We start from the raw sequence: 121896 nt of genomic DNA on the forward strand, positions 1-121896 counted from the left end.
TATTTATGAAAATTGTGTTATTGGTCCCTTTTTATGTCATTCTATTTTGAATGTATGTCTTTTTTGAAACTTCAATTTTAGAGAGTCACTACCATTTTAGTTTCTGAATAAAATAACTAGGCCTAGACTCACTTTTACACCTATTGATATTATTTCTCTTACTGTTGGTGTAAGAATAGCATGAGAAGACATTTCATAACCCCTTTTATCTTCTAAAGGCTAAGATACGATTTAGGTAAGAACATTTGCACTGACTATAACCTGTACACTCCAGTGACAATTAAATATGTGTGAACTTTAGCCTATATTTGCATGCCTTTCAATATATTTTGTATATTGTTTGTGCACTAATGTCATGAGAAGACACTCCATGGTCACTTTGCTCTTCTAAAGGCTAAGATATAAAATGGGTGAGATGATTTTCACTAAGTATTATCCGTGTCCTTGAGTGGCAATTGAATATTAATTTTAAAGAACAAATTGACAGCTCCTCCTTTGGTAACATATCAAATTATCAAAATAGTTAACTAAAGTGTATGCTAATAAAATGTAAACATTCCCACCTGTCTACCATTAAAACATAAGCCAAAATATACAACTTGGTTTCTTGTTAAAGTGGGGGAATTGTTATGCCCCCCATCAAGGTGAATGCCTTATGGGTGAAATTTGGTTTATTAGGATACCCACCCAGTTGCAACATCTTAGTAAAAGGGTAGCTTCCTCAATTTGTGAGATGTATATGCTTCATTGTAATGTCAAGTGTTGAAAAGTGATGCTTGCATGCATCGAATGGAAGTGACAAAATGATATGAAATATGTCAAATATAGTCATGACATGCCTTAAATTTTGTGTGAGGAGTCGAGACTAGCTAGCTTTTATTGATGCTCAACAATTTCTCACTTTTTGCATGGATTATACATATGGACAGAATAGGGAATGATAATTTTTTATTGGGAGAAACATATAACAAGCCTTGGCTTTCTGTGGTTCCTGATTTGTTGCTAATTATTTCATAGTCTAGAGTCGTTGTTTAGACTAAAATATCTAGTTCAACATGTGCTCATCTAGTTTGAGCATCCATCAATTAATTTAAGACAATATTTGATTTATTTTTTGTTCAAGTTTTTTAGTGAGGGATAATCAGTTAAACTCTTAAATGATAAATCTTTTCTCTGAACTAGAAGTCTAGATTTTATAATTTAAATCAATATCATATTTACTTATATGTATACATGAATTTGTTCAGGGTAAAACATTGGCATTTGTGTTTCCTATTATGGAGTCGTTAACAAATGGTATAATTTCCAAAGGTATGAATACAACCTATGGAAGGGCCCCTAGTGTGATTGTGTTAGTTCCAACAAGGGAGCTTGAAAAACATGTAACCTTTTAAAAAGTCTGGAGCTTTGTCTATCATCTATAGTTCGACTTGAAATTGAAATTGTTTAAAAATTTCATTTGTAATTTCTTTATGCTTGTGACTTCAGTAATACCATGTAAGAAATGTTTTGGAATGTAGGTCCATGTTGAATTTGAGGTTTATGGTGGAGCGGTTGGCCTTCATTCATCCTTTGTTTATGGAGGTGCTCCCTATGGTCCACATGATAATGCATTGTGTAGAGGTGTGGATATCATTATTGGGACACCTGGGCACATTAAGGTGACAAAACATGTCTTGTATTCATTTATCCCTTTTATGTGTTACTGTTCATAGTAAATTCAAGCTTGACATTATGGTTGATCTATAAAGAACTTCCTCTAGATTTTAAAGAAAGGCTTCAAGTGGTGTATTTCCTACAAATTTCATGGTCAATGGTCATTTCAATTTTAGAACTACTATTTATTTGGTGCTTTTCCAACATCTTAAGCATTAGAATTTACTTTTGGAGAATTCTTAATCACATTTCTCAAATTCACAATGCTAAAGATTAGGTATTTTTTGGCATTAACATTTAACTCCATTTCAACTCTTCGGCTTGTAATGCTCACCTTTCACAAGCTACCTGTGAGAATATTGGGCTTTGAACCACCTCACGATTTGCTCACTTTTCTACTTCAACTTTCCCAAATTGGGCAACTTGGACTAGCATTGCTGATCTTCTTGTGACCCTTGAGCCATATGGAGTTTTCTTACACATACACATGAGCCTTGTACCATAGGTAGTTTTCTTAGACATACACATTTGGAGATTCTGTACTCAAACTTAGTTAATTGATTAGGTGAGATTTATCTGAGTTACTTTTCCCCTTATACCAATGATTAAGTTGATTTCGCATTTGTGCTCTTGCGTATGTTATTGATTGTTATAAGTCACTTGCATGTTGTGGCAATAATCAAAATTGATCAGTTGCAAGAATATGCATATGTTCAAGTATTATGAAGATGTGTATTTATGAAAATTATGTTATTGGTCCCTTTTTTATGTCATTCTATTTTGAATGTATGTGGTTTTTGAAACTTCAATTTCATAGAGTCACTACTATTTTAGTTTTTGAATAAAATAACTAGGCCTAGACTCACTTTTACGCCTATTGATATTATTTCTCTTACTGTTGGTGCAAGAATAGCATGATGAGTTCATAACCCCTTTTCTCTTCTAAAGGTTAAGATACAATTTAGGTGAGAACATTTTCACTGAATATAACCTATATACTCCAGTGACAATTAAATATGTGTGAAATTTAGTCTATATTTGCATGTCTTTCAATATGTTTTGTATATTGTTTTTGCACACATGTCATGAGAAGACACTTCATAGTCAGCTTTCTCTTCTAAAGGCTAAGATATAGGGTGAGATGATTTTCACTAATTATCATATGTGTCCTCCTGTGGAAATTAAATATGCATTTTAAAGAACAAATTGACAGCTCCTCCTTTAGTAACATGTCAAATTATCAAACTAGTTAACTAAAGAGTATGCTAATAAAATGAAAACATTACCACCTGTCTACCATTAAAACATAAGCCAAAATATACAATTTGGTTTCTTGGTAAAGTGGGGGCATTGTTATGCCCCCCACCAAGGTGAATGTCTTGTGCGTGAAATTTGGTTATTAGGATACCAGTTGCAACATATTAGCAAAAGGGTAGCTTCCTCGAGTTGTGAGATGTATATGCTTCATTGTAATGTCAAATGTTGAAAAGTGATGCTTACATGCATCGACTGGAAGTGACAAAATGATATGAGATATGTCAAATATAGTCATGACATGCCTTGGATTTTGTGTGAGGATTCGAGACAAGCTAGCTTTTATAGATGCTCAATAATTTCTCACTTTTTGCATGGATTATACATAGGGACAGAATAGGAAATGATAATTTTTTATTGAGAGAAACATATAAAGAGCCTTAGCACTCTGTGGTTCCTGATTTGTTGCTAATTATTTCATAGTCTAGAGTCATTGTTTAGACTAAAATATCAATTTCACTGTGTGCTCATCTAGTTTCAGCATCCATCAATTAATTCAAGACAATATTTGATTTATTTTTTGCTCACCTTTTTCAGTGTGGGATAATAAGTTAAACTATTAAATGATAAATCTTTTCTCTAAACTAGAAGTCTATATTTTATAATTTAAATCAATATCATATTTACTGATATGTATACATGAATTTGTTCAAGGTAAAACATCGCCATTTGTGTTGCCTATTGTGGAGTCATTAACAAATGGTCTAAATTGCAAAGGTAGGAATACCACCTATGGAAGGGCCGCTAGTGTGATTGTGTTAGTTCCAACAAGGGAGCTTGAAAAACAGGTAACATTTTAAAAAGTTTGGACTTTGTCTATCATCTGTAGTCTAACTTGATATTGAAATTGTTTAAAAAGTTCATTTGTAATTTCTTTATGCTTGTGACTTTAGGAATTCCATGTAAGAAATGTTTTGGAATGCAGATCCATGTTGAATTTGAGGTATATGGTGGAGAAGTTGGCCTTCATTCATCCTATGTTTATGGAGGTGCTCCCTATGCTCCATAGGAATATGCATTGTGTAGAGGTGTGGATATCATTGTTGGTACACTTGGGCACATTAAGGTGACAAAACATGTCTTGTGTTCATTTATACCTTATATGTGTTACTGTTCATAGTAAATTCAAGCTTGACATTGTGGTTGATCTATGAAGAACTTCCTCTGGATTTTAAAGAAAGGCTTCAAGTGGTGTATTTCCTACATCTAGGGATTCTCTCAAGACTTTTTTTTGCAATCATTGGTTGATTCTTCTTGAGTGCAGGGTGAGTATTAAGTTGTGTTTGCATTTTGGTTCAGATAATTTATTAGGACTAATTGTATATAGATTGTTCTCAAGGAAATTTCTTTATCTGTTCTCCTAACCCCTTATTCTTGTGCAGTATCATGTAATATTCAAAAATGGAAAAAATACAACACAAACTCTCCATATTGACAAATTTGTAGCCAAATAACCAACCTAAATGCCAAAACATTTATCCTTTGTGTATCTATTTTGGGGGAAAAATGGATGCGTATCTAGAACATATGCTTTCATCTCCAATGTGTTGTTATCCTCATTCTTACCATTTGTACCTTCACATTGACACTCTATTCTACTTACTACAACTAGCATGTAGTCGTGAAGGCCTTCCGCATACTATGGTACTATTGATGAGAGTATAAGAATATCCTTTGGTTGAGCATTAAGATTTGTTTCCCTTCCTCTCTCCTATATCATATTCTCTGTCAAATCAACATTTTGTATACTAGCACTGCACCTTTTGATGATTGTATATTTTGTTTTTCTTGAAAGTTTACAATATGGATCTTCAGAGATGGATTTAAGAGTATTGTGGAGTTTAGCCCTCGTTTCTTCTATGGGAGGTGTAATAAAAAGTTCAATGTATTCTTGTATGGACTAACTAGGTTTCCTTCAGGAAGTTCTTTGTAGAAACTACCAGTCTATTGCATGATTCAAGTTCTATGAGCAACAAGTACGGCTAATGAATTCTCTATAGTGGTATTTCCTAAGTGCACATACAACACTTCCCTTAAATTATGGGTTAACACAGCCCATCAACTTTACTGAAATAAATTCAACATCCATGTACTTATCAAAGCCCAAAATTTTCTTAGAGGACACAAATTTAGAAGCACAGTATACAAAGCTACTGCTACCATAGTTGAGATTGAAAATGAAAGTGATACAGCCAAGCGTGCACCAGGGCTACCCTTTAAAGTTGGACACCGTTTGGATTTGCATAGATTGGAACATATACTACCCTTGATTACTGGAGGAATCAAGATTCCTCATGAAAAAGGCTATGATGCTCACTTTGGTGGGAATGTGTTGCTTCATTATGTTGCGATGCAATCTTAGGAGCATTAGGTCTACCTGCTTCTATTATTCTACCTACACTGTGAAGAGTATCTAGCAAAATCTTGCATGTCTTTGTATCTGGAGCACAACCTTCATATTTCAACTGATTAAAGGCCTTTAGAGCTTCATTAATATTACCATACTTAAAGAATACACTTTTAAACACACTATGAATGTCACTATCTACAATGTAATCCTTCTCAAGAAATAAGCTAACGAGCATATATTCTTCATGCACTTGTTGCTTTAAAAAAAAATCTATTTATCAAGACACTGCGAGTATTGATATCAAATAAGAAATCTTCTTTTAGCATTGCATGCAAAATATTTAACGCTTCCAACATTTGGCCTTTCTTAGATAAGCCCTCAATTAAAGTCTCACTTGTATCAAAGATCATGCACCTCTCTATTTTTCACTACATCATCAAGGACTATAGTTGCTTAATGGATAAGAAACCTTGCAATCAACATAGAAACCAAATGGTTAGCTCTAGTTTAATGCTCTTTATATTTTTTGCAAGTTTCACTTTTCTCTTAAAAGTTTAATTGTGGATAATAAATTACTTCTTTCAAGCCTATAATTCACTCATGGTGTAATGGTGAACCTAATCTAACACTTTGTTGGCTAGGGACATTTGCAATTTTATTCTGAGTTTCTTTTGGGAACAACAAGGTTTTTCCTTGAGTTAAATGGCATAAACATTGTGGGTTTTCCCCAAATCATAATTGAGATACATGGTTGACTACATTTTGACTAATCTCACGATTTTTCACCTAATAAAGGGCACTATCAAAGGTATATTGAGCACAAATAATTTGAAACAATCATGGTAAATGCTCTCATAGAAGTAATATAATTGATTCTTCTTGAGTGCAGGGTGAGTATTAAGTTGAGTTTGCATTTTGATTCAGATAATTTATTAGGACTAATTATTCTCCTAACCCCTTATTCTTTCATAGAAACATCTAATATTCCACAATGGAAAAAAGACAACACAAGCTCTCTATATTCACAAATTTGTAGCCAAATGACCAACCTAAATATGAAAACATTAATCCTCTAGGTTTCTATTTTGGGGGGAAAATGGATGCATATCTGGAACATATTCTTTCATCTCCAACATATTTCTATCCTCATTCTTACCATATGTATCTTCACATTGACACTTTGTTCTACTTACTACAACTAGCATGTAGTCATGAAGGCCTTCCACATACTAAGGTACTACTAATGAGAGTATAAGAATATCCTTTGGTTGAGAATTAACATTTGTTTCCCTTCCTATCTCCTATCTCCTATATCATATTCTATGTCAAATTAGCATTTTGTATACCAGCACTGCACCTTTTGATGGTTGTATATTTTGTTTTCCTGGAAAGTTTACAACTGCATATGGAGCTTCAAAGATGGATTTAAGAGTATTGTGGAGTTCAACCCTCTTTTCTTCTATGGGAGGTGTAATAAAAAGGTCAAGGTATTCTTCTATCGACTCATTGGGTTTCCTTCAGGAAGTTCTTTGTAGACACTAGAAGTCTATTGCATGATTAAGGTTCTATCAGCAACAGGAACGGCTAATGCATTCTCTGTAGTGGTATTGCCCAAGTGCACATTCAACAATTCCCTCGACTTAAGGGTCATCATAACCCATCAACTTCACTACAATAAATGCAACATCCATGTACTTATCAAAGCCCAAATTTTCCTTAGAGGACACAAATTTAGAAGCACAATATACAAAGCTACCGCTACCATAATTGAGATTGAAAACGAAATTGATACATCTAGGCATGCCCTGACGCTACCCTTTAAAGTTGGACATGGTTTGGATTTGCATAGTGTTATGTTCCTATACCAATAGGTGTCATAATTTTTGAATGGTCGAGGTAAAATCTGTAATATGTACATACCTTTGCTTTCTGCAAATGTTTTCCATATTCAAAAAAACAAAAAAATTAAAAAAATGTAAAGAGGGTATGTCCTAAAAGAAAAATCAAAGGACAAAAAGAGTAAAAAAGGTCAAAAAAATGAAAAATGAACCCCAAGGAAAAAGAAAAAGACCATGAAAGTGTGCAAGCCCAAATGCCACTACTATTTACTTTTCTGCATAATAATGATTGTGTGCAACTTGTTATTCATGCCACAATCCATGGTAACCAAACAGTTTAATCTTGGTTATTCCATGCTTTCAATTTCATGGTTTTAGCTAGAGAATAAAATTTGACCAAACTGTTTAATCTTGGCAAATAAGTAGGTAGGCAGAGTAAATAAAAGGAGCTCAATTATTTAATCTGAGCCCTTGGATGTAATAAGGTTAAACTTAGTTAGAATACTATTGTAAAAGAAAAGAAAAAGGTTTTGATAAGGGTTTGCCAGCTTAAGTGCACCCTAATAAAGAGTAGAAAAAATGGTAGGATGAGTAGATGGATAAGTAGTTGAATGGTTGCAGAATTGTGATGAATGATTAGTTAAGACCATATCATTTACCTTCATCAACAAGTTTCTAAAGCATGGAGGATAATTGGACATTTACGCAAAGTCAAGTGATTAATTTCCCCATTCATATTACCTTTAATTTTATAAATTTCCCATAAGTAAAGAAGAAAGTACCTAAAACCTTAAGTTAAAGGGGCTCAAAGCATTTCTCTGACTTCTAGAGGGACCGGACCCTCAGCCCAATAACTTATAGGGTCTAAGTACTAAAGCCCCCTCACCAACATTCACCCCCTCCATAATTCATTCATTTCCTCTAAAAAATCCCTTTTCCTAAGGTAAAATCACCATTTGCCTAGGGAAAATAATTACCCCCATACAAAACCCTTTTTTTTTCCACAAAAACCCACAAATATGCATTGCCTAAGTTATAATGTTCAAATGAGAAAAGCAAATAAATTCAATATACATTATACTTAGCGCATTTCATTTTCCGCTTTCATTTCATATTGACTTCTAACATTATTTATTAAATCCCGAAGAATACCCCTTTCCCGTATGTTTTATTAAAAATCCCATATGTTAATATCCCGCTCGAGGTTTGAAACATAAGCCTTATTAATAAACTAATTAAAGGGATTAATTAAGTCGATCAACGACTAATTAATAACTGTGACCCACCGCCGAATTAAAGAGATTAATTAATCAATCAGTGATTAATTAATAATTTTTCCCTGCCAATCAATTCACTCCCGACGTCATTAAACCTCCCTAATCCGCAATTAATTAATCTTTCCACTCATTAAAACCTCGTCGATCCCCTCCATTAAAACTCACATCAAATCATCGCCCTGATCACCGTGCGATCTGACCCCTTTAGATCCAATAGTCGACACTCATATCAGGCGGCCTCCGAAGTCCAACCTTTACCCGCCCAATGTGAGTGGTTTAACTGTTCACCCCACTACTACATGGCACCTGATGAATGGCATCAGGTGGCCTCCCCCCAAAACCACTTTATCCCAAGAAGCGATGCGATGGATTTTGCTTACCACCTCCGCTACACGCCAAAATGTCACATCCCTCGTTGGCGCCAACTGTCCTTTTCCCAATGTACCCACCGAAGTCATTGACTTTATGAATAAAACCAAAAAACTTATAGTTTTTTCATTTTATCATGAAAAAAGAACATCCTGACCTCCATGCAAGCATAGAGTATGTGCAACCGTCAACCTACTACCAACCACCAACTTAATGAACTTGTTGAACTCCAAACCACCTTGCAGACCTATGCGCTTCCTGTAAATAATGCATAGTCACCATTACTTACTCCAAAAGCCGAAACCAGGTATTTATCCCAATTCACTGAAAAACCCTGTTTTCTTACCAAACCTGAATTAAATTGCTTCAAATATTAAGTAATTTAGTAAAATAAGTTCCCTGGTGACTCTAAAATACCCTAAAATAGACCAGTTTTTCCCAATTTCACTGAAAACCTTTGCCCCCTGTTAAGAAATTTACTGCATAACATAAATAATTACTGAGAGGAATAAATATAAAAATAACTAGCAACAACCATAAACACATAAACACAAATGTTTATCCAGGAAAACCCAAAATCCGGGGAAAAACCCAACCTAACAAGATCTCATTAGCATTGGCAAAAACCCTGGCCAATCTGACCAAATGAGCCTTCACCGCTCACCTCCAAGTCTTACATTACATTGAAGTCCTTCCAGCGTTTTGTAAGCTCCATTACATATAATACCATGGGTAGAATACTATGGGTGCACAATACCATGTGCCCCAAAACCATCACTGTTTAACCTGGTCAACTTTGACTCTATCCTAAGTCAAGTTTACCTAACAATTCCCCCATTAAACTTGACTTGGGGTTCCTTAACTAACAACAGCCGAACCTGCTAAGTGAGACAATCCCGCTCACTCTAGCTCTTACCCCCCTCAGAGTTTTTACCCAGGGTATTTTTAACCCGACATCCCCCCTTATCACCTAGGTCTAACCCAAACTTTACCGGTGATCACCAAGGGGTACACATACCTTACCAGGTCTTACAGTAGTATGCCCATTTACATGCAATAATTTTGACTTCATTAATTATTATTATTATTATTATTATTATTATTATTATTATTGCTGCGATTCTGATCCATCCTATCTCAATTTGATTCGCTCAAAAACTTCTATCAAACTGCTCCAACTATGAGCCCGACGAGAACCTCGTAGATTCCAGCACCGGTGGCTCACGTAGCAGAAAAGAAACAATTTTCGAAGACGCATGAACAATTTTCTTCTGCTGACATGCATGTAGCCTATGCCTACTCCATCTTTCAACATGGCATAGAACACACAAGAAATATTCTTATCTATTCCCTATGAAAAAAGCTTCGAACAAAATTAGCCTTGAATTTTAATATTACCAAAGGTATCTCTCAACCTTATTTAAATAGACGCATGAATCCCGAACAATTCGTCAGCATGTTCCAAACTAGTAAATATCGCAAATGCATTGTGATCCCTAGCAGTTACGGAACTATCTTCCGCACATTCTCCTCGAGGTTCTTCCGTATACGATTGTTCCACCATTATTTTCAAATCTGTAAAAAAGGCTGCATTGATCTCATTAGGCACTATAAACCCCTAGTATCAAAGAATCCCTTTGAAGCCAATATCTGGCTCGATACCAGTTGTTAAGAAATTTACTGTATAGCATAAATAATTACTGAGAGGAATAAATATAAAAATAACCAGCAACAACCATAAACACAAATGTTTATCTGGGAAAACCCCAAATCCGGGGAAAAACCCAACCTAATAAGATCTCATTAGCATTGGCCAAAACCCTGGCCAATCCGACCAAGTGAGCCTTCACCGCTCACCTCTAGGTCTTACATTAAAATGAAGTCCTTCCAGCCATTTATAAGCTCCATTACATATAATACCACAGGCAGAATACTATGGGTGCACAATACCATGTGCCCCAAAACCATCACTATTTAACCTGGTCAACTTTGACTCTATCCTGAGTCAAGTTTACCTAACACCCCCATCCTTGAATCCACAAGAACCAAGGATGGATGCTCCAATTGCATTGAATGTCATGCCCATTTCTACTACTCATAGGGATTTAGACCATTTCCCACTAGTAGACAAAGATTTCCTAATTAGAGACACTTCTGTCGAAGAATCCCCTTTGAAACTATTCTACAGGTACAGAGACCAATACCTAAACCATGTAGACTACATTGGACTTTGGGAATCAGGTTTACCTAAGTACCAATTCCCTGTCACACAGAATGAGTCGTTCTTGCGGACAAGACCGACCTCCCTAGTATCTAATGATATCTAGTGACAAGCAAGCCAATCAAATCCTATCTTTCTCTAAGTATGAAATTTATAAACAAAGGCAAACAAGTGTTTTAGGCCTACCTTGGGTCCAATGCAAGTTTGTGGAAGCCTTGCTCCGTTGATCCAAATGAGCTCCCTTGTAGCGAATCTGCAAACACAAACAAGCACACAAATTAAATAGCACCTGAAAAGCCAATATAATAAAGCATACTTATCATGATGATCAAGGAATTCATGAAACAAATGACATAAGACAATTTGTTGAGAAAAATGAATCTGATTGTATTAATTCAAATCAAAGAAGAACTTTACAACCTGTGCCTTGATGTTGTACAAGCTCCTCCCAGGGTCCATCAAGAATTCTCCTCTACTTTGACATTTCACTCTCTTCCCAATGAAGCCAAAAGGTATGTGATCTCTCCTCTCAAGCTTAACTAGGAAGTCTCAATTCCACCAGCATTTACCCTAAAAAATGTTCAGCTTCTGACCTCCCCAGCAACCATCCCAATGCCTTAATTTATAGTGCAATGGAGGGAAGTTACTAGGTCCACCTTCAAAGGGATAAAGCCCTCCTTCAAAGGGATAGCTCCTCTCATCAAGGGATTAGATCCTTCACTTTTGGGATGCATGAACCACCTAGGAGCAAACCATCCACATCAAGATTCCTTCTAGAATCATCTAGAATTAACCCAAAGTGAGTTTTTAAGAATAAACTTGCACCTTTTTGACTTTCACAGGGGTTTGCACCCACTCCTTTAGAGACAGAGCAGGCAGGTCCGCAGGTAACATGAACAGGGGGTGTGGGACCGCAGGAAACAGTGAGAGAAAGTGCAAAACCAGAGCTTTATTTATTTTTTAAGGTCTTTCTCTCATTTTCAAAGCTTGACATGAAGAGCTGAGGTTTCAGACTTGCTTAGGAGGACAGTATGAATGATGATAGACCCATACTGACTGTAAATAGTCATGGTGACAATATTTTGTGTAACAGATTCCCCCCTAAAGTGCGAAGTCTGTAGTAGATGAGGATTTCATTTATCATCTAAGAAGAGTGAAGTACTTTATCATTTCGAGAATCATCTTGTGGAGAGCCTGGTTGGAACCTGTAAAAACATTCAATACAAAATATATATATGAGATCATATCATCGTTGAGGTATGCATTCCCATACTCAGATCGAAATTGACTAGAAAACTAACTACTTCTCTGATATAGAATGATCTTGTAGTACATCACAAGTGTAGACACATGTAGACACAGTATGGATGCAGCCAAATGTTTATGAATAGTCCACTGTATAATGAATACAAAATTCCTTGCAGCCTGGATGGTGGAAACTAGATTCGGGGTCTTGATTTCTACTTCCCGAAATAGTACGATTCTAACCATGTGAATGAATGTGTTGAAGTCGAACATGGTAGAAACCACTTGATTATCAGTCAATGATGTAAACTGTTAACAAGTGTGAGAGAAACCACCAGTAATGTCAATGGCTCTCAAAGTACTCAGTACAATCCATGAAATGTGAATAGATGTGTTGATGTCGAACATGTCACAGAATCCTTTGATCGAAGGTCAATGATGCAACCTATCATCAAAGGTGATAAACCTGCCATTGAGGCATGCAGATCCCAAGGTACTGACTATTTCTAGATCATCTTTCTAGATAATGAGCTGAAGTCGATAGAAAGCGATCTGTCATAGGCAAGCCCACAACACGAAATCATAGATCAAGTTTGAAGAAATTTAGTTGCAAGGACTAACTCAGGGATGGTCAAGATGGATGACAGATATTTTGCATATGAATGGTTTATTTGCACTGACCTCTTGAACACATAACGACACAACAGATGGTTTGGTGACAATTGACCCAAAGTTAATACCCAAAAACCGGCTGAAGACTTTCAATATGGTTTGATCAACTATTAGGCAAAGGATTGCCCAAACCAGGTGAAAAAGTGTTGTGTTCAAGAGTGGTTACAAAGTATGACAAACAGGCTCATTTTTCTCTCTTTTCCCCCACCATTTCTAGCAAGTACCTCTTTATTTTTTGACAAGCTTGAGGAGGATAACATTTGCTTTATTATAAGCTCATCCTTCGGATGAGTCCAACTTAGTTTAAATTTGAACCCTAAGGAGTGGTCCGTTCCTGTTTGAAATTGAACAGGTCCTTTACTGTTAAATTTTAATGAGTCCAGTATAAGAGAAACTCAACATTTTTCAATTTTAGAGAGTCTGAAAAAACTTAAGAAGACTCCATGGTTGCCCTTTTTCATAAATTTGTGTCTCCCAAGCCCGAAAAAGTATAAAATAATACTTGAGAGAACCGCTTGATCGTTATGACCAAAGAGTACTTTTCATAATTAGTGCCTTTGATCTGAAAGCTAAAAAAGCGATCAACGACACATCATTTTATAACCAATATCGAATTTGAAACGACAAAAATCCAGCAATCATTTCATGTTTTTACGGTCAGAAAAGGGCAGTAAGTGGACCGTCTTTTTAGTTCTGTTTTAATGAGCTTAAAAAGAAAAACTCGGCAATGTTTTCATGTTTTAGGAGTTAGAAAAGAGCTTAAAGGTGACTCTAAGGTTTCATTTTTTCGTAAGTTTTAACGAGTTCGAAAAAATGATAAAAATGTACTCATGGTTTTCACTTTTTCGTAAGTTTTAATGAGTTCGAAAAATGATAAAAATGTACTCATATGGCCGACTTTCAATTTAATTTATGAGCAGGAAAAGACGGAAAGAACTCGGAATTTTCATTTGTTTTACGAGAATGAAAGATAGCAAAATAATCTCGGGATTTTCATGAGTTTAACGAGTCTTGAAAATAACTGAAATTGACTCGAGATAGGTCTCATTTTTACAAAAGCTTAAAACAGAGAAAAACTATGCTTCAAAGTAGTTTCATTTTTACACAAGCTTGAAACAGAAAGAAAACTGTGCTTGATGTCCCCTAAGCGTAACTGCTAGAGCGCATGCCCCCCCAGCTTCATTTCATTCAACTAAGTACACTGCTGGTAAGTAATAGCTGGATGGAATGAAGGTTCATTTATGAGATCATATGAAATACCCGACCTAAAACTGTAATAAAATTATACAAAAACTGAAATAACTAACCTAAATATACAACTTAACATTTATGAGATCTAGTCAAACTCTCGACTCAATTAGAGGAGGATTTGTTTCATTTTTTAACGAGCTTGACACAAGAAAAGAACTATGCTCGGATTTGGTTTCATGTTTATGCAAGCTTGAAATGAAAAACTATGCTTGTTATAAGTTCACATGCCCCCAGCATAATTACGCAAATCGAGGTACATGCCCCCCAAGCTTCATTGCATTCAACTAGGTGGATGAAATGAAGGTTCACTTTCGAAATCTTGGAAAGACTCGAGGGAGTTGTTTCATTTTTTAGTGAGGTTGACACACTATCCTCAAAACCCTTGTTTCATTTTTTAAACGAGCTTGACACAAGATAAGGAACTATGCTCATAACTACTCTCTACAATCTACCTAACAAGGAACTATACTCTAAAAACCTTGATTCATTTTTTAACGAGCTTGACACAAGACAAGGAACTATGCTCTAAAAATCTTGATTCATTTTTTAATGAGCTTGACACAAGACAAGGAACTATGCTCTAAAATCCTTGATTCATTTTTTAACGAGCTTGACACAAGACAAGGAACTATGCTCAAAAAACCTTGATTCATTTTTTAACAAGCTTGACACAAGACAAGGAACTATGCTCTAAAATCCTGGATTCATTTTTTAACGAGCTTGACACAAGACAAGGAACTATGCTCATGACTACTATCTATAATCTACCTAACAAGGAACTATACTCTAAAAACCTTGATTCATTTTTTAACGAGCTTGACACAAGACGAGGAACTATGCTCTAAAAACCTTGATTCATTTTTTAACGAGCTTGACACAAGACAAGGAACTAGGCTCTAAAATCCTTGATTCATTTTTTAACGAGCTTGACACAAGACAAGGAACTATGCTCAAAAAACCTTGATTCATTTTTTAACGAGCTTGACACAAGACAAGGAACTATGCTCTAAAATCCTGGATTCATTTTTTAACGAGCTTGACACAAGACAAGGAACTATGCTCAAAAAACCTTGATTCATTTTTTAACGAGCTTGACACAAGACAAGGAACTATGCTCTAAAATCCTTGATTCATTTTTTAATGAGCTTGACACAAGACAAGGAACTATGCTCATGACTACTCTCTACAATCTACCTATATAACCTATCCTTGTTTCATTTTTTAACGAGGTTGACACAAGATAGGGAACTATCCTCATGACAGCCTGTTTCATTTTTTAACGAGGTTGATACGGGAAAAAGCTATCCTCGCACTCAGTGATCATGGCTTCCAACTGGAAGAAAGACATGTCAATGGACACACCTTGATCATGGCTTCCAAGAGGTCTTCATCAGAAGGAAGAATAGTTCTCTGGAAGGAACACATGTCAAGGGACTCAAAAGGGATAAGAACATCGCGTTCAAGTAATCCCATAGAGTTTTCTATGTCAATTACCGGATCTAAATCAAAGGAAGATGAGCAAACATTGAGAGGCTCACATACATCGGGAACTAAAAACATGGGACGAGTTGCCACATAATTAACCCGTGGCAGGGTAGATACCACTTTAGAGTCAGGAACATTTAGGGGTGTCATATTATTGGTAGTTGAAACAAGACTAGGGAACGAAAGCTGGTCTACAGTCACAATATTTCCATTGTGAGGGAAAGACATCACGTGAAAGAATGTCGATACGACAACTTTCATTGCATAAACATAGTCTCACCCAAGGAGTAAATTGAAATTCAAGGGACCTCGAACTACCATAAGATCAATATAGACAGTTTTACCTTCCAAGGTAATAGAAAACTTAGGAAGGATCCCTAAAGGTTCACTAATGGTGCTGTTAAAAGCTTTCAGATTTTGCGTAATAGGTGCAAGCTGAGGGGAACTCAAAGCTTTTAAAGCAGTTGAGGATAAAATACTAACAGGAGCACCTTCATCTACCTGTGTGTGGTGCATGTCCCTACTACCAACCTTGACAATGATTTGGAAAGGGATGGAGGAGGGACGACGAGGTTCTGTTAGTCTATTCCAATCAAAGGAAAAGACCTCAGTACTTGTAGGGGGTTCTGTAGAAACAGGTGAAATGCCCCCCGGCATAGAAGAATCTGATGTAACAAGAAGAACCTGAGCAGTATGAATTTCACTCTCTAAAGGGAGAGTGGGATCGACCAAATGTGAAACTGAATCGACCACTTGATCAACTAATGGATCATCAACCTGAGTGATATGAGTTTCACTCTCCAATGGAAGAGTGTGATCGACTATACTTGAAATTAGATCAATCACTCCGTCAGTTGACAGTAGGTTGGGAGAAAATTTACGGTAACCAGTTGGAAATTCTTGTTGTGGAACAGTAAGGTTTTCCAACAATTTCAAGGCTTCATCCATGTGAGGGAAAATGTGAGTTTGATGACTCCCTTTGCATAACTTAGAAGGAAACCTAACTTTACCCTTTTTCCCAGGAACCTGACTATCACTGGTTGATGGATCAATGGAAAGTTGATGAGATTTTTCTGACCATACTTCCAAGACCTTTGGAATACCAAGACAATTGATAAGGAAGTGGTCACCCTTACAAAGCCTTCAAGGGTATTTGGGTTTACGATGCATGTTGGAGGTTTCCTCAACACAACTAACACTTATAGCCATGGTTGGTTGGTTGACTTCTTTCTTATCTTGCTTCTTCTTCTTCTTCTTCTTCCCTTTCTTCTTCTTCTTAGCCACCTGGTTACTAGCATCAAGGCTTTTACCAAGCAAAGAGGAAGAAATGGAGGAAGAAAAATTAGGCGAAGAAGGTAAAGGGTCAACAGAAGGTTGGTGATGTTGAGATGGTGAACTCTGTTGAGGTGAAGCATTCGGTTGAGGTGGAACAAATGGAGTATTTTGGGCCAACGAAGTTGAAATAACCATATCGGTAAACCTATTGTAAATCCAGGTAATGACAAAGTAGCCATATAAGGATGACCAACATTTCCAAAGTAAGGAAAAGTACTAGGATTCTCGTTAAGAGGTGTTCCTTGGTTGGTAAATTCCGAAACAGTTGCCATTATATTCAACTTCAGCGAATTTTATTAACAATTTTAAACTAAAATTAACAATTAACAATTCACAATTCACACCTAACAATTAAAATTCACAATTCACACCTATGGTCTCTAAAAGTAAAAACAAACAAATTAACATGCGCTATCAAATCTAGGAGTCAAACCACTCACAAACAGTAACTTTCCATACCGAAGGCACTAGTTGGTGATGAAATCCAACGTCGCAGAATTCAATACAGAAATGGCAGTTGGAACAGTTACCTCGACAACCTGCTTAATGAATAGACTGGCACAAGTTTCTCCACTAAACCGCCTTGAGTGAAGAGAACCCCCCAGAAAATCCAAGTGAGTCTAGCCGACGTCTGCTCCAGGTACAGTGGAATCTTCCCTCCACCGTCACCTTAGGAAAGAATCCTATAGAATATGGTCACTATGGTTACCAACGGAAACAAATATACCTGGGGGAACAGTCTACGATCCGATACGCATGCAAGGGCAGAGTAACAAGCTCAATCCCCTTGAAGGCTCCTTGACATAATCCAAGGTTTACCAACAAGTAACCCCAGGCTCCTCAATAATGGTTAATTTGAGGTTTACCGTTTTCAATACGTGAATATCTTCTATCGTTCCCAATGAGGAAGGATTGATTCCCACACTAGTTCAGATATGATCTCGTGCTTCTCCTTTAAGAGGAGCTTTCCTAGAGCATAGATGTAACAATTGGAATTTATCTCCTACCGCAAGATACAGCTACTTGTTTGTTTTACTATCTTGGAGAGTTAATTACTCCCTACTCCAAGATACTAGCCGAAGCTAGATTGGTGGAAAGAGCCCTAAAAATGTAAAAATTACTAGATGAATTTTAATTAAGCGTTGTGTTATTTAGGCTGTTATTACGCAAAAGGATAAATGGATATGAAACCAATGGTGTTATGACCCGACCCAAAACTGAATGCAATCGAATATGATAATGTAATCTTTTCAATTCGATGAATCCTAACTAAAGTAAGGATAGAGTTTCCATTCACTTCCAACAATGCAAAAAATTGATCACTAAGAGAAAATATAACAAATTCTCTAATGCACTAATTTCATCAAGAAAAACTAATGCAAATCAATTTCAAAACATTTTTTAGTTTTATTTTTGTTTGTTAAAAACAAGCATAAAAATATGTAAATTCAAATCAAAGAAAGATGATCTATATCTACAATTGATTTTTCATAATGTAAACTATGCAATTGTAATCTATGCACAATTCAATTCAAAAGTATGCAAATGTAATCTATGCACATTTTTCATTCATATTCTGAAAATGAGAATTCTAATTATGCAAATGTGATCTATGCAAGAGAATTCTCAAACACAAGATGATTCTAATGTAATCTAAGAACCAATCAACTGCAAGTCAAGAAAATTGGGTGAGAGTTCCAAAGATCAAAAAATAAAAACACTCAAAGGCGATTAACACTCATACAAAAGCAAAAAGATGCAAAATTGTGAAAAGACTGAGACAAACCTCCAAGTAATGACCGAAGGAAATCAAATTAAGAATTTCTCAAAAAAGAGACTCAAAACACCCAATTGATAAAAGCTTAAAACAAGAATGCCAATGGAATTAACTTAAGAAAAGTTCCTGACAAGTCACGTGTAGATCTGTGCAGGGGTTAAAAACACATAAGCTAATCCTAAGCTGACTGAAAGAGAAAATCTTAAGTTTTTCAAAATTTTGATAGGGTTCGCAGGCTCCCAGTTTACCCAGGTGCGAGACCGCTCTGTGTGTAAAGAAAAAGTGTGGATAGGTCCGCACTGTGTTACAAGAAGAGGGTGCGGTCCTCTCCCAAAAGTATGAAAAACAAAAAATACGTCAAGATCTACTAAACCTACCCAATCCCACACACATCAAGCCAAAAACCAGAAACAAAGACACAGTTTCTCAAGTCAAAGTAAAAGCAAAGGAAAAAGCAAAAATTCAAGTCCCCAGTGGAGTCGCCATTTTGTCACACGGAATGAGTCGTTCTTCCGGACAATACTGACCTCCCTAGTATCTAATGATATCTAGTGACAAGCAAGCCAATCAAATCCTATGTTTCTCTAAGTATGCAATTTATAAACAAAGGCAAACAAGTGTTTTAGGCCTACCTTGGGTCCAATGCAAGTTTTTGGAAGCCTCGCTCCATTGATCCAAATGAGCTCCCTTGTAGCGAATCTGCAAACACAAACAAGCACACAAATTAAATAGCACCTGAAAAGCCAATATAATAAAGCATACTTATCATGATGGTCAAGGAATTCATGAAACAAATGACATAAGACAATTTGTTGAGAAAATGAATCTGATTGTATTAATTCAAATCAAAGAAGAACTTTACAACCTGTGCCTTGATGTTGTACAAGCTCCTCCCAGGGTCCATCAAGAAGTCTCCTCTACTTTGACACGTTTCACTCTCTTCCCAATGAAGCCAAAAGGTATGTGATCTCTCCTCTCAAGCTTAACTAGGAAGTCTCAATTCCACCAGCATTTACCCTAAAAAATGTTCAGCTTCTGAACTCCCCAGCAACCAGCCCAATGCCTTAATTTATAGTGCAATGGAGGGAAGTTGCTAGGTCCACCTTCAAAGGGATAAAGCCCTCCTTCAAAGGGATAGCTCCTCTCATCAAGGGATTAGCTCCTTCACTTTTGGGATGCATGAACCACCTAGGAGCGAACCATCCACGTCAAGATTCCTTCTAGAATCATCTAGAATTAACCCAAAGTGAGTTTTTAAGAATAAACTTGCGCCTTTTTTACTTTCACAGGGGTCTGCACCCACTCCTTTAGAGACAAAGCGAGCAGGTCCACAGGTAACATGAACAGGGGGTGCAGGACCGCAAGCAACAGTGAGAGAAAGTGCGGAACCAGAGCTTTATTGATCTTTTAAGGTCTTTCTCTCATTTTCAAAGCTTGACATGAAGAGCTGAGGTTTGAGACTTGCTTAGGAGGATAGTATGAATGATGATAGACCCATACTGACTGTCAATAGTCATGGTGACAATATTTTGTGTAACAGTCCCCAGAGTTCACATCTTCCTAGAGATTGTACATTACTACCACATGATCTATGATCCCATCCAAAGTGCAGTAAGGACCCTTGACCAATCTGTATTATTTACCATCACTTATGAGTCCATTAACGAAATGTTACAATTACAACCAAGCCAAAGCCTGACTCCTCTTCTATTGGAGATATGTTGAACAGATACCCTGCATTCACCTCAATCAAACTTGTTGGGTTATACTAGGCCTTCATCAGAGAAGAACAATACACCCCAAAGGACTCTCCCCCTTTATGTGGACTATATTCTTTGACCTTGGTCAAGACATCATAGATATGATATCCAGTGTGCTAGGCTATACTAGAAGTGAATTTATTGATGAAATCATTGTTGCCTTTATGTCCATCTACTCTCCTGGGCAACCACCAGCCATCATGTTTGGCTATGATAAGTTCATTGCTGATAAAATGCATGATCAATTCATGAGGTTAGATAATGAAAGAGTGTTTAAGTATTCTTCAATTCTATATAATTTGTTCTTGTATTATCAAGCTTATAGATTTCCAATCACCCTCCAAAAGCTTGATACTAGAGGCAACCCTAGATCAGTGATCTTCTGGACTTCATTAATCTATCCATTTGACTCTCAAACAGTGCAGACATGAGGAGGGTCCTTCAGCTGTCCAAACAATATAAAGTGGGGGATCAGTACTTGTACCAAAACCACATTGAAATCAGAATCTATGGATGTGAGTTGGCTCCCTACAAACTGCCCAGATACCTCCCTATGAGATTGTTTGCCCTAGAGTACTACAGGAAAATGATCAATTTAGATGAGGTGCATTTTGTGAAAGCCAAGAAGAAAGCTCAACTTAGGATAAAATATCAGCTTGGCCCATTTATATGTAATAGTAGAGAAGCAGGAAAGGAAGCAGAGGAAATCCTCGAAAGATTGAGACTGAAACAAAGTTTTATCTAGAATTATGACTCTTTAGACTTCATTTGCAATAGGAGACAGAAAAATAAACTATCTCCTTACATCCACCATAAAATCCCTGAAATTGAACAGTATGTTAATCATCTTGAATGGGTGGAAAGCACTCTCGTAGACTGGGATAACACAGAAACTAATGTAAATAGCGTATTGATTGATTTAGATAGAAGACTTGATGAGGGTTCATTTGTACAGGTGCCAGGAGAGTCTCAATCTCAAAGGAAATCATTGGAACACAGTGGGCAAACAGCAGAAGAAGGCCCATCAGAGCAACCAGCACCATCAAAGCAACTAGAGGAATCAGAACAGCCTGAGATTTCAGAAGAACTTGCTCAACTAGAACAAATCATGAGCAATCCTCCTATTTTGCAAACTCCTATAAATGAGGAGAGGAATCTTAAAAGAGATAGAGAGGAGGCCACTCCTTCTAGTAGACCCATTGCCCAAACTTTTGTCAAGAGGCAAAGGTTGAACCCATTTTCAAAACAGGAGTATACTAAGGAGACAGTGGGAACTACAGGTGCATAAAGAACAGAAAGTAGGCAAACCACACCTTCAGGAGGTACACAAGAACCTTCCACTTCATTGGCTCAAATGCTAGAAAGGCAACGGAGCATGGAAGTATCCTCCTTTAGGGCTCCTACTGGCCAGAGCCAAGATATTAAAGAGAAATACAAAGAAATCAAGGCAAGAAATGAAATATTAAAAGCCCAAAGTTATGCACAATACTTGAATGGCTCCAACAAATCAAACAAGGCTAATGTTAGCCTTTGACATAAAGGAAGGTAAGATGCAAATGATTTTTTTGAAACCAACAACACAGCAACCCAAATCAATGGAAGATTATCTGAAAATAGACTTTAAAGTATTGGCAAAGGATATTCATCCTATTTACCAAATAGAACTACACAAGTAGACTGGTGAAATGGTTTACTCCACCTTTACCAGCAAGGCAATTGCAGCCCACCAACTCTAGAATTCACTAAATAATATATCAGCATAATTCCAGTTAGAGAAGGCCTCTTCACAGGTCAAGAACACCAGAATAAAGTCCTTAGAGGACTTGTTCATAGAACTGGGACATGATCCCAAGGATGTGAAAGCAGCGGAAAAGCTTATCAAGAAGAAAAACAATGACATAGTTGCACTGAAGAAGCAGCTTAAAATTCCTCCTCTACATCATCCTGAGACAGTTGAAGTGTTGGAAACACAAAAGGTGGAAGAGCTTATGGAATTATTCCTCAAGCTGAATGAACAATTAAAAGAGACAGAAAAGGAGCTAGATAACTTGATACAGTCCAAACAGAGTGAGTTGGCCACCACTCCTCAGACTGTAATTCCTACAGTTTCCACAGCAGTGCCCTCCACCTTGGCTGCTGCCTTAGCACCCACACTTCCACCAGCTACAGCTTTGCCAGTAACAGGTACATCAGCAGGCACAGGGGCATCTACAAGTGCAGGTACTTCCACAGAAAAAAATAGTTGAATTGGTAAAGGCCATGGAGGAAATGAGTATCCAGGCCACTGAGATTAAGAAACTTAGAGAACAAGTGTCAAGTTTACAAACTAATTGTAAACTTGCACAAATAAAGCAGAAAGAAGAAGCTCAGAAGAACCAAAGGATGGTAGAAAGAATAAAAGTCCTTGAAAAGGACTTGACATTGCAAGAGCCATTGGGAGACATGAAAGAAATTCTTTGGACCAACATCATTGATTCCATCAATATATTCAATTTATTTTTTAACAGACTAAATTAGTTAAAGTAGTCGCAGAAGCAATCCACAAGACAGTGGAAGAATTGGGAGATAAACCTGAAGAAGCCAATCAATTGATCACATTTTTGAACAGCAGAAACAAGTACCAACTTGATGAACTAGAAATTGATGATAGAACAACAACCATCATTGAAATAAAGAAGGTTCTCACAAAAAGGAACCTGATGCTAAATCTAGAGAAAAGGTGTCAAAGCATCCAAGAAGACATTGATAGTTTTATGATAAAGTATGGCATCTTAAGAGAAAAAGGACTTCCCAGTCCTATGGTAATACATGACGAGCTGATGAAACAAGCTGGCCAAAAACCAAGCTAGTACTTCAGGGGTGAAATCTTTGCCCATTGGGAAGGTACTATATGATGGCCTTGAAAATCTGTTTTACATAGAGCATGAGGTAAAGCACTTCTTTACCAGCAAGCCAAATTTTGCTAAGTATACAGAATCTGACAAGATATAAAAAAAATGATAAGGATGAAGTTACCTGACAGTGAATGGTGGACAAAAGTTACAGATTTACTTTAAAGTTACTGCAGTAAATCTAAATGGTAAAACATCGCTGCCAGGTAGAACAAGTAAGATAGAGTCAAAGCAGAACAGGTAAAGAGTATCAGTAGGTAGAAGATATAAAGTGATTCTAGCACAACTACAAAGCAACTGAAAGAGACAAATCCAAATTACAACAGCCAGCACAGTAACAATAAAAGGGACAATAAGAAAACACTTCTCCATCTGTCTCTATCTTCGTGTTGAAGATATTTTTAGTTTCCTAAAATAATTCTCATTTTGTTATGAGATATTTTGTAACATATTTTGTATAAATACTTCACAAATTGAAGTAATTCAGGTGGATTAAAATACATTTCTGTAGACATTTCATTTTGAGCCAAGGAGTTATTGTACTCAAGACTGGACTGGTTTTGCTGGATATGAAATAAATCTGAGGACATTTCACTAGATTCTTGTGCATAGTTGAAGCAAATAAGTATTATCTCTTCATGTTTAAATATTATTTTCTCTTCATGTTATACATATTCATATGTGTCTCTTACGAAATCTAAAAGTAAACAAGGAATGATATCATCAGAGTTAGCTTAAATTCTCTCTGTTTTAACTGTTTACTTTTCATATGTTTTCTACTAAACTGACTTGGTTTGGGAATTCTTAATTCCTCCCTTACTTCCATAGTTTACCCCCCCTTTGGTCCATAGTAAAGGATTCTTCATTGCCCTTTGCCTTGGTTAGGACTACTACACCCATTTGAACCTACAAATTTGTTTTCGTTGTGCTAGCCTTCCCTGTGAAATCTTACCTTAGTGATTGATCAGATCCAGTTCAACCACTTTTGATTGACTCCATAGCCCGATGGACTGAATACTTGCTCTGCCCATCTATTTCCTTAATTCCACCACCCAATCAAAACAAAACAATCATGAACACTAAGAACTAGCCTGAAATCTTATTCAAAACAAAGTTAAATTATAAAGAGAGAGCCCTCTCTAGACTTAGGTTGGCTAGAACCCGAGTCTAAAATATTAGGTTTCTGGTTACCTTGGACTATTCCTTCTTTGATAACTTCTGAGGAAAAAAATCTAAGTGTTAACACATAGATTGGAACCTCAACTACCCTTGATTACTGAAGGAATCAAGATTCCTCATGAGAAAGGTTGTGATGCTCACTTTGATGGGAATTTGCTGCTTCATTATGTTGTGGATGCAGTCTTAGGAGCATTAGGTCTACCTACTTCTATTACTCTACCTACACTATGAAGAGTATCTAGCATAATCTTTCATGTCTCTGTATCTGGATCGCATCCTTCATACTCCAACTAATTAAATACCTTTAGAGCTTCATTAATATTACCATACTTATAGAATGCATTTATAAATACACTATAAATGTCACTATCTGCAATGTAATCCTTGTCAAGAAAAAAGCTAATGAGCATATATGCTTCATGCACTTGCTACTTTAAACAAAAGCCATTTATCAAGACACTACAATTATCGATATCAAATAATAAATCTTCTTTTAGCATTGCATGCAAAAGATTTAATGCTTCCAACATCTAGCCTTTCTTAGATAAGCCCTCAATTAAAGTCTTTCTTGTATCAAAGATCATGCAACTCTCTATTTTTCACTACATCATCAAGGACTGTGGTTGCTTAATGGATAAGAAACCCTACAGTCAACATAGAAACCGAATGGTTCACTCTAGTTTAATGCTCTTTATATTTTTTGCAAGCTACACTTTTCTCTTAAAAGTTTAATGGTGGATGATAAATTACTTCTTTCAAGCCTATAATTCACTCATGATGTAATGGCAAACCTAATCTAACACTTTGTTGGCTAGGGGCATTTGTAATTTTATTCTGAGTTACCTATGGGAACAGCAAAGTTTTTCCATGAATTAAATGGCATAAACATTGTGGGTTTTCTCCAAAACATAATTGAGATACATGGCTGACTACATTTTCACTGCTCTCGTGATTTTTCACCCAATAAATGGCACTATCAAAGGTATATTATGCATAAATAATTTGACACAATCATGATAAATGCTCTTATAGAAGTAATATAATTGACTGGTCATTTCTTTTGTTTAGTGGAAAAACATTTGGGTTATCAATCATGGATTTATTTATCTTACAACATTAATACACAAAGTCTTAACACTGAAAATGTTTTGTTACCTTCACATCATATACATTTGTGAATCTAATTCACTGCATACTTGGCTATTTTCAGTATATTTTTGAGTTGTCTAGGCCCCTAAGATGGCAATCTAAAAGTTTAATGGTCTAATCACTCAACACTAACTTGCTAAACTCACATATGAGCTTGAATTCTGGTAAAATTTCATTTGGGTAAAAATATGATAATTATTTTCATTGTTGAAGAATTCATAAGTTTAACAACAAGCTTCATTTTCGACACCTATTTGGTCAAGCATTTCATGATATTTCTTTCCCAAGTCTCTCATTTCTTTCTTTTGCAAAGGGTCGCTCTCAATACTCTTTTGAATTTTCATGTGTTGAATGAGATGATGCTTAAATATGAATGCAAACCTGTAATAAATTTCATGGTCAATGGTCATTTATATTTCAGAACTACTATTTATTTGGCACTTTTCCAACATCTTAAGCATTAGCATTTACTTTTGCGGAATTCTTAATCACATTTCATAAATTCACAATGCTAAAGATTTGGTATTTTTTGGTATTAACATTTAACTCCATTTCAACTCTTCAGCTTGTAATGTTCACCTTTCACAAGCTACCTATGAGAATATTGGGTTTTTAATTGAAACTAAAAATGTCAAGGCAAGGTCTACAAGTAATTTCTGGAATTGGTAGTAAAAAGAATACACTTGGTTTAAAATATTTGCTTGAAGGTTAGAAACAGAAGAAAGGCAGACCATGGCCCCTTGTGAATAGCTTCCTATGCTACATGTGCCCAATTTTTATACACTCTCAAGGATATTGTATTCGAGGCTGGAAAGAATAAAGAAGGATTAACTTGGTCCATTCACCCTCAAACACACATATTTTGCTTCTCTCCTTGGAGCTTGATGAATGTTTTAGGCACAATGTGGATTTACACTACCATTTGCAAACATGAGGGATTGTCTTTCAAGTACCTGTTATCACCCCAAGAAACTCACCTAGGTTGTAAATAAGTGATGCTCAGGAACATTACAAATTCAACAATTATGTTGGATAAAAGGATGGATAAATGGAAGATATGCTGCACATTCAAGCTAGATAGCCACTCCTACTATGATTATCCCCAGACATGGGTGAAGACCCCCAAACTACAAGGCTTTTAACTACCAATTACTCACAGTTTAAAGTATAGGTGATGATGGAGAAGACTAATTACACCAGCAGATGCATAGGATCCTGTGATGGCCAGCTGCAACCAGTTAGAAGATCTGTAAAACTGTTATTTAATACACAGACAGGATGACAACTCTCTGGTATTTAAACAACAGCAATCTGCAAGCAATTTCAATGAACTACTAAATTATAACACAGAGGTGGGATGACAGCCCCTCTGATGTTAAACATTTACAGCACATCAAATAAATGCAAAGCAGGCACAACCTGGAACATAGAAGAAGTGAGAGGTGAGCAAGTGACAGCAAAAGAAGCTTGTATTAGTTGGAAATCAAGACCAGAAGCTGTAGGTCTCATAGTATTTACAGTCTCCAGAAGTTAAAAGCTACAACAAACTATCATTCATCCAACTCTCATCAACCTGATTACATCTGTGTTCTCAGTATATATGGTGTTACAATACAAAATATCTCTGCTAAACAATGCGTGGAGGAGCCCATAAATGGCCACCAACCACATTTACACTTAGAAATGGGCCTGTGATACAAATCCGACTGTGTTTTAAATGGATTTGACCTTCTCTGGCGCTCTGAGGTCCTCCTTGGGCAGGTGGAGTGAAATACGGGTGAAACCCATAACCATTGAATGCTCTGACTTGATCGGCGGTGTCCTGCTTCCTCCTCGGCCATACTGTTGATTAAATGCAGTCGTCGAACAATAAAATGGCTCAATCATGACAGTTTTGCTTATAAACAGTGAAAACGCTGCAAAACTGAGTATTCCCGCCCATTACTGCTTCAATTTGGACTTTAAAAGGTTCAGGCATGGTTCAATCATCTATCGGGTCCGCCTTTCAAGTCGCAATGCATATCTTAACTGGCCAATCCTTTGTTTCTTTATATTTGAAAATACACATAAAACTGCTGCAAAATCATGAAAAATGGCTTTGGCAGATTTGAACAATATATATATTTTACTTCTGAACCCTTTCGGATCCGAGACTCATCGCAATCGGCACCTGCCCAAGCTTCCTTTGTATTTTCTTATATTTCGTTATATAAAGAAAATGCGCCCAAAACCATTGAAAACGGCTTTAGCGTGGATTTGAAATTTTAACAGAAATCATTCATAATGCCATCGGGTCCGACCCATCGAATCACAAATATATATGTGCGAAAGGCCCTGCCCCCTTTGAAAGCGCCGATGCAATATCGGCAATCTCTCATCACAAAATATAAAAGCCCAGACCTCTTTGTAAGTCCTCCATTGCGACTCGCCGAAGCGATATTGGCGATCACTCATTGGCGATGTCTTGTGCCCCAATCCTTGGTGAAGCGCTGATGCCATATCCGCCAATGAGATCTGGACCGTTGATCGGCCAGATCGAATGGCTGTGGTTCATTTGGACCTTTAAGCCTATAATTCGGGCTTTTTGCATGGTTTTGGAGTGTCTTTGCCTCCCAATAGCGTATTTTTTCTTTCCCAAGGGCTTTTCTTTTGCAACCAATTCGATCGGTGGACGGCTTTTAATCAAAATTTGAAGATTTCAACAGTAATAATGGATCCTTTGGCATGATTTTAAGTGTATTTGTAGCCTTTGAGAGTGTTTTGAATCCATTTTTGATCCTTTTGCATAGCAGAGATAACACTGGCTCCTTCTGGGGATGAGATCCTCCCTGTGAGGTCTCAAGAACCCACAGATTAATGCCTTTCCAGCAACAAACAAATTAGCCAAAATTCCTAGTGTTCCATTGGGCATGGAGTCTGCTATAGCTACACTAAAAACTGATAAAAGCACAATATTTACAGCTTTAAGGCCAAAGACCTTAAATCACATAGTTTTTCAAAAACTGCCCATTAACTGGGCCATCAAAAACTAGTTCTTCTTCCATACTTTTCAGTATGAAGGTATTGTTCCCTTGAATCTGTGAAATGATGAAAGGGCATGTCCAGAGAGCATCAAATTTCCCATGATTGCCTTTCTTTTCTTTAAACACATCCCATTTTAGAACCAAATCCCCAACCTGCAAATTATTTCTTTTTGCCTTCTTGTCAAAGACTTCCTTGATCTTTTTCTGATGTGCTGTAGCTTTTTCAATCAACTACTCTCTCATCTGATACAATTATGTTAAATCAGTAATTCTATTGGCCATATCATCTTCTTCATTCTGCGTTGTTTGGAGCAACTTTGCCACAGGGAGGGTAAGTTGAATTGGAAAAACAACATCGGTACCATATACTAGCTTGAAAGGAGAGCAACCTGTAAATCTCTTGATGGTCATTCTGTCTGCCCAAAGCGCATACTTGAGCTTGGCATCCCAATTCTTCTTATTTTCCTCTAACAACTTCTTAATTATCCTGATCAAACTTTTATTAGAGGATTCTGCTAGACCATTCCCTTGAGGGTAATAGGAGGTGGAATGAACAAGTTTAATGCCCATTGAATCACACATTTCCACCAACTCTTTTGCCCTGAAGGCTGCTGCATTATCTGTTATTAGCTTATGTGGGCAACCAAATCTGCTGAAAACGTTTTCTGTTAAGAATTTCATGACCGCATTATGATCAGCCTTCCTTGTTGGGATTGCTTCAATCCATTTTGTAAAATAATCAGTGGCAACTAATATCCACCTTTGCTGGCCACTGGAGTGTGGATTGATTTCACCAATGAAATCCAAGCCCCACTGCTGAAAAGGTCCTTTTGCAATTATTGGCTTTAGGGGCAAGGATTTTAACTGCTGCTTACCTTCAAATCTTTGGCACCTGTCACAAGATTTAACAAAAGCAACTGCATCAGAAAATAAAGAGGGCCAATAGTACCCAGCTCTGAGAATCTTATGGGCTATAGTTCTCCAATAATGATGTCCTCCACACATTCTGTCATGGAATTGTTGCATAACCTCTATTGATTGTTCCTTGTCCATGCATCTTAAAAGCACTCCAAATGGATCCCTCCAGTAGAGCAAGCTATCATTGATGCAATATTTTGTTGCCTTGAGCTTTAAGGTTCTTGCTTGACTTTGAGAAAATTCTGAAGGGACTACTAGCTTTAGAAGGAAATTAATTATTGCAGCATACCAGCTACATGAAGCTAGGTTCTCGGCCACTGACTGTTCTCTCTGCGATTCAGTTGTTTCATGCTTTTCTATTTGACCATTTTCTGCTATAGTGAACAAGAAATCAATGTCCAAGGACCTGCAATTTTCTTCAGCCAAAAATTTAGCAAGCCCCTGACCTCTTACCAGCTTGGTGGGCTTCAGCTCTATGTTGAATTCTATCATTTTTGTAATCCATTTCGCTCTTTTTCCATCAGCATCAGGTTGCGTTAAGACATCCTTTATGGCAGCAGAAGGCGTGTATGCAACTATCTTGGAACGCAAGATGTATACTCAGAAGACTTTCAAAGATTTGATAAGAGCGTGTGCCTGCTTTTCAATGATATCATACCTTAGTTCAGCGTCCCTCAAATTCTTGCTAAAAAAGGCCACTAGATGCTCTTGACCTACTTTATCTTGCTGCAATAGAACAGCTGCAATGGTATCCTTAGAGGCGAATGAAAATAGGTGAAACTCCTTGCTATAGTCAGGGCTTATTAAAGTAGGAGCTTCCATAATAGCCTTCTTAATGGAATCAAAAGATTTTCTAGCCGCATCAGTCCACTTTACCTCTGCTCCCTTTTTCAACATGGAGGTTATGTGCTTGACTAGCTCTGCAAAATTAGGAATGAACCTCCTTACAAAGTTAATTTTGCCAAGAAAAGATTGTATATCTTTCTTTGATCTTGGAAGATTCAAAGCCTGAATTGCTTTGACTCTTTCTGGGTCAATTTGAACACCTGCAGCAGACACTACATGCCCCAATAGTTTGCCTTCTTCCAAAGCAAATTGGGATTTTTTGGGATTGACTGAAATTCCAAACCTTCTTCACTTCAAAAACACTCTTTTTAAATGTTGTAAATGATTATGATGGCTGCTGGAATAAACAGTTATGTCATCAAGGTAGATTAACACAAATTTATCCTTCTCCCCCACAAAAGCTATATCCATAGCTCGCTGAAAGGTGGCTCCAGCATTCATCAGCCCAAATGGCATTTTGGCATACATGAACGTGCCCCAAGGCGTGGTAAATGCAGTCTTCTCTTGATCATCTGGGTGCACAGCGATTTGATTAAAGCCTGAAAATCCATCTATAAAAGACATTACTTTGGCACCTGAGACTTGTTGCAACAAATGCTCCATTTTTGGCAGAGGATAATTATCCTTTTTGGAACATTTATTTAGATTCCTGAAATCTACACACAGTCTGATTTCTCCATTCTTCTTCCTCACAACAACCAGATTAGCCACCCATTTAGAATATCTGAGAGGCACTATAATCTTAGTAGCCAACAACATTTTAATTTCTTTCTCAACCAGAGGAAGGAGCATAGGATTCATTGGTCTCAGCTTCTGTTTGAAAGGAATAGTGTCTTTCTCAAGCGGAATTTTATGATGAATTATATTCTTGTCATATGTTTTCAGATCACTGTACTCCCAAGCGAACACATCAGCAAATTGCCTCATTAACTTGCAGTATTCGGCATTCTGATCAGCAGATAGATTAGTGGACAGATTTATGAATTTGGGCTGACCTGGACTTCCTATATCATGCTTACAAATTGCAGATTGATCTTCTTTTTGGGCAGTGTTATAGACATTTTTGTGCCTTACAGCTATAAGCATGAAATGTCCATAAACCAAGGGATCCTAAGTCCCTAAAAGTGTTGTTCCAGCTCCTAAAGAAACAAGGTCAACAAATTACAGCTTCTCTCAGAAGTTCTCCACCAGAAACTGCTCAAAACTAGTCAAAACAGGATCATTTCAAGTGCTCCACTAGCTGGCTGCGTTGCAAAGCACCCAAATACACTGGCTAGGTGCGTTGCAACGCACTTGAATGCACTACCAGGGTGCGTTGAGCGGGAAATGACAAGTGGTAGAGTCATTCAACGAGGTGGAGAGACAATGGAAGCTTCCAGAATCTTCTCCAATGACACTTGCCTCACTGAATTCGACCAGTGATGAGTAAGAGGCTCTTAGTCTCCAAGTGGAAGCAAGAACTGACAGAGAGAAGCCACTAATCAATTCATGAGCTGACTCATCCTCTTTGCATACATCTATATATGGATCCCTCACCAAGAGATCCGGAGGCTGGAATTTTGTACATTGCAGAGAATTGTTGTTGGTTTTGTTATAGATATCAGAGTATTGGGTGATTTATGCTTTGTTGGAGGTGAAGAAGGGATTCTATGCTGGGAGGTTGATGCTGGATCAGGAATCATCAGTTGTAACTCCTCCTGGATCTTCTTGTTTTATCAATAAAACTACTTGAGTTTCTCCTACATGCTTGTATATTTGATGTGTGTTATATTTGTATGTTTAGCTTAAATCTGATCCTAAGCTTTTTATGAACATAAATCTATGTCTTTGTGTAGTTTCTCTCTTCTGTGAACTTGCAGGAACTTGGTGATGCTGGGCAAGTGAGGGAGCAGATCGTTGGAAGCTAGCAAAGAGAAGAGATATTGGATCGAACAACTAGCGCAAGACACAGGTCGGTTCATCTTAATCATCTTCGTTTATAGTTCATAAAGAAGAATACAAGAGTAGTTTTCCTTGTTTGTTTCTAAGGTATCTGTCACAACCCAGTGGGATAGGGTCGTTCTGAATAGACACTTTTCCCGAAAACAAAATGGCGACTCCGTTGGGGATCGTGTCTAGTTAGTTTATTTGTGTTTCTATTGTTGTTCATCTCATAAACTTAGGAGTAGCGAATCGAACTGCATTTGCCATTTACAAATGCAAAGTAGACATCTGCTACTCTAGTCCAATCACTGGGCCTGTTTATGATCTGAACAGTTGACTCACAAATGATCTGATTACCCTTTGTGATAGCTCTCAAACCTCTTGTAAATCAACCCTCTGATTGTGCACAATTGATTGCTTTTACCCGGCCAAAAACCATAGATTAAACTGCAAACCGTGACCCAGAACCCAAAGAAAATTCTCGTTTCTGCTTCAGCGCAGGCTCTGTGAAGAGACTCTGCATTTTAGTGCAGTTCCCGAGAGGGCTACCTGCGTTGCAATTCAGTTTCTCTGTGTAGCAGGTGCGTTGATCAACCTAGCCCTGCCTAGCTGAGGTTCTTTGCTCACTTTTTCCAGTTTTGCCTCTGATTTTTGCAGCCTGTGATCAGTGTGTTTGTCTGTTTAAAATCCCCTTTTCTTTGCCTTAATTCCGCCTCAGTTGTATAAAGGAAACTATATTTGTTTTTGTGTATTTGTTACGTCATTTACAGTTTCCCATTGCAAAAGTAAACTAGTCATACTGTCGCCCTTAGATCTAGATCTGTCGTAAGTGTCATTTTGATCTTAGGAGAAAGTTTATTTGCTGTTGACAGTTGATTACGCTTTTACTTTTGCCTTTGGCTTGAATTAGCGAATTTCTAGTGTCGAAACAAGTGTTTACTTCAAAATCATAAAGTGTCGTAATCGTCTCTACCTTTTGATTTCGAAAAGAAGCTTGTTTGTGTTTTTCACTTGAAATCGAATTCAAATTTGTACAACAACTTTCTTTTTAGGCATCAATATTAAGAAAGTGAAAAACAAATACATGCACAAGTGCATTTGCATATTGACAGTTTGTATGGCTTGATTTAGGAAAAGTGCATTTACAGTGTGCTCTTTGCTCTTTGAGAAAAGATTGTGTCTTTCTTTTCCCCTTGTAGCTAGGATTTTCATTGCTGAAAAAAGATAAAAGCTTGCTTATCATCTTTAGATTGCATTTTAGGAATTACATCTACATCTCGTGGTGAACCCAAAAGGAAAACTTCATAAGAAAGATCAACCTAAAATAAATTCAATGAACTTAACAACGCTTTGTAACTTCACGCACAACATCTAGAGGTCTAGGCTAGAGACGTATTTCGGCGTCATAAAGCCTGGTAACTGTTGTCCTCACTAGTGGTTGGGTGATTCCTCCACTTTGAGACGATAAGTGCCAATACGGACTTGTGCTCCCACGTACCGTCGAGTATATATTGGGAGACCCCTATAGGCATAAAACCTTTATCCATAGGAAGCCGTGTCGGCCGCCCTACTGATCACAATGCACTGAACACATCATTCGGGAAGATTGACCGCCGTACCCTAAAAAGTATTCTGCGGTTTTGCGATTGGTTTGGCACTCCCTCTACCTAGACCTCCAGAGCAGTCCCTTTCGTTCCTTTTCAGACTCCTTAACGGAAAAGGTCCATCTGAGCACTTGTCACTTCAGGCTCATTAAAAATCGAAGGAGACTAGAGTCATCTTTTGTTTTTTCTCGACTCTTTAAAACTGAAAAAGCAAGTTGTGTCAAAGCGTGTTAAAATTTATTTTAAACGGAATATTCATACCCTTTTCCTGCGTTGATCTTTAGGTTGAGAAAATGGAGCCTACCAACCAAGGAATTCCCCTTGGTGGAAATCCTAGTCCCTTCTCCTCTTGGGGAGATGTTGGTGCGCCCCATATGGCCACATTGTCGCTTCCAGGACTGACAATTGGCTTACCAGTATGGCTCTTCTCAACCAATTTCGTTCAGAACACCACTATTCCTGAATAGTCGAATCAGCAATTAGACAAGTCCAGAGTTACCCACCAACCTTCTACTTCCTCTAATTCTTCCTCTCCTCCTTCCTCTTCGCTTGACGGGACTGGTAAAGCTAAAAGCCAAGTTCCTAAGGAGAAGAAGGAAAAGAAGAAAAAAGAGAAAAAGAAGAAGGAGCCAAAGGCGAATAAGGGAAAACGAGTGTCGTCTAATGAGAATCCACACACAGCACCGACCAGGCCTAAATCACCATGTGTCATTTGTAGAGAAGACCACTTTCACAGAGATTATCCTTGCATCCCTCGGATACTAAGGGACTGGTCTCCTCGTTTGCACAATCCGGTGTCATCAACCTCTGGAGATCATGTTGAAAACACACCGTCAACTAGTGAAAGTGAAGCCCCAGGACAAAAAGGGAAAGCTAGATTTCTCTGTAGATTATGCGAAGGCGACCATGCCCTCCACCGTTGTCCCTTCTTAGACGAAGCTAAAAGAGTTTTGGATAATCATCCGATTTCACCGTTACGACTTCCTCCTGGATATAAAAAACTCTTGCCGAGTCCGTCACTAGTTGAGAACCCAGCTGGCCCACTCAAGTGGTCAGCTGAAGCGTCTATCATTGAGGATAAACCAACTGAATCCATACCAGACGAAAGTCAAAAGGTCGAGGCGGCAGTTGACCCGGTCTTGCCTTCAGAGGTTTTATCTTCGAATGATACAATCACTGAAGAGAATAAGGATGACACCGTCCAAATTCTCTTCATCAATACAGACTCCGACGAACATGGGGGCAATCCACCCATTCCTTTACCGCAGGAAGGAAGTTCGTCAGAGCCATACCCGGCCGTTTACTCGGTCCCACCTCCAAGCAACCTAGTTGTATCCTTCGACTGGAATCAACTAGGCAGACCCCGTTTGCCAGCAAGCATACCATTCCGAATTATCGTTCAAATATATAGAATGGTCATGGCTGGCACCATCATAGATGAGGGGGCTTCTGTGAGTATCCTTTCCTCTATTGCTTGGAAAGCGCTTGGTTCACCATCGCTGTTGCCTGAAATGAGAAATCTGACGGGCTTTGATAAAGGAACCAGTCGACCTTTAGGGATCCTTCCTGATGTGCCCATAACATTGAGAGGGAAGACAGTTCGCCTGAATGTCATGGTCGTTCAAGGACCCTTGGAATATAACCTACTCCTTGGACGAGACTATATTTATTGCATGGGAGCCATCGTCTCCTCACTCTTTAGAGTAATGTGTTTTCCGCACGAAGGAAGAGTGGTCAAGCTCGTGGACCAGCTTTCATTTCCTGGATCACGCATAGCAAATAGTCATATACCGTCCCTAAATGGTCTCTTCACTCAAGAAATGTCTCAAGTCCCAGTCCGTCCTCCCGATGAGCGCGAGTAATTCGGAGGGATATGACTGAAACCAGGGGGCATGCATCCTGGTCTGCTTCGGCAGGAAAACTTCGGGTATAGAGTAGGTTTCCGCGGGAGAATATGACTAGTCCGTACCTCGTCCGTGATTGGAAGAGGGGTTGTTCTAGAATAAGATTCTCTTGTCAAAGTTATGTGAGTTGACATATGGAGTCACTCACCTTTGTCTATTTCGGTAGATATCGCCGAGGAAGTGTTTTGTTTGCACCGCGAATAGAGCAATCTTTGGGTAACCTGTAAGAGGTAGGCCTCTCCTGATAGAACAAATGTTTTTTCTGCAAATTGAGGGGTAACTTTGAAACTCTGTTTTATACCTAGGGGCATGCAAACCTTTTGGAGTGCAAGCAAAGGGCGACTATTTATTTTTTAAATTTTTAGGTCCTCCCTTTAAACCCGTAGGCTAACCCTTTAAACTCGTAGGATTAGTCGTCATCTAACTTGCATGAAGAGAGGATGTGGGGCAAAAATCTAAAAGTTGTCATTTTTAAATGAGACATTCTTATCATATGACTGGATTAATCGAGCAGTGTTTACCGCAAGATTCAAGCTCGTTAAAAAATAAACACGGACCGAGCAAATGTTTCCACCCGCGTTTAAGCTCGTTAAAAAATGAACTTTTCCCCCGGTAAATAACCACCGTGAATGAAGAATTTTCAGCCATTAAAGCCTTGGTCGTGTTTGCAACGTCACCTCCACTTTTCCATTGGCTGATCAGTCATCTCCATTTGATTGTTTACCCTTTTTGAGGAACAGCTGCGAAGAGTGATTTCACTAGCCATCCTTGTGACACTGCCGTGATTGGAGAATTCCAAACCTTACCTGGAATCAGCTGCTACCCGTTTTATCACTCGTTCCTCAAAAGACGAGTCTTATTTAAGCTCTTTTCATCTGACTCGTAAAATATGAAAATATTGCTGAGTTTTGGCCTTCCAGCTCATTAAAGCGATAGGAAGTGCTATCCCTCCTCTAGATTTTAATCTTTTTGGACCTGAGGGATTATTGCACAAAAAGATCGAGCACTTGTTTTGTTCGGCTCGTTAAAACTATCGAAAATTCATCCCTTCTGTATTGTTTTATACTTTTTCAGACTTAAGGGATTAGATGACGAAAAAGGAATTCCGGAGTTATCTTTACGTACCTTTTCAGACTCCCTAAAAAGGAAAAGGACCGAGTTATCTTTGTCGTTAGACTCGTTAAAAAGATTAATAGCAACAAACTTGTCTTTAGACGAGAACGAGTTTCACTATCGCTAGGCTCATTAAAACATAGCGATGGGTTTGCCCGAAGGGCAAATTATAGAACAAGCATATGTTATCCTCCTCAAGCTTGACAAAAATAAAGAGGTACTGGTTAGAAATGACTGGGGAAAAATTGGGAAGAAAACTCAAAGAAACTTTATTGGTAGCAAGTCGCTCTTGAACATGACACTTCCACTCCGTGCCAGAGTCGGGTTGGGTTGTTTCATTCACCGATCACATCACCATGGTCACGCCATACCATCCACATTTGGGGTAAATGCTACCGATCCATCACATAAGTGTCGCCGACATGTTCAAGAGAAGTCATCCAGAGAAGTCACCCGTGTCCCATCCACTACCATACATTATACTTCACTCTTTCATGACCGCCACCCTGAACCGTATATCGCCAGATCGTTTTCACCTCCATCAAAATCATTTGCTCCGTTCCGTGTCATTGATGTGGGATTCATTAAGGCCCTCCTTTGACGGATCGCTTCTTGTCGACATCAGCTCATTATCCAAGAAGTTGATCTAGGAACACCCCTTTAGTACTTTGAAGCTTGCATGCCTCAATGGCAAGTTTCTCACTTCCGGCGACAGGTATACATCAATGACCTTCGACCGAAAGATTTTGCGTGGTGTTCGACGCCAAGTCCTTTATTCACACCACGTGAATTGTACTACAGTACCTTGAGGGTCATTATCATTATCGGCGATTCCTCTCGCGCTTGTTAACAGTTTACATCATTGACTGGTAATCAAGCGATGTCTTTCCATGTTCGACTTCAAAACATTTCTCACATGGATCGACTTGTACTTAGAGTGAAGATCGGACGAGATTGAAGACCCCGGATCTAGTTTCATCCATCCGGGCTGCGATATATATTCAGGAAAAATAAAGACATTGAAATGTATAGCATTGCAGCACAGATAATCATCCTACCAAAAGGATGATGACTTCATCAGAATCATCAGTCTACCATCGGACGATTGTCTGTCCTATGTACATGAAAATGAATTTATAAAGCTGAGCATGGGAATGCCCGCCTCAGCTAGATCATGAAAATAGTATGAAAATAATTTATTGTATTGTATCTTATTACAGGTCTCCTCCCCAGCATCAGAAGAACTTCAGATCCTCCTAATAAAGCATTTCACCCGATAAACGGCCTCATACTTTAGGGGGCAACTGTTATAGACATTTTTGTGCCTTACAGCTATAAGCATGAAATGTCCATAAACCAAGGGATCCTAAGTCCCTAAAAGTGTTGTTCCAGCTCCTAAAGAAACAAGGTCAACAAATTACAGCTTCTCTCAGAAGTTCTCCACCAGAAACTGCTCAAAACTAGTCAAAACAGGATCATTTCAAGTGCTCCACTAGCTGGCTGCGTTGCAAAGCACCCAAATACACTAGCTAGGTGCATTGCAATGCACTTGAGTGCACTACTAGGGTGCGTTGAGCGGGAAATGACAAGTGGCAGAGTCATTCAACGAGGTGGAGAGACAATGGAAGCTTCCAGAATCTTCTCCAATGACACTTGCCTCACTGAATTCAACCAGTGACGAGTAAGAGGCTCTCAGTCTCCAAGTGGAAGCAAGAAATGACAGAGAGAAGCCACTAATCAATTCATGAGCTGACTCATCCTCTTTGCATACATCTATATATGGATCCCTCACCAAGAGATCCGGAGGCTGGAATTTTGTACATTGCAGAGAATTGCTGTTGGTTTTGTGATAGATATCAAAGTATTGGGTGATTTATGCTTTGTTGGAGGTGAAGAAGGGATTCTATGCTGGGAGGTTGATGCTGGATCAGGAATCATCGGTTGTAACTCCTCCTGGATCTTCTTGTTCATCAATAAAACTACTTGAGTTTCTCCTACATGCTTGTATATTTGATGTGTGTTATATTTGTATGTTTAGCTTAAATCTGATCCCAAGCTTTTTATGAACATAAATCTATGTCTTTGTGTAGTTTCTCTCTTCTGTGAACTTGCAGGAACTTGGTGATGCTGGGCAAGTGAGGGAGCAGATCGTTGGAAGCTAGCAAAGAGAAGAGAGATTGGATCGAACAACTAGTGCAAGACACAGGTCGGTTCATCTTAATCATCTTCGTTTATAGTTCATAAAGAAGAATACAAGAGTAGTTTTCCTTGTTTGTTTCTGAGGTCTCTATCACAACCCAGTGGGATAGGGTCGTTCTGAATAGACACTTTTCCCGAAAACAGGCAGCTTTGTAAGGCACATCATTGTGATCAAATAATATCTCAAGGAGAATTAGACCCTTAGGGATATGGTTACTAGGAAGCTGGACTATGCTATTCTTTCCAATCTTATTTCTAAGCTGGGACTTAGGATCTTCTAACAAAGCATCATTATTTTGGTCAATTTGCATTTCAGAGAACTCATCAATGACTTGAAGGAACCTATTTAACTCATAATCATCATCAAAAACCTTCCAATTGTGGACATTATCAGGTAAGGAGGGTCTATACTTCATTTGTACCTCATAAACTAGTTTGGGAGGTGATGGAGGGATGAACAAACTAGCTGAAACAGCAAGGGAGTCGGCAAGCTGATTTTGGGCTCTAGGAATGTATGAAATGCAAAAAAATTGAAAGAACTCTTTGACTCTCCATACCTCATCTCTGTAAGCTCTTAGCCTTGGATGCTTTGCTTGGAATGTTTTATTTACTTGCTGAATTATCAGATCAACATCTCCAAACACCTTTAGATTTTTTATTCCTCTATCTTTGGCTACATGAAGGCCCAACAACAGTGCTTCATATTCTGCTATGTTGTTTGTCACTTGAAAAACTAGCTTTAGAGACAATTGAACTCTTTCTTGTTGTGGAGATACTAGCACCACCCCTGCTCCTGCAGTCTCCTTGGTACATGCTCCATCAAAGAACATCTCCCAAATCTGACCTCCTGTATCATGCTCAGCCTGAGCTGTTGGTTTCCTGATCTGCAATGTAGCCTTCTGAGACTCTTCTATTTGGAGAATGCAAGCTCCAAAATCAGTGTCCACTGCATATATGGGATGGTTTGTAGGATTCTTCTAATCACTAATGATATATGCCAGCTGTGCTTCTCTATATAACCTCCTGCTTTCTCCTCCAAACACTGGAACAGTTGCATAAGATAGATCATTCTGCAATGTCCCACCTAGTCTCTTAATCCACCCTCTAGACAACAGCATACCAAACTTCGGAGGAACATCGGCCACCACTATATCCATCATCATACTTTTCATGGGTAGTTGGGTTAAGGTAATGGCCAGATCCTTAATTAATCCAAGGCATTTTACCTTCCTTGAATCAAAAGAGAACAAATCATGATAAGGTCCGGTGATATCAAGGCCCAACTCTTCCATGACAGTTTTAAGTATTAGATTGTGGCTGGCCCCTGTGTCTAGCAGGCAATTGTGGAGGATTTTATCATGGATAGTTAATGAAACATAGAAATATGGAGAACTATTATCAGCAGGTTCAATCATGGGGCTAAGCACAATAGCAGGCTTGTCATCTTGCAAATTGACAGAGTCAATGGAGGTTTGTTTAGATTCTAGTTCAAGGGCCTCAAGGATGGGTTTTCTAAATAATTCACTCTTCACCAACTCAGCCAGAGGCATGGATATTTTAAATTTCTGAACTTCTGACTCAAAACTAAAAGAAGAGAATACTTTATCAGCAGTTTTTACCTCTTGAACTGGAGCTTTGAGGGTGACAGGATCAGCTGGTGGTCTTCTTTGCCTGCTATTCTTTGGCGTTGTTTGAGCAGCTGCTTCTTGTGAAACATTTTCTTTGACATTCTTTGCATTGGATCTTAGATTATATTTTTGCTGCTACTCACCAGATTGCAGAACAACACCACTGTCCCACCTCTGACTGTTTTGCTCTTGCAGCAACGACTCTTCATATTCGGCCAATGTTAAAAATGCACCACCGCCTTTATCCTCCAAGCAGTGAATTTCATCCTCAACTTCTTCAAATTGTTCCCCCTCCATGACTACATTTTGAAAGGGAACTTTAACTTTATGATCTTCTTTTATTTCTTCACCCCTTTGCATAATTTGTAGCTGCTCATTTGCTTTCCTGAATAGGTTTGGATTTCTTGGAGAAAATGTGTTTTGCTGCCTTGTTTTCCCTGAAGTCTGCTCAACTTTGAGCTTAGAAATTTCAGCAGCCAATGACTCTATCATCTTAGTAATTTTGTCTAACTTAGGCTCTGAAGTTGAAGCAGGGGAAGAATAAGCCTCCCCTCTCAGCTTTCTTCTATCAATTTGACTTTTTAACTTCTCTGCTGCCATAATATTGGATTCTACCTCCAGGGCTGCTTCTTGCATATCACCCAAAGTAGCACATCGTCTTTCTCTCAACAATAACTAGAAATCAGGATCAAAAGCATTGGCATATGTGAGTTTGGTGGTGGTGGGAGTAGGCTTTACCTCAGCTAGTATTTTACTATACATTTTATTAAATCTTTTATTGAAGTCAGGCAAAGACTCACCCTTTTCTCTTTTCAAGTTTCCAAACTCTATATGATAATACAGCAAGTCCTTCTTATCTCCCCATTGCTTCAAAAATGCATCATCCAATGCTTCAATATCTGTTATAGATCTTTGGGGTAATTCACTAAACCACTTCCTAGCCTCTCCATCAAGGCTCTTGACAAAAACTCTCATCCATACATCATTCTCATTTATATCTAAATTATCAGCATAACTGTAAAAGGCTTCAAGATGTTCTTCTGCTGTCACTCCCTCTGTTCCAGTAAATTTAGGCATATATTTTTGATATTCTCCCACAAGCATAGGATTTAGAGGCACAGGCAATACCGAAGGTCCATATCTAGCAGCAACAATCCTCTCAATCCTAGTAGGTGCTTGCTGTCCTGCCATGTTTGGAATATGTGGAAGAATACTAGCAGATGGAGCAGTATGAAATAATACGATGGATGGCAGAGATATTGGGATGTTTTGGACAGTATGGGAAGCTTTCTTTGGACTGAGATTCAAAGGGGAACAAACTGCACAAGGAGCTGAACTAATCTCTGAAGGAATTTCTTTATTAACAATGATGGGCTCTAAGACTTCAAGCTATAATTCTTTAGTTATGAATTCATCTTCCAGAGATAAATCGGAGTTTTTAGGCTTACCTAATCCTGATGCCCCTTTCTGTGATGATTTCTTCGATTTAACAATTCTCTCAGGGTCATGCAACGATTCAGCTGGAGATTTTTGAGGATTTCTTCGAGTATGCCTCACAAACTGAGCCAGAACTTCAATGTGGAGTCGCCAAAGGATGGTCTTCCACCAATGGAGTCGCCAGACAGATGATTACAACCAACGTCTGTGTTCAAACCTTGTCTGTCATCAAAGCTTGAAACTATGTCGTTCTCCCAGGGAAGCTTGAGCTCCGATTCTCCTCTCCCCGGCAACGACGCCAATTAATGTTATCACCCCAAGAAACTCACCTAGGTTGTAAATCGGTGATGCTCAGGAACATTACAAATTCAACAATTATGTTGGATAAAATGATGGATAAATGGAAGATATGTTGCACATTCAAGCCAGATAACCACTCCTACTATGATTATCCCCAGACATGGGTGAAGACCCCCAAACTACAAGGCTTTTAACTACCAATTACTCACAGTTTAAAGTATAGGTGATGATGGAGAAGACTAATTACACCAGCAGATGCACAGGATCCTGTGATGGCCAGCTGCAACCAGTTAGAAGATTTGTAAAACTGTTATTTAATACACAGAAAGGATGACAATTCTCTGGTATTTAAACAACAACAATCTGCAAGCAATTTCAATGAACTACTAAATTATAACACAGAGGTGGGATGACAGCCCCTCTGATGTTAAACATTTACAGCACATCAAATAAATGCAAAGCAGGCACAGCCTGGAACATAGAAGAAGTGAGAGGTGAGCAAGTGACAGCAAAAGAAGCTTGTATTAGTTGGAAATCAAGAACAAAAGCTGCAGGTCTCATAGTATTTACAGTCTCCAGAAGTTAAACGCTACAACAAACTATCATTCATCCAACACTCATCAACCTGATTACATCTGTGTTCTCAGTATATATGGTGTTATAATACAAAATATCTCTGCTAAACAATGCGTGGAGGAGCCCATAAATGGCCACCAACCACATTTACACTTAGAAATGGGCCTCTGATACAAATCCGACTGTGTTTTAAATGGATTTGACCTTCTCTGGCGCTCTGAGGTCCTCCTTGGGCAGGTGGAGTGAAATACGGGTGAAACCCATAACCATTGAATGCTCTGACTTGATCGGCGGTGTCCTGCTTCCTCCTCGGCCATACTGTTGATTAAATGCAGTCACCGAACAATAAAATGGCTCAATCATGACTGTTTTTCTTATAAACAGTGAAAATGCTGCCAAACTGAGTATTCCCGCCCATTACTGCTTCAATTTGGACTTTAAAAGGTTCAGGCATGGTTCAATCATCTATCGGATCCGCCTTTCGAGTCGCAATGCATATCTTAACCGGCCAATCCTTTGTTTCTTTATATTTGAAAATACACATAAAACTGCTGCAAAATCATGAAAAATGGCTTTGGCGGACTTGAACAATATATATATTTTACTTCCGAACCCTTTTGGATCCGAGACTCATCGCAATTGGCACCTTCCCAGGCTTCCTTTGTATTTTCTTATATTTCGTTATATAAAGAAAATGCGCCCAAAACCATTGAAAACGGCTTTAGCGTGGATTTGAAATTTTAACAGAAATCATTCATAATGCCATCGGGTCTGACCCATCGGATTGTAAATATATATGTGTGAAAGGCCCTGCCCCCTTTGAAAGCACCGATGCGATATCGGCAATCGCTCATCGCAAAATATAAAAGCCTAGACCTCTTTGTAAGTCCTCCATTGCGACTCACCGATGCGATATTGGCGATCACTCATCAGTGATGTCTTGTGCCCCGATCCTTGGTGAAGCGCCGATGCCATATCCGCTGATGAGATCTAGACCGTTGATCGGCCAGATCGAATGGCTGCAGTTCATTTGGACCTTTAAGCCTATAATTCGGGCTTTTTGCATGGTTTTGGAGTGTCTTTGCCTCCCAATAACGTATTTTTGCTTTCCCAAGGGCTTTTCTTTTGCAACTAATTCGATTGGTGGACGGCTTTTAATCAAAATTTGAAGATTTTAACAGCAACAATGGATCCTTTGGCATGATTTTAAGTGTATTTGCAGCCTTTGAGAGTGTTTTGAATCCATTTTTGATCCTTTTGCATAGCAGAGCTAATAGTACCCAGGGAACCATATTTCATGGGAATAATTTATGGATGCATCTAATGTAAAATTGATTGCAAAACATGAGATTTGGGTTGCCACAAATCCTTATCAAAATAACTAGGCCTTTTCTTACGCTAATGGAGACGTGTATAAATGGAAACGCCGTTGAAAAATACTTGCACAAAAAATTGATCTGGAACCATTACCATATGAAGGTGAAGGGTTCAGTCTGGATGAGGTAGTGAAAGACAAAGGTCTGGTTTGGGATGCAATTTTTAATGAAAGTAAGCTCTTCAATTGGAACCATTACCATATGAGGGTGAAGGTCTAGATGAGGCAGTGAAAGACAAAGGTCCGTTTGGGATGCAATTTTTAATGAAAGTAAGCTCTTCGATTAAGCACTTGGGAAGGAAGTTGCACATGACTGTGTTTTGAGTAGATTGTTTGATTGTATTACATTTAACATTAAGATTTATTGTTTCATTCAAATTTGGTTATAATTAAATCACCTAACATATCACATTTTTTTCTTCTATGCTCTTCTTCCATATGTGCTACCGACTTACATCATTTTTTTTGCATCATCTGGTTCAAATTCTAGTTTAATTTCTATGAGAATATTTTTAGTAGTAGTGAGGCTAGAGGTTTTAGATATATCTCAAAAGTAATTATAACATTTTTCGTTTTAGATTTAATTAAAAAATGTTATTAAATTGAATGAAAATAAAATAATTATGAAATATTTTGACTGTGAAATAAGTTATGGTTTTTGGGCATGTGGTATTGATAGGCCATGGTTTTGGGCCATGGTATTGTAACAAAGCCTATTTACAAGTTAATAATACCCATGGTAAAGTGGGGGTGAATATACAAGGTTACAGTCTCATCATATTGTTATAAAATATTTTGATTGTGAAATAAGTTATTATTTATGGGCATGTGGTATTGATAAGCTATCGTCATGATTAAGAATCTCGTCATATATTTTGATTGTGAAATAAGTTATGTTTTTTGGGCATGTGGTATTGATAAGCCATGGTATTGGCCCATGGTATTGTAACAAATCTTCTTTACAAGTTGATAATATCCATGGTAAAGTGGGATGAATATCCATGGTTAAAAATCTTGTCATATAGTTATAAAATATTTTGATTGTGAAATACGTTATGCTTTTTGGGCATGTGATATTGATAAGCCATGGTATTGTAACAAATGGTATTTACAAGTTCATGATATCCACAATAAAATGGGATTGAATATCCGTGGTTAAGAATCTTGTCATATTGTTATAAAATATTTTGATTATGAAATAGGTTATGTTTTTTTAGACATGTGGTATTGATAAATCATGGTATTGGCCCATGGTATTGTAACAAAACCTATTCACAAGTTAATAACAAAATCAAAATATAAGAAATTGAGCTTTATTATTTTTATTACTTTAACTTTATATTATTAATCAAGCCAATTTTTAAATGTTTACACCCATCACCTATATTGGGGTTTATATTACTTTTAACTTTTTATTATTAATCAAACCAAGATATAAATGATATGACTCTTAACGTTCTATTATTTTTTAATTGAATCCACATTTAAAATTGTTTACATACTTACATTACACCTACACATAATTTAAAATTATTTACATTACACTTACACATCTACCCTACACTGCCTGAGTATTTATAAAAATGCTTAATTTATTAATATATTCAAAATTACATTTTGAATAATAAAGCATGTATTTCCTACTAAGAGGTCATAGGTTCAAAACCAATGGGGTAGAGTATGTATGCCTTTACAGACTTAGTCCCACAACAAAAAGATTTCATAGACCAATTTAGTGTTAAAAATCAACCAGTGTTTATCCACCTAAAAATGAAAAAAATAAAAACAAAAAATAATAATAATCTTTATTCACCTAAAATTGAAATAAAAAATAAATAAATAAATCAAAGGAAAAAATAAAACAACAACAACAGTAAGGTTTGTCGAAGGATTAGTTTGCTACATAAGCATGTAGTGATACAAAATGAAAAGAATCGTTATGTCTACACTTGAATACCTTTGAAAATCATCTCGTGCCATACTGAGGCTGTAGAGTAAACATAGAGATGGAGCTGTAGAGTAAAAATAGAGATGGGATCATGCTTGTACGCAGATGAAAGACTGAATGAGAATCTCTATAATACAGTCTTGACCTCCAACATTGCAAAGTTTTGGCCAATACATGATCTTGGTCTCATTGACCATGACAAATAGGCAACTGGGTGAATGGCTACACTTATAGGACCATCTGGCTACTCTGATAGGACCATCTGCAAATCTGTCTGGATTAAACAAGTTTGCATCTGGGCCCCAGAACTTCTCATTGTGATGCACTCCCAAAATTGATAAAGCCAAGGCTGTGCCTTTTGGAATTGAGAAAGGGCCGAGCTTCATGTCTCTGTATGCTTTTCTTATCAACGTGGACGCAGGTGGATATAGCCTCAGAGTTTCATTTAACACCATAGTCATCTGCCAACCAGAGAAAACCGAGAACAGTCACTAGCTTAAATGACAAATAACCAACCAATCGAAATATATGATAGCTGCAAAGTTGATCAGTTTATCGTGTTAATTAGGCCTACTTTGGTCGAGTCAACTACTTGATATAGTTGGAATCAAAGTTACCAATCTCATTGGGAGACTGATTTGATTTCAGAACCCCAAAGAGTAAGATTTCACTGTAAACTCGGGAAAATACACATAATAGTGTTAACACATACCAGGAATCTAATTAATATAATAGTGTTAAGTTGAGATTTGTAGGTGGTCGTTTTTTTAATGGGAGGGGCTAGTTCCTTTTTTAGAAAACATATGGGCCCTCTTTTTGTACATATATGTGTCAGATCATGTTGACAACAGCCATACGTCATCGGACATAATACACTGCATCATTGCACAGTTCCAAGGCTCGAACTCGGCCGGGTGGCGTGCAAACCAACCGCCCCGGCCATTACATCATGCACTTCGCGTGCTGTATGTGGTCGTGGGTGGTTGGGATGGTGCAATAATGCCCTCCCTACCCAGGTTTGAATCACATTTATACATGTTGGATTGTTGTCGGATGATGCAACGTTTGTACGAATAATGTATTCTATGATATAATATAATGCTTCTTCCGTGAAAATTATCTCAAAAATAATGTTAAGTTGAGATTTTGTTTTTAAATGTATTTTTTAAATATAAATACATTTAATTCATTTAAAATTTTTGCAAATTAAACTATTTAAGCATTTTAATTTTTTAAATTCATTTCTTTTCCTTAAAATACATTTATCAATTTCTGTCAATAATCTGATACTTAAAAATATATATATTGAATTTTATTCATGATACTACGTGATTACAAAGATCACATTCTATTTATGATAGAGCATTTAACAAAGAGCATGTGAGTTTTACAAGTCCCACACATCAAGAAGTAGACTGTTGATGTGTGGGACTTGTAAAACTCACATACGTCTACTTCTTGGGGTAATGACGACGGTAACCAAGAATCTCTTGGGAGGCAAGTTCTCCATTGAATTGGGGAAAAGTTTTAGCTAGGGTAAACTAAATCAAGGAAATACATAAATATTTTTTTTTATAAAATTATTAATTATTTATGATATTAATTATAATTGATAAGATTTTTATTATATAATAATGGAGAAGGCTCAATGTTGGTTAAAATTAATTATGATAATTGAGAAGATATAAATTACTAAGTGAGTTTATAACTTATTATAGTTAGCTCATCATGAAAAAAAATTAATGGAAAAGACTAATTCTTACACCCATTTTTAAGTGAAATGTAAGTCGAAATAAATAAATATTGGGTTCCAGCCACAAGGTTTGATGAGGTACCCAAGTACAAATTCTCATAAGTGAAGAAAAATATAAAAACCCTTTGGAAAAAAAATTCCTCTTCTAAAGAGAAAAATATGCTAGTGTTGAGGATGAAAGTGCTCATAATGATCCACTAGATGGAAAGAATAGATGCCCACTGCAATCGGGAAGTACGAAAAGCAAAAGTTTGAAACTGCAAAGATGAGAACCATGAAACCTCAATGAGGTTGGTTGATCTCTGAAGAAGAAAATTGCATAGGCACAAGAGCGGAAAACACTATTAACTTCCCCAAAAATGCTTTAGAGAAAATAGGTGTTGGTAAACAACCAAAACAAAGGCTTCAAACAAAAGCAACACCACTAACCAACAAATGTACAATGAGGCGCAACACCATTAACCAACAAATGGACAATGAGGCTTGTAACTATGGAAATCTTAGCTAAAAAGTGTGTAATAAAATGGCATCCACCCATGGTATTATAACTCAAAAAGACTATAAATAATGAGCCTCACTTTCTATTATCTCCTCTCTAGATGTCCAAGTCTCTTTGATCTTGGCCCCCAAGATCTAGATCATATAAACAATCTAAAATGGGTACTTTCCAACACATTGATTGATTGAATCATTGTAAGTGAATTTAGCCTACACCAAAACCAAATCTCATTGCCTTAGTTTTTCCCCAGTCAAACTCCTCATGAGATTCCCAACCTTTGGTTAACCACCTTTGTTTGTCTATCCATTTGTGGATGACATGTGTGCAACAATTTGGAGCCCATTTTCTTCCCAAGTACCCTCCAAAAATGTCCAAGGAATCTTGTATCTCTATTGGAAGTGATACTCCTTGGTATCCCATGTAATCATAACACTTGAAAGTATTTTATGTTCACTCCATGATTAGTAAATCATAAAAAACAAGAATGAACCATATCTCCATGTACCAACAAGGACAAATCAATATGTTAAGCATTATGTATATACTGAATTAAGTGGAATATGTCTAAGAGATGCACTGGTGGAGAAGTATTAAATCTTTGGATGTGCTCAAATGTGTGCTTTGTGAGTTACGAATGCTTGCAACTCCAATTTAGATCAACACCATACATCTTTAACAATGAACAATGACCTCATAAATTGTGAAAGAGATGAATAATAATTAAATTGTTAGCTTAAAAAAGCTATCATTCTGCATGTGATAACAATGATTTGTTAGGCATATTAGTCATTGTCTCAAACATACCAAAATTATGCAAGATTATTGTGGCTTATATTAAACATTTACAATAAATGCAAATAAGTAAATAGCAAACCTTAACCACTGATTTAAAGAGAGAGAGAGAGAGATCTAAAAGGTATTCAATTGTTAGGCATAAGGACCAACTCATCCCACAGTATGTTGCATCAATTTTCTAAAAGAGAGACTCAAGTTCATATGTGTGTGAAAACATTGCAAGATATTGAATATTTACACATAAATATTGAACATTAAAACAAGTAAAGCATTAAAATTTGAATTTTAGACTATGGGATTTCATGCTAAAGATCTAGTTCATTTCACTTAACAAAAAAAGCATTGCATGACATGTAGAATTGATTCATTCAATTTAAATGGTGTAATCCTGAAAATGATACAATGTTGCAAGAAAGCCCTTGTTAACGAAATAAAACAAATTTTAAGTGTTATTAAATCATGTATTTTATAGAAATAACAAGATAAGTTTAAAGAGAGATATGAGATTAGGCATGTTATAGTTTTATACAAGAAGATTGGTTAGATCTTAAGATGATATTGGGCTTGAAAATCAAAACCAAAATAAAAATTTTATTTGGTTGGACTACCTTACTTATGCAAAGCTTAAAATGTATAGCACTAAACCGTGGTTAACATCAAAATGATCTAAATCAATCAAGGCCTAGCAACCAAACCTTGATCTAGCAATCTAATTCAAAAATTTAATCTTTATGCCCTAATAAAAAGAAATAAAGGAAAAGAAATGATGAAAATGATATGTTTGGGATTTTTGATGAAGAGATCAAGAAGACCAGTAGTTAATATGGGTTGTGGGTTTCCAAAATCTCTCTACACTGGTCCTTATGATAAAAAGCCAATGTTGACGGCACCAAGAGGGATTGCCTCTAAAGTGTTAACTAGGTTCAGTCAAGTTCTCATGTATGGATTGGGGGGCAGTCCTCTATGATTAAATGAACACAAGGTTTATCCAAGGTAAACGGGAAGAGTCATATGATGTCCTCACTCAATGCAAAGGAAATGGTACAAACATGATCCTATGGACTGAGGAAAGAATTATACACTGTAATTTCCCTCTCAAGTGGAACATGGTGCCCTTCTTTAACATTGCAGTAGCTCTCTCATTTGGCACACCTAAAAAAATACCAAGCCTTGCAATATCCTAGAATGACAATTAGAAAAAATAATGGAGGCAAAACATAATTAATAAGAAAATTTCTCAATATCTCCAACAAATGAAGATGAGGAAACTCCCTCCTTGTATAGATAAATATCTTCCTCAATATAAAGAGTCAATACCACGTGTTAACTCAAACCATGAAATAAGGTTTGAACTAAAACCATGATCTCAAGTCAAATCCATGAACAAATACATACAATTAAATTAAAAAATAAAAATCCCTACTCATAATAAATGATTAAGATAAGAAATTATATATTAAGCATGAGTAAGTCTAAAAATTAATATATATCTAAAATAAGACCTTATCAAATTATCTGTCCTTTATAAGTGAAAAACAAATCCCCTAATACTAAAAAAACTGAAGTATATTACAAGTCATTAAAGTATTTACCAAAAAAAATGTTTATCCAAATCCAAATAACATATTAATAAAATCGTGCTTCATTAAAATTCAACTTTATTTTATTTAAATTTGAAAATATATATATATACATATATATTAAATTGTCTACAAACATCTTTCAATAATATAATTCTCCTTTAACTTTTTAAATTCAAATTGAATTTTAAGTAACCTTTATAATAAAATACTCCTTTTCATAGCTTTTGAAATAAACTTTAAATGTTGGTAAAATCTGTTTTGATTTATTTCAATACTCCTAAACAGTTGAGTATGAAAAAGGTATCACTTAAAATTCTTCAACGTTTGACAAAAGTTATTAATTCAATTACAATCTGTATAATTTAAAATGAAACTATATATATATATATATATATATATATATATATATATATATATAATCCTCAACAACGTATTAGTAATACACTACCAAAAAGTAATAAACTTAAATGTGAGAAAACTTAAACAATTACACAGCGAAGAAATTACATATCAAATAACCATGGAAAGCTAAGAATTTAGCTATCAAATAACCATGGAAAGGAAAGAAAGGAACAGCAATAAGGACATGTCCTCCATATTTGTTACAACATGAAGGAAACTTATGTTTAGACTTGGATACCTTTGAATATGATCTGCATGCCATATTGGGGCTGTAGAGTGAACATAGAGATGGGAGCATGCGTGTACGCAGATGAAAGACCAAATGAGAATCTCTGTAATACCATAGCTAACACAGTCTTGGCCTCCAACATGGCAAAGTTTTGGCCAATACATGATCTTGGACCCACAGCAAATGGCAAATAGGCATTTGGGTTAATGGCTGCCCTTGAAGGACCATCTGCAAATCTTTCTGGCTTAAACATGTTTGCATCTGGGCCCCAGAGCTTCTCATTGTGATGCACTTCCAGAATTGATAAAGTCAAGGCTGCACCTTTTGGAAGTGAGAAAGGGCCGAGCTTCATGTGTGTGTATGCTTTTCTTATCAACGTGGACACAGGTGGATATAGCCTCAGAGTTTCATTTAACACCATTGTCATCTGCCAACCAGAGAAAACAGAGAACAGTCACTAGCTTATATGACAAAGAACCAACCAATCGAAATATATGATAGCTGCAGAGTTCATCAGTTTATCATGTTAATTAGGCCTACTTTAGTCGACTCAGCTACAGAGTTGATACAGTTGGAATCAAAGTTACCAATCTCACTGGGAGACTAATTTCAGAACCCCGAAGAGAGATTTGACTATGAACTTGGGAAAATACACGGAATCTAACTAATATAATAGTGTTCTTTTTCATTGTAATAGTGAATAAGATGTTGGGTGAGATTTTGTTTTTAAATGTATTTTTAATACATAAAAGATCATACTCATTCAAAATTTTGCAAACTAAACAATTTTCATTTTTCATTTTTTAAATTTAAAACACATTTAACAATTTCAATTTATGATACTACATTTAACCAGAAAATTTGTATTTTAACAATTCCGATTTATAAGATTACATTTAACCCAAAAAAAATATATATATCATGATTACAAAGATCACATTCCATTTATGATACTACATTTAACAAAGGGCTATGGATTTTATACTATGGATAGGTCTTCTAATTCTTTGCTGTGAAAATGGATGAGAAAATAAAAACAAGTAAAATGAAACTTGATCTACACGTAGATTTGAAAAGATTCAAAAAAAAAAAAAAAGAATAAAACAGATGTTCTGGAAAACAATACCATCATCTTATTATGAGAGATGAGCATTTTATAAACAATGTAACATTCTCTTTATCCATTTTTAATTCCAAAATATATGAGATAAAAATCAATTACATTATTAGATAAAACAACTATAGAGATGTTTCCATCTTTACTAGTTTTTTGATGTTTCCTTCTTTTTGGGTTTTAGATGTTACCAAGAAAGAAGTGCGTTTTTTCCTTGTTGTCCAATCAGTTAGATGTTTATGATTGGCGATCCTTTCTTGATTGCCTAATTCCTCCTTATTTAGAGTGGGAAGCGTCCCAACTTCCTCCACCAAAGGAGGGAAATTGTGCATCAATGCTTCTATTGTCAGCCATTGGGTATGCACCGATGTGTTTCCTTCTGACCAACAAAATATGATAGGTCAGGAGCCACATTGGCACCCCTAACTGGTGCCATTCTGCTAGGTGAGAGTTGCCCTTGTGAAACAACAGAACTTGTTGCAAGGTTGCCCATCAGAAGCAGTGAGCAATGAGTTGTTGAAATTATCCCTACATAGAAAGTAGCATGAATTTGAGAGCAAGCAAAAGGTTGCTTGTCTACCATGGAATCTTCCACAACAGGGCCCTTCAATTTTTTGACAACGGGGTCCTTCATTGACTGCCATTCTTCAGTCATTTTCCTGTTGTTGAATATAGTATCCACACTCTGCCCAAAAGTTGTTGACAATGGCTTTGCCCCAACTTGTGTGGAACTCTTGCAACTAGAATTTGAACTTGAGCTTTCATCCATTGCTACCATTGATGGCTTCCTCTGAACCCCATTATTACCACCATTGGATGTTGCATATCTCTTTACAACCTGCATATTTTTGTGTCTAGTCTGACCTTTGACAACAACATGTTTCTTTGATGCATCATGTCCAATAGATGGTTTTCCAGCAAGGCAAAAGGATGGGGCATTGGATAAGGAAGCACTTGGAATAAGATTGATTTGGTTTCCAATAGAGCATTGTGGATGCAACATTGTGGGTTTGGTGAAGATATTTGCAAATTTTGGCTATAGTGGAGCCATGGTAGGGGGTATTGGGTTGGTGTTTTTTTCTGGCTTAACACAGTGAACCAAACACAAAGGAATGTATTGGTTTATATTGACTTTCTTAATGGGAGCTTTTCTAGTGAGAGTTTGGGTTGATGTGAGCACCGAGGATGTGAGAACATAGGTGTGGCCCTCATGTTGCGAGCGGTATTTGTGATCTTTAGCATGATAAACAACATGTCAGGCTTGTTGGTATGGAATGCCTAGTAACAAATCAACACAATTGAGAGGAGAAACATCACATACCATAGTATCTCGAAAAGGACCAATAGCAAAGGTGACAACACAATGTTGGGAGATAGTAAGACGAGGGCCTTCCTTTTGAACCCAACCTAGTTGATATGGGTTGGGGTGTGGAGTGGTGGGAAGGCTAAGGTGGTGAACCAAATCTTGTGCCACAAGATTCTTTTGACTCCCATTGTCGAGGATAAGAGTCACCAAATCATGTTTGATTTGACAATTATGGGTAAATAGAGGTGCAACAGAGGTTCCAGCGTTATTAGCAATCATGAGGATGAGAGAGGGGTCTACTTCGGTAGGATTTTCAAGAGAAACAAATGCAAATAAGGTAGAGGAATTTGTTTTCTCTACCTATGTAAAAAGAGTCTTGTTGGGGTGCATATTTTGAAGTACAAGACAATATGCTAAAGCATGTGAGTTGGTCTTATGAAATGTACACCAAGGGGATGAGGCAGGGGCCACATTAGATGGACTAATAGGAGATGGACCATTTTTGGTTTGAGGAGATTGGGTTTGAGGAGCCATTCTATGTTCTACAACCAAGGCTCGAATAAAGGCCTTGTCCAAGGAAGTACTATCAAACAACTCAAGTTCTCGATGAAAAACCATTAGTACACCAGAATTAAATTTATTAATTAATACCTCTTCTAGATCAGAGATATGGATTTGAATGCGTAATTGTACAAGACATCAATGCATGCTTGATTGATTCGGTAATTGTCGAAGTTTCAGCTATTTGGCAAGGATATTTTGGAGATAACCGGGGAGTAAAAACATGCTCTTAAGGCTTGGAAAAAGTCATCCCAAGATGTGATATGTGTGGATCTAGTCTTGGGTTGGTCCTCGAGTTATGAGCCTCGGTATTGCAAAAAGAATGTTACAACTCCCAAGGCTACCAACTTTAATTATCAACCCGGGGTTCATACAAAATTTAGAAGTATCGGCACTATATGTGCAGCATACAATGTGTCCTTCTTTTGATGTCATGATGTAAGGTAGTGCATGTAATGAAGTCAAATCCTAAACTAGTTGCAGAAAATGAAATGTCCGAAATGGAACCTTAACCTATTGAGAGAAAGAAAGTACAAGGAAAGAGACTGAAATCAAATGCTAAAACACACCATTTTCTAACTAACTGCTAAGAGGCTTTGCTTCAAAATAATTCTAAGTTAACATGTATGCAATCCTACTATCTTAAGCATGCAAATTCAAACCATCAAACCTTCTACTATTGTACATGTAAATGAATAAAATAAATCTGTTTTTCTTTTTGTCTTTTTTTCATGTGAGAGTGTGAAAGCTAATCTCTTTTGTTGATGTGGCAGGTGGCTTGGACATGATGGTGGATGTTTGGAAGGCTTTGAGGACCCTTAGGTGACCTTGTGTGGCTTCCTGGAGGTTTTCCCTCAATTCGGCCTCAAAACAGACCATACAGGAAAACTTACAAGATGTACTAAAAACCTACAGGATCCCCTCAAAACCTACAGGATACAGCCGAGAGAAAAAAAATGGATGTTGAAGGTGATGGAAAGCTTAAGAAAGGTGGTTGGTGGATGGAATGAGGCAAGGGAGTGCCTAGGACCACTTCAGAACTCAAAAGCAAAGTTGGGAGATGGATGGATTTTCTCAAAAAGCTTGGAGAAGTTTCCTTATGAAATGATGAAATTGGTTGTAGGTTTTAACCCTGTACAGAAATTACCTGCATACGAATTCTTAAACAAAGAAAATAAACAATGCGAGAGCATAACCCATAAAACACATATGCACAGAGATTTTTCCCTGGATCCCAAAACCGGGACTACCAGCTTGATTTTTCATTATGTTCCTTTCAATGTTACAATACATATTTATACATGCCGAAGCATCCAATACCATGGACCGAAAACCATCGCGTCCAATACCATGGACCGAAAACCATCGCGTCCAAAAAACATGTGCGAAAATCATGCACAAAACCATAGGTGGATCCGCCCAACCTAACATATGGTCCAAGTGGGGCTACGGGTGCCCTTCAAACCCCCTATTAACTACGTGGAAAGAATATAACACAACCCAACAATCTCCCACTTGTTGTTTTCTTTCCACAGGGGGCCACAGGAGAGCTTAGTCATTTTTTCAGCCCTGAGATTCCCATTTCTTCTCTACACCAAGAGAACTTCTCAGAGCTCACAGATTTTGTCAATGCATCTGCAGTATTCTTCAAAGTGTCCACCTTTACCAGCAACACCTTTCTGTCTTCTATCATATCCCTCACAAAGTGATACTGAACATCAATGTGCTTTGTCTTTGAATGATAAGCAGGGTTCTTTGCCAAGAAAATTGCACTTTGGCTGTCACAGTGTATTCGTATAGCTCCCTGTACTAACCCCATACTTGAACACAATCTCTGCAACCAAACTGCTTCCTTGCTTGCATGAGTGGCTGCCATGTATTCTGCCTCTGTAGTTGATAGTGCCACTACAGATTGTTTCTTACTCATCCAACTGACTGCACCTCCAAATAGGTTAAACACATACCCACTTGTAGATCTTCTCTGATCCAGATCTCCAGCCCAGTCTGCATCAACAAAGCCATGAATATCCAGCACTCTATCCAATCCTGGTCTTCCTTGGTAGCACAAACCATAATCACGAGTGCCACGCAAATACCTGAAAACCCGCTTCACTGCTGTCCAGTGCTCCTTCCCAGGTTTTGACATAAACCTGCTCAATACTCCCACTGCATGTGCAATGTCTGGTCTAGTACATACCATTGCATACATCAGGCTACCCACTGCACTTGCATATGGAACATGGGACATGTCCTCTTCCTCTTCTTGTGTCTTGGGACACTGTTCAGCAGATAACCTCACACCTACAGGAATAGGAACCTTCACCAGTTTACTATCCTGCATATTAAACCTTTGGTGTATTGTCTCGACATACTTCCTCTGGTTTAACCATAGCTTCCTCTTTGACCGATCTCTTTTAATTTCCATGCCCAAAATATAGTTTGCAGCACCAAGATCTTTCATGTCAAATTTGGAGGACAATTGGGTCTTCAAATCTTGGATAATTTCTTTGTCATTTCCAACCAGCAACATATCATCCACATACAAGACCAGATAAATAATACGGTCACCAATTAATTTAAAATACACATAATGATCTGCTTTGCTTCTGGTGAAGCCAAGTCCCCGTATAAATGTATCAAATTTATGATACCACACCCTTGGTGACTGTTTTAACCCATATAGAGACTTCTTTAACTTGCATACCAGTTCTTTCTTACCATTCACTGCAAAGCCTTCAGGTTGCTTCATGTAGATTTCCTCTTCCAAATCCCCGTGAAGAAATGCTGTCTTCACATCCATCTGTTCTACCTCAAAATCAAAAGCAGCAGCAACAGATAAAAGTAATCTAATAGAAGTTACCTTGGCAACAGGAGAAAAAATATCACCAAAATCAATTCCCGGCACCTGGGAATAACCTTTTGCTACCAACCGATCTTTTTATTTCTCCACCTTTCCTTCTACATTTGTCTTCTTCTTGAACACCCATTTGCTGCCAATGGGTTTCCTTCCAGCCGGAAACTCCACCAGATCCCAAGCCTCATTTTTGTGCAAAGATGCCATTTCATCGACCATGGCCTCTTTCCAGAGTTTTCCATCCTCTGAATGCACTGCTTCCTTCACAGTTCTGGGATCATTATCAGTAACAGACAAAGCAAAATTTGAACTGAAAGCAGATGGACTATACCTTTCTGGCTGCCTTCTTTCTCGAACTGATCTTCTGACAGCCAGAGTTTATGGCTCTTCATCTTCTGATTCCTCCTCTGCTGCAGAGTCTGATTCTTCCTCCTTTGGCTCAAACTCTATCTTCTCAGGTTCCTTTGGTTGGACTTCATGTTGAATAACATCTTTTACCTCTCTGAACAACACATCTCGGCTATACACAACCTTCTGTGTGACTGGGTTCCAAAGCTTATAACCCTTTAAACCATCCTTATACCCAATAAAGATGCACTTTTCAGATTTACTATCCAACTTGGTTCATTTCTCCTTTAGAACATGTACATATGCATCACATCCAAATACCCTTAGATGTGAAAGAGAGGGTTTCTTACCAGTCCATACTTCTTGTGGAGTCTTATCCTCCAACGCTGATGAAGGTGATCTGTTGATCAGGTAACATGCAGTATCCACCGCCTCTGCCCAGAATTCCTGTCCTAACCCGGCACCACTGAGCATGCTTCTTGCCCTTTCCATCAACGTCTTGTTCATTCTTTCTGCGACTCCATTTTGCTGAGGTGTATATGGATTAGTCTTTTGCCGTGCTATACCACACTTCTTACAAAATTCTTCAAATTCCTTGCTGCAAAATTCTCCACCATTATCTGTCCTCAGCACCTTTATCTTCTTCTCTGTCTGATTTTCCACCAGAGCCTTAAATTCTTTAAACCTGTCAAAGACTTCAGATTTCTTCTTAAGAAAATATATCCATGTATTCCTTGAGAAATCATGTATGAATGATACATAGTACACAGACTTACCCAGTGATGGAACCTTCACAGGTCCAAACACATCACTGTGCACAAGCTCTAATATCTGTTTCGTCCTCTTACCACCAGAGGGGAAACTCACCCGATTCTGCTTCCCATATACACAATTTTCACAGAAATCAAAATCCAGAGAGCTATTATTCATACCTTCTACCATACCTTTACCATGAAGTATTCGAAGGCCCTTCTCTCCAATATGTCCAAGCCTTTGATGCCACAACATGGTTTTCTCTCCAGAGACCACTAGATTCTCTACTCCATTTTCAGGAACCATAGAACTATTGCACCCATCAACAACAGTGCTACCTTGCAGCTTGTACAGAGTTCCAATCCGAACTCCCCGCATTAATATCAGTGCTCCTCGAACCATCTTGCAGGTATCTTTCTCGAACACCGTTTTTACACCTGCATCATCCAACTTGCTTACAGAAATCAGATTTCTGGCCAATGCAGGAATATGTAGAACACCCGGAAGTGTTCTAACCCTTCCACCTTGCAACTTCAACTTTATTTTTCCCCGACCAATGATTCTAGCCTTCCTATCATCTCCTAAGAAGACATCACCACCATCGTATTTCTCATACTCGCAAAACCACTCTCTATGGGGAGTGAAGTGAAAGGATGCACCTGAGTCAATCAACCATGCCTCATGATCTACATGTGTACTTGAAGAAGCCAAGTACACATCCCCACCTTCATCTGAGGTGGTTTTCGCCTCTGCAGAAGGAGCATCATCAGATCCCTTTCCTTTATCAGGAGCTTTAGATTTACAATCCCTTCTGAAGTGCCCTTCCTTTCCGCATTTCCAGCACACCACCTTTGTAGGGTTTCCTGGAGATTTAGATCTCCCTCTAGATTTAGATCTCCCACTCGATGACTTATTTTTGTTTCTGTTCTGGGACCGTCCTCGTACAGACAAGGCATCACCATTCTGGCTGTCCATATTTTTCCGTCTCATCTCCTCCGTCAGCAAGGCTAAGACTATTTCATCAAACTGCAAAGCAGTTGCATTGCTACCTATTGCAATAACCAGACTATCCCACGAATCTGGTAGAGAACACAACAGACTGATGCACTTATCTTCATCTGAAATTTTAATATCAACAGATAATAACTGACTTACCACAGTATTAAACGCATTCAGATGCTCTGTCACCGAGTCTCCATCTTTCATCCTCAGGTTATACAACTTTTTCCGCAGGAACAGTTTATTCACCAGAGACTTAGATTGGTACAAAGTCCCTAACTTGACCCACAAAGCCTTTGCCGTAGCTTCCCCTGATATATTCATCAATACTGAATCCGAGACACACAATCGTATTGTGCTATTTGCCTTCCAATCCAACTTCTTCCATTCATCATCGGTCACTCCCGATGGTTTAGTGCCCGGATCTACCGCGAACCACTGATCTTTATCCACCAACAGATCCTCCATCTTGAGTTTCCACAACTCAAAATTCTGACCATTGAACTTCTCAATCTCTATCTTTCCACTGCTCGCCATCTTCTTTCACCACCAGAATCGATCTCACAGATTTCCCACTGAACAGGGTCTACCACAGGCCCGAGCGAAACCCCTCAGCAACAAAGGCATCCCCTTGAAGCCAAAACAGCTCTGATACCAAATGTAGGTTTTAATCCTGTACGGAAATTACCTGCATACTAATTCTTAAACAAAGAAAATAAACAATGCGAGAGCATAACCCATAAAACACATATGCACAGAGATTTTTCCCTGGATCCCAAAACCGGGACTACCAGCTTGATTTTTCATTATGTTCCTTTCAATGTTACAATACATATTTATACATGCCGAAGCATCCAATACCATGGACCGAAAACCATCACGTCCAATACCATGGACCAAAAACCATCGCGTCCAAAAAACATGTGCGAAAATCATGCACAAAACCATAGGTGGGTCCGCCCAACCTAACATATGGTCTAAAACCAAAATTTTCCGGGGCGCTGCCCCGGACCCCATAAAGTGGGGTTACAGGTGCCCTTCAAACCCCCTATTAACTACGTCGAAAGAATATAACACAACCCAACATTGGTGAGGGTTTAATGACAGAGAAAATCAAATCCAAATTGGATGGGACAATTTTTTTTATTAACTAGGATGTCTTAGGTCCCTATTCCAAGTAGAATCACTCAAAAAGACCTCTGTTAACCCATGCAAATAAAATAAAAACATTACTAGTCGAAAATACATAAATTCGAGAAATAGTGAACTAGTAAATCTAAAAAATGCGTAACCAAATCAAGTGAAAATGCAATGGGGTAATTTTTGTTATGAACTAGAATGTTTTTTTGATCTAATGCAAGTGGAACCAACTCAATTGAATCTTGTTAGCATGCTCTAAAAAATAGTAGAAATTTATTGTTCTTTGCTAAAAAGGAGGTCCAACAATCTAGATTTGGGAATAAGAAAACTAATCCAAGTAGCTCAATGATTACTATGAACTTCCAAAGATTTTCCAAGGATGAAATAATGTTTTTGATCATGAAAAAGAACTTACACCAACCATTTAACTCAATCCAACAGCAAGAAATCATTAATACTAAATGCAAAAATAGAAAGAAATAAAAACTAGAGATGCATGTGAATAAGCAGTGAAAAGAAGAAAAGAAAATGATACAAAAAGGCTCTAAGGTTCCTTGGATGGCCAAGCCCAAGGAAACTCAGAGACCTATGGAGGAGAACAAGATTTAGAAGCTAAATATGACACCAATCTTCATTATTTTCATCAATACAATGACATCCCTAAAAAAAAATACAATGGAGCTGCAAAATACGAGTTCTCTCCAAAAGAATACTAATGAAAATCTATCTCTAGAGGCAAATTCGACTTGGTACTTATACGAAATGATTAAGAATCATTCCCCATGAATGGAGGAATCTTTCCCTACCAAAATCCCTTGATTAGTGGATCTGGTCCCTTGATTAGTGGAACACATTCCTAGATTTTCTCAATCACTGGAGTTCCACAATCTGTGCCATAATTCCATAATATCTTATTGATTTATTATTTATTATTGATCCTCCTGTAGTAGGGAACAAGTCCCTAAATTATATCCTCCTCCAAATCTTCATAATCTGCCCAATATTTTCATAATATTCCACAAAAATAAATAATATTAGACACAAATATGCAATTATTCGTACACTTTCCTAATGAATATATTAAAGTTAAAAATACATTATCTAATGCAAGAAGAGAGGTTTAATATGCTGAAGGATGGTCATAGGCCTTAATTTATGTTTATTTTAGATGCATGGACCTTAATTTATGTCTAAATTAGAGGCCCATCACCGAGCTCAACAACCAAGGAGATATTCTCGAGTTGAGTATCCCACCATGTTTGCACCAGGCCCTCCAACTGTCGATTGGAAATTTGAAGCTTAATGTCCTCTTCCATCATGGGACAACCACCCTCCAAAATTTTGGCTCGCATGCAAAATTCGAAGCCTACCTTCGATCTTGTGATTGATCATCCTTGGTCACTTATTGGTAAGCTCATGATTTCAAACTCCCCTCCTTGAACCTAAGAATTGTCTGCGTTCTCATATTTATGCAACATGTGTCATTTTCGGGCATAAGGGTTGTTGTTTGTCATACAAAGGGAATGTTTTTTTTCTTCAAGGGAAAGAATGTGCGCATGAGTGGTTGTCATCACACAAACATGTTTCACTCTCACTTCACACACTCTTGTCACGAAGGTTTTTGCATCAAGAAAAGTATGTCTTATGCATTCTGGATGATCTACGTTGTGTCACTAAGTGTCCATGTCTGATCACAGTCAATTCCTATTAATGTTTAGATATGTTTCAGTGATCTCACACTTAGCCATTTTCCCGAGCAACCTAGCCTCATCTTGCTTCCAGGAACTGTGTGTTTTTCTTCTCCAACCATCAAGCTTCCTCCCTTGCCTGCTAAAACCCTGCAGTGCGCAGAGACACCAACCTCCCTTGCCTATTGATACCCCGAAGCCTGCGGAGACACCAACCTCCCTTGCCTGCTGAAACCCCGAAGCCCGCAGAGACACCAACCTCCCTTACCTTCTAAAACCCCGCAGCGCGCAGAGGCCCCAACCAGCACTACTCTCCAAAATGCACAGAGCAGTCCAGCTACACTGCACTCAGAAATTGTGCAGAGGTGTCCTCCCAGGACCCCCATCTTGCAGCAGTGTCCTGTGCCTCAAAATTGAACAATGTTGTCCAAGCTTCCCTTTTTGTCTTGCATGAAGAAACTACATAGACGGGCCTCCCAGGGCCTCATTTCGACCGCAGTGACTGTCCGATGAAATTGTGCATATCTACCTCTTAGTGACTATAGGAAAAGGTGACATGCTAAAATCACTTCCAAGGAGTTGAGGAGAAGGACCAAATCAGGACCGCGTGCAAACTCCGTTGGATGCATGATCATCTTGAGGGTAAGTATTGTAAGTAAAGAAAACCTTCTGAAGTACACCTCTTAATTGAGTTTGCAGGACTTCTTGTCATTGTTTTATCATCATGTCCTTAGTAACATGCATGTGCACAAAAACTCATTTTATGTGTTTCTTCTACATGTCTTAGTTCCTTTTCACTTGTTTGACCAACTGTCGTCTTTTTCGACCTCGTTCTAGTGATGTTGAAGCTTGTGTTTGAGTTGTTCTCTCTATGTAAACATCTATCACACTCACACTTGATTTTGTAAGCACTGGCGCACAAGTTTCGTCGCTATCATTCAATGACCTATCTCAAGTGTCACGCTTGTCGCTTGCACCCGTCGGTCAGTCACACTGAGTGTATGTTGTCTTGATGGTTCGAGGTGTCTTGTCATCAAGTCATGTTGTGTGTGTTCGCAAGGTCATGCATGTATGAAATCAGTCATTCACAGACTTAGTCATTTTTCTAAAACTTTGTCGACCGAACCACCCTCCAATAATCGAATCCTCATTAAGTTGCACCACACAGTCTCTGTTCTTAGTGATCATGTATTGTTGCCCACAATTGCGCAAAGCTTGAGGCTACCTCCCAGGCAGTATACATCACACAATCCTGGATTCGGCCCGACTGACTATCACCTAGAACAGTGAAAAATTTTCTCAGCAAGTCATATCAATCTGCATTGCTCGCAAGCAAAGCCATCAAGCTTCTAGCTGGTCAACCAAAGAGTTTGGTCGAGCAGTGACCCTATGCCTCACTCCAAAAAATTCCACAGAAGCTGATAAGCATGCCCACCTCTTCTGACTGAAAAAATTACGCAAACATGTCGGACACACACTCGCTTCTTGTCATTGCACTCACCTCGAAATTTGCGCAGTTATGTCAGGCAGCAACCCTGATAGCCGACCTGTTTCTCCTCCTGAAAACTACACAGTTTTCATGGGCTACCTCCCATCTTCCTAGCATCCCGCTGAACACAAAAATTGGGTAGGGATGTCGCGCAGGCCTGCCTCCCAGCTCTATGTAGTTTTGGCCAGCATCCTCCCGCAGCCCGCTACTAGCCTCCCTGGCGAATCTGCACAGTTTTCATAGCTAGTGTCCCCCTATTTCCTACACTGTCTCCTTGGAAAAATTACTAATATTTTCCCTCGAGCTGAGCTAGATCACGCAATTATTCACTTCAGATCTGAACTGCTCATCCTATCCTCCCAGTGACCTCTGCACAATTTTCGTTGACAGTGCCTGGAGCCCACATCCCGACCTGAAATGTGCTCCGCGCAATTTCAGAGCCTTGTCATCTCTCCTAGTCACCTACATCCGAAAAAAAAAGATAATGCATCATGGTAAACTAGGATATTTCTGAATTTTATGTTGTCTCATCATGAGTGATTGCAGATACAAGTACATGGATGAGACATGGAGCGATGACGAATAGGATGAACAAGGAGTGCATGCTAGGAGACTTGTTTGCGAATCAGCAAACACATGGAGCATGCCAAGAACAAGCGAAGGAGAGACATGTACATGAAACATCAAGCAAACACCAAGACCATCCAAGACTCCACACACCTTTCCATGCAGAGGTGAATCCATGATACACCAAGAGTGCATTTATCACTCAGCAGCATTGCAACTCAACATGGACATCACCAGCAACATGAACATACCAACTATGTCGTGTTGAGATATGTCATGAGTCATCTTGGCCACATCACTACTGTGGGCCATACTATTGTAATCAATGTAATGTAACGTGGAAGTCCAAGTGAACCACATGTAAAGTTGAAGAGTCATGTAAGTCAAAGAGTCTTGAGGGAAGTCGAACAGTCATAAGGGTCAATTTCACCCTTGGCTATATATACTCCTCATTTATACATGCAGAGGAATTTTCATCTTGGCTCCTCCCCACATGGCCTTAAGAGTCTGTAATCTTTTCTTTGAGGAGCAAGTAGTGGCTCCAACGCCCTGCTATCGGGGTTAGTGATGTAATGGTGTACAGATGTGTCTTGGAACTTTCACTTAATTCAGAATCTTGTTAACAGGTCAGCACATTTTCACACATGTATTGTATTTGTTTGTAAGACTATTCTTTGGACACTTGTAACGCATGTTTCTTTAACCTTTATTAAGACAACTGAAATATTTCGATTGTTTTAGTACATATGTTATTGGAAATGTGTTGTATCAGTTGTTAATGTTGTCTCACCCGTGGGGGCTATCCTGCCGCACACTCGACAGATTAATTCTTGTAAACTTGTTATAATTCTCATTGCACTCGTGTGGACTATTCCGCTATGTGTTGTACATGCTATCTGTTCACCTTGTGTTTGTGATTTCCTCATCCAAGTAGACTACTCCACTGGAAGTTGCGCATGTCCTATTGTGTTGTGTGTCTCTAGCAGAGTTGGTGTTGATTTGGGGTAGCATCAGATGTGCTCTAGCCATGAAAATTGGTGGAGATGCTAAAGCACATGAGATCTCCAAGACCTAGAAATGGTTTGGGGAAATTCTACCCCGTAAAGGAGATATTAAAATAATTAATATTTTTAATGGGTTCCTAAGTCTAAACTTGGGAAAATAAAAATATTAATGGGTATTAATATAAAACTGGGTTAGAAGGTTCTAAATGACATGGATCAAGCCAAATCTAATATTAGCTGTTGATTAGATATGTAATCTCGGCTGTTGAAGACTCAACAGAAAAAGTATAAGAAGAGGCTTGAGGGTCAGTTGGAGACACACCAGAGTGATCAGTCATTCGATTTTCTAGAGCGAGGTTTGCAAAGAGAAATCAAATTAGTGATCAGAGTTGTAGAGAGGGGCAGTGAGTACGATGCTGAGAGGTAGAGATAGTGCCGGAAGACAAACGCAGAAGCAGAGAGGCAGACGCAGAACCAGAGGGAGCCACACAAAGGCCAGCAGTGACTGCGCAGAGGATAGAAGGTCCCGCGTCATCCATGCAGAGGCTATAAGAGTGACGCAGAGGGCCAGAGAGTTTGCACATAGCCTGAGAGGGCTGAAGCAGAGGGTTTCAGGCTGATGCAGAGGCCAGGAGGGCTAAAGCAGTGCTCCAGATTATTCTAGAGAGGGTTTTGTGGGGCAAACTTTTAGAATATCTGCGTCCGAAGAGAGTTGTTATTGCCAGATTACTTATCTCTGTTGGGTGAGCTAGTTTGGCACCTAGTGTACTCAGAAAAGCTGCTTAATAATAAAACCCTCAGAACTGTTGTTCCAGTTTTCCCAAGTTGGGTTTTTATGGGGATGATTGTCCAAAAATAACGGTGTCACTTGTGTGTTTGTCTATTTCTTTCAACTATTAATCTGTAGATGGTTGAGATTGTATTTTGTTTCTTTTAGTGTATATATGGTTAAATAACTTGTTAGTAATTGAACAAGTAGGTGAAATAGACCAGAGAATACAAATAAAATTTCTAACGAATTGTAATACTTAGAAATTTCAACATGGTGTGTTATATACCTAGGGGGGATAATATGGGGTACCAAGGGAGGTACCCAAGGTAATAATGTAATAATGGGATGGGCCATAGTAATAAATAAGGTGGTTAACCCATATTATGTAAGGGACCACAAGTAGTTAATAATAATGTAATGGGCCCATGGTATTAGTTGATGGTATGCGGGAACCATGGTAATGACCCATGGTATTGTATGTATGAGGCCTATATAGAGGCTAGAGACTCCACATGAAGGAATAGTGAAGGAATATTGTATGAACAGGCATATGGCTTGTGGAGTGTTCTCCTTCCTTAAGGAGTGAATGTATGGTGTTGCCCTACCTTAAGGGTTTTGATAATAAAGAAGAATTTCTATCTATTTTTGGGTTTATTTATATTATCATATATTTCTGGGTTAGATCCATAACAAGTGGTTTGATCAATAAAGTGAATCATTTCTATCTATTTCTATCTTGTTATTCTTGGGTTATTTCTATTATCATAATATATTTGGGTCAGATCTACAACAAGTGGTATCAGAGCTATAACAAGTGGTATCAGAGCTACAACAAGTGGTATCAGAGCACTTTCTTGGGCAAAAGTGGAGAATTTTTTTTTTAAATTTTGTAGGATTTCGGGGGCGGCGAGTTTGCGGATCAGATCTGTATGTTTTGGTGCAAGATCTGTAAAATATCATTGCAGATCTGTATTCTTTGTGAAAAAATAGCCGATTTCAAAAAAAAAATCGGTTGAATCGGAGTCCAGATGAAGGAGATATCGCTGATCTAAACATCAGTGGTGTTGTAGACAATTTTTCGGGGCAGCGAGTTTGCGGCGAAGATCTAAACGTCCTGGTGAAAGATCTACAAAATCTAATTATAGATCTGAATTATTTGAGAAAAGTTACCCAATTTCAAAAAAAAAATCAGTCGAATCGGAGTCCGGATGAGGAATATATCGCTGATTTAAAATTAGCTCTTTTTTGCAGAAATTTTGGTGACGGCGAGAGAGTTGCAGCGCAGATTTGAAATTTCATTGCCTGGATCAAAATTTTTATCACATGAGCAGATGCAGAATGGTTGTTCCATTTCCAAAAACAGGTCATAATAAGGATTTTGAGCAATATTGACTAAACTGTGACAATTTCAAATTTTCGCCAAGTAAGTGTTTTTTTTTTCAAAACTCTCTTCATGGCTTCTTGCAAGGTTCTTTATTTTACAGGAAAAGATAGTGGTCCTACTATTGAAGAATACATAAAACAAAAGAAGTGGGTATGGAAAAACATATGGAAATCGTGGGCAGTGGAGGATTTTAGAGATGAGGCGGCCACATGGTGGGGATTACTTAACCAAACGAAGTGTTACAACCTGCCTGATGAAGCATTTGAAAAAATCATTTTAGACTGATGGTCTCATGCTAGAAAACAAGAAAAGGGAAACATATGGGGTTATTTCCTACTGGTATATCTTTATTGCAGCTTCATGGATTGATTCAGAAGGAGAAAATCGTTGTGTCTATAAATCCTAGTTGCAAGCAAAATCTTATAAGTGTTAATTTGGCAAAAAGATTGCAGGTTCCAGCACAACACATTGAAACTGCATAGATTGATAATGAGGATGTTCAAGTGTATAAGGATTTGAAGATTTCTATGGATAAGTATGTGTTGCATGGTGATTTTTATGCTTCAGAGACAGATAATATGGATGTTGTTTTGGGATACCCGTGGATGGAATCAGTGGGTACTATAAATATTAATGTGCAAAAGAAATTCCTGAAGCTCTGGTATAAAAAGAAGAAAATTACATTACAGGATATTTCCATCAATAAACAGGTAGAGTCCACTGAGGTTGACGCAGAAGATGTTCCAGGGAATGACATATCAGATGATGAGTAGTTGATGGTCAACAATCAAACACAAACAGAGGCTGAAGCCGAAAAGGTAACAGGTGCTGACACATCTGATGAGGGTTCAGTGGTTGAAGTCATATTGGAAAAGAAGACACCACAATGGGCACCACAACAGGGTGAATTAAAGAAAAAGATATCGTAGGTTAAAACTTCAACATATCATCACCCACATCACCCCGCAAGACAACAACCAACAAGATGGAAACCAATTCGCCACAAGGACAACAACCCCCGTATGACGGATAGCGAGGAGCGACGATCCACCTTCTACACACAGAAGAGCTGCCACGGTCAACTTCCATCTCAAGCGAGCGAGGCACCAGCGAGATCGAGGGTTCACCTTTCTCTTGGATGGCTAGATGCACGTTCATGGTACCAGTGGACTACTCTTTTGAGTAGATCTTATTATTTGTGTTCTTCCCATGTTTCGGGGACGAAACATGCTTAGGGGGGTGGAATGTTATATACCTATGGGGGATAATATGGGGTACCAAGGGAGGTACCCAAGGTAATAATGTAATAATAGGATGGGCCATAGTAATAAATAAGGTGGTTAACCCATATCATGTAAGGGACCACAAGTAGTTAATAATAATGTAATGGGCCCATGGTATTAGTTGATGGTATGAGGGAACCATGGTAATGACCCATGGTATTGTATGTATGAGGCCTATATAGAGGCTAGAGACTCCACATGAAGGAATAGTGAAGGATTATTGTATGAACAGGCATATGGCTTGTGGAGTGTTCTCCTTCCTTAAGGAGTGAATGTATGGTGTTGTCCTACCTTAAGGGTTTGATCAATAAAGAATCATTTCATATTATTTCTGGGTTTATCTGTACTCTCTTATATTTTTGGATCAGATCTATAACAAGTGGCATCAGAGCTATAACAAGTGGTATCAGAGCTATAACAAGTGGTACTAGAGCATTATCTTATATTTTTGTATCTGATCTATAATATTCTTGGGTTAGATCTACAACATGGTGTTAGAGTGTTGCAGATCATAGGAGAGTTGAAGGTGTAAGCTGAATAAGAGAATTTGTAGTATAAATAGCTGTCCTAAGTGACAGAAGTTCTTCCTAGGCAGAAAGCAACAGAGAAGGGTTGACATAGAGAAACTGCATCATTAGTTTGAGCCAAAGAGAGGCCAGCGCAGAGGCAGAAGAAGGTAGAAGGGGCTCACGAAGAGCCATGCAGAGACAAGGAGGATTGACGCAGTTGGCCAAGGGAGAAAATTAGCCTTCATGGGATTGCACAGAGCCTAAAGGCTCGGTCCTTTAGTTGTTGGGGCATAGGAAGTTGTGGGAGATTGCAGGGAGTGAAGCTAGTGGGGTGTTCCTGCTATCGAGATAGAACAGTACCTAACACAGAAAAACCAAGGTAGAGGGAGTCGCTACCTAGGCAGATTTCTAGCCAAGGAATCCATATCAGTGTTGCAAGTGCATAGGAGATCAGAGAGGTGTGATTCAAAAGTTGGCATGAGGATTTCCAAGAGGGAAATTGAGATTCAGAGGGAGTCTAGTATAGAACTTCCAGGAGGGAAGTAGAGACTCAAAGGAGTCGAAAGTAAGAGCAGAGAGATGGCCATGAATGGACTGAGGGATCGGAACAGGCTGGATGGGGCATCCAAATTTGTCATCTGGAAGGCCAAGATCTTGTCCATTCTAGATATACATCATATCAAGGCCTTCACCTTGAGAACCGTGGCTATCCCAGTCAACCCAGCTGAAAACGAAAAGTATGAGAATACGATGGCCAAGGCAAGATGCATAATCCTTGATAGGGTCAAGTATCATGTGGTCCAGCATATTGTCGAGAAGGAGACGACAAAGGAAATGTGGGATACCTTGAAGACATTGTATCAAGGCACTTCTGTGCAGAGGAAGATGCTACTGGAGAATCAGCTGCAGTCGTACCAGATGCGGAAGGGGGAGCGGGTAGATCACTTTTTCAGCAGGTTGGAGGAGATCCAAGACCAACTAACTTCCATAGGGGCCATGTCGAATCAGGAGTTGATGGTGAGGACTGCCCTAAACACAGTCTCCGAGGAGTGGGATAAACTCATCAAGAGCATTCCGGGCAGAGCTAATCTTCCAGATTGGGAAGAATTGTGAGCAACTCTTCGTCAAGAAGAGATCAAATGGTTGACGAAGACGGGAAGTAGTAGCAAAGGAGCCTGGGTCAGGAAAGAAGAGGACAAGGATGCAACTTTGGCATCTGCGGGGGAGAAGGGAAGAGGAAGAAAAAGGACCTCTCCAAGATAAAGTGCTTCAACTATGGGGAACTAGGGCATTATGCGAACCAATGTCCGAGGAAGAAGAATAAATGAGAGGCGTCTGACTCCAAGGTAGCATTAGCAAAGGCGGAAAAGGAGGTAGAGGATGATGACAATTGTGACATGAGTGCTCATGTACATATAGAAAAGAGGTGGGGAGACATCAAGCTATAGTTAGGAGGACTACATGCGATGAGGGGCAAGATCCTTGAGGTACCCAAACTCTTAGATCATACCTGGCTACAGAAGCCCCGAAGTGACTGTAGTAGGATGGTGGATGTTGGTAGAAATAGATGTGGATGAAGTGGAAGAGAGTGCTAGAGTGGAGTAGTCCCAGGAAGCACAGAGAGGCTTGCTATAGTGCGAGAGGCACAGAGGAGGTTGCAGCAGTGAAGGGTGGCACAAAGAGGTTTGCAATAATGCGAGAGGCACAAAGTTGTTGTAGTAGCGCAGAGGCAGCAATGGGAGCATAGGATAGCGGCAGAGAGAGCTTCAACATCGGGAGGGTTTCTAGCCTGACAAGGATGTTAGTAGTTGGTTGGATCAATTACTTACTTCTCAATAACTTTGTTGTAGTGCAGTAGTAGTAGCTATAGCACGATGCAGCATGATGAGAGAGAACTGTAATGCAGATGCAGTGTTGGGAGAAAGGACTAGCAGCAATACGAATGTAGAGGGGTTGTCGTACAAATGTAGCAGTGGTAGTGGCAGAGCCATGGGCAGTAGTACAAGATGCAACAATGCAAAGGATGTTGGGTAGGAATGCTTAGCATCAATACAAGTACCGGTGTTGTATAATCAAGGTGATGCTCAGTGGTGGAGTATTACTAGAGCACATTCCTTGCTAAGAGAGAGTGTTGATTTGGGGTAGCATCAGATGTGATCTAGCCATGAAAATTGGTGGAGAGTCTAAGGCACATGAGATCTCTAAGACCCAGAAATGATTTGGGGAAATTCTGCTTGATGAAGAAGATATTAAAATAATTAATATTTTTAATGGGTTCCTATGTCTAAACTTAGGAAAATAAAAATATTAATGGGTACTAATATAAAACTAGGTTAGAAGGTTATAAATGACATGGATCAAGCCAAATCTAATCTTATTCATTGATTAGAGATGTAATCTCGACCATTGAAGACTCAATAGAAAAAGAATAAGAGGAGGCTTGAGGTGAGTTGGAGACACACCAGTGTGATCAGTCATTCAATTTTCTAGAGCAGGGTTTGCTAAGAGAAGTTGAATTAGTGATTAGAGTTACAGATGGGGATAGTGAGTACGAGGCAAAGAGGTAGAGATAGTGCCGGAATACTAGCGCAGAAGTAGAGAGGTAGACGGAGAGCCAGAAGGTGCCACGCAGAGGCCAACAGTGACTGCGCAAAGGCTAGAAGGGCATGCGTCATCCACATAGAAACTACAGGAGTGACATAGAGGGCCAGAGAGGCTGCACAGAGCCTCAAAAGGCTAACGCAGAGGCCGGGAGGGCTAATGCAGTGCTTCAAATTGTGCTGGAGAGGGTTTCATGGGGCAGACTTTTAGAATATCTGCTTCTGAAAAGAGGTATTACTACCAGATTATTTATCTCTGTCGAGTGAGCTAGTTCGGCACCCAGTGTACTCAGAAAAGCTGCTTAATAATAAAACCCTCAAAATTGTTGCACCGGTTTTCCCAAGTTGGGTTTTTCCAGGGACGATTGTCCAAAAATAACGGTGTCACTTATGTGTTTGTCTATTTCTTTCAGTTGTTGATCTATAGATAGTTGAGACTGTATTGTGTTTATTTCAGTGTTTATATGGTTAAATAACTTGTTAGTAATTAAAAAGTAGGAAAAATAAACCAGAGAATACAAATAAAATTTCTAGTGGGTAATATTTAGAAATTTCAACAATTGGGACTATTCCCTTTCAACCTGAGACTCACTTCCACCCTCTCCCTTTGCAGTGAAGTAACTTTGACACAAGTGACACTAAGCACTCACCGGGAATGCAAACCTCACTATTTGAAGACTATGCAAACCACTCTCATGTGCTGACAAGTAAGAGCTAAGGCAAATATTTAAGATAATGGCAACCTGACCATCATATCGGATGGGACTCCTACACCAAACGGTGTGAGGTCTAGTTGGGACTTCATACCAAGGAGATCCCCTGAATGTTGGTGGGTCTAGCACTGTCAACATTTTTTGTGCTAGAAGGAGGACCAGATAACAAGTTGATTCCTCACAATATGTTTTGAATCTCTGCATACTTATCATGACTAAACCCGGAAGTTCTCTACCGAAGTGTATGTCTTATGGAAATGACTTTGAAATCTTGGAAGAGATCTGGAATAACTTGTCACGTAAAACATATGATGGTGGAGGCCAAGTAGCCTTGGTTAGACACGTGACTGGTGTTGTAGGCTCTTGTGAATGGCATGAAATATCTGAATATTACATGACCTGCGTGTTGTTCGTATACACACTTCAAGGGAATCCACTGCATTGGTATGCCACTCTTCCTGAAAATATATTCACTCTTTCCATCATCTGATCACAGAGATAGACTGTGCTTTGAATCATTTTGACCGTAAAGCACTCAACAAAGAAATTATGAAATTACATAAATCACCTAATGAATCCATTAAACAATTTTACATGCACTTTCGTAATCTTGCATATTGATTTCCTGAAGATGAAATTGATTGGGAATTCCTCAATAAAATATTTAACTATCTTCTTTACATCTACGAAAATCCACAATTCTCGGAATCATTCAAAACCCTCCTAGCACACCTCAGTGTTAGAGCTTCCAAATCTAAGACAGACGAGGTCACTGTCACAAGTGACTGTCCGTCTTCTTCTCATAAAACAACTCTAGCTCCGCAATGTGAGGTGAGAGAAGGTGCACACATATATGTTGAACTGTCACATCCTCCTACCCCACCTGCTCTTGATATCTGTGCAAATTTGGCTTGCAATGTTGCTAGTTTTCATGTGCACTTGTTACCTCAACCTCCGTCCCCGCATTCTGCTGATCCTCCAGATTGTACTGTCTTGTGTTCTTCCGTTCCAGACTCCACACATGTTGTGAACAAAGATCAAGTTGTCGACAAAGTTGGTGTTATGCAGCCAACCTTTGCTATCATTCATGATGAGTGTGTGTGGGAATATGAAGAAGAACCCGTGGTGAAGAATGACCCCCTTCCATCCGCACCTCATCCACTCTCTCCTGACATCCCTTGTGATTTTGCTACTTTTGATTCCCCCTATGAAAACTCATTTCTGAATGTTTCTACTTCCGATCATTCACACGAAACACCGAATGTTATTATGTCATTACATTCCGTAGAGGGCACATCTTCCCTTGAAAATTTGTCCCATCTGTCATCTCTGAAAACACAGAGGGTGAACATCCTTGTTTCTCATCTACCCCTCTGCATGATTCATCAAATCATGAGGATGCCAATGAACATCTTGAATTTTCTGATCGTGGTTGTCTTGATCTCTATACTTCTTCATTTGATCAAAATGTTGATTCACTCATTATTAATCTATCTAAGCCACTGGTATCCGATGATCTATCTATTCACAGAGTGGAAACTCCGCAAGCTGTCGAGGCACTTCAGCCTGAGTTGATGGTTATGTTAGGCACTTGTTGTCCTAAGGTGAGTTCCACTTTCAATCATAATTTTTTTGAAACACCTAGATTTCGCTTCCTCCACTCGCATCACATGATCCCATCGCTCAAGCTTTGGAGGAATCTTACACAACGAGTGTGCTTGCAAAGAATAAGTTGTTAGCCTTTCTCATGTTCACTCATATTTCACAGTCCAAAGAGTGTGTATTTTTACCATTTGCATGCATTGCATCGCAACACCATGGTATGTCTGCAAAATGTTTATTTTGTGCATTCTCTCTTTTCTATTATGTGGATGTTTTAGAACTCAGAGCATGTTGTTATTCGTTGATCTATCTTTCTTGCTTGTTGGTTTACATGCATGTCTTTCCTTTTAACCATGCCTTCACCAACATGTGCCAACTAATGCATTGGTGGTTGCATTGGAAATGTCACTTCACGTGAGTAGGCCCATGCACTATTTAGCATAGGAGTAGGAGTAGTCTTTGCTTCTTGCTTCTCTTTTCTTTCTAGTTTGCATGTTTGTTTGCTTGCTTACTTGGTTTGGTTTGCTTGCTTGGTTTCTTTGTTTACTTTTTTTTCTCTTGCTTTACTTTTGCTTTTTTATTTTTTCTTTCTTTGCTTGCTTGTACCTATAGGTTAACCTCTCATGAAACCATGTTTGGCTCTTGAGACAAGTTGGGAAAATCTAAGAGGACTTGTACAACTATCAACACTTGTCTATCTATTGTCCTCTCTCTTTATGAAGAGCTTGTTGTCTTCAGTCAATGATGCATTGATGGAAAATACATTTTATTCAGAGTGAGTCTTGGTGAAAACACAATTCTTGCACTATTAACTAGTACCGCCTACTCTAATCGGTTATTTTGGGTTAACCCTTGTCAGCTCATTCAAGTAGAGTAACGTGAGGGGGAAAACCTTAACAATTATGTCAGATGTATACATAACATACTTCTCTAAAGGAACAATCTCTTATGCTCTCAATAAGTTGGGATCCCTCTTCCGCCTTTGAAATAAATAAGTGGCTACACAATTTTTTGAAAAAAAAAAAAATGAATAATGAATAAGGTGAAAGAAGAAAGGATTCTGGTGAAAGGAGGTGATGCAAATAACTCTGTTGGGGCACTAACCAGGCTCGCTGTCAACGGAGCGATGCTTGTGTTTCTGCGTGACTCTGCGGGGTACTGTCCAAGCCTATTGGCAATGGAGCAACACCAAATATGAAACTTAAACTCTGACAGTCATATTACTTGTGCACCAATATACCCCTCATCCCCAATCAAAACAACTCAGTTGACATGGCTTGAAATGTGTGTTATCCGATCAAGAGCATGGTAGGTGCTACATCTTTCAATAAAGCTAGTGTGGAAACCACATTGATAAAAGATCGAATAATACTTTTGGAATGGTTAGACTTGATTTTCACAAAACAAGTTCTATTCAGAGAGATGGAGTTCTACCAGTATGTCGCCAAGTGTTGTAGCGGCTACAACCACCCTCTAAAATTTTGGCTCGCATGCAAATTTTAGAGCCTACCTTCGATGCTGCGATCAATCATCCTTGGTCACTTATTGTTAAGCTAATGATTTCTAGCTCCCCTACTTGAACCTAAGAGTTGTCTGCATTCTCATATTTATGCAACATGTGTCATTTTCGGGCATAGGGGTTGTTCTTTGTCATTCAAAGGGAACGTTGTTTTGCTTCAAGGGAAGGAATGTGCACATGAGTGGTTATCATCACATAAACATGTTTCACTCTCACTTCACGTACTCTTATCACGAAGGTTTTTGCATCAAGAAAAGTATGTCTTATGCATTCTGGATGGTCTATGTTGGCTCACTAAGTGTCCATGTGTGATCATAGTCAAGTCCTATCAATGTTTACATATATTTTATTGATCTCACACTTAGCCATTTATTGAGCAATGTAGCATCATCCAGTTTCTTGTAACTCTGCGCTTTGCTTCTGCAACCATCAAGCTTCCTCCCTTGCTTACTGAAACCCCGAAGTGCATAGAGACACATACCTCCCTTGCCTGCTAAAACCCCACAACCTGCAGAGATACCAAACTCCCTTGCCTACTCAAACCCCGCAACCTGCAAAGACCCTAGCCAACATCGCTCTCCAAAATGTGCAAAGCAGTCTAGCTGCACTGCACTCAAAAATTGCGTAGAGGTATCCTCCCAAGACCCCCATCCCGCAGCAGTGTCTTGTGCCTCAAAATTGTGCAATGATGTCCAAGCTTCCCTATTTGTCTTTCATGTAGAAACTGTGCAGACGAGCCTCCTAGGGCCTCATTCTAGCAACAGTCATTGTCCGCTAAAATTGCACAGATCTACCTCTCAGTGACTAAAGGAAAAGGTGACATGTTGAAATTGCTTCCAAGGAGTTGAGCAGAAGGACCAAGGAAACAAGTAATGGAAAAGATCAAGACCGCTTGCAAACTTCGATAGATGCATGATCATCTTAAGGGTAAGTATGGTAAGTAAAGAACACATTCTGAAGTACACCTCTTAGTTGAGTTTGTCAGACTGCTTGTCATTGTCATATCATCATGTCCTTAGTAACATGCATGTGCGCAAACACAAAAAATCATTTTATGTGTTTCTTCTACATGTCTTGCTTTCTTTTCACTTGTTTGACCAACTCTCATCTTTGGCATGTTGATTGCTATGTCATGCTTGCGACCTCGTTCTAGTGATGTTGAAGGTCGTTTTTGAGTTGTGCTCACTATGTAAACATCTATTGCACTCACACACGATGTTGTAAGCATTGTCGCGCAAGTGTTGTCGCGGTTGTTCAACGATCTATCACAAGTGTCGCGGTTGTCACTGACACCCGTCGGTCAGTCACACTGAGTGTATGTTGTCTTGATGGTTCGAGGTGTCTTGTCATCAAGTCATGTTGAGTGTGTAACAATGCAAACTTTGAAATGAGAACTATAAACTCAAAGCGAGAAATCTAGCCAAAAAATCCCCAAAAACATGAAAAATCATCTCGAAAATGAAAAATGTTGATGCTAGAATAACACTTTTTTTTCTAGGGTAACTTTTAAACATGTTTAAAAATAGTAGTGAAAACTATTTTTTTGTGCAAAAAACATCCTGAAAATGAAAAGTGTTGACATGTTGATGTTGAAATAACGTCTCCTTTTTTTTTAAGGATAAATTGTCAACATTTTGAAAAAATGACATAAAAGATTTTATGATGACTCCAAAAAACATTAAAATTTCAAAAGAATAATGAAAACATAAATTTAAAAATAAAAACAATGAAAAAAAACAAAAACAAAAAAAAGGTTAGAAAAAAATAACAAAAAGTAAATAAAAATATATATTAAAAAAACATAAAATTAAAAAAAATGACAAACAAAATCAAATATATAAAAAGACAAAAAAAAACAAAAAAAAACAAAAACAAAAAAAACAAAAAAATTAACCCCAAAAAAAGACCAATCATAAAAATGTTAACAAAAAACAAATTAATCTATATAAGATAAGATTAAAAAATTAAATAAAAATTTAAAAAAAATATGAAGAAATAAACAATAAGAATGTTTTCAAAAAAAATATAAAAAAGCTAAAAAAAAAAAAAATCCATAAAAAATTGAAAGAAAAAATTAAAAAACAAGCCTGATTTAAAAAAAAAAAATTAAACAAAAAAACAAAAAATTTGAAACAATTTTAAATAATTTAAAAACAAAAATTAAAAAACTATTAAATTAATTTAAAAATAAATAAAAATAAATAAATAAATGAATTAAAAATTTTAGAACATTAATATTAAAATCTAATTTTTATTATTATTAAAAAACACTTAAAAAAATTATTGAGAAAAAAATTAAAAAAAAAAATATTTGGAGGGTGGGGCTGAAATCCGATTATGAGAATCTGATTTTAGCCTTAAAAAAACTTATAAAAAAAGAATGATTAACAAAATTATATGAACAAAATAAAATAAAATTGAAGGGCAGCTCTGATATCCGATTCTGAGGATCAGATTTCAGCCTTAAAAAAACTTTAAAAAAATATTAACAAAAATAAATAAAAAATTGGAGGGTGGGGCTCAAATTCGATTTTGAGAATCAGATTTCATCCTGCCCCTCGGCCCCCAGGGGCCCACGGTCGTGTCCACACCAGCCCCTGGGCAAGGCTGAAATTTGATTCTTAGAATCAGATTTCAACCCCGCCAGGGCTCGGGGAGGTGCAGCCCTAGGCGGGCAAAGTTGTGTGCAGCTCCGCCCGCCCATGACCGTGCCCTCCCGGGCCCCTAGGTGGGGCTCAAATCCGATTTCGAGAATCGGATTTCAACTTCGTCCTCCAATTTTATTTTTATTTTTATTTTTTAATTTTGTTAATAATTCTGTTTATTTTTTTATTTTTTTAATAATTTTTTTTAAGATTTTAATATTAATGTTCTAAATTTTTTAATTAATTATGTTGTATTTTTTTTAATTTGATTTTTTTTAATGTTTATTATATTTTTTTTGTTTTTTAAAATTTTATTTAAATAGTTTTTTACTTTTTGTTAGTTTGTTTTTATTTTTGTTTTTAAATTGTTTAAATTTTTTTGGTTTAAGTTTCTAGTTTCTTTTTTAAATGAGATTTTTTTTTAATTTTTTTTTATAGTTTTTTAAAATTGTTGTATATATATATATATATCATTTACAAGATAAATTTTTTTATTTTTATTTTTATTTTTTTAAGTAATCAACATTTAAAAAACAATTGCACATAAAAAAAAATAAGTTTTAAAAAATGGAACATTTAAAAAAAATATCCACAGTTAATACATTAGAAAATATAAAGTGTAAAAAATAAGTTGTCTAAAAAAAGGAGTTGATGTTGCATCAACACGTTTCAAAATCAACATGAAAATCACTAACATTTAAAAACAAATATTTATATTTGATACATAAGAAAATTCAGTGTCAAAAATATGCTCCGAAAAGAAAAAGTGTATTCTGAATTAGCGTTTTTCAAAATCGGATGATTTTTTTACTACCTCAAAAAAAAATAGGTAATCATATCAGTTCCCGTTTCAAATTTTACATTGTTGTGTGTTCGCAAGGTCATGCATGTACGAAGTCACTCATTCAAACACTTATTCATTTTGCTAAAATTCTATCGACCGGACTACCCTCCAACATCCGGACCCTTGCTAAGCTGCACTACGCAGTCTCAACTCTTAGTGATCATGTACTGCTGCCCAAAATTGCGCAAAGCTTGAGGCTACTTCCTACGCAGTCTACATCGCACAATCGTGGAGTTGACCCGACTCACTGTAACCCAGAATAGTGCAGATGTTTCTCAGCAAGTCATATCAATCTGCACTGCCCACAAGCAAAACCATCAAGCCTCAAGCTGGTCAACCAAAGAGTTTGACTAGGCAGTGACCCCGAGCCTCACTCCCCCAAAAAATGTGTAGAAGCTGGCAAACATGCCCACCTTTGCTGACTGAAGAAATTGCGCAGACATGTCGGATAGACACCCGCTTCCTGTCACTGCACTGTCCTGGAAATTTGTGTAGTTCTGTCAGCCAGCCACCCTGACAGCCGACCTACTACTCCCCCTGAAAAATGTGCAGTTTTCATGGGCTGCCTCCCAACTGCCTAACATCCTGCTCAGCCCAGAAACTATGCAGGGATTTCCTACAGGCCTGCCTCCCAGCTTTGTGCAGTTTTGGCCAACAGCCTCCCATTGCCAGCCTCCCCAGAGAATTTTCGCAGTTTTCATTGCCAATGTCCTTCTATTGCTTGCATTGTCTCCTTGGAAAAATTGCACAGGTCTACCCTCCAACTGAGCCAGATCCCATAGATATTCACTACTGATCTGGACTGCTCATTCCATCCTGCTAGTGACCTTTGCGCAATTTTCATTGACAGTGCTCGGAGCCCATATCCCGGCCTAAAATGTGCTCCGCATAGTTTCAGAGCCTTGTCCTCTCTCTCGGTCACCTTCATCCGAAAATGAAAGATAATGCATCATGGTATACTAGGATATTTCTAGACTTGGTGTTGTCTTGTCATGAGTGATTGTAGATACAGATACACGGATGAGACATGATGCGATGATGAACGAGATGAACACGGAGTGCATTCTAGGAGACTTGCTCGCGAATGGACAAACACATGGAGCATGCCAAGTACAAGCGAAGGAGATACATGCACGTACAACATCAATCGAACACCAAGACCATCCAAGACTCTGCACACCTTGCCATGTGGAGGTGAAGCCATGATACACCAAGAGCACATTCATCACTTAGTAGCACTGTAGCTCAACATGGACACCATCAGAAGCACGAACATAACAGCTCTGTCGTGTCGAGTTATGTGAAGAGTCATCTTGGCCACATTACTACTGTGGACCATACCATTGTAATAAATGTAATGTAACGTGGAATTCCAAGAGACCCACATGTAAAGGTTAAGAGTCATGTAATTCAAACAGTCATGAGGGAAGTCGAACAGTCACAAGGGTCAGTTTCACCCTTGGCTATATATACCCCTCATTTGTACATGCAGAGGACTTTTCACCTTGGCTCCTCCCCACATAGCCTTGAGAGTCTGTAATCTTTTCTTTGAGGAGCGAGCAATGGCTCCAATGCCCCACTATTGAGGTTAGTTATGTAATGGTGTATGGATGTGTCTTGGAATTTTCACTTAATTCAGGAGCTTGTTAACAGGCCATCACGTTTTCACACATGTATTGTATTTGTTTGTAAGACAGTTCTTTGGACGCTTGTAATGCATGTTGCTTTAACATGTATTAATACAATTGAACTATTTCGATTGTTTTAGTACAGTCAGCACTCGATAGATTCATTCTTGTACACCATTTATAACGTTTGTCGTACTTGTGTGGACTATTTCACTCGATGTTGTACATGCTATCTGTTCACCTTGTGTTTGTGACTGCCACATCTGTATGGACTACTCCATCGAAAGTTGTGCATGTCCTGTTGTGTTGTGCGTCTCTAGCAAAGTTAGGACTATTCCCTTTCAACCCGAGATACACTTCCATGCTCTCCCTCTGCAGTGAAAGAACTTTGACACAAGCGACACTATGCACTCACCAGGCACACGAACCTCGTTGTTTAAAGACTAAGCAAACCACTCTCATGTGCTTACAAGCAAGAGCTAAGGCAAATCTCTAAGATAATGGAAATCGGACCATCATACTGGATGAGACTCCTACACCAAACGGTGTGAGGTCTAGTTGGGACTTCATACTGGGGAGATCCCCTAAATTTTGGCGGGTCCAGCACCGTCAACACACCCCCTTTAATTGAAATATAAAAAGTTGGAAAAGACTAACTCTAACTCCCCCTTTAAGTGAAATGTATAAAGTTAAGATAATTAAATAATGGGTTCCAACAACAAGCCCTGGTGAGGTACCCAACTACATCATGAGTTGAGAAAAAGAGAAATCCCATAGGAAAAAATCTCCTCTCCAAAAGATAAAAAAAAATGCTCAGTGAAATTGTAGATCCCACAATGATCCACTAAATGGAAAGAATAGAGGTCCCACAATGATCCACTAAATTACATGAATAGAGGTCCACTCCAATCATAAATACAAAAAGCTAAAATATCAAAACTGCAAAGATGATAACCATGAAACCTCAATGAGATTGGTTGATCTTTGAAGATTAAAAAGCTAAATACAAAAAGCTAAAGTATCAAAATTGCAAAGATGAAAACTATGAAACCTCAATGAAATTGGTTGATATTTAAAGGTAAAAATGTTATAGAGCCAACAGAATGACAAAAACTATCAACTTCTCTAGAAATGATTCAAATAAAATATGTGTTAACTAAGACAAAAGCTTTAAATATAAGCGACACCATTAACTATCAAATAAACAATGAAACCTCATGACAAACTCAACTAAGAAACATGTAATATTCACTCATGATCAATAGCTATGAGGTAGAAGGAGCCATGGCCTATTTAAATCCGAGGGAGAAGGAGCCATAGTCTATTTAAATCCCCTAGGCTATGGAAAATAATAAATAAAGAGATCACTACAATAAGACAAGGGCTACATAGTAGCTAGTACCTGCCACTTAGCTTAAATATAGTTTAATTAAACTAAAACATAATAAAAACAAAATTTTATCACAAAAATAAAACAACTAATAAAATATTGTATTGTTGAATGTCATCCCCAAAAATTAAGAAATATGATTAACTAATATTATTTATATTAACATATATATGTGTGTTTTTTTATTTTTTATTAATATATATAATTTTTATAATTAAATTTATTAAAATATGTTTTTAATATAATAATAAGTCATCTTAAATTGAAAATATGAAACAAAAATTATAATTCATGTAAATGGAAATAATAGAAGAAAGAGAAAAAATAAAATAAAAAAGTTGAATGAAAATGAAATAAAACTAAAAACAAAATATTGGTAACTAATAGAAATGGGAGTTACTAAACAACCATCTTTTTTTTTGGTTAAGTAAGAGTGGAGCCATCAATTAACCGAAAAAAAAAAAAGATTACATATGGTACACGTCTTTACAAGTGTAAAGACCAGCGAAAGGCAGACCCGTTGATGAAAAACCAACATCAGGGTCACAAAACTTAAAACCTTACACACAAAAACCAATTTAGACACTTTAACCCCTTCTCAGCATATCGCCCATCACAGTTTCCGCAAGCCATCGACACTTTATTCCTATGAAATGCGAGAGTTAACCTCCACCGTTCAATCCACCCTTTGATCTGACGATCCAAAGTCCATCGCAGCATCGCTAACCTCGGCATATCGCATATCGGAAAACTGGGTTTATCTCTGACCAAACTCATTTACCGAATGTGATTTGAAATTAAATCTTTGTTGTCGATTTAGTTCTCGATCCGACAGTTGTCGCAACATCGCAATGGGACCTTGCACACCCCATAACCACTCCCTAGAGTCGATATAAAAAATGACCCATTGTCTATAAAATTTCGGGTCCGCAAGCCGCCAACACTTGATACTTGCAAAAAGCGAGAGTTAACTTCCACTGTTCCTTCAACCCTTTGATCTGACGGTCCATAATCCATCGCAGCATCGAAAACTTGGCACATCGCACCTCGCAATATCGCAATATCGCAACCTTGGCACATCGCAATATTGCAATATCACAAAATTGGGTTTAACGCTGACCCGACTCTTTGACCGAATGCGATTTGTGATTAAATCTTCGTCGTCAATCTGGTTCTTGATCCAACAGTTGTCACAAAATCGCATTGGGAACTTGCTCGCCACTTAACCACTTCCCGGAGCCGAAATAGATTATGAACCTTGGTCCATAAAACTTCGGGTCCACTCTTAGACTTAACCTCCAACCACTTTAGCACCCGATATCCAATCAATGGTAGATGCACTTAAAACCTATGGTCTGTTGCCATTCAACTAGCACGCAAGTTACAAATAGTTGAACCCCCGTAGTTACATGTGACGTCTTCATTTGGAATTAAGATCGATAACACATAAAACACATACACACAAAGACTTTCCCCTAGATCCCAAAACCGGGACTACTAGCTTGATTTTTCATTATGTTCCTTTCAATGTTACAATACATATTTATACATGCCGAAGCATCCAATACCATGGACTAAAAACCATCGCGTCCAAAACCATGTGCGTAAAACATGCACAAAACCATAGGTAGATCTGCCCAGCCTAATATAGGGTCCAAAACCAAAATTTTCTGGGGCGCTGCCCCAGACCCCATAGAGTGGTGTTACCTACACACCTCAAACCCCCTATGACTCCCCCCGCTACGTAATCAGCGCAACAAAGGGGGGGCTTCGCCCCCCTTCTAACCCCCTGGTTAACTACGTGGGCTAGTCATGGAAATAATATAACACAACCCAACATTTAGCACCTGATATCCAATCGATGGCAGATGCACTTAAAACCTATGATCTGCAGCCATTCAACTAGCACGCGGGTTACAAATAGCTAAACCCCCGTAGTTACATGTGATTTCATCATTTGGAATTAAGATCAACGGTCAGGATTTAATGCAACACTTCAACCAGGCTCAAGGCCTTCCGTCCTCTCCTAGTCTCACTAATATTTTCCACCATATATGTCTTTTGATCTTACATGATCTAACACCTCCTGTGCATTGCTATTTCACCGCTTATTTCACTACTTATTCCTTCTCTTCACTGTGGGTTTATGTCATTCCTTCAACTCCCGCTAGTCTTCCTCCTACTCATTATTCATGGTCTGGAGATACACCATGTCTTTGGCTACCTGTCGTTGACAATCATCACACAGTTTACCAGAGGGTAAAGACTCCCAGTCATACTGAATATAGATTTCCTTACATAGCACCCCTTCATTTTCCAGACAATCAGCTAACATATTGGCTTTTCTTCGCACATGAACTAAGTTGACGGTTCTCAGGGTTCGCAAGTGGGAATGAATATGCTGAAAGACCTGTGAGGGCCTCTAGTTGATCATATGATAAGATCTTAAACAATTATTAAGGTATTATAGACTCATGTGCATGGATATGCCTATGTTACTTTGTGCAATGGATTGATAAGATTGTGAAATACATAGACAATGAAGCAGTTAAAGAACATAATAGACAAACACATATAAACACAACAAGTTTAATAAGGAGTTCACCCAACACTCCTGGGCTACGTCTCTTAGTCTAGCCTTCAGTTGTGACCTCTATATTATGTCTTCAAAACAGAGTTTTACAACAGTGAGCTCAAATTGAGCCTCACACAACGGATACAAAACAATAAGGCTTTACTTGGATCCCCCAAGTCTCTTTTGAATACACAGACTCTCCTCACTAACTCTATGTTTCTGTTGCTCTGTCTCAGCACTGCCTGTCCCTGTTTCTGTCAGTTCTGTGGCTTTAAAGCTAATTAGAATTATCTATTCAGTTCTCCTTCTCGGGCTCTCTGGCTTCCCAACCTCTGTCCACTCAGATCCCCCTCTGAGCATTAGCAATCATTGCTTAACGCTTTCAGGGATGGTGGCCACCTGTTCTGTAATGGAATGGCTCATCAGTCCTTTGAAATCCCCAGAAACAGTGTTCTCTATGTTCACAAAGAAATACACTAAAAACACAGGAAATTCGTCAATCTGCCATTTAGCAAATTTGAAATAATATAAATCCCACCTTCTAACTCCTATCGGGTCCGCTTGTATGTTGCTTATCACATCTCCACTGTTGACCTAGGAGATCTTGATCCAATGGTTGTGGTTCATTTTGAGTGGCTCTTTCGTACGGGGGTTAATCACCTGATAAGGGTGGTTTTCTCTCTCCTTAGCCTGGACACATGGCAGCCAGTGTATGGGATCGAGCAGAACTTGGCCCAAACCACTTACCGCCTTTGGCTCGCCCGAAATCCCACTGGTTTCGTGGTTTCCTTTTATATTTAAAAATACATTAAACACTAAAAACCCCGTCAAATGGCTTTAGATGGACTTGAAACTTTAGGCATATGCATTCATAAATCCTTTCGGGTCTGGCTTCATCGCATCAACACTTTTTCTTCGTATTTCGTTTATTTAACGAAAAATGCAAATATAAAGGAAAATGTTGTTTTATAAAACTCAAAATATATATGTTTTTATTTATAATCCTATCAGGTCTAGGTATCGTAGTCTCATGAATCAGCCCCGCTCCTCTGTGTTGTTCTGATGTGATGCTGCGATTACGACTTGTCGCTAATCGCATATCACATAGACCCCCAGGCTGTTTGGTAAGTGCTCCTCTGTAATCACCAATTGCGATATCGCAATTCAACTTGGGCCGTCGATCTGCGCACTTGATCGACAGTCCTCGTTGACCCCGCTGATCGCTGTCACATATACCATGTGGTCTCCACTGATAGCCTCCCTTTGCCACCGCCGATTGCGATTTTCTGATTGGATCTGGACCGTTGATTGGCCAGATCCGACGGCTGCGATACAAAGTTGTTTTAAGCCTCCAATAAGCATGTTTTCACTGGTTTCTTCATGTTTTTGCCTCCCAATAGTGTAATCCGACTTTTTAAGAGTTCTTCCTTTGTGATAGTCTTGAATATTTGAAGAGTTAGAGGGTTTTCTAGGATCCATTTGGATCACCAATTTTTCAACACTTTTCCAGGGGCAGTTCCATTACACATTTTCTTGGCCGCATTAATAACCAATTCAGAGTCAGCTTCAATGATGTCGTTATGTAAATTTGACTCCATCAATATTTCCAGGCACTGCTCTAAGGCCATGAGCTCCGCCAAGTTATTAGTGGCAGTCCCCAAATAATTGTGAAAGATATCCTTTATGTGCCCCTTCTCATCTCTTATGACACCGCCAAATCCATCCATCCTTAGGTTACCCTTAGAGGCCCCGTCTATATTGATTTTCCAAAAACCATGAGGAGGAGACTGCCAGATATCTTTACCAGCAGTTGTTTTGCTCACACCCTTGACAGTTCCTTGGGGAATCATAGAATGGAGACCCAATTGCAGCAGTATGCGAGCATCCTGGGGTGAAGGAGGGTCCTCAGGAATTTTCCACATAAGGGCTCCTACTGTATCTTTGAACTATCGTAAAATTTGGACAATGATGTTCTAAGTCGAGCTTGTTTTGTTCTTGAAAATCTTGCCATTACATTCTTTCCAGACATCCCAAATGATAAAGCCTGGAACCAAAGTCCAAGCCTTGTTAATTATTTGATTACCTGAGAAGTCTTTCCTCCAATTCTTCAAAGTGTTGGTAATGCTGAGTCTGTCCCTGTCAGTTTGCTTGAAGACTGAAGCCACCCAATCCCACAGGGTAGAGGTGAAGGGGCAGAGGTTTAGTAAATGTTCCATCATCTCCTCCTGTAGGCCACATAGGTGGCACTTGGATGGGCCAACAAAGCCCCTTTTTAGAAGATTCTCCCATGTGAGAATTTTCTTTAGTGAACTAACCACATAAACAACTTGATTTTCATCCATTGTGAGTTCTACCAAAGGTCATTCCAAACCTGATCACGGTTTGGATAATCGAAACCTAGGGCCATGCGATTAGCTTCTTTGAGGTTGAAGGTGCCTTCGGTGTTTCAACCCCATCTCATTTGGTTAGACGAGGATGACACCAAAATCTTCCTCTGCTCCAAGTCAAGAGCAAAAGACTCTACCTGGGCCTTCAAAGGACTCTCTTCACTATAACCAAGATCCTTCCACACTCTCCATTTACCATTGTTCCTTGCGTAATCCCATAAGTCACTTACCATAAGTAAACCTTTGTTGTCAGTGTCATTTTTGAGAGAAGTTAGTCCTTCCCTAAACAAATTTAGTTCATGTTGCCAATTTTCCTCCCAAAACCGTGCAAGGTTCCCATCTCAGATCTCCTAGAAACTATGCTTCTAGACAATGGCTCTATTCTCCCAAGCAAGGTTCCAACTGTGGGAGCCCTTGATGAGCCCAGAAATTCAGATATGATCCCTCTCCTTCCAATTATTTGCATATTTCTGCTTCCAAAGTTTGGCCCAAGGGGTGGTCGATTCCTTGAGCCACCTCCACCAAAGTTTGGCTCCCAAAAATCTGTTGAGGATTTCTGGGTCATGCAACCCCAAACCACCATGGGCCTTAGGTTTGCAAAGCTTGTCCCAAGCTACCAAATCCCACTTCTTTTTCTCTTCCCCCTTGCCCCAAAGAAAATCTCATTGAATACTCCTAATTTGTTACATAACTCCTTTAGGAGCAGGAAGAGCTGAAAACGTGAAAATGGGTATAGCCTGCAGGACAACCTTAGTAAGCACAAGACACCCTGCCAGATTCAAAGATCTGTAGGTCCATTTCCTGACTCTATCCTGAAGTTTATTAATTACCGACTCCCACACTTCCTTGCTCAGAGGTTTGTCAATAAGAGGCATTCCAAGTTACTTAGAAGGTAACTGATCCCTTTGAAACCCAAGAATTCTAGTAAGGTTCTTCTGAATAGCAATGTCAGTGTTATAAAAGAACACCTTTGATTTGTCAAGGTTTACCTCTGTACCAATGGCCAATGCAAAGTCGTTCAGGATTTATTTGAAAGCTCTGGCTTCCTTGACCGTAGGAATGCTCTGCAACATTGTGTCATCCACAAATTGTTTACGAGTAGAAGCAGCACCATCCAGAGTAAGTTTCAGACCCTGTATTTTTCCTTCAGAATTTTCCCTATTGATTGCTCTACCTAGCCCTTCCATCATGAGAACAAAGAGGAAGGGGGAGAGCAGATCCCCTTTTCTGAGACCCCTAGAAGGCATAAAGGTTCTAGAGGGAGAGCCATTAAGTAGAATGGAGAAGTTGGCCGTGGATACAAGGGCCATAACCCATATTATCCAGTTGTGGTCGAAACCATAAGCTCTTAGCACTGCCATGATGTAAGACCAATGTAGCTTATCATAAGCTTTCTCTAGGTCAAGCTGCATGATCATACTAGCTTGCTTATTGCTCTTTAGAGAGTGTACCACCTTGTGAGCTTGTATGATGTTTTTGAGAATCTGTCTTCTTTCCACAAATCCAGTTTTCTCCTCTGAGACGAGAGCAAGAAGAAGAGGCTTGAGTCTATTATCAATCACTTTGGAAATGATTCTGTACACCACATTACATAAGGATCCGGGTCTGAATCTATTCGGTGTCATAGCTTTTTCCTACTTTGGAATCAAAGCTATGAAAGAGGCATTAAGAGATTTCAAAATAGTTTTGGATCTTCTGGAGTCTTCCACAACATCAAGGATATATTGTTTGACAGTTTTCCAGCAAGATTTGAAGAAGTCCACCTTAAAGCCATCAGGGCCAGGAGCTTTCCCATTTTGCATCTCATTGATAACTTCACTAACCTCCTCTTCAGACACTGGCCTGTTAAGATTGTGTCTGTCTTCCATCATTACAAGCTTAGGGAAAAACTTGGTGAATTTGTTAATAAACTGAGATCTATCAACGAGAGGCTTGTCTGCAATGCTAAGGAAGTGTTGAACTAGGACAAATTCCATTTCATTGTGAGAGACAAGCTCTTTCCCTTGAGAATATTTAAGTCTTGAGATTCTGTTATGAGATCTGTGATCTAAGGTTGATCTATGAAAAAATTTCATGTTTCTTTCTCCTTATCTAATCCACTGCACCCTTGATTTCTATCTCTAGAAAATCTCCTCTTTCTTGCACCGATCATCCCATTCATTCTGAAGAGATTCAACCTAAATTTTTTGTTCCTCGGTAAAACCTTCTGAGATGATGATTTGATTAATCTCCTGGAGTTTTTGCTCAACTTCCCTTTTGGCTTTAAAGATATTCCCAAACTCCTTTTTGTTCCAATCTTTAAGCCTAGATTTGATGTGTTTAAGTATCTGCTGCAGCATGAATATTTTAGTGCCTCAGATGGGCATATCTTACTCCCACCATTTGTCAATATTGTTGGTTAAATCAGGGTGAGAGAGCCAGACATTTCAAACCTAAAAGGTTTGTTCCTCAGTATACCCATGAAAGTAGCTTCAAGTTGGACAAGTCAATGGTCCGAGCCTTCCAAAGGGAAGGATTGAAGATGACATGTCAAGGCCTTTGAGAAAGAGGTCCTCTGAGATTATGAATCTATCAAGTTTAGAGGCGACTTAACAAGCCCCTCCCCTCTTATTATTCCAAGTAAAAGTGCCATTTACTGTTTCAATGTCTACTAGCCTCATGTTATTCATGAAGTTCTGGAAGGCAATGGAATCTCTGCCTAGTTTTCTGGTTCCGCCTTTTTTCTCTGTAAGAGATCTGATCATATTGAAATCCCCCACCAGAATCCAGGGCATATCAGGATATCTCTCTCTCAGCTTCTCAAGGGAGGTGAGAAGCTTAAGTTTGTCTTCTATTTTTTGAGGGCCATAGATGTTAGTGATCATGTAGATCTCCTTATCACCCAAAGGTTGAATCACCAGCGATAGATAGTTCCTAGAAGCTTCAGCATCTAGGATTCCAAGTTTTTGAGGATCCCATAGAGTAAGAATCCCCCCCACCGAGTTATCCGCTTTAACCTCTAGATAATCAAACTTGATTAACCATTTGTTGTGTATCTCTTTGATCTTATCCATCAAACATTTTGTTTCCTGAATAAAAACCATATCTGATTTTTCTTCTTTTATTCTACTGCTAAGAGTTCTTTGTTTCCTTTTACTTCCTAGACCCCTAATGTTCCAGGTTGTAAGCTTCATTAAGAAAGGTTTGTAAAGGAGTAACTGGTAAGATCCCTCATCTTACTTGAGTTAATCATAAGTTTTCCACATTCGGTCAGCAACTCATTTTGTTTTTTTCTTCCTCTTTTCCTACCCGGGTTCTTGGAAGAATGCATCGGTGTATCCTCCATCGTTTTCACTCCCCTTTTCTCCTGGCTATCATGGTTTCTTTTGACTCCAGAACACTTCATTTGTGATCTCCATAGGAAGAGCCGTTGAACCCTGTAAAACTTCTCTTTTGGCAAAGAGTTTACCCATTTGGTGATTCCCTGCTCTAGAAACTTTTCTAGGTCTAAATTCTCCCTCTCTAGAATTTCCTGCAGTTCATGGTCTTTTGTTCTAGCCTCACTTGGGGTCATCTCATGGTCCCTACTAAGCTCCATAATGCTCGTCATATCATCCTTTTGTTTGTTGTTTTATGGTATATCTTCCATATTAGCATCCCTTTCCTTCTTAGTGGGAATATTCTCCGCTTCTTGGTTTGTCCCGTTGTTTTCGACTTCTTCTTCTAATATCTTGAAACTATTGTGGCTCGGTTGTACGTCTTCATTAATTTTCTTTTGGTACCACTTTCCTCCTTTCCCTTTACCCCCAACCTTAGTAAAACCTTCGGGATCCTTGCCTATAGTGGCTTTCGTGTTGCTCTCCAGCTTGTTCAATGGGCAGTCCCTGTATAGGTGCTAGTGTTCACGACACTTACAACACCTAAATGGGACATGTTCATAGTCCACCGCCTGCACCCATTCCTCTTCATACACTTCTAAAATGATTGCATCCAAAAGTGCCCCAAATAAGTCCATTTCCACACATATTCGGCGAAGGCAGTGTATTTGCCTCTTAGAGTAGCATCTGAGATCTTTATAAAATGACCTAGCTTGTTTCCGATAGCCTTTAGAGACTCCAGCAGCCAATAATCTAAAGGAATGGAGTAGATTATTATCCATACCGGCACCGATGTGAAATTTTCTCATTCTGGGACAAAGTTCATGACCCATGGTCTCATATAAAGGCCTGCAGAAGCGTAAAAATAGGGTCCTCCCTTGAACACTTTGTCTTTATCCTATAAGTTTGTGAACACCACCGTGAAGAAGCCCTTGGACCCAAGGTGAAGGTCAATTTTCCCCTTTGGTTTCCAGTGGTTCCTTATCCATGCTTGCAAAGCCTTCTCCGTCAACCAAATCCCCATAAATTTATAGTTAACAACATATTCCTTCATGTGTTCTCTATGCACCTGCAACGTTGGGTCATGTAAAATGACTTGAGGAGTAGTGGTCGACTTGGCTTTACAAACCCCTGATGTACTCATAGGAGCAACTTTCTTACTGCTAATCTCTGTCCTCTTCCCCTTACTTGCTTCCTCATGATTCTCTTCTTGTCCCTAAGGTCTGATGGTTTCCAATTTCTCTGTATTCGTAGCCTCTATTACCACCTTCGTTGGTTTCTTGAAGCCTTGTGATCCAACTCCCTTGCTTCTGTCTGCATCCACTTGATTGTAGGAGGGAGTGGAACTCCCTCCTCCACGCCCCGCCATGGTGATCAACATCAAAACCCTAAATCAAAACCCTAGTTCAGATTGCAGAGCCCTGATCAAATCTCACTAATCTAATTTAATTTAAATATTACTAAACAACCATCTTAACCAATCACCTTAAAGATAAATAAATTTAAATATAATTAAAAAATAACAAAAAATTAATTCCCAAAGTTAAACTATGGATAAACGACATAATTTGTTTTATAAACAAACTAATACCAAACCTTTAACAAAATTAAATGAGTAATACCATGCCTGGTGCGGGGATAATTAAATAAAAAAGACAATAAAATAAAAAATGATCCATGTTATTGGTCATGGTCTCCAAGAAGGATGGCATTATTTAAATAGAAGAGGGGACAGAAGAGGATTCATTTAATTGTTTAGCTGTGGGAGTTTGCTACCTTCTGTGAGGAATCCAATTTCGGTGTTGCAATAAACACCATGAATATTGGAATTTATTTTGATGGCAGCAAAGCCACTATAGCCAAGTACTTCAGTGGCTTATTGAATCTACAGGAGGAGAAATTGGCAGCACCAGATTTACAAGAAAATCAATAGCGAAAGATTAAGTCCTTAAGAAGTTGGGCCTATCAATCCTGGACATATCTCAGGGCCGAGTTGTGTTAGAGAAATAGAATTTATGCGGATAGGCAGAGGGGAGAGGCAAAGGGAAGTTATTTCATGAAGCTTGATTTCGTGCAAGTAGGTTCACGAAGCGATACAAAGGCTTAATAAAATACAGAATTCACTTACGGAAAAAACATAGAGTAAAATAGAGTAAAGCTTGGAGCAACACAATTAGACTTAGGATTAAATTCTAATTCATGAAAATACATTCATATGAGACTGCGGCTCATGCACCAAATAAAAAAAAGGTTACAATGATTTACACTTCAGGAGGGGTTGCATAGTAAGACACAGTAACTGTTGTTTTCACGTGCCCACCAAGATTTGCAAAATGACTTTTACATCCATATTTATCTCAACATAAAATTTTGCATTAATACATGACAAAGAAAATAATTAATACGCTATTGTTTTTTAGTGTGGACAATAATTGCACAGGTGTTTGTGGAATATGGGCAATAGTGCGCAGTAAATGCTTGCCCGTATTTACTAAACTTCATTAAATTCCTTAAATTTTGTGATGTGTTGCGGAATGGTTCGCGTGGTACTTTTGTTCTGGCTTCAGTACTTCCATCTTCAAACAAAGAAGCAACTTGCAAAAATGCTTCTGACAAGTATGGCTATTGTTAGGGTGTTTAACGCGATGGTTTGGATTAATATTTCCAACACTCCCCCTTAATCACAATTGCCGCCATTGAAAATTCACAAATAGTTTATGAGATAAACAAAACTTTCACGTGCCAATGGCTTTGTGAAGATATCAGCAAATTGTTCCTGTGACTTGCAGTGCTGCAACATAATTTCATCATTGTTAATCAACTCTCTAATAAAATGATATTTAACATCAATATGCTTGATCCTCTTGTGAAAGACATAATTCTTTGACAATGCAATCGCTGAGGTGTTGTCACAGAAAATAGTTGTCATTCCCTCTTGGTCATGACGAAGATCCCTCAACATCCTTCTCATCCAAACTACTTGACACGTTGTTGTTGTTGCTGCAACATATTTATCTTCTGTTGTTGATAGTGACACTATTGGCTGCTTCTTAGAGGCCCATGAAATGGATCCGAAACCTAACTGGAAAACATATCCTGACGTGCTCTTTCTGTCATCGACACTTCCTGCCCAATCACTGTCAGTGTAACCAGCCAACCTGAAATCACTTATTGTTGTGTACAAAATGCCATATTGTTTTGTCCCATTGACATACCTTAGAATCCTTTTCGCCGCTTGCCAATATGTATCCTTGGGTGTCTCCATGAATCTCGACACCAAACTTACTGCATACATTATATCCAACTTAGTAGTGGTCAAATACATCAAACTGCCTATCATGCCTTTGTATAATGTCAGATTGACATTGTTGCTGCAATATTCTTTTCTCAACTTCAACCCCATTACAGTTGGAGTTCATGAAGGCTTGTTGTTCTTCATTTTAAACCTCTCCAAAATGTTTGCCACATACTTCTCTTGAGATATAAAAATTCCATTTTCTATTTGCTTCACTTCTATGCTCGAAAAATATCTTAACATTCCCAAGTCAGTCATTTCAAATTCACTCTTCATGACTTGTTTGAAATCAGCGATGAGGAAATCATCACTGCCCGTAAAAATCAAATCATCTACATATAAGACAATGATAAGAATCTTACTATCACTCTCTTTGATGTAGAGAGTAGGCTCATTGTCACATTCGTCAAAACCATTGTCTAACAAGTAGGCATCTATCCTGCTATACCATGCACGTGATGCTTGCTTCAACCCATAAAGAGATTTCCTCAACCGACACACTTTGTCTTCTTGGCCTTCTACCTCATAACCAGGTGGTTGCGTAGCATACACTTCTTCTTTTAGCACCCCGTTCAAGAATGTTGATTTTACGTCGATTTGATACACTCTCCATTTATGTTGCGCGACAATCGCCACAACCACGCACACTATCTCCATCCTCGCGACTGGCATGAATGTCTTTGCGTAGTCTCTTCCACACCGCTGCTTGTATCCTTTGACAGCTAGCCTTTCTTTATGCCTTTCAATCCTTCCCTCAATGTCACTTTTGGTCTTATAGACCCACTTCACTCCAATGACATGTTTTCCTTTCAAAAGGTTCACTAACTCCCATGTGTCATTCCTTTTTATTGCTTCTATTTCTTCCTCCATTGTCGCAACCCATTTTTCTTCTTTAACCGCATCCTCAAAATGGATTGGGTCATCTACATGACAAAACAAGGCAAATAAGGAATTCAGACCACTGCTACTATAAACTTCATCTTGCTCATAAATTTCATTTAATTTTCTGAATTTTGGTCTTGTTTTGCTTGTTGAAGATGGGCTTGGCATGTCACTTGGTGTTGCGCTTTGCGGCATGCTTGGAGAAGCACTTGCTTAATTGCGCGACACTAATCTATCATTTGTTGATGGTGTTGCTTGTTGCCTACTTTGTTGCGTTTGAATAGGAGTAGAGTGAGTCACTGTTGAGGAATTACTTGCTGCCATTAATTCCTCTTTGTCCTCATGTGGTATACATGCTTTGACATTGACTATCTTTTCTAAACTTCCATCCCATGCTTCCTCTTCTATAAACTTCACATCTCTATTGATTATGACCTTCTTAGTTAATGGATTGTAGAGTTTGTATGCCTTGGATTCATCATTGTATCCAACAAATATACACTTCTCCCCATTGTTGTCCAACTTATTCCTCAACTCATCCGGGACATGTGCATATGCCACACATCCAAAAACTCTCATGTGAGTGACACCATGCTTTCTTCCACTCCATGCCTCTTTAGGAACTATGTTCTGAATGCTTTTGGTTGGACATCTATTCAAGATATATGCTGCACAAGCGACAACTTCAGCCCAATAATCATTTGTCAAATGCTTTTCCTTCATCATACTCCTTGCCATTTCCATAATGGTCCTATTCTTCCTTTCTACCACACCATTTTTCTAAGGTATAGAGGTGTATACCTTGTTGTAAATTGCCTGTGAATTCCATGCTCCTGTAACATCGAAGGAAGTCATTTGAGATGTATTCTCCACCTCTGTCAGTCCTGAAGACTTTGATGTAGTGTCCACTTTGCTTCTCAATAAGAGCTTTGTATTGGCGAAAGAACTCAAAAATTTCACTCTTTTGTTTCAAGAAATAGACCCATGTCTTCCTTGTGTAATCATATATTAATGTCAATAAATAGTGGCTGCCACCAATTGATGGTGTCTGCATTGGTCCACATAAATCTGAGTGGACAATCTCCAAAGGTGCCTTTGCCCTTATTGACTTTCCTGCTGGAAATGTCTCTTTATGTTGCTTTCCCAAGATACATCCTTCACATAGGCTGTCTGGTTTTTCTATGAGTGGTAGTCCCTTCACCATGCCTTTCTTATGTAGCAAATTCAAACCTCCAAAGTTGAGATGACCAAATCTCAAATGCCATAACCAATTTTCATCTTTGACCTCTGCTTGAAAGTTTACTTGTATGGTAGTTGCATCTTTTCTTCCATTCTCTTGTGAGTTCATTGAGAGTTGTGCTTGTGCACCTTCTTTCTGCAAATCTGATCTTATTTTTAGGGGAAACATTCTATTGTTTGTCATGTGAACCTTTACAATCATCTATCTGTTTGGAGGTCTATCCAAAATTGTGCACACGTCATTTTTGAAGAAGACATTGTAGCCCTTTTGCATGAGTTGTCCAATGCTTATGAGGTTACGCTTCAGACCGGGGACAAAGTAAACATCAGATATCTACTTCTTCTCCCCTTTCTTTGTTAGGATATTAACTCTTCCTTTTCCCATGACAGAGACTTTGCTATCAGTCCCTACTGTCACTCTAGATTTCACACTTTCATCTAGATTGGAAAACATTTCTATGTTTCCTGACATGTGGTTGTTGCACCCTGAATCTAGATACCATATATCACTTTGTTTTTCTTGTGCTACATTACAAGCTAAAAGCATGCTATCATGGTTCTAACTTTCTTTTGTGAAGTTTACACTTGGTTTGTTACTAATGTCATATTACTTCTTTCTACATTCGTTTTCATAATGACCATACTTCTTACAGTAATGACATCATACTTGAGATTTATCATACCTTTGACCTTGTTCTTGATTTTGGCTTGTGCCTTGACTTGGATTTTGATTGCTGCCTCTTCCACTTGAGCTTGAAGGGATGCTTCTTCCACCTCTGTGTGGGCTTCTTCCTCTTCCTCTAGCATATGATCTTCCTCTGCCTCAACCTTAACCAAATGATACTTGTGTCTTGAAGACATGCTCCAATGAGGAGCTTGTTGCTCTATTCAGTCTATGTTCATGACAAATAAGTGATGCATGAAGCTCATCCAATGAGAACTGTGAGAGATCCTTTGTCTCTTCTATGGCCACAACAATGACATCAAACCTTGTTGACAAAATTATCAAAACTTTCTCAACTATTCTTCTATCCTCAAGTGTCTCACCATGACACCTGATTTGAGTAACCAACCTAATTACATGTGTAAAAAATGAGTCTACATTCTCAGACTCTTTCATACAAAGTGTTTCAAAATCTCTTCTCAACATTTGTAGTTTTGTTATCTTGACTTTTTCCATGCCTTGGTAGGCTGTTTGGAGGGTGTCCCATGCTTGCTTGGACTTCGTTTTTGCTGCAACCCTTGGAAAAATACTTTCATGAACTGCTTGGAAAATATAAAAGAGGGCTTTTGAATCATTCTTTTTGTTGTCCCTCAACAAATCCTTTTCTGCTTGAGACAAGGCATTGTATGCTGCTGCATCCGTTGGTTCTTGAAAACCATTCTCCACCAAATCCAAAATGTCTTGAGACAAAAACAAGGCCTTCATTGTAATAGCCCAATAATAATATTTTTTTCCATTAAACTGAGGTATCTGAGGATTAGTCAAGCTTGTGTTTGATGTTGCCATTTCTGAGTGAAAAAAAAAACTTTCTACCTGCTGGTAAATATGCTAAAAACAATCTGTACTCAAAACAATTTTAACTGCTAGTAAAAATGCTTGTTTTTACACTAATAGAGTTTAACCTGCTCCGATACCATGTTAGAGAAATAGAAATTACGGGTAGGGGGAAGTTGTTTTTCGAAGCTTGATTTCGCCTAGCTAGATTTACGACAAAAACATAGAGTAAAACAGAGTAAAGCTTGGAGCAACACAATAAAACTTAGGATTAAATTTTAATTCATGAAAATACATTCATATGAGACTGCAACTCATTCACCAAGTAAAAACAAGGTTTATAGTGATTTACACTTCACCAGGGGTTGCAGAGTAACATGCAGTAAAACACAGTAACTGTTGTTTTCACGCACCCACCAAAATTTGCTCCACGATTTTCTCTTCACTACCTCACAGACTCTCGCTCTCTTTCTCTCTCTTGCAAAATGAATTTTACATCCATATTTATCTCAACATACAATTTTACATTAATACATGACAGAGAAAATAATTAATACGATGTTGTTATTGAGTGTGGACAATAATCACGCAGGTGTTTGTGGAGTATGGGCACTAGCAGGTGTTTGTGGAGTATGGGCACTAGTCGTGCAGTAAATGCTTGCCCGTATTTACTAAACTTCATTAAATTTCTTAACTTCTGTGATGTGGTGCGGAATGGTTTACGTGGTACCTCTATTCCGGCTTCAGTCCTTCCATCTTCAAACAAAGACGCAACCTACAAAAATACTTCTAACAAGCTTATATTATGTGTTTAGTCCTTCCATCTTCAAACAAAGACGCAACCTGCCAAAATACTTCTGACAAATATGGTTGTTGTTAGGGTGTTTAATGCGATGGTTTGGATTATTTCCAACAAGATGGATTAGGGAAAAAACCAAGACTAAAGATTAAACTCTGGTTGGGATTAATATTTCCAACAAGATGGATTAGGAAAAAAGCCAAGACTAAATATTAAACTATACCACAAGGAGCGCAATTAGGTGATCAACTCCACAGCAGGGTCAAATAAACCAACCTACCATGACACTGGGCGGGGCCGAATAATGTCATGCAACCGATTTGAGATATCATGTGTTTCTTGTAGAGGAGTCGCATTGTCCACAGGCTGGTGATCCACTTTTTTTTAGATTAACGAGTGCTGACTTAGGGCAATGCAAAAAGGGTTGTGATTGTTGATCGAGTGTGTGGCCAAATTGCGGTGTAACTAGCGCCAAATTCGGCATCATCCGCAAGAACAAGTTGTTGGGCGTTAAAGGGAATACCCATCAAAGCTTCAGGCCAATTAAACTATGCATTAAGGGATAGATCCATTAGGTGTCAGGCCAAGAAATCAATGGTGAAGGGGCAGAGATCCATGAGTGGGCCACAGTGCGAGTTAGCAATTGCAGGGAGGGCCAATCAGCCAAGTCACTATAGAACCCCTACTTCCCCATACGATAGGAGAATGGGTCAATCGTGGCCATGTTAGTTGAGATATTTGTTGGGTTCACAAGTGGGTCGATATGTGGAATAAGAAGTCACATGGAGTGCAGGGAAGGGAATTTGTGGCAGCGAGGAAGCGAATGAATTCAATCAATTCGACAAGAAAATTTCCAGGAGTATGTTGCCATAACCCATATCAAAATCTCATTCGGTGATAAAATTCTCATTTTTCCTAAAAATACCTTGGGTTCTTAAAAAATGAACTAAGGGTTATTACAGTGGTATTCCTTGAGCTTTTAGCAAATTGACTTTAGAGTTATTACAAAATATCTAAACACTGTCACCATCCTGAAAAGAAAATATTAGCAATGCAATCAACACAACAACAATATTTGTTATCATTAAACTTCCCTCGCCCCTAAAACATAACTTTGGGAGAAGCAAGAATCAATAGTTTATGTTATCAACAAATTTCCCCTTGTATCATCAAGCTTCCCTCACCCCTAAAACATAATTTTGGGAGAAGTAGGAATCAATAGTTTCTGTTATCAACAATTTTCTCCTTGAAACACAATTGAGGGAGCAATCACGGGAGCAATCACAACCAATAGATAATATGAGAAACTTTTTGCAAATGTAGAATTAATGAGACACAACAATATAAAGTCCGCAAACATGTTCAAATGATTCCATGACCATCTATCAATCCAACCAGAATCAACCTTGATGGTCAGCACTAGTCCAAGATTCATCATTTTGTATTTTTTTCGATGATATGAATTCAAGCGTACGATGTGACAAAGAATGTTGATGCCTCAGTCATTTCCTCTGATCCTTATGAGGATGTTGACATGGCTCAATTTTTTATTGCACAAACTCAAAGTTGGATTCAACAACACTATCACCTGGAATGACATTATCATCCATATCATCGATTTGTTTATCACAATTAACAAGAGCATATTCTTCTAGCACCTTAGTCTGAATTATTCTAATAACAACTGACACCTCTTGTTAAGTTTAGGTATGTTCCATGCTTAGAGCAATTTATTTCAATTTTCACAGTTAGCTCAATATCTTTTCTAGATTAGCAAACAAATCAGCATTAAAGTAATCTGTAGATAGAACATAAACATAATTCGTAGAAGACAAGCCAAGACAAGAGGACACAAGATGTGGCACTAGCAAGGGAAAACCCCAATGTGGGGAAACCCTTGACCAATTCTTCTTATATGTTCTTCAATAGTTCAGCAGAGAGAGAGAGAGAGAGAGAGAGAGAGAGAGAGAGATAGTATATTTACAACAGAAGTCAACACTTCAACTTTCTAGATAAGAGAATTGATCATCTCTACATGAGATCAGTGGAAGACATGATGCTTCAACTGATTCTCCAAGGTGACTCCTTCACCTATCATTGTGTTGCATCTCGTCCATATGCTGCACCTTACTATGTTGCACCATGCTGCACTCATCATCACAATGTTGGACCTAATGACCATGCCATGCACTTCATGCTGCTCTCCTATCACTATGATTCTCAATCACTGGACTACTCTCATCACGGATTTGCACCCAATGTTGCACTCATAACTGATCTAGTAATCTAGCTACATCATACATAGTGTTGTACTATGCATCACATCATGTTGCACCCTTGTTACATTATGTTTCATTGCTACCCATCACTGTATGCTGATAACACTATGTTTTTGTCCCATAATATGTCCAGCAACACAAACATGCCGAAATAGTCATTAGGTCATGCTATCATTTGTTTGCACAACTTTTTGTTGCACTCCTGATTAGGGCACTTGCAGCAGCCCTAGTTTTATCCCATAGTCAACAAACTATCCCTTTAAGGGTTGCGACATACCCTCATAGGTCTCCTACTCACCCACATTGCTTTCTTAGGGTACTATCCACCCTCGACAGCCCTCACACAGCCTCTAGTTGTGTGCTATGGCCTGCGGCCTAGCACAACAGATTGTTGTAGCAACAGACCTCCAAAAATGTGCCAAAATAACTTCCAAACAACAACGTGTTTGACCCTTAGGAACTCGGCCTAACAGTCAGCCTTCTCAACCCTCTTCACAACAAACTTGGATCCTGATTATATCATTGTTCCAACCCTAAGACTATCCGCACTTACCTCAGCCACTCGGCCTCCTGTAGCAGACTTCGGATCCCTGTTTTCCCACGCTGTCCAGACTCTAGAACTCCTCCTATTCTCTTCTAGGTTGTTGCGGTTAGGGTATATCCATACCACCCTTAGGTAGGGCAGCATAGGGCTTCCTCTAGTTGTGGATTAGGGTCTTCCCTTTAATGCGGATTAGGACTCCCTTTAGCTACATATTAGGACTCTCTTTAGCTACGGATTAGGGCTCTTCTAGCTACAAATTAGGGCCTCTTAGATCTATGGCCAGATCTCCTACAAGACTGTGGCTAGGGCTCTCCTAGATGACCCTTCTTTAGGGCTGCATAGAAGGCATCTCCTCTAGACCTCCTCTTCCACTAAAAACCCAAAAAAGTGGAGAGTGAGATCACAAGAGATGATATCAAATGACTTGAAGTCCTCCTTTATTTATACTAAAACGTTGAGCACAAGTGGGGTATATTTGGTTGTTGGCCGACCTTGACGAATTTTCCCATAACACAAATGTTGTGGGGAAAAATGCCTATGCAGGACGATCCTATCCACCTAAGGTGTGACAGTGCCTTAGCAACAAATAGAGACAACTATTCTAGTTTTCTTCCTTTATGAAATGTGAAAGAAGAGAGATCAATAGACTTACCGGTGTCTTCTGTTTGTCCCTCGACCCGGTCTCTCTTCTCTTTGGGAGTTCACAGCTACTTGCCTTCTCACTCGCCCAGCTTCAACGGGTTCCTGTAAGATCACAAGAGAACAGCTACTTGCGACAAGAGAAGAACTCTACACAAAGACAGATATTCACATTCATAACTAGTTTAGGATTAGAAATAAACCAAATACACTAATGCAATCATACATCAAAGAATACATCAGCATATAGGGAAAACCAAGATAGCTTTATTGATGAATAACAAGGTTCAGGAAGAGATACAACCCAGAGGGCTCCAATCCAGCATCTCCTTCCCAGCAAATGGAATTCCTATCTTCACCCCCTTCAAAGCATTAATCACCCAATGATTCCAATCTCAAACCAACAGCAATTCTTTGCAATAACAAAATTCCAGCCTCTAGATCTCATGGAGGAGAGATCCATATATAGATGTTTGGAGAGAGGATGAGTCAGCTTGAGATCTGACTAGTGTCCTCTCCCTCTATCAGTTCTTGATTCCACTTGGACGTTCTTGCTTCCACTTGGAGATTTGGAACCTCTTACTCATCACCAGTCGAATTCCCTGAGGCAAGTGTCATTTTGGAAGCTTCCTGGGTTTTGACACCTTGAGAAATGAGCTTGCCACATGTCCACTCTCGCTCAGCGCAGGTAGCCAGTGTTGGCTTTGACATTCAGCGCAGGTAGCCAGTGTTGGCTTTGACATTCAGCGCAGACAGCCAGTGGAGCCATTGACATGATCCTGAATTGACTTGTTTTTTAGCAATTTTTGGTGGAGAACTTCTGTGAATTGCTGTGGTTTGTTAGCCTTGTTCCTCTAGGGGTAGGAACAACATGTTTAGGGACTTTGGATCCCTTAGATTATGGACATTTCATGCTCAATGTTGTAAGGCACAAAAATGTCTATAACAGTTGCCCCCTAAAGTATGAGGCCGTTTATCGGGTGAAATGCTTTATCCAGGAGGGTCCGAAGTTCATCCAATGCTGGGAGGAGACCTGTAATAAGATACAATACAATACATTATTTTTCATACTGCTTTCATGATCTAGCTGAGGCGGGCATTCCCATGCTCAGCTTTATAAATTCATCTTTCTGTACATAGAGTAGACAATCGTCTGATGGTAGACTGATAATTTTGATGAAATTATCATCCTTTGAGTAGGATGATTATCTTCTGCAATGATGTACATGTCAATGTATTTATTTTTTCTGAATATATATCGCAGCCCGGATTGATGAAACTAGATCCGGGGTCTTCAAACTCGTTCGATCTTCACTCTAAGTACAAGTCGATCCATGTGAGAAATGTTCTGAAGTCGAACATGGAAAGACATCGCTTGATTACCGGTCAATGAGGTAAACCGTTAACAAGCGCGAGAGGAATCACCGATAATGATAATGACCCTCAAGGTACTGCAGTACAATTCACGTGGTGTGAATAAAGGACTTGGCATCGAACACCACGCAAAATCTTCTGGTCGAAGGTCATTGATGTATACCTGTCGCTGGAAGTGAGAAACTTGCCATTGAGGCATGCAAGCTTCAAAGTACTGAAGGGGTTGTTCCTAGATCAATTTCTTGGATAATGAGCTGAAGTCGACAAGAAGCGATCCGTCAAAGGAGGGCCTTAATGAATCCCACATCAATGACACAGAACGGAGCTAATGATTTTGATGGAGGTGAAAACGATCTGTGACATATGATTCAGGGTGGCGGTCATGAACGGATGAAGGATAATGTATGGCAGTGGATGGGACACGGTTGATTCTTTCTGAACGACTACTCTTGAACATATGGCGACACTGATGTGATGGATCGGTAGCATTACCCCAAATATGGATGGTATGGTGAGACCATGGTGATGTGACCGGTGAATGAAACAACCCAACCCGATTGTGGTACGGAGGAAAAGTGTCATGTTCAAGAGCGACTTGCTACCATCAAAGTTTTCTTTAGTTTCTCCCAATTTTTCCCCAGTCATTGCTGACCAGTACCTCTTTATTTTTGTCAAGCTTGAGGAGGATAACATATGCTTGTTCTATAACCTGCCCTTCGGGCAAGCCCATCGCTATGTTTTAACGAGCCTAGCGATAGTGAAACTCGTTCTCGTCTAAAGACAAGTTTGTCGCTATTTAGTGATTTTAACGAGTCTAATGACAAGGATAACTCGGTCCTTTTCATTTTTAGAGAGTCTGAAAAGGTACATAAAGTTAACTCCAAAAGTCCTTTTTCGTCATCTAATCCCTTTAGTCCGAAAAAGTATAAAACAATACAGAAGGGATGAGTTTTCGATAGTTTTAACGAGCCGAACAAAACAAGCGCTCGATCTTTTTGTGCACTAATCCCTCAGGTCCAAAAAGATTAAAATCTAGAGGAGGGATAGCACTTCCTGTTGCTTTAACGAGCTGGAAGGCCAAGACTCGGCAATCTTTTCATTTTTTACGAGTCAGTTGAAAAGAGCTTAAAGAAGACTCGTCTTTCGAGGAACGAGTGATAAACAGGGTTAGCAGCTGATTCCAGGTACAGGTTGGAATTTTCCAATCACGGCAGTGTCACAAGGATGGCTAGGTGAAATCACTCTTCGCAGCTGTTCCTCAAAATGGGTAAACAATCAAATGGAGGTGAATGATCGGCCAATGGAAAAGTGGAGGTGATGGTGCAAACACGACCAAGGCTTTAATGGCTGATGAATCTATACTCGCAGTGGTTATTTACCAGGAAGATAGTTCATTTTTTAACGAGCTTGAATGCGGAAAAACACTGCTCAATCTTATGTTTATTTTTTAACGAGCATGAACTATGCGCTAAAACTGCTCGGATCTTGCATTTATTTTTTAACGAGCATGAACTGTGTGCTAAAACTGCTCGATAAGTTTGCATGCCCCCAGCATAATAACGCAAATCGAGGTGCATGCCCCCCAAGCTTCATTGCATTCAACTCGGTGGTTGGAATGAAGGTTTACCTTTGAGACTCGGAAAGGGGATTTGTTTCATTTTTTAATGAGGTTGACACAGTAAAAGAACTATCCTCATGACTCCTTGTTTCATTTTTTAACGAGGTTGACACGAGATAAGAACCGTCCTCGGAGCCCATTGTATTTACAGTATTTCTATTAGGGCGATGATCCATGCTGACAAAATGTTTAGGAATCTTCCGAATCCATTAGATATAGAAGATTTCATATTGTAGGTTTCCACTGTGGCTACTTCCGCCAGATTACTCGCAGGCGGTAGGGCAAAAGTACCCATTAAGGCAGGGTCTTTTAGGAGACCTACTCCAATGTTTTGAAGCGAATGATTGCTTCCATGGATCGTTGGAGTGCTTCCCGTAACTTGTGAACTGTCGGGGAGGAAAGTTTGTTGGTCGACGACTGTAATTCCTCCTTGAAAGGGAAATGCAATCTTCCTGAAGTAGGTCGACACAACTGCAGCCATGGCATATATCCAAGGCCTTCCCAGTAGGATGTTGTAATCGAGGTTTCCATCGATTACTTCAACATCAACTTCTACTGTTTTGCCCCCCAGTTCAACTTGCAAGTTACTTAAAATCCCGTATGGAGTGTATGATCATCCATCAAATGCTTTTAATGTCGTTGATGATTTCGACAAGGGTGGTGAGCCTAAATTTTTCCAGCAACTCATCGACATAAGACATGTAGATGCCCCCTCATCAATAATTGTTCGATGAACAGTTTTGTTGAGGGCTTTCACTTGAATAAGGAAAGCTAGTTGAGCTGGTAACTGAGGGTCATATTCTTTATGATCAAAGGCCACAAGATTGGAATCCATTGGGCCCATCCCACTTATTGCTGATAATAAAGCTTGCTCTTGGGAGGAGCAATTTTTCGGTACCTCAAGTGTCGACATAGCGGACGGCGATTGGGCCAGGTCCTCTACTATATTATAATTCTGTGCTACTTTGGCACGAGGATTAAATGTCGATTTGTGTACTACTCCCTTTGGCGACTTTATCATTGGTTCAGGAATGATGGGTGGCACAACTTTGGTTAAAGTTGTCGTCGAACTACTAGGTTGTTCATTAGCCTTGTTATTCGACAGCCGTGGATTCCCGTAATCTTTATTCCTTGTCAAAGCATCATTTTGCTACCTTGAGACAGACAACATAAGCACTTGACATCGGGAAGCATTTTGATTAGCAACCAGTTTGGTTCCCGGGCTGGGAAACGGATCAGTCAATACCGCTGGGGTTTTTGAACTCTTAAAGAGTTTCTTAACTTCAGCTATATGTGGACAATCTCTCGTCCAATGATCCTCATCGCATATATGACACCCCGCAGGGGGTTTCCTTTTTCTCCCTTTCTTTTTCTTCTTGCCCCCTGGTTGCTTCAGTTGTTTGCCCTTGTCGGTCGACATGGCATTTACTTCTGAGGCAAGAAGTTCCTCATTTGCATTTTGACTAGAAATCTTACAGGCCTTTTTAGATGTAGCCTTTGTCGATTTCGTATCTGTTTTGCCAATCACGCCATCAACGGCATGAGAGTCATTGTTTGATTTAGGAGGAGGAGGAATTGAGAATTCCGGTCTAGGGGCGTCAGGTATTTTGTCGTAGAGCATGCCACACTGAGTATAGACCAAGTCTAGATATTGCGCACGAGCGATAACTTGCTCTTCCGTTACGACTCCTCCCTTTGCCACATCTTCCGTTATAGCGGGAAGTAATGACTTGATAAACCATTCAGCTAATAGCTGATCGGGAACGTACGTTTTTACCATCCTACGACGACGTCGCCACTCATGTATATGATCAGATATGTGAGTGGCCGTTGTCTGTTTGAAGTTGGTTAGGAGTTCTGTTCCCGTTTCATACCTTATTGGTAATTGAAAATGGGTTAAGAAAGTCGTGGCTAAGGTACTGAAGTTGTCGAACGAAGCTTTAGGCAATTCAATATACCATTTTGCCGCTGGACCCGTTAACGTTCTCTGAAAAAGGCGAAGCCTTATCGAATCATCGTTTAGGGTGTTTGATGAACACCATAGATGAAATGTCATCACGTGATTCGATGGATCTTCACCTGGATTTCCATTAAATTTAGGAATATCTGACGGAAGTTTATGCGGAATCGCTGGCCACCAAGGGGTATAAGCAATTGGATCATTCGTCAGCCGGTTTAGATCTGGTAATTCTAGAGTTGCTACAAAGGGCAGCTGTTGATTCAGGTTAGGCGAAGCATACCCAGGATAAGATGGAATCGCCTGAGCAGTGGGTCTTTGCATACCAGCATAATGCTGGCAACTTTGACAAGGTTGATGGGCATAACCACTATAATATGGTTGCCCATTACTTACAAAGACTTGTTGCTCAGGTCCTTGATATGATTGCCGGAACGACAGTTGTTGAGATCGAACCAGCCCTGGTTGTTGGACCATTTGCTGTTGTCCAATACTGGATGATTGACCAAGATGAGGAGTCATAGTACTTGTTTGAGCCTGAGTCGCTCCAGATAAGGAGTCACTATCCTGAGGTTGTGATTGAGTCGTTGAGACAAGAGGCTGTTGTATCGCAACCTGAGAAACTTGGGGTTGACATACAACAGGTAGCGCTTGTACTTGCGACGCAGTCACCATAGCAGGTATAGCGGGAATATTCGACACAGGGTGGACTGGTTGCGTTGAATATACAACCCTTGGTTGCTGAGGCAGTATTGGTACCCAACCGCTGGATGTAATTCCAGTTTGACCTGAACTTTGTTGTAAACTCCCATATGTTTGTTCTCCGGGGGGGAACAACGAAAAGGCATACTGCCCTCCATATGGTGGCAATCCAGTACTTAAAGGGTAGATTGGCCTTTGAAGACACATTGGATCAATTTGTTGAGTTTCAACATAAGAAATACCAGATGACAATCCGGATGAAGAAATAGGAACTAACCATGTCGTCGAAGCAGTCTCTGATTGGACTCCAGCTTGTTTTTGACAATTTTCCGGGACAGATGGTATACCAGCGAACATCGTTGGAGTAGCAGCAGGAGGCTCTGCCGCTGCTGTGTCGGATGACACAGTCCTGGATGTCGACGGTTGTTCAAACATATCTAGTCTATCCAAAATATTTTCTAGCGATTCTACAAAAACTTACAATGAAAAGGGACTAACTTCGAAGATCAACGAGGGAATGGTCATGATTATTCCGTTTAAAATAAATTTTTAACGACGCTTAGACACAACTTGCTTTTTCAATTTTAGAGAGTCGAGAAAAAGCTAAAGATGACTCTAGTCTCCTTCGATGTTTTAACGAGCCCGAAGTGACAAATGCTCGGATGGACTTTTTCTGTTATAGAGTCTGAAAAAGGCCAAAAGGAACTGCTCTGGAGTTCTAGGCAGAGGGTGTGCCAAACTTTTCGCAAAACCGCAGAATACTTTTTAGGGTACGGGCGGTCGATCTTCTTGAATGTTGTGTTCAGTGCATTGCGATCAGTAGGGCGGCCGACACGGCTTCCTAAGGATAAAGGTTTTATTCCTATAGGGGTCTCCCAATATATACGCGACGGTACGTGGGAGCACAATCCGTACTGGCGCTATCGTCCCTCAGGAGGAATCACCCACCTTCAACGAGATCGACAGTCACCAGGCTTTACGACGCCGGAACACGTCTCTAGCCTAGACCTCTATGTTGTGCGTTATGTTGCAAAGCGTTGTTAAGTTCATTCAGTTTATTTTAAGTTGATCTTTTTAGAAGTTTGCCTTTCTGGATCACCACGAGATGTATGATACAATTCCTAAATGCAGTCTAAAGATGATAAGCAAGCTTTATATCTTTTCAACTTTGAAAATCCTAGCTACTAAGGGAAAAGAAAGACACCATCTTTTCTCAAAGAGCAATCAGCACACTCTAATGCATTTTTCCTAAATCAAACATGCAAACTATCAAAATGCAAATGCACAATGCAGGTGTTTGTTTTCCGCTTTCTTATTATTGATGCCTACAAAGAAAGCTTTTTGTACAACTTTGAATTTGCTTTTAAATGACAAATACAAACAAGTTTACTTTTTCGAAATCAGAAAGGGTAGAAGAGAATACAACACTTTACGACTTTCGAAATGAACACTTGTTTCGACACTTAAAAGAGGAAAACTCAAACCAATAAGCAAAAGTAAATGTATAATCAACTGTAAACAGCCAATGAACTCTCTCCTAAGATCACAATCAACAGATCTGAATCAAGGGCTACAGGATGATTATTTCACTCATGCAAAGGAAAACTGTAAATGACGCCACAAACACATAAAAACACTCACAGTCTTTTTGTACAAAAGGAGGCGGAATTTAAGCAGAGAAAAGGAGTTATCAGACTGGTACCTATGCTGGTTACAGGCTGCAAAAATCAGAGATCAAAACAGGGCAACAGAGAGCAGAGAACCCCAGCTGCACAAGGCAAAACTGGTTCAGCGCAACCTCAACACTGTGGTTTTGACATTCAGCGCAGGTAGCCTTCACGGGACCTGCGTTGAAATGCAGAATGCCTTCACAGGGGTCGCGCTGAAGGAGAAACTCTCGTTTCTCACTGGGTTCTGGGTCACAGTTTGCTAATTAATCAACGGTTTCAGGCCAAATCAAAACCACAAGCAAGGTACAATCAAAGGGATGCTTTGAGGGGGTACTAAGATCTATCACAAAGGATCATCAAATCATTTGTGAGTCCATTGTTCAGATCATAGACAAATCCAGTGATTGGATCAAGGCAGCAACTATCTACTTTGCAACTGAGAAGAGCAGATGCAGTTCGATTGTTGCTGTTGAGTCTATGAAACAAACAATGATAGAAACACAAATAAAATGACTAAAACAAATTTTCCCCAGCGGAGTCGCCAATTTGTTGTGGGGAAAAATGCCTATGCAGGACGATCCTATCCACCTAAGGTGTGACAGTGCCTTAGCAACAAACAGAGACAGCTATTCTAGTTTTCTTCCTTTATGAAATGTGAAAGAAGAGAGATCAATAGACTTACCGGTGTCTTCTGTTTGTCCCTCGACCCGGTCTCTCTTCTCTTTGGGAGTTCACAGCTACTTGCCTTCTCACTCGCCCAGCTTCAACGGGTTCCTGCAAGATCACAAGAGAACAGCTACTTGCGACAAGAGAAGAACTCTACACAAAGACAGATATTCACATTCATAACTAGTTTAGGATTAGAAATAAACCAAATACACTAATGCAATCATACATCAAAGAATACATCAGCATATAGGAAAAACCAAGATAGCTTTATTGATGAATAACAAGGTTCAGGAAGAGATACAACCCAGAGGGCTCCAATCCAGCATCTCCTTCCCAGCAAATGGAATTCCTATCTTCACCCCCTTCAAAGCATTAAGCACCCAATGATTCCAATCTCAAACCAACAGCAATTCTTTGCAATAACAAAATTCCAGCCTCTAGATCTCATGGAGGAGAGATCCATATATAGATGTTTGGAAAGAGGATGAGTCAGCTTGAGATCTGACTAGTGTCCTCTCCCTCTGTCAGTTCTTGATTCCACTTGGAGGTTCTTGCTTCCACTTGGAGATTTGGAACCTCTTACTCATCACCAGTCGAATTCCCTGAGGCAAGTGTCATTTTGGAAGCTTCCTGGGTTTTGACACCTTGAGAAATGAGCTTGCCACATGTCCACTCTCGCTCAGCGCAGGTAGCCAGTGTTGGCTTTGACATTCAGCGTAGGTAGCCAGTGTTGGCTTTGACATTCAGCGCAGATAGCCAGTGGAGCCATTGACATGATCCTGAATTGACTTGTTTTTGAGCAGTTTCTGGTGGAGAACTTTTGTGAATTGCTGTGGTTTGTTAGCCTTGTTCCTCTAGGGGTAGGAACAACATTTTTAGGGACTTTGGATCCCTTAGATTATGGACATTTCATGCTCAATGCTGTAAGGCACAAAAATGTCTATAACAACAAATAAATTCATATGTCCATGAATACTTATCAGAATTGGATTATCTTTAGATCAATCCTACACCTCTCGATGAGAGGGGTCCAAGAAAAATATCAGCTGCCATTAATAAGATGACCCACATGGAGTTTGGCCCTAGTTTCCAATTTTAACACTCCCTCTCAACTAGGGAGAACTCCATCCGCTAATCCATATGTCCGACTGTATTATTTCTGCCATCAGTGCCCTGCACTGCTCTGCTTTACTGAACATTGTTTAGTTCTGCTCTGCTATACCATGAAAAAGAAGAATTGATAGAGAATGTCTCATACCATTTTCTACTGACCCAAAGTCAGTTTCATTGATCCCAGATCAATATCACAAGAGAGTGTCTAGAACCACTCATATTGATCCCATATCAGTTTCATTGATCCCAGATCAATGGAGGTAATCCTAGCATAGGGAGTATGGTAAATACAATGATTCTTCCATCGATAGTCATACTATGGTCCCTAACCTCATTTCCCTACTCATTGATTAGATGAGAGGTAATTCCCATGAGTCCCAGACTCCATGGGTAGGATGCCTTGACAGGAGAACTAATCATCCTGCCCCACAGGAGAACGAATCATCCTAGCTCACAGGAGAATGAATCATCTTGTCCCAAAGTCGCCTCCGGGTATCACAGGGGAAGGTTGAACCTTTCACCCTGTACATAGCGCACCACCAGGGGAGGGCGAGTCGCCCTATGGTCGTATGTCACTCCAGTAAGTACCCCAAGCCCCCCAATGCTCCCAGAGCTCAATGCATGCAACATGTAGGACCCTTATAAGAAGGTCTCTCAACAACTCCAAGTCATTTGAGAAAGTCACAGATTTGACCTTTCCTCGAGGCTTTGACAAAATGTCTGCGACTTGTACATCAGTGTCAATGCGATGGAGCCTCCTCGCTCATCGACTTACCATATCCTATATAAGGTAGTATCTGATGTCTATCTACTGGAGAAATCATTGAATACGGGATTCCTCAACAATCGAATCCTCCCCCTAGTTGTCACAGAGGATCATGGTGGTATTCATCATATGTACAAATAGCTCATTGAAGAGCTTCCACAACCAAGCAGTTTCATATGAGATCATACTCGTAGCTATGTATGCGGTCTCAATGGTGCTTATAGCAACCGACTTCTTCTTCCTGCTCATCTGTGATATTGAAGTAGAACCCAAAGAGAGCCAACACTGAGAAGTGCTCTAGTGATCCTCCACACTACCTGCCCAGTCAGCTTTTGAATAATCATGCAGCGTCATATTTCTGGCAATGTATCTCAATCCATGAGAGATTGTGCCTCGAAGATATCTCAAAAGATTCTTGGCACCAATCCAGTGAGGCTCAACCAAATATGAGCTCACCATGCTAACTGCAAAACATATGTCCGAACGGAAGTTCACCAAGAACATCAATCCAAATGAGTTTATGAAACTCAGAGGCATTTCCAAAATATGGACTGGCATCATCACCATATAACTTCTGAAAGTTAAGATCCTTGAGGTAGTCACGAACTTACAGTTTACCATTCCACATCTGGAATCCAACTCCCTCTTACTTCTGCAAATGAGAGGGTCTGCACCTATCAGAAATAGGTCATCCTTAGAAGGTGCCGGAATGAGAGATCTATCATCCACAACCTTCGAGCAATGGTTTGGATCAGTTTCACTCCTAGTGAATCTTAGCTTCATCAAACAACTATCAATCCTCTCATACTATGCCCGGGGTGTTTTTCTTCAAGCCATAGAGGGATTTATCCCACATGTATACATGAGATTCCCAATCATGAATCTCAAACTCCTTGGGTTGTTCCAAACCTGTGGACCTGCTACATGAGTGGAATGGTCCCCATGTAAGATTTTCCTTCGGTACATCTCAATCATGTACCTTCATTCTCTTATTGAATTCAGGCATATGAGTCACCATCTGACTCATGTTGCGTAGGGCCCCATAAGTAGACATCCGGTGCGATGTGTCAACTGATATGGTCCCCCAATGGACCATCCTACAACTTGATACAAATTTCCAACCCTGAACTCAAAAGCATATTAGAAAATTTTATTTCTAAACACGTACCTTTCCATCGATGAATGCCACCCTGAAACCTTTGACTTCCATTGTCGAAATGGACACCAGGTTCTTCTTACGATCAGGTACATTAAAGAGATTCTGTAAATGAATCGAGTTACCCTCATTCAATTAAGGGGTAATATTTCCTACACCCTTTCTGGGATAGGTGGCTTCAGCTCCAGATATAATCCCATGATTGTTTCCATTTCCTTCTAAATTAGAAAGAGCACCCTTCTATCCGATGGAGTGCCTTGAAGAACTACAATCAATAAGCCATATTCCCAAAGAATTTGAAGGAGAGGGCCAATACAGGATAATGCTTCTTTATCTTATCATAAACAACATTTGATTCTTCATACCTGGAGTTTCTTGCTTTCTCTGAAGAGTTGGTCGTTTCCTTGATGACTTGCATTACCTATTATTCCTTTGATCATTGAAGATGTCCCTAGAATGATTGTTATCATCATCAAGTGATCTGTCCCTACCTCGGACACTCCTTCACATAATGGTTCAACTTATTACAACCAAGGCATCTACCTTTCCTTCCACCCTTAGATCCAAACTTCCCATTGGAGTGATCTTTAGCTAGGCCATTAGAAACTTCCGCTGCGCCATTCTGATAATATTCTCTACTTCGACTTCACCCTTAGTGAATTTGAGGAGGTATGAGGAATCCATTGATCCTTTTGTCCTTTCCCAACTATCTTTGTTGATTGCTCTTTCACTCTTGCTTGGGCATTGTGTTCACCTCAATTCTGATACCATGTTAAGTTTAGGTATGTTCTATGCTTAGAGCAATTTATTTCAATTTTCACAATTAGCTCAATATATTTTCTAGATTAGCAATCACATTAGCATTAAAGTAAAATGCAGAAAAAACATAAACATAAATCGCAGAAGACAAGCCAAGACAAGAGGACACAAGATGTGGCACTAGCCAGGGACAAACCCCAATGTGGGGAAACCATTGACCAATTCTTCTTATATGTTCTTCAATAGTTCAATAGAGAGAGAGAGAGAGAGAGAGAGAGAGAGAGATAATAAATTTACAACAGAAGTCAACAATTCGACTTTCTCGATAAGAGAATCGATCATCTCTACATGAGATCAATTGAAGACATGTTTCTTCAACTGATTCTCCAAGGTGACTCCTTCACCTATCATTGTGCTACATCTCATCCATATGCTGCACCTCACCGTGCTACACCATGCTGCACTCATCATCACAGTGCTGGACCTAATGACCATGCCATGCACTTCATGCTGCTCTCCTGTCACTGTGCTTCTCAATCACTGGACTGCTCTCATCACGGATCTGCACCCAATGCTGCACTCATCACTGATCTAGTCATGTAGCTGCATCATACATAGTGTTGTACTATGCATCACATCATGTTGCACCCTTGTTACATTATGTTGCATTGCTACCCATCACTGTATGCTGATAGCACTATGTTGTACTAGTTGTTGTCCCATAATATGTCCAGCAACACCAACATGCCCAAATAGTCATTAGGTCATGTTGTCATTTGTTTGCACAACTGTTTGTTGCACTCCTGATTAGGGCACTTGCAACAGCCCTAGTTTTATCCCACAGTCAACAAACTAGCCCTTTAAGGGCTGCGACATACCCTCATAGGTCTCCTCCTCACCCACGTTGCTTGCTTAGGGTATTGTCCACCCTTGACAGCCCTCACACAACCTCTAGTTCTATGCTATGGCTTGCGGCCTAGCACAACAGATTGTTGTAGCAACAAACCTCCAAAAATGTGCCAAAATAACATCCAAATAGCAATGTTTTTGACCCTTAGGAACTCAGCCTAACAGTCAGCCTTCTTGGCACTCTTCACAGCAAACTCGGATCCTGATTATATCATTGTTCCAGCCCTAAGACTATCTGCATGTACCTTAGCCACTCAGCCTCCTGTAGCATACTTCGGATCCCAGTTTTCCCACGCTGTCCAGACTCCAGAACTCCTCTTGTTCTCTTCTAGGTTGTTGTGGTTAGGGTATATCAATGCCACCCTTAGGTAGGGCAGCGTAGGGCTTCCTCTAGTTGCGAATTAGGGCCTTCCCTTTGCTGCAGATTAGGGCTCCCTTTAGTTGCAAATTAGGACTCACTTTCGCTGCGGATTAGGGCTCTCTTTAGCTGCGGATTAAGGCTCTTCTAGCTGCGGGTTAGGGCCTCTTAGATTTGCGGTGAGATCTCCTACAAGTCTGTGGCTAGGGCTCTCCTAGATGACCCTTCTTTAGGGTTGCGTAGAAGGCATCTCCTCTAGACCTCCTCTTCCACTAAAAACCCAAACAAGTGGAGAGTGAGATCACAAGAGATGATATCAAATGACTTGAAGTCCTCCTTTATTTATACTAAAACATTGAGCACAAGTGGGGTATATTTGGTTGCTGGCCGACCTTGACGAATTGTCCCATAACACAAATAAATTCATGTCTCCATTGGAATCGGATGATCTTTAGATCAATCCTACACCTCTCAATGAGAGGGATCCAAGAAAAATATCAGCTGCCATTAATAAGATGACCCACATGGAGTTTGGCCCTAGTTGCCAATTTTAACACCTCTTTAGTCCCAATGGAAATGGATTTAGGTAATAAGGTAGCAGTAAGATCATATCTATGACTTGCTCTTAGTGTTTGCACTACAGGGTTAATAGGAACAACGATGTTTTGTCCAATCTGCCTAAGTCCTTCATTATATCCCATTTTTCTTAGCGATTGGGAACCAATACCAGTGGTGTATTTTTCAAAACTACGTTAAACAAAAACACCATTATCAACATCAATTGGTGAGCTTGATAGCTCGACAATAACAGTCTCTTTCCGAGCGTTCTAAAGGCGATGACTTCCAATTCAAGGTTTTTCTTGCACTCTTGCAAGTTTTGAATCACCTCATCCTTCTCAATCAACTTTTGTGACAAGGTGTCATAAATTTGTTTCAGGTTTTGATATTATCGAACTTTTTATTATTATCTGCTTTAAGAAAGCTTATTTCTTCGAGGAGTAGTTCCATTGAGGCTCTTCAAGGAGTAGTTCCATTGAGGCTTTTAAATAACAAAGTCCATCGAGGCTTTTAAATAACAAATCTCTAGCTTTTTTTTGTTCTTCTAGCTTGCAAATTTGCTTTTTCAAAATTTCATTTTCTAAATTAGACAATGACTCGACCTTTTCCCTGAAATCATTAAAAAAAAAAAAAAAACAATTTTTTCATGAAACTCATCTTGCGAGATTCTAGAAATATTTGCTCATGGTTAACTCCATATTTTCAACCTCCGTGATTTTTTCTCAATGAGAGTGCTCTGAAAGCAATTCTTAAATGTGGCATTTTCTTTTTGCAAGACAACAACAATAAACTGCAGATAAAGAACCTCGTTGCAAAATTGTTAGGATTCCTTTTTCTCACTAAACGGTCTTTTACCTATCTTGATAAATTGTTCACAACAAACAAGTTTGGTGAATGATTTTCCACTGCTACCAAATAAGGCTGACAAAACATAAAGCTTATAGTGCAAGACTCACGTGATAGATTTAATCATACTCACACGGATTTAACGGGATCTAAAACAGTGCTAAGATGTGCAACGATAATAAGATGAAAATTTATGATCAGATCAGGGCTCAGATGCCTGGGGCCATTGCTTATGAGATTCGTCAGTTTCCTGCGGCCGTAGATATTCACTGAGAAGCGGTAGCTTTTGCCTGAGTCTCTGGTGTCCTGTGTCGTTTATTCAGCAGAGAACACAGAATTCACTGTTGCCCTTTCGCAAGACCATCCCACTGAGAAAATCACGAAAGTTCAGTAGAGTGCCTATCAAGAGGAGAATGCTGCCATACCTACAAACCCAAGCAATGTTTACAGCTTCTGTGGAATCAAACAAAAAACACAGATCTGTCAAATCAACTTCCTCTGTGCCAAAAAAAGACCCTATTATCTCTGTTTTCCAGTCAACGTTGGTTCTCCTTGGTACGCTCCGATAGATTAACGGGCACCTTAACACAGACTGCACTTCAGATCTACAACAGATCTATCAGATCTATACTCTGTTTCAACCGGCTCTGCTGCAGATCAGAGATTAATTTGAATTTGGAGGGGATGCTCCATCTGTGAGAGACTGCATCTAGAAGGTAGGAGACCACACAGATTCACAACTAAAACGGAAACCCATTCTGATCTAAAAAAAACAAAGAAAAAAAGTTACGAGAGCCCCAGAAAGGTTCAGCAGGGCAGGAAATGCTGGCCCACTACCGTGTAAGAGTAGGTATTAATTAATTATAACTATAAAAGTACGTAGAAGATATTTAGTATATAACATTTAGTATATCATAATGGAGGAGACCCACTGAAAAATAACAATGACGATTAGGCCAATACAAATCCCTTCACGAATTTAGAACTCAAAACTCAGTATAATTAGTTCATGGAGAAAAGAAGTGCCGGAAAAAACCGACTCTGGTGATTTGAGATTCGGAACAAAGCAGACATGCTTGCTCTCCTTGGTTATGTAGGGAGCTAACAGTTAATGAGGCTAGGCTTTGGTTTCATGATATATCATTGTTGATTCACATTTATATTGGGTCTTAAATGATGGCTCTTCCAAACAAAAATGATTATTGAAGTTTTGTTATTAACAGAAACCCAAAAAATATGGAATATGTAAAATGAAATGGAAAAATTTCCCTTAAATGTTTTGATTTATTTGGATGGACCACCAAGGACACCATAAATGGCTAATATGTTTTATAGCTTTAAATAAGACAAATATGAGAAAGGAAAAGAACATTCATTCAAAACTGAGAAAAGTGAGAGAATACATACTGATTTCATCTATCTTGCTAAGCATGTCTGCATCTGGTATATCTGTGCCACAAATACTCTCAACTTCTTTCCTTAATATTTCCTGCCAATTCAGGTTTATCGCAAGCAAGAATACTGTCCAGGTTAATAGATTGGAAGTTGTCTCATGGCCCGCAAAGAAAAATGTTTTGCATTCATCCATGATTTCATCAGTAGTTAACGTTAGATTTTTTTGATTGCCACCCAATTCCTTCTTGTTGGCAGCCATCATGATTCCAAGCAGGTCATTTCCATAGTCAACATGAATGCTTTCTGTTGTTATCGGCTCCAACCTACTTTGAATTATAGAATTTAGGATTTCCTTAATCCTTCTATCAATCTGCCATGCATATCTGTTCTTGCTTGTAGGAATATATCTGGAAAAATCCAAAGGAATGTAAGTCAACAATCGTTAATTATAAGTACTATGAAGCATTATATTTGTACGAAAGCTCTATTATGCAAAAGAAAACGATCTGAGGATTATGGCACTGGCCCAGAGAAGGGTAGCACCCAACGAATGTTCAAAAGAGAACATAAACATAAGTACAGTGTATACATGGACTTGCAGCCACATTCAAAACTATATAATTTAAAGATAAATATACTGTAATTACTGGCTTCCTGGGATGAAGATAGATTGTTCAGCTTTAGCAGCAATTATTTGTAATTCTGTCTGCAATTGAAATACTTCTTTTCCTTCATTGTAACCACTACCGAATGCAGTATGGGATATGATGTCTGCTGTTAATGCTTTAAACTCTTTAGTAACATCAATTTCTTTGCCACGAGAGTCTGCCTGAGCGACCATCTCTTGCCAATTTTCGAGCATGGTTGAAGTGCAAGCAGCCATTCTCTTCACCATTGTCTGTGATTGGAACATTTGAACGTACTGAAGTTAGTAGCATAATCTACAAGGCCCCAACTCTCAGGGAATATCTAACAAATAGCCTTAATAATGCAAATCCCCATTGTATGTGATTGGAAAATTTGAACGTAACTGAAGTTAGTAGCAAACTCTACAAGGCTCCAAGTCTCAGGGAATATCTAACAAATAGTCTTAATAATGCAAATCCTTGTTTATCAGAGATAGGGAAATTCACAGCATATAAAATGTAATTTGACATACTAAAGGAAAACGCTCAAAATAAGATATCAAATGGCCACGTATAAAATTTGCTCCAATTCATAAGTCTTTTCAGGTTTAATGAATTTTAGATTGCTTAACTTCATCCTTGTTAGATACCACGTTCCCACGGTGGCCTGCAAGGTCCGTACCAGCCTGATATTTTCAAATTATAACCCTTGATTAATTGTTTCTTGGTGTGTATAGTTAAGGAAGTACTTTTGTTGGTCTGTAGCATAACTATGTTCAATGATCCTAGATATATAAGGTGATTCTAGACTGCCAAAATCTTCAATTCATTACTCCAGAAGCTGCTATAGTTGTTCATCCATTATCAAATATTATTATACTCATACTATGATTGCAGGCCATTCCAAGAGTCCAAACCTTAAGTTTATCAATATTGAAGGCAGGGTTTACAATCCTTCTGTGATTAACCCACTTCAATCCCTTTGCCAAGCCCAGTCCCTGACCAAACAGAGCCAGCGTAAGAGGCCTGGGGTTCCGCTTGTCATAGTGCCCGAACTTGTCTGACAAAACTTCTTTTATTAAATCTGGATCAGCAATGTACAGCCTTGAACGGGTTCCATACCAGTAGTAAAAGGTCTCTCCTGAACACAAACAAATTACCAAATACTAATCAGAAATCGATTTCAAATTGTTTAGCAATCCCTTTTTCAACCTTGGTACTATGGTAAAACTCCAAACTACTAGCAGAAATCATATGTTGTAGATTACTAGATTCTAGCAGGCCAATGAAGAGCAACATATGAAAGTAAAAGAAGTATTTTAACGAAAAGAGTATGACTGGTAGAGAGAACCATAAATCTGACACCACTTATGGTAGTGTGGTATGACTCTAGGAACAATGTCATGAGAAATATTCTGCATAGGCTCTGCATGAGCCTCCCTGAGAAGCTGTGTCTGCTCTGGTCCGCTCCCGATGAGTATCTTGTAAGGTGGACCTCTTATCCCTTGGGCTGTATAGGCCTTGTGGAACACATAAGGTCTCCATATGAGGTCTCTAAAGAGATTGACAACTATTATTCCAAACAGAACAACTAAAATAGCAACCAATGCTTCAACACTGCTTCTAATCTCAATATCCATCCTCAAAACTGCATACTATACTGTACTATTACAGGGCTATTTCACTATGATTCCCTCTAGCTCTATAGTTCTCTGTGTCGATGAAATGGTCAGAAAAATGAGCTAGACACTTCAAATTTATAAGCACCCTTGGAGACCTTGCAATCAACTCTGAAGTGCCACAGTGACAACCCACTTTTGTTGTTTGGTAGATAAAATAGTAACCTCACCTGCGTGCCTGCTAATAGTGTACATAAAACTGACAGTCTGCAAATCAGAGATCCTTATAAGTGGAACAATTCACCCATAACTGTAATTCCAGGAGGCTTCATCAACATGGGCAGTCATTGAAAATTATTCTGTTATATATGTACATAGCTTAAAGAGTTTAAATTGGCACATCAAGCCATCATATCAGGGCTTCATTGGCGGATAAAAAATCATATCAGGGTTTTCAGCTGTGAAATGATGGTGCGACGTGACAATGGATGGTTTTTTCTGGATGTTTATCAAATAAAATTGATGCTACTTGTATACTAAAAAAAATACCTTATCATTCAAATTGAAAAGAATAAAACATCTTATAGAAACAATTCTTTTTTCAAATCAAAACCAACTCTAACCTAAATTCCATCTCATTTGTAAAAAAAAGTCACATCGCTAACCTGCAACGGTGTCCTCTCCGGCGTGCCAATTATCAAAGTCATCGCTGAATTGGATAAGTGTCAACATGTCACCTTTTACTTGTGGATCAACGTAGCAATTTACATAAAATATGTTACAACTTCAAGGTTGTCACCACTCGTCATCAATTTTAGTGGTAGTGGTTGGCAAGTGTGACCCCCCTCAATATTTTACTCATGGTATTAGTCTCACTCAAGATGGTGGTGCTGTCTTTTCTAAATTAAAAAAATTGTAGTTTATAGTTGCGGGTCAAAGAATGGTTATAATTATAAGGGACACGTGTAAGGTCGAAGGATTGTTTATGAACACTATGATCTAAATAAGTGATATTAAATTTTTTAATTAAAAATTTGGTATTAAATAATGGTTCAATTCTTGCGCACGATGAACCACTGTTGCTGCTTCGAAACCTCGATCAAAAAATTTGGTATTAAATAATGGTTCAATTCTTTCGCACCTTGAAGATGAACCATCATTGCTGGTTCGAAACCTCGATCAAAAAGATAAAAAATAAACTGAATGCCATGGATCCAAAAGATAATCTACAAAAATAGAAATATGATCTATGAATAAAAAATATATTTACAATAAATATGAATACATTTTCATTGAAAGTTATAATTTGTAAGATTGAAAGATGATTATGAATATTTATAATATAATTTAAAAATGATAATTAATTTTTTTAATTAAAAGTTTTGTATTTTATATTTTTAAATAAAAATATGGATTTAAAATTTAAAGTTGAAGATGATTATGAATATTAAAGATATAATAAAAAAGTTAGTATTAAGTTTTTAATTAAAATTTTTGTATTTTATATTTTTTAAATAAAAATATGGACTTATGAATAAGAGATACACGGAGGGTAAAGGATACTCAAATTATTCTCTATATGTTAACATTATTTGTCATTTAAAAATTTGTAATTTATGTTTTAAGTAAAAAAAAATATAGCATACATTCAAGGCTTAATGATAAATATGAATGTAGTTTTTGATGTAGGGGCATCTACAAGTTAAAATTATTTTGACTTTGTTAGATCAAAACCTATTTACCAAAAGAAGTTGGCTTCCATAATTTATTTA

General features: G+C 38.7%; 1 protein-coding gene across 1 annotated transcript; it reads right to left on the minus strand.

Annotated features, from left to right (window-relative positions):
* Positions 1 to 51603: 51603 nt before the first annotated feature.
* LOC149246137 (cytochrome P450 709B1-like) lies at positions 51604 to 120460 on the minus strand. Its single transcript, XM_089457831.1, has 6 exons — positions 119857 to 120460; positions 119423 to 119646; positions 118527 to 118777; positions 117910 to 118286; positions 111818 to 111831; positions 51604 to 52251 (listed from the first exon to the last, which is right to left on the minus strand). The coding sequence occupies exons 1-6, from the start codon at positions 120143 to 120145 to the stop codon at positions 51820 to 51822; spliced, it is 1587 nt and encodes a 528-aa protein (XP_089313957.1). The 5' UTR covers positions 120146 to 120460; the 3' UTR covers positions 51604 to 51819.
* Positions 120461 to 121896: the final 1436 nt, after the last annotated feature.

This window comes from Pinus tabuliformis, chromosome 7 (assembly GCF_031772625.1).
Source record: "Pinus tabuliformis cultivar Carrire ecotype Pingquan chromosome 7, CPIR1, whole genome shotgun sequence".
NCBI classification, from domain to species: Eukaryota; Viridiplantae; Streptophyta; class Pinopsida; order Pinales; family Pinaceae; genus Pinus; species Pinus tabuliformis.

What these genes read in the sequence shown, in the direction of transcription:
- LOC149246137 (XM_089457831.1), bottom strand. Translation starts at nt 120,145, where the DNA reads ATGGATATTGAGATTAGAAGCAGTGTTGAAGCATTGGTTGCTATTTTA. An exon ending in TAAGTGGTGTCAGATTTATG is followed by an intron (nt 119,647 to 119,856) that starts GTTCTCTCTACC and finishes GTTTGTGTTCAG; the next exon opens with GAGAGACCTTTTACTACTGG. An exon ending in TCAATATTGATAAACTTAAG is followed by an intron (nt 118,778 to 119,422) that starts GTTTGGACTCTT and finishes TTCCAATCACAG; the next exon opens with ACAATGGTGAAGAGAATGGC.